Source organism: Chroicocephalus ridibundus, chromosome 1 (genome assembly GCF_963924245.1).
Source record: "Chroicocephalus ridibundus chromosome 1, bChrRid1.1, whole genome shotgun sequence".
In the NCBI taxonomy this organism is placed as follows: domain Eukaryota; kingdom Metazoa; phylum Chordata; class Aves; order Charadriiformes; family Laridae; genus Chroicocephalus; species Chroicocephalus ridibundus.
In genome coordinates this window covers 34,708,882-34,852,166 of record NC_086284.1, presented here as the reverse complement: position 1 = coordinate 34,852,166, position 143,285 = coordinate 34,708,882, and the positions used below count along the sequence as shown (strand labels likewise).

General features: G+C 46.5%; 3 protein-coding genes across 3 annotated transcripts; 1 reads left to right on the top strand and 2 right to left on the bottom strand.

The window, feature by feature from the left end:
* Window positions 1-1,897: 1,897 nt before the first annotated feature.
* ERICH6B (glutamate rich 6B) lies at window positions 1,898-28,674 on the bottom strand. The gene is given in 14 exon segments (XM_063352381.1): window positions 1,898-2,044; window positions 3,507-3,735; window positions 5,732-5,884; window positions 6,174-6,262; window positions 8,096-8,241; window positions 8,809-8,873; window positions 10,333-10,490; window positions 10,690-10,791; window positions 13,005-13,126; window positions 20,131-20,262; window positions 22,488-22,569; window positions 23,988-24,117; window positions 25,726-25,783; window positions 28,314-28,674. Coding segments are annotated over 14 exon segments (1,974 nt in total).
* A 27,339-nt stretch (window positions 28,675-56,013) lies between these two features.
* Window positions 56,014-56,970, top strand: CBY2 (chibby family member 2). The gene has a single exon (XM_063342329.1). The coding sequence runs from the start codon at window positions 56,014-56,016 to the stop codon at window positions 56,968-56,970; it is 957 nt and encodes a 318-aa protein (XP_063198399.1).
* Window positions 56,971-90,443: 33,473 nt separating this feature from the next.
* SIAH3 (siah E3 ubiquitin protein ligase family member 3) lies at window positions 90,444-141,316 on the bottom strand. The gene is made up of 2 exons (XM_063342199.1): window positions 140,907-141,316; window positions 90,444-91,186 (listed from the first exon to the last, which is right to left on the bottom strand). Exons 1-2 carry the CDS (start codon window positions 141,039-141,041, stop codon window positions 90,593-90,595), a joined length of 729 nt encoding a protein of 242 aa, XP_063198269.1. The 5' UTR covers window positions 141,042-141,316; the 3' UTR covers window positions 90,444-90,592.
* Window positions 141,317-143,285: the final 1,969 nt, after the last annotated feature.

Sequence of the window (143,285 nt, the reverse complement as noted above, 5' to 3'; positions counted from 1 at the left end):
TGTAGAAACACCATCCAGAGGCTTGTGGTTTGTCCCCCATAATGCCAGCATGAAGCTTCCCTTCACCCCCGGCTTCGACAGTGTCATTTGAATTAACTAACCTAAGGAAAAATGCTCCTTTTTTTGTGGAATTCAGCACCAGCCTGACTGGTGTGGGGCAGCGATGGGTGACCATTGCTTCCTGGGCGCTTGGAGCCTCCTAAAGAGGTTTAACCCTTTGGGTTGTATCTCTCACAAATGAAGTGAATGGCAGAGCAGTTGGCCAGCCATTCACACTTCTTTTTGTACGACAGTGATGCCTGCAGCATAGCTTATGCTGTGCTGGGTGTTTTCCAACAAAAAACAAGTCCCTTCCTCAAACTGCCCATGTTTGATGTTGACGAAATGATGTGAGTAGGGAAAGGGGGAAAAAGTTTGTGCTGCTGTAGCAACTCAGGTGGTGACTGCAGGTAGATCCAGCCCAGTGTCCACAAATGCTGCTTTCTCCTACCCTCATGCATTTTTATCTTCATAGACTCATAGGGTTGGAAGGGACCTCTGGAGATCATCTAGTCCAACCCCCCTGCCAGAGCAGGGTCACCTAGAGCAGCTTGCACAGGAACGCATCCAGGTGGGTTTTGAATGTCTCCAGAGTGGGAGACTCCACCACCTCTCTGGGCAGCCTGTGCCAGTGCTCTGCCACCCTCATGGTAAAGAAGTTCCTCCTCATGTTTAGGTGGAACTTCCTGTGCTCAAGTTTGTGCCCGTTACCTCTTGTCCTGTTGCTGGGCACCACTGAAAAGAGCCTGGCCCCATCCTCCTGACACCCACCCTTTAAGTATTTATAAGCGTTGATAAGGTCCCCCCTCAGTTGTCTTTTTTCCAGACTGAAGAGACCCAAGTCCCTCAGTCTTTCTTCATAAGAGAGGTGTTCCAATCCCCTAATCATCTTCATAGCTCTCTGCTGCACCCTCTCCAGCAGTTCCCTGTCCTTCTTGAGCCGGGGAGCCCAGAACTGGACACAGTACTCCAGGTGCGGCCTCACCAAGGCAGAGTAGAGGGGGAGGATGACCTCCCTCCACCTGCTGGCCACACTCTTCTTGATGCAGCCCAGGATGCCATTGGCCTTCTTGGCCACAAGGGCACATTGCTGGCTCCTGGTCATCCTGTTGTCCACTAGGACTCCCAGGTCTCTTTCCACTGAGCTGCTCTCCAGCAGGCCAGCCCCCAACCTGTACTGGTGCATGGGGTTATTCCTCCCCAGGTGCAGCACCCTACACTTGCCCTTGTTGAATTTCATAAGGTTCTTCTCCGCCCAACTCTCCAGCCTGTCCAGATCTCTCGAACCCTAAAACCAACCAACACTGTGGAACAAATCAGATCTTGATATAAAGACCTCTGAATAGAACAAACAAACAAAAAAATAATCAGTTGGCCCCTTTCAGTGGTGGCCAACCATGCCACTGAGCCGTGGGACTTACCACCTGCCACCAACTGCCCCCACCCAAAAGGCTCCTCATCTTCCTTCTCTCTTGGGTTGTCCCTGGTTCCTGTACCCAAAGCAGGCTCGTCAGTCATGCTTGGTACAACAAGCTCCCACAGTCCAGTTCTTCAGCTGTAGGAAGGAAGCCATCTCCTCCTTCAAAGTACTGCACACCCGCTGTATAAACCTACTGATCGTACCATGAGCCATTGTGTTCTCAAAAGAGATGTGCTTGGTGTTACAGGGACTTGATGTACAGGAAGAGGCGTTGTCAGCTTGAAAAAAGGAGCTTTATTTTCAGCGCAAAGTCACTGTTATCACCTTGATGAAGGAAAAGGTGATCTGAAGCGCTGATGTAACTACTTCCTGCGAGTGTTAGTATCTTCATTTCAGTATTTCATGGAGATAGAAGATGATGAAATCCAAGGAGTGATATCACTGAGAGAGAGGTTGCCAAAAGTATTGCAAAGCTGTCTGTATTTTGGAAAGCAGGCTCCTGAGCTGAATCTTTTTAGATTGAAGGAAGAGCTCCTCTTCGCTTTCTGGCCACTTCAGTAGGTGGCTTGTCTCTGGGTCTTTCAACTGCAAAGAGAGCCCGTGCAAAGCGAAGAGCGTTAATGCTGAACCCCCTGAAGGGAGTCTGAGCGGGAGAGTATTCCTTGTAACCCAAACTTGCACGCTTACCCCTGTAGCATGTCCAGGCCCTTTCCCTCCATGTCCATGGAGAACACTAACCCTGTGGCTCCCCTTTGGTGGTGATCCTCTTCCAGTGCAGGTACAAGGGGACTAAGGAGCTAAACTCACGGCTCTGGCCTCCTTTGGTGGGAGTGGGCTGCCCAGAAGTAGTGGGACAAGGAAGGTGACTTCCTTACCTAATGTAGCAATGGGTCCTAAGAAGAAGGTGGAAGAGCAGGTGCCAGTGCTTTATGGTCCCAAATACTGACCTTGGGTTGTTGCCACCTTTCTGAATAGGTGCCCCAGATGTCTATTTCCATTAGCAATACATCTGTGGCCAGATATAGACTATTGCTATGAAGTCTGTCAACATCTGGTTTGTGTGGCACCAGGGAAGGCAAATCAAATCATAGAATCACAGAATGGTTCGGGTTGGAAGGACCCTAAAGATCATCTAGTTCCAACCCCCCTGCCATGGGCAGGGACACCTCCCACTAGACCAGGCTGCTCAAAGCCCCATCCAGCCTGGCCTTGAACACTTCCAGGGATGGGGCATCCACAGCTTCTCTGGGCAGCCTGTTCCAGTGTCTCACCACCCTCACAGTAAAGAATTTCTTCCTGATATCTCATCTAAATCTCCCCTCTTTCAGTTTAAAACTGTTACCCTTCATCCTATTGCTCCACTCCCTGATAAAGAGTCCCTCCCCATCTCTCCTGGAGGCCCCCTTCAGGTACTGGAACGCTGCTATAAGGATCCTTCACCCTGAGGCTACAGCCCCCAACCATGAACTTGGGGTGACGTGTCACCTGTGTTTCAAAGCTGACCAGTTGTGCTTGCATCCAGTGGAGGACAGGGATGCCCATCAGTAGGCTGGGACAGTCACACCGGCACTGAGCAGGGCTGAGCCCTGGCCAGAGCAGCACGTCCACCTCCAGGGAAGGGTCAGAGGTGGGAACAAATATCAAGGGATTTTGTTGTTCCTCTCCCCAGATGCTTGTTTCATGTTAAGTGAAATGCTGTTTAGATAAAATCAGGAGCTTTGTGTTTGTATTGACATTTAATATAAATGTTTTGAAAAGAAATAGTGTTTCAAAATGAATTTGTGAGACGTGCTGTTCCTACCCTTCAGCGACAGCATTTCAATCTTATCTAAACGCTTTCCTGAAAGGCAATTTCATTAAGATTCACACAGGCAGGAAATTTGCTTTTGAATGAAATGGTGATTTTTCCACCTGAAAATTTGTGACCAGTCCCGTGCAGCAACCCCAAGCTTATCTTCACCAGCTGGTTTCTCTGCTGCTGCCTCTGCTCTCCAAAGGGCTGGTGGGCAGGAACCGGCCGGGCAAGGCCACCACAGCAAGTTCTCACCTTGAGCCGGGACCCCACGTTGAAACGGATGCAATCTCTGCGGCTGGTGAATGATAAATGAATTTGATCCTGAGCCAGGATTTTAATCGTGATGTAGCCGTTCAGTTTCATGGTGACGGACTGGAAAGGAGGGCTGTGAGTGTGGTGGCTGAAGTCCTGCCACCTCCAGCGTTTCTGGCTGGCCCCTGCCCGGTCCAAGCAGATCCCAGTGCAGGGGTTCACGGCGGCCCTGGGGACAAACGCAAAGCTGGATGAATCCAGAACCAACAACTTCCCGGTCCCGAAAGCCATCTTTTATCTGCAGTTGGACCAAACTTCTTATTTTTGCCATCCAAGAGTCAGTGCTGGGACCTGATGCATCAGGTCAGGGACTGGTTTTTAGTAATAGTTTTCGTCCTGGAGTAAAAGCACGTTGTGGAAATTGGCTGGTCCCTGGGAGACCAATGAGTCCCTGAAGGTCAGAGAAAATCCTTGGGCAGAGTGTGGGCTCTGTCTGTGTGTGAGTCCCCCTCTTCCTATAGCACGTCTACGTCTTCTGAAAGTCCCTGGACATGGAAATCTCTTTTGCTCTGGGAACCTTTATGCTAAAAACAGGTCCTCCGTGCGCGCGTGTGCGGTCGCGCGTGTGGCCGGGTGCAGGAAATGGCCTTGCCAAACTGCGAAGGGGAGAGAAATGTAGCGTCTGGGGAAAACAGCCCATGTTTGCAGCATAGAGACAGGAATCAATACTCCCCATCCCCGGGCAGCCAGGGTGGGCGGCTCTGGGTGCTGGAGCATCCCCCCAGCCACAGCTCATGGGGAGTTTTTATCATCCGCAGCATGTGCTGCGTTGAGTTTTTCCTGCCTAACTGTGAATCATGGAATGGTGAAGAAGTTGATTCTCAGCGGGCTGTGAGAGCAGCTCAGCCTCCCCCAGCATTACCGCGTGCTGCAGCTCAGAAAAAAAATGGGAAAAACAAGCCCAGGAAAAAAATAATATCTAACTTTGCGGCTGTGATGTGCTACAGTGCCAGCCTCAGACAAGCCCGAACCAGTCCACATGCGGGACAGGCGAACTACCCCACAGGCTGTCGGTTTTCTGTTTTCCTCTCATCAAAGCTATCATATTCTATTTATACACCTCAGAATGGTCACTTAGCATTGCCCTTAATTCATGGCTGCTGGGAGAGGCTGGGAGGGTCGTAGCAGCCCACCCCAGCTCGGTGGCAAGCCGGCAGCTGCTGCGTGGCTAGTGCCGATGGGGAGTGTGTGGTCCAGTAGGGCCAGGAGAGCCCCATGGCGGGGTCAGCGGTGATTTAGGGCAGTTAGGGATCGCTCTGGTGCCGGGCTATAAAAACCTGGCTGCTGCGTGATGGATGAAAGTCCAGCGTGTCTGCAGGTGAACGGGAGGACTGCAGGAGTCTGATGGAAGCATTATTGCAAAAGCTACTTAAAATGATTTGTAATAGCCTGTTAGACATTTAGGATGTCCATTAATTAGTCTCAACACAGGGAGGGCTTGTAAAATTGAGATGGGATTTACTGAATCCCCCAGTTCTCAGCTTTCTGGAGGGAAACTTTGGAGACTAGGGGTGGGGTGTCAAAAACTAGTATTTGATGGCTTGAACGCCAGCAGTTTTTACTGAAAGCCATCGGTCACCTCATATTACAAATTAGACTGCAAGAAATTGGTCACCTGAGTCATTCTTTGGCAAGGTACACTCACTGGATATGAGAATAGCAAACCAAAAGCAGTGTTGACCTCAAGCTAACTGACTCCAGCCATTGAGGTTTGCCCTGGCGTGCAGGTAATAAGCCCCTGTCTTTCCAGTGTGGCCTCCTGGCGCTCCAGGACAAGCCAGTAAAGATGATGTGCCCTCATCCCTGCACTATAACGGGGCCAAGCCACCTCCACGGCCGTGTGGCCAACCTTGGCCAAAATCAATCCTCATGTTGGGGCCTCTAGACAGATGTCACTGGCAACTGAGATGGCGTGATCCTCAAGTGCCCTCGTGCCGAGCACGCTGTTACTCCCCCGGCACCTTGTTGCTCAACGTGAGAAGCCACCATGGTCTCTGGTGGGCTGCAGCACAGCCCTCCCTCCTTGTTATGCACTTTCACATAATAAAAATAAAACTGTAACAGAAAATGAAGATGCTTTCAGCATGCCTTAAAGCCCTGGGGGTGCCACCAGGGCGGATTGGAGCTGAGCTGGGATCCAGTGTCACTTCTGGGCTTGCACTTACCAGAGGTGGCCATCAGGGTGGAAGCAGACCCCGTGGCCTTGGCTCCCAAAGGCAGCCCTGATCCCTGGGTATCTGCTGTCCTCCAGGATGCAATAGGTGAACAGGGCTTCCTCGGAGAATGTGATGAGAATGGCCACGTTGCCCGATGGGTAGCTGAGAAACGGTTAAGAAAAGAGGAGCCCATAGAAAGCCCACAGAAAGCTTTGGAAGAAAACCATCGTGGGACACTGTCTGGGGGGAAGTGACCCAAGCCTCCCCCACCCTATGGACAGCCGACTCCAACCAGCTCTCTAGACCTCGTTTCCTTGCAAGAGTGGCACAAGTTGTGTAGCCAGCCCCGGCAGGTTACTCCGAGGGAGGAGGGTCACGGTGGCCCACCCCGAGGCAGGGCATTCCCACGGCTGCCCACCCAGCCCTGCAAAGCGTCGCTGCTGCTGGATACTAAACCTGACCACTTCCATCTGGGAACAGGAGAAAAAAGGTCTGTCCATCAGGATAACATCGTCTTATGGGTTCAGGAGAACGGCAGCGCTGCAGGAGCAAAACCGAGGAGGTGAGAGGCAGGTGGGGGGGCTGGGGGAGGCCGTTGTGGGCATGCCTGCCTGGACACGGGGGACAGGGATGCTCTGCCCCAGGCCTCCCTCTCCCCGCACGGGTACCATCCCCGGAGCGCCGGCAAGCCACACCATCACACCCTGTGCTTTCCACCTAACTTGTTATTTGTTTGCTTACTTTTTAATTAACTCATTTTAAATAACTGAGGAAAACTCGTCCTCAATTCTGTGTTTTCGCATTTCACGTACAAAGCTCAACTCCTCTTATTTCATGTTATTAGCCGCTCTCTGATGATAGAATTTGCCAAGAGCCCTCTTTCCATCAGACATGCGAGTAATTTATCCGGCAACATCCTGACAAGCGAAATAGAAACATTTCTTTGCTAAGGGCTTAGCTCCCAGCCTTACAAGGGAGCTGAGCTTAATGCTATCTAATAGGAATAAGCAGCATTACCGCCTGCTTCTCCAGGAAGAACGGGGAGCGGTTTGGGGAGGAGGGAAGTGGGGACACCTTGCTGTTCCCTTTTAACGTCATCGTTAAAAGCAGCAGCTAATTCTCACGTGAAGAAAGGTGCCGTGCTCAGGTTTTGTCTGTCGTGGGGACCCACAGCAGCTCCCAGGTGGAGGCATTCCCTACGACGGCTGACTCCAACCGTAACTGCGGCGCTGATTTATATTAACCCGAAGACGCACGCTTTGGCTCTGCAGAACAGCTAAGAATTGCTTCCTGGTTGTTAGGGACGGAGGACAACAAAAAAGCAACAAACCGCCCATTTTGTTCCTGCTTTCATTTTTCAGGCTTTTTACAAGGCTAAAAAGACGAACGGTCCCAGGCAGGAGGATTTGCTACCCTTATATTTCAGGAGGGGAGAGCAGTATAACGTGCTTCTATGTCGAAAATAAAAAAGCCAACAAAATCACTGATTGTGTGATAAATCACAGGTAATTTTCCTGCACGCCTGCAGAAACTACAATGCTGTCTGGCTTGGGAAGGGAGAGGAGAGGCAGAGGAGGGAAGAGAGAAGCCATGCTGGGGGGGGGCTGAGCTGGCAGGGGCGTCCCATCCAGCCCCTGGATGATGGGACATGCCCCCAGTCTTCGCTTTCCTTCCGAGGGTCACCAGGACAGGGACAACAGGCCCTGGGGAGCTGTTTCTCGTGTCAGCTGGGGTGGAGGGGACATCCCGGGACACCCCATCCCTTGCTGGGCACAGCGGTGACGTCCCTACTGATGAATTGAAGGCTGCCCGGACCCTGTAAAGGTTTTGCTTGTGCTACTAATTGTTGGACTAGGGCTTGGCCAAGGACCGGGAGCACTTCCCTAAGTGATTCTTGCCACTAGGCAGTTTGGATAAGGCAGCCTGATCTGGAGGGTAAGAGGGATGAATGGTATGGAACTGAGTAGACCAGGGTCTAAGGCTTCAGCTGGGGTGGAGATCACTGACTAATGTTGTTCAGCCTTCAAGCTGCATGGGATGCTCGATAAGAAATACCCTTCATACATGGCCACCATGCCAGTAAAACCGCAGGGACGCCAGACTCAGCTTTCCATCTCAGCCACGAACACCTGATTGAGTCCATCTTCAAACAGCCACAAGTTGGTGCGTCCCATCAACTTAGTGCACACCCATCAACAATCTTTTTAATGTTTGGCTGAATCAGGTTCTTCTCCATATCCCATAGGAGATATCGAAATGAGCTTGACTGGAACCACAGGACTCTCATGGGGTATGAGCAGACCCAACACTATGCAGGTCTCCACAATCCCTGCCTGAAAAGCAACAAGAAGAGACCTAACAGGTTACACCCACCTTTAAATGCACCGCAACAAACTCACTGTCTGGCTCTAGCAGGTCTTCTGGGTGTACAGATGTTGGTTGATGCTTTTTGAAAGGGGCAGTTTTTGGTCTGACAGAGTATTCATTTTGTTTTGAGAGTCTGAATGAGATTCTGGTCCCTGAAAAAAATTTTAGAATGTTGTTGTTGAGGAGAAGGCGATGCAGATCTGTCTGTCCAAGCCTTGTGTCATGGATTATTTGGAAAGGAGGGGTGACAGAGGGAGGGACTGAGGAATTTTTGTGCCTTTTGCTTGGAGCAGAAATAAGTGGAAAGGAAAACCTGACATAACTAGGATGAGGTAGGCTCTGTGATGCTGCAGGGTGGCTCTCCTAAGAGCTGTAAGGGATCTCCCTGCTTAAAACAATGAAACATCAAGTCCATGGGCAGCTGAGAATTACTTACATCAAGATATGAACTAGCAAGTCTCTTCCATACCATCTCCTGCTCCTCCCAACCAGGGGACATACGGCTTGGAGACGACAGGCCTTGCAGCAGGCAATTATACAGATCTGCATTTTGAGTAACTATGAATGTCCCTGGCCACTTGTCATTAGGATTATAGCACCTTTTACTACACAAAGGGCTGCATTGTCTGCTTCTTCTCTAGGTGCGCTGAAGCTACCATCTACTTTTGGCTCCAGGTCAAGCCCAGCAATGACAGCAACTCTTTAGCAAAGGTACGTACAGGCAGCAAATTTCATATACTGCTGAAGTATTTCACTGAGGTTCTCAAAGTGTCCTTCATCCAACCTAAGATCAAAAAAAGGGAAGTTAAAAATAAAATCAAACTGTTGGCTAATGACACTACTCGCATAATCTAAGGGAAAAAAAGTATCATGGGATGTTATATCAGGATTCACCTGAAGCAATGCAGATGTCTGCGTATGAGATTATCACCATAGATGGCTTTTATAGCCACAGAAGAGATATGGGCGATCCATTTCATTGCACGTTTGATGAATTTTGCAGGAGATGCCTGTTTCCCTGCCCTTCAGTCAAGAGGAGCTGCAGGTGACAGGGGAAGGCTTGGGTATGGGCTTGCAGAGGTGAAGTGAGTCCCAGCCCTTGGGACACCCTGCCCACACAGCTCATCACACGTGTGGCTGGGCACCCTGCCCCACTCCACTTGCGTGTCACGGCCCTGACTGTCACTCTGGTCTCTCAGCACAAAACTCAGCTTGTGGGACTGGTCGGCCCAAGTGCTTCACGCCACGTATGCTGCCGGCTCCTGCAGACCCAGAAGACAGACCCTACTCAAAGGTCTCAAACCAGGCCCTACCTGGAGACCTGAGTGGCACTCAAACCTTGTACTGCCCCTCTGCAGCTGAGAAAAATTTTGTCATGGGCTGTTGCTCCCATGAACATACTTACAAGAAGCACTTACAGGTCAGACCTCAAAGGACCAAAACGGTGGGAGAAAATGGGGAAACAGCAACAAAGCATGGATAACTCAAGTGATGCAGTCCAGTCTCTGCCCACCTTGGCAAGGTCAGTGTGCCCCAGCCATGGCCACCTGTGGTGTTCCCTGGGAAAGATGCATCCCCAGCCTGGTGAAACAGGCTACTGCTGAGCAGCCTGGGAGGAGGTTAAGAAGTCACATCCATGTCCACCAAGGCTACTGGGTGGTGGGTACTGAAGCAGCTGTGGTGGGAAAGTGTGCAGGGGCTGTGTGATGGGAGGGAGGCCCCGAATGGGGTCAGGTGCCTTCACGTCTCTTGGGACAGAATAGTTACCCAGGGTTTGACTTGGGAAAATCTTTTGCCATCTGGGAAAGCATGTGGCCCCATCCCCCTTTCTAGGGAGCTTGCTAATCTATGAATGTTAAACCTTCAATGCCAAAATTGCTGAGATGAAGCAGCTGATGGCTGTTGAGCCCTTATCAAGCCACCCAGCACCTTTCTAAGGGAAGATGAGCTGCTTGAGGACATTCAGGCAAGTATTGCCTTGGTAGCACTGAACTCTCCTGGTCCAACATTTAATGGACCAGGACATTCGTCCTGCCAGGGCAGGTGATACCACCTACCAGCGGTACTATCATAGGACCGACATGAAGATGCCTCAATGCTTGTTGGTGCATGTGGGCAGCAGTGCCACACCACCACAGGCAGGTTCCCACCAGCGAAACTCCCTGGGACCAGATTGAAGGGACTTGGTGGTGGGTCTTCCCTCCTGCTGCCAGGGCCTTGGGCCAGTGTCCCTTGGTCCTTACTGCTGCAGCAGTTTCTCCTTGATGCTTCTCCTCAACTCAGCTTGAGAAGGGTCAGCATGGGGAGTGATGTCCCGCTCTTCCTGCTCTGCTTCATCTTCACTCTTCAGCTTTTGGATGACAGCATCAAACACTTCCATATATCTCCTGCAGCAAAAGAGCTGTGGGGTACAGCGCCCATCAGGAGCAGTGGGGTTGTCATGAGGCACCTGGACAGACCAGGGACCTCCTCACCCTCCAGCTCTTCTGCCCATGTCCCTCTCCCCTTCCTCTCTGCTGCTGCCATGGGGTGGTCGCTCCCCCTTTTGCCAGGAAGGAACTGGTGTTACAGGCATGCTCACACAGTATGGGCAGACTCACATCTTCCTGGGGTTGTTCCTTCAGATCCGACACTGTTGGGATTGGCTTTTCAGGAGCACTGCAAAAGGTGCACTTTGCAGACTCTTCCATCTGGATGGTTTCCTCAGAGGACAAAGGAAATTTAGCATCAGCTTCATTAATTTAAAAAAAAAATAATAATTTTGGCTTAAGTCTAAGCTGTTCCTGTAAAGGCAAGCAAACCTACTTCATTTAGTGTAACACCAGAACTGCTTTTCATTACATATATATAATGTCAGGTTATGTTTAATTATCTGTGCTCCCAAATAAATGCAGTTGGCATGAGCTCAATGGAAAGTTCATGTGAAAAATGTGAACAGCTTGTTAATTTGGCCTTCTTTTAATGTCCTACAAAGCACTGAAAAAGTGAAAAAAAAAAGAGTGAAAAAAGGCTTTAAGCCTTTTTAAAAGCCTTAAGCCTTTTTCAATGGCTTAAAATTTTAAAACTTTTAAAACAAGTTTTAAAAAGCATCTCCTGTCTCTTGTTTAAAAACAAAACCCCGAGAAACTACATTAAAAATCAAGACGCGCTCCATTTTTAAGGCAACCTTGATATGGAGAAACTTCAAGGGAAATGAGAACGTTTGCATTTTGGAAAAGAAAACCCTGTGCTTGCAAAGCATTTGTGATGGAAACATTCATGCCTTCCTGATAATTACTCAGAAGTGGCTTAAGTCTGGGTTAGCTTTGAAGGCCTTTTTCCTCTCTGCAGTATTTATAGTAGCCATCCCGATGCCTTCTACCGTGAGCAGTCATGTCACCCAAAGCCACCCCGTCTTGCCCCATGTTGCTTTCAGGTGGGTTTTCTTCTTCCATCAGCCATCTGTGGTCCGGGGGATGGGTGGGCTGGCCAACAGCACAAACCCTGGTGCCACCAGGACTGATAATCGGCACCCGTACCTTTTTGCAGCCATTCACTGGTTTCATTTGATGCAGCGCGGGTTTGTGCTGGCCCAGCTACGCAGGCTGCTGCTGCTGCTTATATAAAAGTTGTGCTCTATCTACCACCCACATCTGCCTTTCCGGGTGATTTATTTATTACTTGTTCCTTCCAAAAACCTCACATTGAAAGAGGAAGGCAAAGACCCTCCAGCTCTGACCTGAATGAAATGGAAAATTTATAACAGCAGCCGAAGGAACTGGTTTTTTTATACCCGCTATCAGTGCCCCAGGGCTGTGCAGATGTGTGCACCAAGCTGATGTGGTTCACCAGCAGTGGGCTGGCACTGGGCACACCCAGCTGTTCCAGCCCCAAAATCCTTACCCTTAAGCAAGCGAGGGGTGAAGGTATAGCTGAAACCCCCAGCCATGCTGGAGGAGCCCCCAGCACTGGCTGGTCCCCAGCTTCAGTCCCCAGTACGGGCATCAGCATGGCCATCAAATGTCTGGGGTGGAAACAGAGACTTCTGCCTTTGTGTTTAAGGTGGCTGAGCGTCTTCCCCACTCAGATGAGGAGGGGGTTGATGGCTGCAGTATCAGTGGGTCTGCCACTGGTCTTTTCTTGAATTTCTGTTTTTCTTTGTGGATCTGTGAAACCAGTGGGGTTTTTTTCAAAGGCATGCACTGTTTGTTGTTTTTTTTTTTTGTCAGGAGACACAGGTCTTCCCACAGCTCAAGAGACGCTTTGTGCCCGAGTCACTGATGCCTGCTCTTTTCTTGTGTCGTCAGATGGGTCCTGGTTTTCTGATGGTCAAGTTTAAGACTCTTAAAGGGTAGAGCCTCTGCCCTTTGGAGCAATGTTTGCTCCATTATCAGAGAGGACACACCGTCTTCTTTTCTCCTCTCCCAGCCACAGCAGCATCAAGCGTCTTTGCAGAACATTTTTCTGGAGCCAGGTGACTTTTCTGGAAGGCATCTCACCAGACAGCTGGCAAATCCTGCACTGCCTGGCTCTAAACGAAGCAACAAGAAATTACTGGGGCCAGGGAGGAGAGAGAGAGAGAGAGACACGCTCTGTGTGACCCTGAAGCTCTGAGGTGCACCACTGTGCTGGGATGAAGAACCCTCCATCAAAGCTGTTCACTTTGTCACCTGTTTTTCCCGAATTTGAATTAACTTTGTGCTCACCTTCAGCTCTGGAGTGTTGCTCAGCCTACAAATAGCAGTGGCAACTCTCCAACCTCTTCCCCCAAACAAAGATGTGCCCAGCAGGAAGAAGCACCCCTCCTTGTTGCCTCACAGCACCAACCTCCCCCGCCGGGCACTGCTGCAAGATGCAGTGAAAAAAACACCACCGAAAGAGTGCTCCTCACTGGTAATTTCTGGTTTGTCTTCCTAACTGACCAGCTAGATCTCACCTTGCCTGAGTAGAAGGTAGTTGCCGACCCATCAGCCTCGAGCTCTCCTCCCGTGGACAGCAGGTCCTTGTCTGACGCTGGAAGTGGATTCCCTTGGGCAAGCTCGACAGGCTCCCATGCATCTTTTTGCAAGGAAGAGTTGCCAGTTAGCTCCTATTCGTTCAAAATGACGTCTCCCAACTTTGTGTGCAGAGGTTTTTCTCAGAGAAAGGCTTTGCCATCCATCGCTTCCCTCTGCCTCCTCTGCTGGGGCCCCAGGACTTCTGCATGCCTCTTTGTGCCAGGGCCCACCTTCAGCAGGAGGAAGGGCCACCACAGGGCCTCCTGCTGGTCCCGTCCAGTCCGGTGGAGGGGGCAGACACACATTCCAGCAAGCGGCATTACCCCCAGCATCTATTCGTGCAAGGGGAGAGGGAGATGTGCTGGTTAGGCACATCTATCCATCTCCAGAAGCACCGACTAATCTCCAGTGACACCCCAAGAGCCTGGGAAACTAAATTTCTTCCCTCTCCTTAGGACCTGGCACTTCAAATTTGAGAGGGAAAGCTGCTAAATTAGCCTAAACACGGTCCCATGCTTTTGAAATATTCATAAATAATCTCAAAATAGCAGTTAGCAGGGAGAGGAGAAGCTTGCAGATGATATTCAGGGTGGTTGAGGCAAAGGGCTGACTGTGAAGAGTTGCAGAAAGACCCTCGTGGCACTGAATAAAAGGGTAATAAAATCACAGATGAAATCTGATGTAGATAAATGTAAAGTGATGCGCATGGGAAAAGACAATCCTAGCTTTACATACAAAATAATGGGCTCTGAGATGGCTATTTCCACTTGGGAGTGAAATCTTCAGGTTATAATAGATAGCTCTATGCAAATGTCAGCTCAACACTCAGTAGCAATCAAAAAAGCAAACAGAAAGCTAGGAATTATTAGGAAAGGAGGAGAGAGCAAAACAGAGGAAATCATTATGCTGCTGTATAAATTCGTGGGCTTCCACCTCTTGAATACTATTGTGCAGTCCTGATTCACCAATCTCAAATATGATATAGAAGAAATAGAAAAGTTACAGAGGAAGACAATTGAAGATGATCAAAGACATAAAAGGGCCTCCATTCAGGGAAAGACTGAATAGATTAAGACTTTTTATCTTGGAAGAAAAAATGACTGAAGAAGAAATATGACCGAGTTTTGTGATGGGAAGAGTGGCACGACTGGGGAACAGCTGTTCACAGTATTCAGTGCTCTTCAAAGGAAGAGAGTGATCATCAAAGAAAACTATCAAGTGACAAGTTCAAAATAAACAAAAGAGATTTTTAGCTGTGGCATTCCTTGCCGTAGGGTACAGTGGATGTTTAAGGCTTGCGTTGGTTCAGTAGGGTGTAAAATAACCTACGGGAGAAGAATCCATCAAGGGCTATTAAATGCAGAGATGGTGTCTACAGTTCAGGAGGTTCCTGAGTCACAGACCACTAGGGGAATGGGGAGTATTCTGGGAAGTATAAACAAATTTTTGCTCTATTTTTGTATTGCTTCCTGAGCATCTATCTGCTGGGTCTCACCCAGGGCAGGATGCTGTGCCAGGCACGCTTTGGGGCTGACCCTTTGCAGTCACCCTTACATCCTGCATTTAACACAAGGCCATGTCTCCCACTAAAGAAAAAACAGCTTAAATGTAGCCTGAGGTGTCTGGTGATGCTTCCTGTCACAGAATCACAGAATCACAGTATGGTAGGGGTTGGAAGGGACCTCTGGAGATCATCTAGTCCAACCCCCCTGCCAGAGCAGGTTCGCCTAGAGCAGGTTGCACAGGAACGCGTCCAGGTGGGTTTTGAATGTCTCCAGAGTTGGAGACTCCACCATCTCTCTGGGCAGCCTGTTCCAGTGCTCTGCCACCCTCAAAGTCAAGAAGTTCCTCCTCATGTTTAGGTGGAACTTCCTGTGCTCAAGTTTGTGCCCGTTACCTCTTGTCCTGTCCCCAGGCACCACTGAAAAGAGCCTGGCCCCATCCTCCTGACACCCACCCTTTAAGTATTTATAAGCGTTGATAAGGTCCTCCCTCAGCCGTCTTTTTTCCAGACTGAAGAGACCCAAATCCCTCAGTCTTTCTTCATAAGAGAGGTGTTCCAGTCCCCTAATCATCTTCATAGCTCTCTGCTGCACCCTCTCCAGCAGTTCCCTGTCCTTCTTGAACCGGGGAGCCCAGAACTGGACACAGTACTCCAGATGCGGCCTCCGCAAGGCAGAGTAGAGGCGGAGGATGACCTCCCTCGACCTGCTGGCCACACTCTTCTTGATGCACCCCAGGATGCTATTGGCCTTTTTGGCCGCAAGGGCACATTGCTGGCTCATGGTCATCCTGTTGTCCACCAGGACTCCCATTCCTCATTGTTTCTGACGCAGCCCCCTGCGTCACAGAGATAGAGCTGCCTGGTGCCTTTCCAGCCTGAACACACCAGCTGCGATTTTCAGCTTAAAACCCTTTCCACCAGGACCTGCAGGCAGGTGCATCCCCTTTTCCTTTAGCTCCCAAAATGGAAGCCTGTGTAGGCCAACACTTCAGAGCATAGACCTCTTCTCATAGAATATCTCCACCGTGGAAGACAAAGGAGTGACCTCTGTGGCTGTCGGTGGGAGCCAGACCTTAGTGACCAAGGGGAAACACCAAGCCCCCAACATAAAGCAAAAGACGCTCCCCTGTAGAAACCTGGCTCACACCATCTCTTCCCATCACCATGTACGGGACCTGAGGAAGCCTATCTAGTCCACCTGTCCTGCACGAATGAATTTTCTCTGCAGGTCCTCAGCTGGAGCACCAAGGATAACCAAGGGATGCACCTTGTGGTACATGCAGACCTCCAATGTGCATCTCACCATGCCATGGAAATGCGGCCTGGTGGTGGCTGGGTCTCAGGACAAGGATGTTTTATTGCAGTCACCTCACCTTCCCCCAGCCTGGCCTGGATCATCTTGGGTTTCATCATTCCAAGGCACCATTGAAAGAGAGCGGCTCCTGTTCTTCTTATGAGGCATGGTTATGAACGAGGGGAGAGCAAAAAAAAAAAAAAAGAAAACGTACAGCAATGGCTTGAACGGAGAGTCCAAATCTGAGTGATTCACTCAGGTTTTCCCCATGTAAATTAAAAACAAACACTTGGATGCTCTGGTGACGCAATATATAAGTGCCTCTTCTGGCTGGAAACTCACCACCTTAATGACCGGGACGTTTGTGTCCCCGTGCACTTTTCCAAGATTGCCTTAAAAGCCATGCCTTGGCTGTTTACAGCCTGATGGATACAAACTAGGAGCCTCGCTTTGCACCTCCTTTTGGGCTAGAAATGAGAATGAGGGATAGTGGCTATTACAAGGTAATCACACCCCGGGGGGAAATTCCTGAGCTCAAGTATCTCTGTTCCTCAGATCAGGGTAATCTCCTTGCCCTCCGCTAGCCATTGGCAAAAGCTTGTCAGGCCAGGCTGGCTTGTCACTCTCAGCGTTTAGGAGCCTGCCGGATTTCTGGAGGCTGCTGCATCGCCCAAGCCGCCTCGTGTTGCGATTGCATGCTCAGTAATGTGGAGGGGAGGCTTATTTTCTGAAAACCTGCCATTTTCACCTATAAAGCCTAATTTAAAGTAAACGCAAGGCCAAATTCTATTCTTATGGACACCTGTGCTATTTTACAGCAGCTCCGAAGGAGTAATGATGACACACATTGAAACAGGAGGACAATCAGACATCTGTCCAGTCGATTGATCCGCAGGAAAGGGAGCGCAAAACACTCCATTACACACACTGAAGCAAATAATAGGATAGTGATTGTTATGACAAAAAAAAAAAAAACAACAAACCAACCCACCCACATTTCTTGGCCCTCGATTTCCATCAGAAAGGGGTCCCCGCTGTGTTTGGCTCTGTAGGATAAGGAGGAAGATGAGAGTCTTGAAAGTAGAGTGTGAACTGCAAGTGAGCAAGGAAAGGAAAACTCCATCTCTTGGCTGCAACCTGGGGAAATGAGGTGGCTCCCTCCTCTTCCTCTTCCTCTTCCTCTTCCTCTTCCTCTTCCTCTTCCTCTTCCTCTTCCTCTTCCTCTTCCTCTTCCTCTTCCTCTTCCTCTTCCTCTTCCTCTTCCTCTTCCTCTTCCTCTTCCTCTTCCTCTTCCTCCTCCTCCTCCTCCTCCTCCTCCTCCTCCTCCTCCTTCTCCTCCTCCTCCTTCTCCTCCTCCTCCTCCTCCTCTTCCCCTTCCTCCCTTGTTGTGGCTGTGCCTCTCCCCCACTCCTCCTCCTCCTCCTCGGGGCCCCCCACCCATCACCAGACGGGGGTCCTGCCAGTCCCAGAGTGCCCCCCGGCACCGCAGCCAAGCCGCCCATCCTGCCAACGCTGGAGGGAGTTTTTGGCCACAGAAAGGCAGAATCCAGGTGCCCCACGGCCACGTGCCTTGTGCGGGGGCTGCCGGTCCGGCATCACTGGTGCAGGTTCCTCACTCCCCCAGTGGCCTTATTTTAATCAACTTGTGCTGAATAATACATATTTCTTGTGAAGAAAGGCGGGTGTTTCTGTGCAGGGGGAACATTCAGAACTCAGCTCTGAATACTGAGCAGCAGTTTCCTCAGAGCAGTAGGATTCAACCTGGTAATCAACCCTATTAGCATAAAAAGGAACTGTCTAAATGTCAAGCCAGGTTCAATAAATAAGCGCTAACACATTTAGAAATGGCTTAGAGAGGGGAATTAAAAGTTTTGCTGCTAATTACCTTTCTTATTTTGTATTTTCTGTCAATTCTAGCTCTTCCATTCAAATGAGACAATCATTTTGCTGCCAAGATGAAGGAAATGAGATGGCCTGAAAGTTGAGCGTGGGCAAAGCTGTTCATACATAACAGCGAGCTAACAGGGGCCTCAGCCCCTCTCGCAACCCCCTGGAAGCACTGTAAGGATGGGGTCAGCAGACCCTTCCCTCAGGTACCCTCCAGCCTCCTTTTACGGCATGTGCCAGCTCCTCTGACAGCTCTTGATCCCACCAAGGTTGGGAAACACCAGGAGATGCCGCAGCTTTTTGTAGGTCACGGCTTCCTCTCTCGCTGCAAAGAATCGGAGTGGTGATGGGGAGCCCCGAGAGCCCACGTGCGAATTGGGCTTCTGAAAAATCACGTCTCAGGATGACGTTTTATGGGCAGCAGCCTGTATATTGTCCTGCAGGACCTGACCCTTGGCTCGGAGCTGGGGAAACCACCACCAGAGGAATATCGTTTGGGTTAGGGGAAAAGAGACATCAGCAAGGCAGGGAGGTGGGATGGTTGGATCCCTGCGGTAGCAGCGGGGAGGGCTGGGTCCGGCCGTAAGAGGACAAGGGAGGGAAGGATGGCTCTGGTGAGCCGAAAGCATGCAGCTTGCTGCCTGGGAGGTGGGCAAGCAGAAGCAGGGAGCTCAGCTTGCTGGAGGCACATTTTATAAGCAGGTTCAGAAATCAGTGCTGGTTTTAACAACCAGCCCTGCTCCTCTGGACCCAGCCACTCCCAGTGCTGCCTGAATGGGAGCGGCTCGCCCACGTCTGCTGCTTTGATGCGGTAACGACATATAACTGATACTGATGGCAAAGGCTAATCCACTCTGCCCCGTAATGTCCCCAGTCAATCATGCAATATTCTGTTATTGGAAAAACTCATTTTTGCCCCTCCGATGGTAATCAGTGTATGCCCTGAAGCACAAGGCTTGATAGCCTGTGTAATTTGCAACCTAGCTAAGTGTAACTGCAGATGTTAATCCTATTTATACAAATGCCTGACAAGCAAAAGTAGGGATGGAGGGATGAGCTGCAGGGCAGGGCAAAGAACGGAGCTGGGTTTCCAGGAATTCTCCTCCTGCAGATCTGAAGCTGTTGAACCCCACTGATGGGAGATCGAGAGGTTTGGGGTGGGTAAAGGGAGGTAGCACAGGAAGCAACTCCGCAGTTGTGCCCCTCTGTTTGCCCAGTATCTGTTCTGGGAAATGCTGGAGCAGACTTCACCATGGAGCGTGTCCCCTGCTCCGGGCAGCCACTCTCTACCTAACAAACGTGTGCCAAAGCTTGTTGTGAAAATAAAAAACTAAATAAGAAAAAAGAAAAATGAAAATCAAGAATCTCTTCTTTCTGCCCTTTCCCCTTTTCTCCCCAGAATGAGCACTTTTTACCCCAAACGGAAAGGAAGCACTTTGCAGTCCCAGGTCTTTCTTTCACAGCCTGATTCCTCTGAGGACTGCAGATGTCCAGACAGAAGCAGAAAAGAGGAGTTACCTTCCCTGCACTATCTTGTCACCAAAATTAGCAACGAACAACCAGGAGCACTGTCTTGACGAGCCTATCTCCTCTGCTCTCTGGAACCAGCCGCTCTTCACTTTGCTGCTTTTATTTTGCAATTTTGATAAATTTCTTCTCCTCTAAGTTTTGCTTCTAATTTATATCCACCTCCCCTTTCAATGTCTCTCCCTCTGTTTTTCCACTTCCCCCCCGGCTCTGCCTCTCTCTTAATTCCTATTCTTGTTTTCCACTCTTCCCTAGGGTCTGTCCTCCTTAGTTTTTCATTTATATGCCCACAGCTATTCATATTTTTTCCTTTTCTAATCTCCTATTTCTTGCCGTCTTTCTCAGGTTCCCTGTTTTCCTTCTTTCATCCCCTTCCCCAACTGCTTTTTTTCTGCAAACCACGGGTTTTTCTTGCCTCCTGCACTCTTTGACATCACATGACCACCCATCTAAGATGTGGAAGAACTGAAACCCCCTGAAACTGAGGAGGAAGACCATGGGAGGAAGAGGGCTGTGACCCTTTGGTTTAAAGCTGGTGCTCCCAAGAATCCTTTTGGCCCTTTCCTAGAGGCTAAGTCTAGTATTCTGTTGAAAATGCTCCCATTCACATTACCCTCCTCATTTTTATTATGGTCCTGGATGGCTAGACAGGATCGCTTGTCCTCCATGGCCACAAAACGATGCTAATCTCTGATCCGTGGTGGCAAAAGGAGGACTTCAAATGCTTTGGTTGTTCTTACAAACAAAATGATCTTTAGTTTAGCCTGTGATTTTCAAAGGATGGCAGATGGGCACCTAAAAAGCTCAGGTTTATCTCACAGTGGCTGTGATTATTCCAAATATCACGTTGTACCTTGCTCACACAGTCCTGCTTCGTTATTCTCCTCTCCATCCTCGTCTGCTGCCTCTTCATCGGATTTGGTTGTCCCCTTGCTCTCTCCGGCCTCGGAGTACACCTCGCTCTCCCTGGAAAGCACCGCCGCATCTGAAGGGAAGAGCAGAAATCCCTGCAGTGTGAGGACTCAGTGCCAAAACTGCTTCTGCACCATCCCAGCCTCCGATGGGTGCCAGGTGGGGTGGGGACCACCTGCCTGCCCTGCGGCCAGCCTGGGTGGAGGAGGGTGGTGGGGCAGCTGAGCGTGCCCTGCCTCTCCAAGTACCTTACCTGGGCCTTTTGAGGAGGGTGTGCCACAGGTCAGGAGACCTGTGGAAGCTGAACCAAGGCCCAAGGTTGTCTCCATAAGTGAAGTGCCTGAATTAGGAGCCTACTATTGTCAACAGCAAGGAACGAGAACTTCCAGCAAACTATTTGGAGGAGTAGGCACCCAGCTCAGGGGGGATGAGACAGGGACACAGCTCTCCAGTTACTCACTCCCTAAAAGAGCAGGAAAAGGTATTTCCTCACCTCCCCAGGGTGCAATGAGACCTAAACACATTAAATAACATATTCTGGGTGAACTGCACCCTGAAGCGATGCTCAGTTTCTCTACTTGGTTGCTAGGTACTGAAAATACCCTCCTAATTGGCTGGTGCAGGACTAAACTGTGGGAGGAAGGGTTCTGTATTCAGAGAGGCCCTGAACCTCCTCCCATCGCAGGTGGGTACTCAAAACACACTTGCAGCGGTGATGGGGACCTGTGCCTGTGATCGCTCACTCTGCCCCTTTCACTGAGGATGGGGAAGAAGGGAGGTCACTGCTTTGTAACTGCAAGAAAGCCCCAGTTTCTAGGAATTCATGCCTTCACGTGAAATCTGGCCAAATAAGTCTCTTGGGCCTCGCAGAAGAGAAAGGTTCAATGCCAGTAAGCCAGGGCTTTGCAGGAGCTGTGACCTGACGATGACAATGGTCTCATCGGGACAGGAGCGACCCAGCATCAGAGGGACCCAGTAGCATTTCCAGCTGTGGATCTCCCTGGCTTTTCTCCCCTCCCAACAGCCTCAAAACACCCAGCACCTGCATCCCCATGTGTTACTGCTGGCACCATCTCTTGTCCTGCAGGCCTAGTAAAATGGCAGCATTTCAGTGGTCTTATTCCAGGTTTAGCTAACCTAAACCAAACACCAAAAAACCCTCCAAACCCAAAACAAGGAAAACCCATCTTCATGTCTATTTAATTAAGAATGGTACTTCTGGAAAACATAGTTATAGACTACACAGAGTTTGTTGTGCTTTTTTTTCCCTGCTGTTCATCTCCTGCCCATCCACTTGGGCAAGAAACATCAGATGCGCTAAGAGCCCACACTCACGGGTGCACACTGGTGCTTTACCCCACCAACGCATCCTCTCTGCCTGGTTACACTGAGTCTTGTTTGCTTTTTAGAGCAAGGCTGTGAGAGCTTGGCCCCCGTTGCATGTTTCCATAGCTGCAGAAGCCCCAACCGTGGCCAAGAGCCCCCAGTTGCTGTGGTTCCAGCTGCAGGGTCTAAGGACAGCAGCAAGGGTGGGCTGGCAGTGGATGGTAATATCTTTAATTGTATCTATTAATATAGATGGAAAAGAATAGACAAGCATTTGGGCACATTTGCTGCTTTCTTTCAGACCTGAGAAAGAGTTGGTACAGCCAAGAACACTTTTTCCACCCCAACTGTATACTACAATTGGTCTAATAAAAATGTATTTCATTTGCCTACAAAAATCACTCTTCTGGGCACTTTACAGCCATAAAGCGTGCTGTTTTCTATTCCTGGCTTCCTTTAAAAGGCCAGGTCTTGCTGCTTATATTAGTGAATGCACCAGACACATGGTACAGCCAAGTGAGCACTGCTGTAGGAGTCTTCACATTATAGTTTTCTATGCTTCATCCTCCACGCACTTAAATTGATTTTACACTCATGGTGCTCCTGGGACACCCAGGCAGCTGCTTCAGATTTTTGCCAGTTTAAGTAAGATTGGGATCAGGCCCAAGAGCCTGTGGGCCTTGCAACGCCCTACGTGTTGCAGGCGCTTTTACCTCGGTGAGCTTATATCTGTGTTCCCAGAGGACAAAGAGTAAAACTGGGATCCACAACGGGGATGCGTGCAAAACCGATGGTTAACTGTGGGAATGGGCAAGCAAACCCAGAGGAAACCAGGCAAAACTGGTTTAGGATCTGGTTGTGATGCACGTGCCAGCAGGCAGCGTTTGGTCCTTTTGGCATCCCTGAGACCGTGTGCAGAGGATGGTTCGATCAAAAAAGGTGTATTAAACCCAGAACCTTAATGCTGCTCACTTTGGTCTTCTGTGGGCTTAAGGCTGCTCCTGCCATCCACAGCCTCTGAGTTCTTCTTCTCCTCTCCTATTACTGAAACAGCCTAAACATCATGTTTTAGTTATAAAGTGAGTTTAGTGGATGGAAGGGTGGGAGGGGAAGGGGGATTAAATTTACTGCTTCAGTGACTACAGATCTGAAATAAATCTCCGATTCAATGATAGATCAATAACACCAAGATTGGGTTTAAATTATTAATAAACTATGAGAAACGAGGATAATTATTCTATGAGTCACAGCTCTCTAATGCACTGCACATTTTTTCCCTGAGACATCTGCATTGAAGCACGGCCTGCCTATCTTTTGGCAGAAAGCTGTAGCCAAGAACTTAATGCTTTTTGTTTTGCTAGCTAAGCATTTCATAAACCCTCATGGGCTGAGACAGCCTAGCGACAACGTTGTGATTCTCTCACAGAGAAACCCTTAGGCCAGGTTCCGCTAAAACTTTTAGGTGTCTAAAGTGCCCCTGGAAATCAATGTGACTTTGGCCCTCAAACATCCTTCTGAACCTGGATGGATGGAGGTAGAGGAGTTGCATTAGCCTAAAAGGAGATGCTGGCCTTGAAAATTGACCTTGGATAGTTGCAGAGGCCAATCTTGCTGGTGGCAACAAGGAGGGACAACCTCAGGACTCCAGGAGGCAGGGAGGGAGGGGAAGAACAGTTTTTGACCATTGTTGGTAGACTGCAATGACAATACTGTCAAAACACTCGTGAACTTCAAGTGAAGTTCACTTTGCTCCCCCTTTTTGGGCAAAACGAGAGGGATCCATCAGCCCGAGGAAGCCTACTGAAATCAAGAAGCTGAAAACTAGAATATTTCTCCATTCTGGATTGTCACCATCTCTGTTGACTGAGACAATCCACACTAACACAGCATGGGCTGGAAATGCTGAGTACCTCTGGGCATCCTCCCACCTCAGCAGGTGTCATCCCTCAGCTCCAGCATCATGGCTTGGGGTGGTGAAGGAGAACAAGCCTGATTTCAAGGGGCAGCTGACTGCAAAATCAGCTCACCCCTGCACTTTGACGGAGCGGGCTGGGGTGGTGTGGGCTCAGAGCACTCTTGTCGATGCTCGTCAGCTGCTGGGCCATCAGGCAAGGTGCTGAGCATGGCCCTGGCTTACCCCTGGGCTCTCATTGGTGTCTGATAGGCTCTGTGCAGGGATCTGAGAGTTTGCCTTTTGCCATTTTCTAGGTGAAAGCCCTAATAATGTGGAAAGTAAAACAAAGCTGGGTCTAAGGAAAAATGCCATAAGGCATTTTGTGCCATAAGAATAGGAGGAGGAACAGAACTTAGGATCTTGGTGATGAGAGGTATTTATCCTTGTCAAAGTGCTTCAACTGAATCAACATTTCTGCCAAACAAAACCTACCATGTGAGTATTTTTCTTTAAGTAAACTGATGCCAAAAGCCGCTTTTTAAAAACCTCTACAGTTCTGAGTACCTGGGATGTCGGACAGGGATGCTTTAGATGAACTCACCTTCCTCCCTGGCAGTCAGGGACTCGTCTGAATAGCTCCACTCCGTCTGGGTCGTCTTGTCCTTGAAGTCGTCTGTTCTGTTGGCAGGATAGCTGTCTTCTTGCCATCTGAAAAGAAATGACACTGGGTAGGACGCTCGTAGGCCGTTCGTGGCTGCGGAGGAGGGGAAAGGGCTGTGGGGTTTAGGAGCAGACAAGGTTTCCCAGCTGTTTCCAGTGGTTCTTGGTGGTATTATTTTGGGCAGGGAGCACCAGTCACCTTAAAGGAGTTCTGGCTCAGAAGATGTGAAAGTTAGGTCTTGCGGCGTGCGGAGGGGAGAGATGTTCTCTCAAAGCTGAGGGCAGGAGGGTGCGGGTGGGGGTAACTGGGGCTTTCCAGACCCCCTCCCACTCTCTCTTTTCCCCCGCAGTTGTCTGGCAGGGTATGGAATCATTCCCAGCCTACGACACAGAGCTATTGAGATGTCCGGCTGCTTCTGTCTCAGTAATGCAGGGAGAGTTTTTTGATCACCCCTGTGATATACTAATTTAAAGATGCTGGTGGCCTCGGCAAATAAAAAAAAGCAGGAAAACAAAAAAGATGCTGAACGAACTGTGGTTGGGGCCTGACTTGATGTGATTCAGGGAAAAGAGTGAAGGGCTTTTGATTATTTATTTTTTTGTTTGTTTATCTGCATTAGTAATTCAACAAGGCCTTTACACATCACTGCTTTTTTATTAGTTATCTACGAATTTTAAAGGATTCTGGGCGCAGTGCACACAAATTAATGCATCTGTGGATTAAAACCTTTGAGGAATCAGTTAAGACCGATTTCCCTTGATATCACAACACAGTTTTTACCTCAGACTGTAACATTTTCAAAATCTGGGGGAAGAAATAGAGCCCACACTCTTTCGGGCTGCAAGTTATGAATTTATAACCCTATAATGAAAAAAAACACCTTGCTGCATGTTCCTGTAGCAGTACAACAGCCTTCCTTTAAGCAGTTGCTTATATCCATTTCCCTTGGTGCCGAGTGCATGTGGCAACATCTTTAAGGAAAAAAGGCAAAACATCCTTCAGATATTCACATAAGGAATTTTATCAACGAGCTGAGTGCCATTTGAAGTAGACTGCAGAAGAATGTGGTCTTTATTTGTCTCTTGAACAAGAGTCTCTATTCAATTTCTTTTCTCTCCCCTTCTCTCTGTCTGCAAGGAAGATTAGATATGTCTAACATTTGTATCAGGCAGCCGAAAGGAGTGAGCTACATCCCCAGCCGGTGTAAATCCACGTTGCTCCAGCAGCATCAGTGGCGTGAAGGGTGGCATTACGCTGATTTACCGTGGCTGGGGAATCAGACCTCCCTTTCCTCCCCAGCAGGAAGAGCAGCCTGCAAAATAAAAATCACACATCGCAGCCGCTTCGAGAGATGCTGCACGGGATTTATCTATCTGACAACAACAACAAAAATAAAAAAAAAAACCTCTGCAGAGGCTCGCAGCATCCCTTTTAATACAGCAAATGCTGAAGGGCCCAAAGACAACCACTTGGACAGACATAACTTCCACTTTATTAATAGCAGGGGGACAGCAGCGGCTGCCAGGCTGTGGATGTCTCAGGCATACTATAATTCTCCAGTTGTTAGGTGTTCCTGCTGCTCACCCGCATGTGGCATAAATACAGCCTAATGTGACTGAATTCCATAGAAAAATGTTACCAATTACTCTCCTTACTTGGATTCCTTTGGCTTAGAACCAGTGGGCTGATCTGATGGGGAATCTGTCGTCGGTGCTGGAAGGGACAGAAAAAGCTTTCTTTAAAAAAAAAAAAAAAAAAGAGATCCTCTTTTTGTGCAGAACAGCAGGGTTTTTTTCTTGCCTTGAGATTTCTTGCCATTTCATTATTTTGTATTTCAGATAAAACCTTCCCACCTTAACGAGGAACATTTTTTGCCATGGGTTTTTATGGTATAATAAATTGCGAGAGAGCGAAGAAAAAGCTCCCAAAAATGAGCCGTAAAAAAAAAAAAAAAAAAAGTTGCTGGAGACAGAGGGCAGGCTTTGCAGAGGAAGAGGCAAGAGTTACAAGCTAATTTACTTTGCCCTTCCGCTCGGGTTTCGCCTGTAAGCAGTTTGGGCTTCTTCCCTTTACCGACTCTTTGGGAGGGCATATTCTCACGCCTGTTTCACCTTCACTGCGGCTGCACAGGGGCAATGGGGTGAAGGCATGATGCTACAAGAATAGGGAGGAAACCGGGAATTTTGGCCCAAACACCTTGTCCAGGCAGATGAAGTACCCTGGGGGGTTTGCTGCCAGAGCGGCCTCTTTCTCCTCCAGGTCTGATGCAGCCCCCTCCTAGAGGGTTAATTGTACATCTCGGCTCACCCCAAATGCTCTATCAGATAAACCACTGCTGAGGCAACCTACCTCAGCGCCAACAGCCCAAGTGGCGTTATTTCCAAAAAATTAGAGGGGACGGAGGGAGAGATCTAGGGCAGACTTATGCAGAAGGTGATGGGAGAGAGGCGAGGCACCCATGGGCATGCAGAGGTCTGGGGAAAGAGCATGGACATGGAGGCATTTGGGAAGGGCAGCAGGATGGCAGAGGAGACGGTGGAAATGACAATGTAGAAGACATGGAAAAAAGAGAAGCACGGCTGTGAGAGTGAGCCAGAAAAAGCATCAAAATGAAAAAAAAAAAAAGGTTACGGCTCAGATTACATAAACCACTCTTATGAAAGACAAAAAAGCAATGAAAAGAGATTGAAAAAGGCCAATGAAGCGCTGTGAATCACTGTACTGTACAAATTCTTGAAGACATAATAACTGTTCACTCTAGGTCCCTAATGAGGCATTCCCATGTTTGATTTTCCTTGGTAAATCTACTTGTGTCTAAATACTATCCCTCTACTGAAACACGCTGCAAGAAACTTCATATTTAATCTGAATTTAAAATTGTGATGTCGAAATCCAACAAGCGATTGCCTGGGATATCACCGAGCGAGGTTTCTGCACACATTTGCTTCCAGTCACTTGTGGCTGTTTCAGATCCTCAGCCTCTTGCAGGGGCAGATTTGTCCTCAAGGGTGCAGCTCACGTGTATGTCTGCTAAGAATACTTGATTTCCACATGGAAAGCTCTTCAAAAATAAACCTTACGTCTGCAAACAGTCGATTTTTCTCATTCTTGGGAGCTGGCAAATTTGCTGGCTGTGCATTTCTGGCTGTGCCAAGGCAGGCTGTACTAGGGGCTTTCCTAGAGCAGGTGGAATGCGGGCTTATGGCGTGCTCAAGGATGGCATGTGGAAAAAGTCCAACCTTTCCTCTAAAAACTTGGTTTATACTTAGTATAAGGACGAGCTGTCCACTTGGATCCCAGTTTGGGATCCAGTCTCTGTTGCAGAAAGTCAGACTGTCCCTACGTAGGGAACCAGTTGCCGTTCCCCACGGCTGCTGTGTGGTCCCCTTCCAGTGGCTTTTGATGGAGCCACTTGTCCCTCCTTCACCCACCCACAGGTGACAGCTGTGACCCTGTCCTGCATACATCCACAAGCCACATCCTGGCTTGCAAGCAGAGCAGATGGACTGTGTCACCACACGCAGCCAGAACCAAAATGGGACAAGTTCTTGCCATCCTTAAAAAAGGGGTTTTTTTCCCCCTGTAATTTAGAGGGTGTTTCTTTCCATGGAAAGCCCCTGCTATCTGCCTCCAAACATTGGCTGGGTTACTTAATGAGTGGTAAAATATTATTAAAAGCAGGGTATAGGGTATATACATATAAAAAAAAAGGTAAATATAGCTTGAGATATCTAATAAGAGATAATTGTTTAATACTAAACTCCAGAAAAAAACTAAATCACAGTGTTTGGACTCTGAACATCTTGGAAAGTCAGAAGTGCTGCCTAAATGGATGGGTGGGTTTTCCGTTTACACTCTGTCCTGGCTTCACTCTGCTTCTGTTTAAATTACTGGTAAAATCCTATTTTTTCCACTGGGGCACTTTTAGACTAGCACTTTGCATTTTTGATGATCTCTCTGACAAACTCCATGGTTGGGATTCATGTCTGGGTGCTGGTGCTCCTCCTTACCATGCTCTCACAGCTCAATATTTTTGCCCAAAACCTGGTACCAGCCAGCCCAGTGGTCCACACAACCACAGCCTTCGCTGGCAGGAGGGGAAGGGGAGGCACAAGTTTCTCCTCAAATTTCAGGTGCCCATGCATTATTCTCATATTTACCGTATGCAAACAGAAATGTGGAAAAGGTGAAGGCCAGCTGTCTTATTCTCTCTCCTACCTTCTAACAGATTGCTGAAAAATACCTGTTAGTAGCTTATCTTTCCTTGAAATTTCTTCAGAGGTCTTCCAGCAAACTTCACTCTTTTCTTTCCGCTTTGCAGGAAAGGATGAGGAGGCTCCTTCAGGCTCTGCATCCCAGGCAACCTCTGCGCTGGTTTTCCCAGTTGTCTCTTTGTTGAGGCAAGCAAGGTTAGTCTGCTTAATATAATCTTGTATTCTCTGTTTAGTAAAGGCTTCTTTAGAAGTCATGTACTCCTTTTCCAGCCTTTTCACATTTTCCACCGTGAGAGCAGAGCTGGAATCTGACGACCCAGTCCCAGGGGAAACTGTTTTGGGTTGGGACTGGTTACTGCCAGACCCCGACAGCTTGTGTCCATTAGACATATCTGCAATGCATTAAGGAGATGAGAATCTTCAGCAACAGGCAAAGTCAATTCATCATTCTGGTAACAAAGAAAGAAAGAAAAGAGAAATCCCATTAGTCATTTACTCCTGACGGGCATATTGATTGATGTAGTTAAAATGTTCACACTAAGATAACCTTATTAGATTGAAAATCACTTTCTTTTCAAGAGGATCTACTAGGCTCCACTTCAACAAAGCACTTAAACAAATACCTGATATTAAGGCCATGCCCAAGTCCCATTGGTGGGATATTCTTAAAAAGGTTCCACCTAACACTTAAATGCCAAAGCGTAAGATAGCTAAAAAAGACTGCATAATGCCTATCTGTGTTCAGATAGGCCCAAAGTTGAGCAACCAAATACTTCGCATCGTAACACGCAATGGTACCCTCGTCCCCACTAAGGCTGTACTAAAGATTACGTCCGTGATTTTATTATTAACCCAGTTTGCTTTGGCTGTAAAACACTGTACAGCTGAAACTTACTGTATGCAGGCTGGAACAGAGTGCACTTTATATTCATTACCAGTACTCAGACAAATTATTTTGGACATTTTATGCTACATGCTGATGAAGAAAAAAATAAAAAGGTACAATGGAATGTATTGAATCTGTTTAATTGGACCTGCTGGTGGCCATCCGAGCATGCCAATTAAATAAAGACAAACAAAAGCAGCTCTCGAAGGACTTGCAGTGAATAAACCCAGGGTAAATACCGCATGATTTTTGTTATTGCATTATTCTGTATAGTGGCATGTCTGAAACATAAACTAGCCATAAAAAGCAACTCGCCCTCCTGTTTGCAATATCTGGTTAATTGTGTCTGCATCTTCCCTTCATCCACTCAGCCTGTTTAATGTCAAAAGAGAAAGGAGGGAAAAATAATAAGGTTAGTTCAACAGAAATAGTGCTTTGAAATCTCCTCTTCCCCTGCCCACCGTCACTGCCAATTCCCATTGGGTATGATGCTCCTTTACTCTGACTGCAAACCGAGACAGATGTTTCCAGGTGTTTTACTGATGCAGGAGGCCCAAAATCTTCCAGTGCCCTGGGTTCCAGCTTTGGGGTACCCATGGATCACCTCTAGACTATGCAGCCCTCTCCATCCACATGGGCAGAGTGGTCTCCACCAGCTGTGGGAGACCACGGACACACGCACACGAGGGCACTGTGGATGCGCAGGGAGCGGCTCAGAGGGACGTGCTCCTCACCCCTCAGCTGGGCTTCCCTGGTGGGGCAATTTCTGAGAACAGAGCAGGCAAACACCAAGCAGGAACAGCACAGCACCGCCCAAAGTGAAGACAGTGACCAGTCAAGGTCCCAGCCAGCACTGCTTCTGTGGTACTCTGGCAGTGGTCACCTGTTACGATTTCTTGTGTACTAAAGACCGTAGGTCTGAGATGCGGTGGTTAGTGTGTTTTAATCCACAAGGCTGACTTAGTTTAGTTTCTTAATGCAAGTCCCTGACAGAATGAACTCAAATGCTATGGGGAAGCACACGCATAGGGCACTGATACTTTTCCCTTTGTCTATCAAACTTATACATCTCATTAAAAGAAATCACTGAGCTGGTCTGGCAAAAGCCATATTCCCTGACTCTGTGTTGATTCACATTAAGGACTATCTTTAGTTCTCTTATCCTTCTCTCGGATAATTTTTTTCAGTTCTCTGGAACTTCCCTTCTGATCCAGGACTTGTGAAAACCAATACCAATGACCCAAAAAGCACCCAAAGGTTTCTCTTTTACTACTGTGTGGTCTGGGCTAGCTGTCTACATCTGATTTTAAAGCATCCAGGTTTACCAGTGGCATCCTTCATTGCTGGGACAGAAAGTATCTCATTATCATGTAATCTAATTATGTCTCTTGATTTTCGTCTCCTTAGAGAACTAGCTTGGGAAAACTATCATTTCTGCCTTTTGTGAACAATTCTGTCATTTCTCGTGTAACAAATTAATGTTCAGATACCTTTGCTGCTTCATCAGTCTTTAAAACATCTCCGATGCCATTAACTCTACTGATCATTGTACTGATGTCCTTTTGCTTCTTGTGTCAAATTCTCATGGTTACAGACCTGTAGAAGAAGCCAGGCTGGAAGGTGCCTCTGGAGGTTGCCAGGGTCCAGGCCCCTCCGCAAAGCAAGTCAACTAGATCAGGGGCTTTTGCCTGGTCAAATTTGAAATATCTCCAACGATTGAGATCCTACAGCCTTTCTGACTCCAGTTTTTAACTATCTTCATTCTGCAAATACTTTTGCTAATATTTAATTGGGATTTCCCATACCCCAGCGTGTTCCTGTTGCCCTTTATCCCACCGCCGTGCAGCTCTGGGAAGAGTTTGGCTGCCTTCTCCTCACCCTCTCATTTGGCAGCTATAGGCAGCAATGAGATGTACCTGAGCATTTTCTCCTCCAGGCTGAACAGCCCCAGCTCTCTTGTCCTCCTCTTATGCATATAGGCTACAGCTTCTCTATAGGCTCCAACCTCTCCATAGGCTCTCTTATCAGCCTCTACATGTCTCGGTGAGCCTTTGCTCCAGTGCACCCATGTCTCTCATACTGGGGAGCCCCAAACTGGACACAGCACTCCAGATGTGCCTCACCAGTGCCAAGCAGAGGCTAATAATGATGTCCCTTCACCTGGGGTTTAGAAGACAAGTCTCACCCGGCTGTTTTGGTTGCCATTTCCTCCAACCCAGGGTCGCCTTTTTCTCCCCGCTTTAACTACCTGTAATTGCCATCTGCCTTGAATTGCAATGCATGGATCTGGGCAAACTGAGAGACTGCTCTGGGTCAAGCTCGTGCCATCTTCACAATGTCTGCATGCCAGGGGCTGTCCCGGCCCCCTGTCTGTGCACGGCGCTTCTCTTCACCTCCGGCCAGGTGCCACGTTTCACCTAGGTTAGTCCCCCCGCACCATCACCTCTTAAAACTGGCTGCCACCCTTGAATTCTTCCTCTTTCACAAATGTTTTAAAGGATGTTTTATAGTGTATTCTTAGTAATGCTTTTAAAATTTTTTCTCTTGCAACCTCTAAAATGGGGAATTTGAATTAATAAAAACACGACTGAAGTGAGCACTTTTCAGACCCAGCAGAAGACGGCAAGACATGGACATGCAGGCTTAGGTCACCTGCCCGGCTTCACGCAGCAGGAGCAGTCTAGGGGCAGGATCTCATCCTTAATATATGCTTGTCTATGTTGCCTTGTCACCCTTCCTATCCTGACTTCCCCCCAAAACAAAAGAGAAAAACACAGCAAGTGTGGAGAACTTCTCTTCCAGCAATGGAAAGTCATTTCAAATGGACTTTCCCGTTCTCTCTGTGCCGCTCTGCACAAAACCATAGAGCTGACCCTATGGGAACCGTATATCAGGAGGGTAAAGCCTTCAGGACAGGCAGCCTCTGTCTCTGTGCTCGCACTGTACCTGCCAGGCTGAGCTTTCATGCTCATCGGGACAGCCCTACTGAGTAGTATGAGTTACGGTGACTTTTAGAGGACCCTCTCTTGGCACTTGGCACATCAAAGCTGCACAGCTACCAGAGCAGCAATTTCCCCACAATTTGAAGAAATGCAGTACTTGAGTGTTCATGTTGAACTTTTCCAGGAAACTGAAGAGGATCAAATGAAGCATTTTATTGAATTCTAAATAGGGTAGGGTGTTTTTTTTTTCTTTCCATGCTTGCTTTCATCAAAAGAAATGTATGAAACAAAAAGCCCATGGCAAATTAGAGGGATGAAATGCCACATTTTGAAAGTGCCAAAATTAAAGATTTCTGCTTTGGAAGTTTGCCTCCCGCTCTCCATCACGAGCCATTCTGGGATTTTGATATCAAACCATCACATTTTTCACTTGACCTGATACATATTTTCGTTACAAAGCCCAATCTTTTTGGCAAAATGCAAATAAACATTTTGCTAATCTGGCCAGATAGGACCGCCGCACAAAGAAGAGTGCTCTTGCTTTTGTAAGCTCATAGTTCACGGGGACCGGTATTAAATAGAAAAATCAGTCACATCAAAATGACAGGCTTAAAACCCTAACAGATAATGGTAAGCTGCCCATTACAATGTCACAGGAGATTGTCCACTAAGTACCCACAAACACATCTGCAGCACAGCGACGCATCTTCTCCAAAGCCATATCTGTCCCTGACATCAGAGCTCGCCATAAAAAGCAAGTGAATTCAAAGCAACATTTATTGGCTATTTCCTCTGTGAAGCTTCACTTTCTCTATAGCTCTTCTGTTCTCATAATAATATGCTGAAATCTAGTCAGAATATTTGAATCTTAGGGAAACAAAACACAGCTGAAGTAGCTGCAAGGCGAAGGGCTCGGGAGGCAATTTCCTCTGATTCATCGGGAGACAAAGGCAGAGCGATGACTGTGTTTGTGTTAATAACAGTGGAATTGCCTCCCTGGCGCCGTTACCCCCCTATTTCTTTGGCCCTTGCTGTCATGCCCCATCTCGCAGCCCCCGGCTCCTCTGCTCTCAGCCACGGCCAGGCTGGACGTGGCCACGGGAGGTCACGGCAGGACCTCCTGCCATCCCCATCCTGTAGCGCTGCCCTGAGCTTGGTGGGGCTGGCTGCCTGGCCCTGCATGGGTATTCCCATCACAGCTGCCTGCTTCGCCATCAAAACCTTGTTTTCCTTACTCTGAGATCTCCCATCATCCCCCATTAAAAAGCAAGGTGAATTCACTGTTTTTATGACCAAGGCCCTTGGGTTGGGGTCCCCCATTGGGTGCAAGGATGTCTGTGAAAACATCTCTTTTGCCAAGAGCGCCTGGTGGCACCCAGCATCCCCAGCACACGGTCAGAGATGATGCCTTTCTCGTGGGATTGTTCTGGGGGAAATGGTATTATTTGCACGGCTGTAACTCCCCAGGCAGTGGCAGAAGGCAGAGAGCGCAATGCCATCAAATGAGGATTAAACCTCGCGCCGTATCGCCAGAAGTTAACTAAATTAATTCCAGCCGTAAGCTTCCTGCACATACCCCAAGAGGAAGAGGAGTGCTATGTACACAAGGCTAGAGAGACTTTCATACACAGACATTGCAGGGGGATTTCCACTCCGCAGTGGGTCTGGAGAGAATACTATGTAAATATGAGTTTAGTCAGCCTCTGCTTTCCTTCGCTATCTTCAAGATATTTGTGCTTGTAGAGGGAATCTTCCCCTCTAAGCAATGCCTGCTTGATCCTATGGGATTTATAATCTCCTGCTCCATAGTCCGCTACAATGAAAGGCATCTGACGGTGCCTCTGCTTTGTTTAGATGTGACTTTGAGGCAGGAATTTTACAACACAATATCAGATCTCAGGAGTTTTCGGTCCCCAGGAGGGACTGAGGCCCCCAGCAAAGCCCTCCCGTCACTGCGGTCACCCTGTTTTGTTGGAGCGGAGGCGTCCGGAGGCACCATGGGTGCTGTGATGCACAGAGCTATAACTAAATATCACCCACCAAGGGCAGGTTGGGCTGGTGGGAGTCCACACTTCCTTAATTGCCAAAGCAGCAGCTATATGTGTGTGTATATACATATACATATGTACGTATGTATCTATTTACAGATCCAAGGAGAGCGGCTGACTACTTTCCTAATATTTTTTATATATGTGTGTATATATATATATATTGACCTGTATCCCAGGTGAATAATGACAGGACCAGAGGAAATGGTCTGAAGTTGCGGCAGGGGAGGTTTAGATTAGATATTAGGAAGAATTACTTTACTGAAAGAGCAGTCAGGCACTGGAACAGCCTGCCCAGGGAGGTGGTTGAGTCACCATCCCTGGAGGTATTTAAGAAATGTCTAGATGTGGCACTTCAGGGCATGCTCTAGTGGCAGAGACTGTAGGTTGTTTGGTTGGACTCAATGATCTCAAAGGTCCTTTCCAACCATGAAGATTCTATATACGTATAATATATATTTTATATTTATACACAGAAACTTATATAAAAAAGCATTTATGGGCTTTAATTGCAGAACTAGCCCATGAAAAACAAGCAGGAAGTTTCCTCTATTTCTGCCATTGCAGCTGCGTCCAGACTAGATCTCCAAAATTCCGAGTTACAACCACTGCTCTTGTAGAGAAAACAATCTCCTAAAATAACTCCATTTCTGCACTTTACACTTGCGAAGACGTTTGGAGAGCAACTGGTCACTGTAAATCACACAGAAGGCTCTGGAGTGGTCTCCTGTTCTGCGGCCCTCATGCCTACTACGTCCCACCAGCCCCGTAAGCACCAGCAGAGCCAGCAATACTCATCTCAGCAGTGCCTTTCAGCTTGAGGGGCTGCCTCCAAAAGCCTGGATCTCACTGTAGGGGTGGCATCGGCTCGAGCCGAGGGGCTGCCTGTCTCTCTGTAACCCACAGTGGCCATTAACAGGCTTGTAGGCAATATAGAAGGGTATGACAAATACACGGTGATCCAGACCCTGGTGAATTCCCTCGGCTTCAAGGTTATGAAGACCACGCTATTTCTGCAGGTGCACGGATGAGAAGCAGCTGCCTCTGCTTGCAGCCACTAACACCCGCAAACTGAGAGTTAAACCCATTTATTCTGGTAAATCAGAAAAGTAACTTCTCTTGGGTCCTGGTAGACAGTAAATTATCCATGAGCCAACAATGTGCCCTTGTTGCCAAAAAGGCCAATGGAATCCTGGGCTGAATAGGGAAGAGTGTGGCCAGTAGGTCGAGGGAGGTCATTCTCCCCCTCTACTCTGCACTGGTGAGGCCACAACTGGAATACTGCATCCCGTTTTGGGCTCCCCAGTTCAAGAGGGACAGGGAACTGCTGGAGCGAGTCCAGCAACGGGCAACTAAGATGATTGAGGGACTGGAGCATCTCCCTTATGAGGAAAGGCTGAGAGAGCTGGGACTCTTTAGCCTGGAGAAGAGAAGGCTGAGGGGAGACCTTATTATGGCATACAAGTATCTGAAGGGTGGGTTTAAGGAGGACGGCGCCAGACTCTTTTCAATGGTTCCCAGCGACAGGACAAGGGGCAATGGGCACAAGCTAGAACATAGGAAGTTCCGTTCAAATACACGGAAAAACTTCTTTACGGTGAGGGTGACAGAGCACTGGAACAGGCTGCCCAGGGAGGTTGTGGAGTCCCCTTCTCTGGAGATTTTCAAGACCTGCCTGGATGCACTCTGAGTAATGGGCTCTAGGCAATCCTGCTCTAGCAGGGGAGTTGGACTAGATGATCTCTAGAGGTCCCTTCCAACTCTGAAGTTTCTGTGATTCTGTGATTCATTTGCGTTTGTAATACGTAGGCACAAACAGCTTAGGAGGGGCACGCAGAACCAGACTACTAACCTCTATCACTGGGATTGTAAAATAAACCTGATTTTAGCAGGTGTCATCGCCTGGGCCGTGGAGCAGACAGGACACTCGCTCTGCGCACAGCACAGGAGCTGCAGTCCATGAATATTCTTCAGAAAGCCTGGCTCTCCAACAGGATAACAATTACACGACACAGTAAAACGAAGCGGCTCCAGCCTTAAATCACAGTTATTAGCTTGTGCTCTGGGATTTGCGTCATGAGAGACAAGAAGTAAACTGAAGTTAGATTGTCTGAAAGCACAGAAATCCACGATTAACAGTGCCAGTGATTCCTGCTCTTTCCTGCTCTGGAAGGGGAAAGGACTCGTCCGACAGCGCTGCTGGAGATTTACTGGGTTTGGCTCTGGGTAACACCGAGCTGAAGTTACCGCCGGCTGCAGTTTTGATTTCTAACACTGCAGCGAACTGCAGGTAGAGACATTTTGTGCTTGTTTTGGCAAGCAGGACCTGATCCTCTCATCCATGCAAAGGTCTTTTGGCAGGAGAGTCCCTCCTGCCTCACGTCCCACAGCGCGAGAAGGAAGCCCAGCACCGCTGCCTTTGGCCCTGCCCTCTGCAGAGGGCAAATATTTTAATACAGATCGAACCAGAATTACTTACAGGTGACAAATAATGCATAACTAATCCATTAGCCCCTAAACACAGAGCTAACTGTTGTAGTCACGACGTGTCCAGTGTAAATTTGCAGCAATGCTCAGTAACTACCGTGGCTGTAGCTTTAGAGCAGAATAAATCACAGAATCACAGGCAGCCGCACTGAGAAAGAGCTGAGAAGCTCTCTGATGTCTCCTCCTTCCCCTGATGGAATAAACTACACTTCTGCTCTTCATTTGAGCCTCATTTTTTTTTCTGCCATGCTCTCTGAAGTATGCATCAGGAAATAAAAATGTTATGGTAAGTCTCAGGAAAAAATATATATATTCACAGAGATACCTATTAAAACTACAAGTTCTGGAGTAGAAATTTATGACAGCGTAATCTGAAAAAAAAAAAAAAAAGACAAAGAGATAAACGAATGTGAACATTGTTTATTAAGGGAAAATAGAGAACGAGAAAGGAACCAAGAGCGAATCCCATCAGCATTGACCCTGCTGAGCCACAGTCCTACCAAATGCCCTAAAACCCGCTCGCCTGCATGCTATCCATAGGCACCTTGGCAAGAGGTTGTTATTTGTAGGGTCTGCCAGCCGGAGGTCTGCGCCAGTGCCCTGGGGTGGGGACAGGAGACACTGAATCCAGCTCTCACTGGGACTGGCTGAGCAGATTTTGGAGAAAGGAATTTTTTGTTTGTTTTTTGTTCCCTTTTTAAAAAATATTTTTATTAAAGTATGTTATAGTATGGTCTGTCCAGCTGTTGCTCCTACATTTCAGGAGTGTCTGACTTCAGGGAGGATTGTGGGGGGCTGAAGGAGGAGGTCGGCTCTGTATCTCTCCCCTCTCCCATCACCCACCCTTTTGTTTCCACCCCTGCCTGCTGCAGGGAAGGGGACAGCCCCCAGGACACCCTGCAGCTTCCTCCTCATCCCTCCATAACTCTCTTACGGTGCTGGGTTTTTTTCTTGTAGGGGTTTGGTTTTAATCTCCTGGGATGAAAGGGAAAATGGGGAAGGAGAGCAACAAAAACAGGAGAAGCAAGGAAACATGGAGGAAATGCTAAAGCAGCATCTGACAGCCACAGGGGGGCTCCGAAAAAGCTTCCCCCCCTCCTAAAACCCTGGACAAGCATCCCAGGACAGGCTTACCTCTCTCCAGGAGAGCGGGAGAGGAAACCACCCCTCCGTGGCCCCACGAGGAGCAGGCAGAGACCTGCTGGTGGGTAGATGCTCAGGACACCTTCTTGGTCCTCAGTGGTCCTGAGGGTTGGTGGACCTCTTCCCTTTGTCCCATTGTCCCTCTGTTCTGTCTGGCCGCTGGTGTCACGGTTCCCAGGGCCGTAGCAACGGGGCAGGCAGGGAGATGGGGGCTCCTGCCATCTTGGAGATTCTCTCCCTTCCAGGGAGAGAACCTCCCTGGAAATTTCGGCAGGGCTGTGGGAGCCTGGCACAGGGCTGGGGGATGGAGGAGCCAGGGACTTGCAGGGGAAGACGATGTGCAGGACCTTGTCCAGAGAAGTCAGGGATGCCCGGCTTGCTGGAAGTGGGATGCCGAACTACAAGCTTGTCGTAGGAGAAGATTGGTACCACCATCATCTAAGACACCTTGCCCCAGGCAAGGCGAGGTGAGGCAGATGGATTGCTCTTGTGTGTTTCTCTATAAGGAGAGCCTGGGCATCTCACACTTGGACCCATCCATCTCAGTCACAGGGGACAATTTCCCAGCAAGAGCTCCCTCGCTGGTGTTTTTCTGACGTGTGCTGCATCCCGAGCCCTCTTTGACATGAGCTGCCCTCACCATCCCCAGCACACCATCATCCTCACCCCATCCACTGTCAGAGTGCGGGGTGAATTAGTAACCTCTGCTCTCCTCAAAAAGGGCTCTCCAGCTTGGTGGGTTTTAGGTGTCTCGTATATATATATATATATATATATATATATATATATATATATATATGTATATGCCTCCCCATCCCAGTGCCATCCAGAGGTGACATAAGGTTGCTTCTTATTCTGGCAGCTGAGTGTCTGAGCTGAAAGGGCTTGGGGTCCTGGGGAAGTCGCAAAGGCCAATGACTCAGGCAAAAGCTGCTTCTTCGTTTCATTCAGAGATTTCTTGAAAGGAAAGCCAGGTTTAAACGGAGGGCTTGCTAAAGTCCAGCTGGGAGATGTACTGGCGTTGTCAGGAAGTTTGTAGCCCTGTCTCTACTGCCTCCAGCTGTGTTTTACCCTTTACAGCTGGTTCCTTTGAACCCCTCCATGAGTCCCTGCAGGATATTTTCCACGCTGGCGACCATGCTTGCAGTGGGCCCCAGGGGATGACCTTACAAAATGCACAGAGAGGAATTCGTCTTGTGCTTTGTGGTGTCTTGATGTGGGTTTTTTTTTTGTTGTTTTAAAGGGAACAAATGACAATAGGTGAAACAAAACATGACAAGGGGAGCAGCCGCACAGCTGGGCTGCCTGCCGAGCCCCATTGCTTTACGTGCCCTTCAGCTTGATGCCACAGCCTGGTTTTCCTCTTTTGCGGGACCGGCAGTAAAAATTGAACCAAAATGTCAGTGGGTTTGACCTTTGCGTGCGGTCTGAGAACTTACAATTGATAAGCTGGCGGCTGGAGGGCCGGTGGTGCTGGAGGAGCTTTCCTCCTCCCAGCTCCTGCTGCAAAGGGTGGGGAGAAATCACCAGATGACGGTCAAAGACATGATGTCTGGGGCCAGGGGCTCACCACCTCTCCCAGACAGCCGTGATTTAGATTTTCACCTTGCGTCCCCAGAATTTCCCTAAGGGCACCCAGATGTGGAAGTTTCTCACGCAATGGTGCTCTCAGATGGGGGCAGGGGCTCAGCTTTCCATTGCAAAACAAAGGGTGTTTTTGTGGAGGCGGGGGGCATTCCCTAATATATAATAATTTAAAACAAAATCATGTATTGTACAGTACACACCTCTAATATACTATAGATTTTATAATTGACTCAAATTTCTCACTAGGAAAAAGTCAATTCCTGCATGGCAGGGCAGCCAGAGGAAAGAATGCTTTAGTCTGCTCAGCAAACAGGGACCTATTTTTAATCCAAAGGCTTTCCGCTAGTTCTTACCTATTTAATGTAAAAGCAGGATTTACTACACATACAACTTAATCCCCTTTTTATATTTGCATAGAGATCCCGGAGCATGTGTACGAACAGTTTTTGAGATAAGAGAGGGAAGGCCTCGGGAGTCAAAGTCATTATTTTTGCATGAAGTATTTAATGCTAAACATAAATATTGAGAGGACTGAATTCCCATGCACTTGCAGACTTCACTCTTGTGCTCCTGAGGATTTTTGCTTTACATCGAATTATTAAGAGCGCGGTTGTAAGTGAATGAAAAAAAAAATGCAGGAAGCCTTTGTAACAAAGACACTTAGCAGGCTTCATTTTCTGGTTAAAAGGAGAGACAGGTTATAGACAAAACAGAAGCAAAGGTGCCCCAAAAAAAAGCGCAGCTAAAGAGTGGATGTGCCAGGGAGTAGAAACCCAGCCCTAGGAAAGGACTTTCTGCAGTGATGACCTCGAAGGGGATTGTAGCTGGAGTTCCTGTGGTGCACATTCATCAACGCCGCTCATTGTAATTCGCATGATTTACGTTCTCACAATCATGATTAGGTAGTGAAAAAAATGATCTACACACGGGTTGGCTTCAGAAAGCGACATTCTTTGTCCAAATCCAATCAAGCCCCACGGCAGGCAGTCCTTTTGATTTACCATTAATTTTAATATGTTTGTCTCTGAAAATAACCCTCCTGCCTTTGGAAAGCTTGGAGATGAAAAGACTATTGGGTAAGTGCTGGACAGAAGATTATGTCCAAGACCTGTCATTCCTTCCTCCAGAGACAGTTTTTCTGGAGTGAAGAACGGGATGCTGCACTGGAGTGAATTTCATTTTAAAAATGTAGTCCAGCGCAACTCAGGGGGAAAATTCAGTTCTCCAGATGCAAAAGTGGGTTCAGAGGAACTCCACTAGAATGTTTCATGGAATTGTTGTGAGCTCAATGGTGTGAGACAGTGAAGAGCAGACTTTTGCCTTACTGGGGGCAACGTAATCGGATTCATTTTTCCTCTTTTGCTTCTAATGGCTATAATAAGACTGGCAAAATGCTTCTACCTTTGGATGTGAAATCCCTGATCCACTCGATGTTGTTGAACTTCAACAGGCCAAGATTTTAGACTGAAGCCTCCTGCTGCTGCTACTCAAAGCTTTCCAAGGCAGTCCAATAACAGCCTGGTTCTTGCCTGCTGACAACTGGGCTCTTCATTGTGAATCAAAGAACAGAAACGGGCAAACTGCACGGGAATTGGTCTGATTCTCACTCCTAAACCAGGGAAAAACAGGAGGGTAGAAACCCAGGCAGCATCTCTCCAGCATGTCTTTCTGCATTGCCTTGCTATATCAAACTTCAAAAGCCGATCTCGACTAGCACTAATGAGCAAGAACTGCCCGTGACCAGTCATTCAGGCAAATGCCTCATGGGTACAGGGGAGGAGGAAATCAGAAGAAATATGTTATTTAACTACTGCAGGCTGAGAAAAAGAGTTTGAACCCAAAACTTGAGTCAGGTTCAATCAGACAGACAAATGAACAAGAGTGTCTTTATTAGCGTGCTACATACCGAAATTAAGGAACTATTCTCTCCAAATCACTTTTCTGAAACTATTACCCAGTCACACTGCACTGGTGACAACTCTTTCCTATGCTCTTGAGTGGTTCTCCCCACCCTACAATTTTTCTCCTATGAACAGAAAGCTGTAGTACTGATTGCAAAGGACAAACACCTAATTACAGGGCTTGTTATTAGTAGAGTCTGGGAAAGAAAAAGTCTGCAGTTCATAGTGTAGAGAATGACAAAGCATCTCAAATCGCTAATGTGACTTAAAATGGAGTCTGTTGGAATTTGCACATTTTTTTCCCCCATTAAATTCATGGGAAAGTCTATTTGCAGCAAGATTTGGAAGGCTTTGCAGTTGTTTTTCTTGACTTTTTCCAAAACTAAACTTTGAATGTTTTCCTGACATCTTTATCCCATCGGTCTGTCAGTCAGGCTCACAACGCCCTTCATGCAAACCTATCAGGGCGTTCTGTCATCTAGCGTTTAACAGATATCTTGAAGGAAGACAACGCTTGACAACACCTCAAAGGCTTGAGATCCTGCTGCACTCAGGCGCATCCCGGCAAGTTTCTGGGACACGTTGTCCCTTTGCTACCCTTGGTGCATGCTCGTGGCTGATCACGGCATCGCGGGCTCGTTGTCCTCATGTGTGGCTAACAGGGAATGACCTTGGGAAGGAATGGGAGCAGGGCTGTTTCCAGTCGGCACACACCTCTATCCCTGCTAAGAGTCTGCTTTATAGTGGCATTCAAACCAGATATAGTGTTTAGACTAAAATGGGGAGAGAGAGAGAGAGAGAAAAGAAAGCATTAACAGTAAAGATGTGAAGTGACGGGAAACAGGTACTTCTTTCTGTGTTGCTGAAGGCTTCGTAAAGATAACAAGCCATTAAACTTTATGACCAAGGTCTCAGGGCAGTACTGGTTTGGTTTTTTGTGCTGCAGCTGCCCGCAGAAGTTTTGGTCTGCTTTTGATCCTTCTCTCACCCTCGTGTATTTTCCTCCCTTCCCCCTGCCCATTTCTGTGACATATTCAGTCCTTTGAATAAATTGCACCTATTCATTTCTCACGGGCTTGTTGTCAAGTGCAGCACCTGTCTCTTAAGGACAGTCCATCAGACCGCGATAACCTCATTTGGTGGTGGTGTAAAGCACATCTGGACTTGTCGCTTCTCAATGGATGTTCCTAGAAATCTTCTGTGCTGGTACTCGCTCGGTTAATGAGTGTCTTTATGGCCTGAAACACCCGACTCCAGAGTCCCTGTTACGTGACACATAGTATGCATGGAGATAAAACTGTGGATTTCTCTGTGATTTTAGTCTGGGAAAAAATATAGAGGAAAGGGTCATTTCTAATTCCAGACTTCTAAATTTTCACGAGAGAATATACAGATCCTCCAACCCTTCTTCCTTCTCACACCCTCTTTCGGGACTATTATATCTTAGGCTAGTTCTAAACTTTGGCCAAACCCCAGAGGAGACATAGCTCATAATCAGCAAATGATGACTTGCCAGACACAGAAGTATCAAATACAAATGGAAAAAAATAAAGAAAAAGAATGAGAAAGAAGAATGGTACATTCTTGGAATTGCATGAAAGAAATTAGACTTTAATGCAACGTGCAAAGGAGTAACAGAGCAATTTAGGTTAGAAGCTGAACCCACCTAAATATCGGAAGTCTTGGTCCTTGTGAGTTTTGTGGGAAGTCCAGGGGAGTCTCCTGGAAGAGGAATAATGTGATCTTGATGTTGCCAATGAGCTGGTGGCTGTGGGATTCTGAAGAAGCCGCAAATGATATAAAGAGTTTGCCAGGGAAGTCAGAGATGGGAAGAGAGGAGTAAGTAGAGAGAGAGTGACAAAATTATGTTTCAAGGATTCTGGTTCTCCTTGACATAACATGTCAAAAGCTGGAAATATCCAGGCATAGGCTGTAAACAGCTTTGACAATCTGATTGATGTGGGCATTAACTAAAGTTACGACATAAAATATATGATCCTGCAAGTGCTTATTTTTCCCCATGAAAATGATTACCACAGGCACTTTACGCAGTGACATGTATGTGAACTTGTACCTGTGGTTTCTCAGACGCACTACAAAAAGATGTCAGTATAATGAAGCGGCACTCTCTCTATCATTTATTTTATATGTATATACAAGTGACAGGGCATTTAAAACAAGTATCTTTTTAATAAACTTCATGGTCAGACCACATTTTAGTTCACCTCTTGTTACCGCATCTGCTTTTTTTTTTACTTAGGAAGTTTTTCTGTGATTCTGTCATTTGGGGTAAAAAAAAAAAAAGGTAGTTGTGTGATATTACTTCTCAGGTATTGGTGTTTTATACGCATAATTTAGAGGAAATGCTGCTTCATATTTCTGTGAGAGCCTGTACTTCCAGTGCTATATATTTTTCCACCCTAAGAACACAGGTATCCCATGGAAGGATACAATTTCACTTGATATTAACATTCCCCTGTATCTCAGAAGCAGTTTCTTTAGCAAGCCTCCCAGGAGATCTGCCCATCAGCCCTAGCCATCACCTAGGTATTGCCTGTGTTTTGGTGGCAGTCATGCATCAGAAATGGCATGGTTGAACAATGTGGCAAACAATTTCCGCTCTCATTTGGTCAAACATGCTTATTGCATGCAAATTTTTGCCTTTTGAGCAGTACTGCCTGGGGCTTTCTCAAAAGAGGAAATGTGAGGCTTGTACGTAGGTGTAAATGGACATGGTTGGAGATGGTTTCTAAGGGCTCAGCATTTGGTGGGGTGAAGCTGGTGCAAAGAGAAAGAAATGGAGACAGTGGCAGGTAACAGAACTGATAGGACTAGTAATCCCTCTGGCCAGAGGAGCTGGAGGTAGCCTAGTTGTCTGTCTGCTTTTCTCTTCTGAGGCAGAGTTTTATGAAGTAGATGCGCACAGTGTGGTCTTTTACTCCCTATATAACAAGAAAGCACGTTCTGGGAAGAAAATCACAGAGCAAAAGTAAATATGACAAAAGAAAGACAAATAATTAGGCAGATGTCTCTTTATTTGTAAGAGAGCATCTGCTGTCATCAGAAAGAAAGTAACTTTCTGTCTCCCAGGGGTGAGAAGGAAATGTGACCTCTATAAAGATCCAGAATCCAGATGACAAATAAAAAGAACCCCTCTTTTTTATTTTATATTTTTTAAACTGTCTTTATTTTTAGCAAGTTTTATGACTGTTGAAGGCTTGGGGTTAGCAAGGCTGAACCTAGTCAATGAGACTGTAGACTACAGCAGATAACAATATCTTTGATCAATCAGGCAAAGCAGATAAAGATGCACTGCAAAAAATTGGCCCGAGAGCCACAGAAATATCTTTTTTTCTGTCATTCATCAGTTCCTGGGATGAGACTTGTAGAAATTAATCAGCATTGGGGTGGAAGGTGAGGGAGATACGGGCTGATGACATGTACCTTGTCTGTAAGCTTATGACAGGTTTTGGTTCAGTCATTTCAGATGAGGCCTCCCAGGTCACTGGAGTGCCCATTTCTGCCTCGAAAAGGTGGTGTCGGGATTCTGTCTTCTTATTAGTGTCAGGTAGAAATCTTTGCCAGAAATAGGAGGACAGTCTCCAGGTACCTTGTTAGATACCTAAGATGTGACAATCACAGCAGCAGATAATACAAAGCATTTCATGGCTCAGGAAAGACTTTGCTGTCTCATAAAAAAAGGTTTGCAGAGATTCTGCAGCCAGGGCAACTGTTCTTTTCTAGCAGTTCAAACTTGGGAAAAAACATGCAAGCAGGTACACATTTAGAGGAGCTGCTGTGCAGCTTCCCCAAGCTATAGACTAGTGACAACTTGGAGTTAGACAGGAACTATCAACCCATTATTGTCTTTCTATTACAAGTATAGAAACCAGCGTCCTTGGTGTTTGTCCATTTGGCAGTGAGCACCACGGTACTTGGTCTGTGACACCTGCAATGCACTGTCAAGTATAAATAGCAAGTCATATTCCTGATAATCTGTGGGTGCAGAAAGTGACTTTGGTAAGATAGGAAGAGTAGTATCAGCACAATGTATAACCTCAGTGCCTGTAGTATGCAAAATGTTGTTTCAGTTGATGTTTCAGACTGCCACATACTGTATGTTTATCTTGTATAGAAAGTCCAGGTGGCTTATGGTTTCTACCACAATCCTCAGGTTAAATACCACGCAAAATATTTTAAAGGGCATCGCGTATTTCTGCCACCTCATCCCTGCTTACAGTTGGAAAGAGGTGAGCTGTGTTTTCCCCAAGCAGAAGAGGGTTAGCTTTGCTTCTGGCACAGCCAGCACTGCTCAGACCAGGAGTGATGCCGGGTGGCGTCCGACTTGGATGGCAGCTCAGACACATAACATGACTTATGTTATGTTGTAGGAGACACCTTGCAGAAGAGACAGTGTCCCTTACACTGTAAATCAGAGATCCAAAGCTTGTGTACACATGTGAACCCGTTGGACAGTACGCTTATGGTGTTCTGCACCCCAGGGCCACCATATCAGAAACCTTGCACAAGAGATGGTTCACAGAATCACACAGAATCACAGAATGGTTCCAGTTGGAAGGGACCTTAAAGATCATCATGTCCCAACCCCCCTGCCATGGGCAGGGACACCTCCCACTAGATCAGGTTGCTCAAAGCCTCATCCAGCCTGGCCTTGAACACTTCCAGGGATGGGGCATCCACAGCTTCTCTGGGCAACCTGTTCCAGTGCCTCACCACCCTCACAGTAAAGAATTTCTTCCTGGATGGTTGCCATCGCTTGAGTGCACTGGAGAAGAGCTGGTGTAAAAGGGCCACTGGAAGGAAACCAATGACACGTGCAAGCTGGTAGCATACAGCTAATGTGTAACTGCAAGGTCACAGAGCCTTACACTTGGCCCAGAGGTAGGGTCACCTCCAACACTCTTCCCATCAGTTGTGGTAGCAATCTGACTGCAGTTCACATTTAGCAATGCGGGACAAGGTTACAACTGTGTTTGAGGCATGTCTCTCCCCCATCCCATGCCTCATACCACCTTCTCAGACTTGCTCACTGAATCACTGACATTACGGTAATGTGAACGTCTTCAAGGAATTTGTCCCTACACTGAGTTGAGATCTGTGTTTTGACTGAGATCTGTGGGTTTTTTTCTTCTGGATGGTAAAGAGTGAAATTGCTACACCAAGTAAGGAACAACAATAGTAATAAAAAGTAGTGTAATATTTTTTGAAGCCAAATAACTCTGTACTTGCTCCTGCTGAGATACACCTTACTATGAAGCTTATGCCACTGATGGAACTGTTCATTTGAGCGAGGCAAAGCAGCAGGGACATTATAATTAATAACGCTTAGTAGGAAACAAGTTATTGTGCTTGGGGCGAGAAGGGGGAAAACTGTTCTCAATTATTTTTTGAAGGGTTAATTGGTAGTAGGCAAAGATTTGCTGCATTGAGCCAGCAGGTGCTGCTTTATGACTACATTAATGTTAATGATATCCTCTGGACACATATGAATACAGTTTAACCTATTTCTTTCTTGTGGAATTTCTCTGGGTGGATGTGTGTTTTGGTCCCAGTTATTTCTTGAGTGCCGCCACAGAGCACTTGGACAGACAGTGACCCCACATTTGCACAGATGTTTGCAAGTAGTTCTATAAAACCAGGTAACTTTTGTAACCTCCAGTCACCCCAGGACAGACTTCGTAGATTAAAAGTTGAGGGAAATGGGTAAAAGGGGCTGCTTCTCTGGCATAAAATCATTCCTAGGGGTTGCATAACATTTCTAACAATGCCCATTTAACTTTTCCCAGGTGAGCTTGACAATAGTACCTGGGATCTAACTGTTTATTCTCTTCTTTTATCGCTGAAACCTCTCTTCTTCTGGTTAAACCTGAGACGAAAAGGTATTAAAATTGTATTCCTCTAAGCAAAGCGTGCTGTGGCCCATCAAAACATGATCATGCTAGAAAAGGTAAACCGGTGGCTCCACAGAGCTTGAAATAGTCTCATTTCAGCACTGCTCCACATTTGAAGTTTTCTTATGAGCCTATATTCCCTTTTTTTCCCCCTATACTTTTTGCGTACCTAGTTTGGCAAACCTACACTGTCCAGCAATATGCTTCAGAGACCCTTCAAGCTATTCATATTTTTCAAAAGATTCTTGTTTTGAACAAACCCATCAGCTCCAGTCAAAATTTGGGTGGAACTGTAGCAAGCAAAAATGCTGTGGAAGGATAGTCCTTGGAGCTGGGTGTGGACAAACCTGCCATTAGAGAAACCCACCAGGTAGAGGGTGTTTTCTGAAAGTCAAACCTCATTTTTAATAAGATTACCAGATGGGTCCTGTGACCCGTTGGAAGTCTTCCCCCACAGATCTGGTGATAACAAAATGGGAGAACAAATCTTGCATGCCTGTAAAGACCGAGAGAGTTGTACGCAGCTCATGTATATTTGCCCATTAGAGCATGGGTACAATGCCAAGTAAGATATTTCATAATTTCTTGAAGGATGAAACATGAGTAATGAGGAAGGGAGGGAAGACTCTGTATAAAATCATAGGAGGGAGACTGGGACCCTACATATTCATCCTTTTTGGAAATGGCATCTCTAGGACGCAAGCCTGTTTCGTGAGCTATAGGAATTGGACCAGCAGTGGCTGGAGAAGACAAAGAAGAGGTACAGAGCAGCTGATGGAGCTGGGCTGCGGTGAAGAACTACTAGGTAATCCTATCCATCCCACAGATCCAAACCTAGTGTTTTGGGGTTTGCAGGTTCCTTGGTAGTCAGCACATACCCATGAAACTCATTGACAGTACAACTATCTCCTTGCATCATACGGTCTCCCTATAGCATGGCTTTGTGTATAAAATAATAACTTCTTACTATTACTATTGCAAATACATCCTGTTTAATTCAAACTGTGGAGATGTTACCAGTCCTGCTGGTGACACGTGTAGAGATCAATGCTGTTGTATATAATCAAATTTTCTCAGTTCATCTCTTTAAAAATGTCAGAAAATGCACATGCATAAACACATGTCAGTTGAACATAAAGGCTGTAAAGTCAAACAGTGAAGAGAAGGGGAATACCTGAGCTTGCCAGTATTTCTACACGGGATACATCTTTCTCCCCTGGTAGGTCTTCACCGTGCTCTGCCATTTCATCATCTGGGTTAGCAACGGAATGGATTTTTTACGTTGCTTTCATGATTCTTCGTGTAGCATTGTTTATAGTATAGCGACTAGTAAATCCTAACGGGATACTAATTTTTTAAGATCTTAACTTCCTCTTCTTTACAGCTTTTAAAATAAAATGAAATGGTTAGATTTCAGTTAAACAGATCCTTATTAAAGCGGGAGCTAGTCTGATAATGACTTAAATTGGTGCTACGTGGCCATCACATGTTATTTTATAAGCATTCAATTATAATTAAGAAGTGGCTAATAGACAATTAATATACAGGATTACACACTTAGCTAATTAGATGATTTTAATTTTTTTTTTGTTAGATTAAAATGTACAGGACCCCATAAATCACTATTAGAGACTGTTTAATAAGCCTGAATCCTCAATTTTCTCCCTGTCAATCAGGAACGGAGCCACTGACTTTTCCTCTCACCCAGTGAGACTTGTCATGTGGAAGAACCGCTGCATTCAGAATGAGCTGAAACACCCTCAACTCCCAAACGTCGCAACTGTTCGCAGGACATCACAGCTCACGTCTGTGCTCTTGTGGTCTCCTCTGCTCATTGAGATGCTCAGCTCCTGCCCTTGCACATGAAATGGGACGTTCCTTAGTGTTCCCCCTGTCCCCAGAATCTTTGCAGTCTTTTGCTTGACTCCTGTGAGGGACAGGGATTTTGCACATGGCTTTTTGCAACCCTTGGGAAGAGGGTGCTTATTTTTAACATGAGTCTTTCAGTTCTACCAGGCTGATGTCATTTAGGCATCCACGGACAGGCAGCAGTCGTTGGCCGGGCAGCACCTTCCCTTGCAGGATGTATGCGTGAGCCAAGCTGAGCTGGAGGGCTCTGCTAGGGTGTGAGGCTCTGCTTTAGCCACCTAATTGAGGAGGTGAACCACTGCAGACAACTCTGCAGTCAGTGCAGGTAGAGACAGCTATGTCTTTAAGAGGTGGCACACCATGTCCATCAACAGCGCGGGCCAGGAAGGATTCACTTCCAAACTGTAGACACCTACTCTCAGATGTCTACATGTGCCTACAGCACAGCGAAGCACTTAGGCTCTCCTCCAGTCAGCAGACACCTAATCAGTGCAGTAATGAGAGCTGGAGCATCACTTAACTGATGAGCCAGCAAGGACTCAAGTCTGGTTTGGGGTTTGTGGGTATCAGAGATCAGGGCCAGCAGGTTTGGCACAGCCTGGTGGCAGGTCTGCCTCTTGGAGTGGCCCCTGGAGTCCACGTGGGATACCCCATGGTCACACATGGCATGTTAAGGTAACTGTACACATCCAATTTGTCCCAGTGGAGGGGAAGATCAAAGAACTCCTTCGGATGCAATGTCAGCTCTGCACCTCCATCGCCCCTGGTGAGTGTGCCTCTGCTCTCTCCACAAAAACAAGTGCACCGGTGATTATTGCTGCTAGCACTTAATCATCAATAAACAACTAATGGGCTTTTTCAGCCACACAGAGTGCGCTGTAAAGTTTGGTCAGACAGAAGTAGGAGAGTGACGCAGTAATGGGGCTGTGAGCATTTGTTGGCAAGGTGCACAAGCAGTATATCACAGAGACACAGCGCAAAGGAATAGTGTTGACAGACAACGGCTCAGAGTTGACCAAGAGACTGCACATGGGTTTGATCTGTTTTTTAAAATATTCATAGCTGAAGTAGAATGAAAGCAAGGTGGGCATGAGATCTAAGATGGAACAACACAAAACCTGACGTCTCTGTAAGACATCACTTACTAGGAAAAAGCAAATGTTTTCCTTCAGCTTGTGAACGATGTGCGTATTACAATCGTGGGAATAAACAAGAGTGGACTTCTTTACTGGAGTGCTCTTCGTGTTCAAAGTACTTTAAAGTAAGAACTAATCTGGATGGATGCCCCATCCCTGAAAGTGTTCAAGGCCAGGCTGGGTGGGCCTTTGAGCAGCCTGGTCTAGTGGGAGGTGTCCCTGCCCATGGCAGGGAGTCAGAACTAGATGATCCTTAGGGTCCCTTCCAACCCAAATCATTCTCTGATTCTGTGACTCTAATTTCTCTTGACAGCTTGCACCGGAAAGTCAGGTGGAAATGGGGGTATGGGAATAGATGTCCAACGTCTAAAATGAATTTAGGACCAGAATAAAGGTATAAAAGTAGATATTTCCACCTCCTATTTCAGCTCTCAGCTGACCCAGCCTGGCTGGTGTTGACATGAGCATGCAGAGTCTGATGTTTTGCACGGCATTGCATGTGTGAGGGCTACACAGAGGCACACTGCCAGCAGCACTGTGATGTTGTCTGTGAAAGGGCAATTAGTCCAAATAGCTGGCTGCATAGGTGTGTTCCTCAAGCTATTTATCTGTCTGAAAAAAACCCCTGCTCTGAAGGTTCTAATTACTGATTTTTACTCTGCTGACCAAGGGCACTCATCTCTTCCTGGTCAAAATACAATGCTGAGAAATCACACTCTCCTTCCAGACACTTCACTGCATCAAAAACTGAGAAAACATTATTTTTACTCCCTATCCACTTATTCAGGCCAGGAGATGATTCAAGATCACTCAAATATGCAAGGTTCTTTTTAGTGACTCAGTGGAATTTGCATCCAGACTTAATGCCCTGGAGAACAGCAGATGAATATGTGGTGAGATGAGCCTGTGCCAACATGAACAAAGGCTGGTGTTTCAGAAGCACGAATGGAATTGAGGTGGTAGAAAGTGGCAGTGGATGCCTTTGGTTTTATCAAATACAGAGAAAAAGAGAGAAGATGCTCCAAGTTCAAAGAAACATTATGTTTTTACTAAAAAAACCCAGATTATTCTGATTGCAGGTACTTTAGCAGGTCAAGCAAAGGAATGAAAGGGTTCAGATTTACTGTAGGTACATGCCACTGTTCCTAATGGGAAGGAGGATGGGATGGGGTCTCCAGGGCCCTTCCTGCAAGATCTTCATGGCAGCAGTTCAGCCCTCGCTCTCCCCTCCGTTTCCAACCCGTCACTGGATGGTGACCTTTTGCAGCCCAGCATGGAGCTGAGTTTCCCAACTGGAGAACATTGTATATCCGTGTGGGATCATCCACTCTCTCCCACTGGATCCTTTCCAGAACGAGATAATCACTGAGAAGAAGGACAGCAAGGTCAGCTGAACCGCCTGGTGGAAGATGTGCAGGTAGGATGCCACATATGGCTTTGGTTCCAATTAGTATTCAATTCTTTGTATAGTGAAATGGTTTCACCTGGAGAAATTGAGTAGTCTGGAGCGGTGGACAATGCATTCAGCTGGGAAGTCTTTCAGAGCAGGGGTTACTTGTCTCCTGGCAGGGAGAGGAACGCACTCAGCATTATTTCTGCCTTTGTAATCCTGTGAATGACAACTCAGTCCTTTTGAGAGTCCAGCTCAGAAATCAGTGCAGCTGCTATAAAAAAATCTGCAGCGAGCAGTTGCAGCGTTTCCAATTCTGATGTACGTCTCCGTGTATGCACATGCACATCTCATGTTGTTCGCTAAATTTGATCCAAATATATTAGTATTTGACATCATACTTTTCAGCAAATGAATGACTTGCCAGAACAACTTTATCCAACTTTCAGGAAAATATTGCATAAGAAAAGGCAAAGGTACACTGCTAACTCAGTTCTCAGTGTCGCTGGATTCAGCAGACTTTGTCTGCTGATCAGTCCTATGCTGCGCTTGTCTCTATTAACACAGTTTCCAGTCAGCTTTTACACCTTAAAGTGTTCATCAAAGGTCTGTTTCAGTGGTCCACAGCCTCAGTTCTTCAGAAGTTCAGGCAAGCCATTTAAGTCATCTCTTCTGAAAACTGCTGCACATGGGCAGCACCTCTAAATTCCCGTCTGATGGAAGGCCAAGCACAAGCACCCCACGATATCTTTTCCTTTCTATTTTGAGGACATTTTCGTGCTTTCCTTTGCAGGATCCTGGAGCTTGAATAGAGGAGAGTGCTCCCTGGGGAGTTGCCATAGTAACCTGTGATGGTTTTTTTGTTGTTGTCTGAGGTTAAATATAAGCGAGGGAGAAATTACAGAGAAGAATTTTACACCTGAGTTTATCATCTTTGCATAACACCAAAGCTGAACTGTACCTCCAACTTCCTAAAGCAATAACAGTCACCTTGAGGCTGATGTCAAGTTGGTAATTTTCGCTGGAAAAGAAATTAACTGCTGTATTTATTATTCAAGAACACTGATTAGAAAAAAATATTTCCACATCTGAAAGATGTAGCAAATAAGAAAGGGAATGAGATCATTAGAAATGTAAAGACATGGAAGTGGGAATAACTGCTACAAATAATATCTAAACTTGCAATGCATGAATGCCCTGCCTATTCTATTTTCTTCTTAATAGGTTTCAGTGATAGTCTGCTCTTAACCTTATAGTCCAAAAAACCTCCAAACTTAACCTTATAGTCCAAAAACTCCAAATCCACATTGACCTTGGAAAATAACTTCAGGTCTCATAGCATAGATGAGGAAGTGATTTTTGAATATATCAATATCAGTTCAGCAACAAATATAATTCAAACATTTGGAATAAAACCAAAGTTTGTTTTAAGAGGGTGTGATGGAGAAAGAATCCACCCAAAGGGCTCTCAGTTATGAGCATCAAAGGCAGATCGGGAAGTCTGGGTTCAGGAAAGGGCATGAGAGCTGAGCTACCAGAAAGGTCATTTCCATGAGAAATAACCCAAAACCACAACGCTGGGAAAAAGTCAAAGAGAGTCCTCGGAGGCCAGCAGGGAAGGAGCGCAGAAGAGGGTGGTACGAGGAGGATGCGCAGGAGCCCCCAGCCCCCACAGGGAGAGCAAGGGGCCGGTTCTGGGGTGAGATCCCCGCCAGCGCTTGCATCACAGTGGGTCCCCTCTGTCCCCTGCTGACACCCTTGCTGCCACGGACACCCCAGCAGCAGCGGGACTTCAGAGCAAGCTGCTTGGCAGAGTGCAGGCAGAGGGAAGACCACCAGTCCCGGTGAGTAGGTAAGCACGTGCCGGGGCGTAATTTAGGGCTGCCGAATTACCCATTCCAGCTCAGTTTCGTGTGGCTTTCCCCCAGCTGGCTGCCCTGACCGCCCGCCCCAGCTGCCCAGCATTTCCCGGGATTATTTAGTTTAGAGATGAGGGGAAACGATACAGGAGGTGGGAGAAATGGAAGTGCCTCTCTGAAGCTTGGATTGATGTCTCCCCGGCACTGCAAAAGAGCTGACAGAGATGCTGTCAAATTTAATTGTCCCCAAGATAACATCCTTCAATGCCGTATATATTATAAGTTTCTGTTTATCCTGAAAACATGCCACCTAAACACTTTAAATATAAGTGACTTTAACAACTCCAGCTGCCCGCCCGTGACACGCAGTGGTCTGGGCTTATGGTGCTGCATGTTTTCTGCGTCTCATCTGGATATTTAAGGGTCAGTCCCCCCTGTGGCTGATTTACCACCCCGTCCTGGGGCTGACGGTAGAAATTCTGGGACTGGGATGCCCCAAGGGAATGGGATGGGTTGGAAAGGCTGTGAGGGAGAGGGTGCAAGGGAGGGAGTGATATACGGCTCTGAACGTGGCATAAGTAGAAACAAAAACCTTCAAAACTGGGAGTTTTGGGGGAAATCCCTTTTAGTAGAGGAACGATATTGTGAAAACACGAGTCTGATGCGAGATAAACCAGACGGTGATGCCGGAGACAACCCTGAGAATCAGGGGACCCTATTGCAGTAAAATCAAGTGTTAACTGCAAACAGACCTATGTTGCAATTGCTCCCTTCTGCATTAAGGGATTTTGGATTTTGAAAGTGACCAGTAATTCGCTGAGCTTTTGGACAAACTTAGAGGCAAAGGAGGCATCTGCGGAAGTTGGCTCTCAGAAGTAAACTGGAGGAGCCCAGCCTGAAGATGCAGTGCTGTGTGATGGAGATTGCAGGGAAAGGGGGCAGCGGCAGGTTTTGGAAAGGAGAGGGCAAAAACAGGGCAGGGGGTGCACAAAGTGATAGCAGAGCTGGAGGGTATGAGAAGCTTGTGCATGGTCGTCACCCTGTGCCTAACACTCAGGGCAGAGACATGGGGACAAAATTCATGAAGGTAACGCTCTCCTCACTGACGGAAAAGCAGAACTGGGTTTCACAAGGGGCAGGAGGAAAGCTGAGGGACCTCAGGGGGAAAAAGGGGTTGGCCTGGGTGAAATTTGACAACAACCTTCCATTTTTTTTAACTAGAAAAAGGCCTATTTGTGCTGTTAGTAACACTGCACAGAAACCCCAAGAACTCCAACAATTTGGTTATAAAAAATAGCTCAACCTCAGTTCAAATGACTTCACCTTGAAAATCACACAAATTTAATTTTGGTAAAAACTGCAGAAAATAAGATTGTCTTTGGCATTAACCAAATTATTTATTTTTGGCCGTTTTTCTCTTTTGTTCATGTAAAAAGACTGAAATCCTTCATTTGCCCACGTTTACTTATGACTAGCAGGTGATTTAAGCGGCAACATTTTGGGCAGATGGAAGGAAGGAAGGGAGGGTGTTGAGCAGATAAGTCTGAGGCTTCTGTGACTGAAATGAGAAGCACTGGAGGTACAGCCCAGCAGTATGGATTTTAAAGAGATGAGTTTTCTGGTGATGTGAAAAAGAGGCAGGCAGACTGTAAAAAAGAGATAAGCAATCACTATTGCAAGCCTAGAAAGCAAGAAAAATAATAGAGCTATCAAAGGATATAAAGAAAAGAGTGATCAGGGAGAAATGAGAAGGAAAGACAGAGAATTACCTACAGGTTGAGACAGTTTTTGGACTGTGGTGATGGGAACTTGTCAGAAAAACACGCAAAGAGCAATAGAGCTCTCCTAGTCCCAGTGGTCTGGGGCTGAGGTTGGGATTTTTAATTATCTGTGCATATTGCAGCATTCATCACTCTTCCTGTTCACAGTTCCGTGGATTTTAAGATTAAAAAGCACAATGGCCACCACATTTTTGTGGTGTCCTGTTAACGCAGGCTACTGAGCATCAACAAGAAAAAGCTGCTCTTCAGACCAGTTTTTCAAGATCATCCTTTGAAAATGTTTTCTTTTGAAAAGTTGGTTTCAGCCTCGTAATGATTTTTAATTCCTCTGTCACTCGGTTGGGCATGGACTATTCTGAAGTGCAAGATACTTTCACATCTTACCCCCTTATTAGTCTGTAAAAATGAGGTAGAGAGACAGGAGAGACCAGGTTTTATACCAGAACTTGCAGCGCTGCCACAGAGCTGCTTTATCTACCAATGCCAATTTTCTCAGCTTCTATAAACTGTGTTTCTGGTGTATTCCTTACCTTCCAGAGTCAAAGGAGCAACACAGTCGACTGTGGGAACGGACTTCTTAGCTTGTTCTTGTCATCCAATGGACTTTAATTCTGACCTTGAATTTTGGCAGTAACTCTGTGCATTTGTGTTCCCTGTTCTTCCAGTTACGATCAAGCTTCTCCATCCCTGCTGTGTCACCTCCTCCCTGCCAGTGGACAGTGGCCTCTTGCAGAAGTCCCAGAAGAAGTCTTTTCTCACAGTCTTCCTCAATTCACTAAAGAAAGGCCATGTCTGCTTTTGACCTGACAAACCAGTGTACAGAGCCTGAGATAGAATATATCACCCCACGGGTGAAACTGAGGGATGACATGCTTGTCTTTGTTGACGGTAAATGGGTGAATGAGATCTGTCGCCAGCCACCCATTGCTTCCCACCGGAAACTATTTAGCAAGAAGGCACAGAATGAGTGGAGCATCTGGGAGGAGAACAGGGCACTCTGGGAGGAAAACCAAGTCCTCCGGATTGAGAACAGGATGCTCTGGGAAGAAAACAAATCTCTACAACGTCTCCAGTCACAGAACAGAGCTGTTCAGGTTATTTACACTGATGCCATTCAGCAAAGCCTCCAGAAGGAAAATAAGCCATTCCCATTCTTCCAAGAGAGGAATGTAGGCTTTCAGGTCAGCCCAGGAAACAAATCTCTCCAGGCAGTCCAGGAAAAGAACAGAGTCTTGCAGGATTTACAGCAGGAGAATAAAAGAGTCCCCAACATCTGGAAAGACGAAAAAGCCATCACAGTGCTTGAAGAGAGGAAGGATGCCAGCCCAGACCTTCATCAGGATACTGACACCATCACAGCTGTGGAAGAAGGTAACCCTGGCCCAGCTCCCCAGCAGGAACATGAAGCTAAGGAGAAAAGCACCACTCCAACCCAGAATAAGATCAAGTCCGCCCCAGGCATGCAAGGTGAGTATGAAATCATCTGGGCTCTCCAGGACCTATACCAACTCCTCCACATCTTCCTGAAAGAGAACCGTCTACTTGGGGAGGAACAGGGCTGTCACATTCTCTACAATGTGAGCAGATCCTTCGAAGAAGATTACAATGAATTGAAGCTGCAGCTGAATGCTGTGAAAAACACTGTGTCAGGAATCAGGTCTCAAATTGAAATGTTGGAAAAGGAGCTCGTTGCCATCACTTCCCCAATGTATGAAGAAGCAGGACATCAGCTTGAAGAAATTTGAAGCTTGGTGCTAAGACCTGTTAATTCAATTTCCTGCAAAGCTTCTCTCCTTGTTTCAGGGAACCTAATAAAACCCTAGTAGAGCCTGAAGACATCTGGGGAACATTGTGTTGTTCTGAAACTTTCTTACATTACTTAGATGTATTGCACCTCCTGATTATACAATGTGGGTGACTGTCATGAATTTGCCTAGTGTCAGGAAAACATGTTTTTCAGCATTTTTTTTTCAAAGTTTCTAACAATAAGGCCTAGATTTTCAAAAGCTAATTGATGCTTTTCACGCTTCATTTGGTATCTTACGTTGGCCATACTTTTCACTTCCTGAGATTAGGATCCCAACTGTGAGCTGAATTTGGATCCCTGGCGGTCCCTCTCTTTCTTATGGCTGGCCAAGTTAAATGGCTGAACTGTGTCTTCTGCCACACACCTGCTTTCCCTCTATCATACAGGGTGAGCAGTGGATCATGGAAAATGTAACCTCCCAGGTGAGACAGGCCCATGAAAGACAATAGGACACAGAAAAACACACTGTATGTGCCATATATAAACATTCTTGCTGTTCCGTTTCTCCAGTCCCACATTCCCACTTAAATTGTTGTCTCTTTCCCTTGTTTAAAGCTCTTCCTCAGAAAAGAATCCATCTCTTGCCTCAGAGCATAACAGAACCATAAAGCAAACATCGCCCACCAGAACAGCACATCCCCTTCTGCCTTGGTTATTTGTAAATTACCTTCATCATTTTGTACCTTAATTAGGCTTAATTCTTCTGAAATTGCCTTGTTTTGGTACACTTGAATAATCCTACTGATTTCAAGTGAGATTATTATTTGCTGATAAATGGCACTTTTAGGACGCAGTGTGTATAGGAAAGACTGCTTAGTGTCTTATTTATAGCTCACTGATAAAAGAAAACTCCTGTAGACTTCGGTGGTCTTTTTGGACCAGCTCTTCTTCGTGGCCAGGAATTAAGTGTGTCTTTGTCTGCAAACAATCACATGTAGCTATGGAGCTAACAGCTCTCTAGCCTGGAGGAGCATCGGTATTTCTGGTGATATCACAGGGCAAGGGAAACGGCAATGCCCTTCCCCTGGGCAGCAGAAGCTCCTGGGCAGCTTTGTGAGTCTGAGCTGTCTTTCTGGAATCTTCCATTGGACTTAGATACTTGAAAGCAGGACCACACATACCGCAATAACTTGCTGTCACGTGCTGAGGACTGGGCTGGGGTAAGCACGCTGCGAGGCCAAGCCCCGATACCCTCACCAACCCTGCTCCATCACCCAGCGGGTCCCCGTCAGCCAGACCACTGCAGGCAGGTGGGGATGGACTGACCTCTTCTGCACCTTGGTCCTGCTCCTGCTTCTCTTAGGATTTTTACACCTTGTCCTTGCAGTGCCTTTTTGTTCATATGTCCGATGATTTCCCTCCTTTGTTTTGAACTGTTGATAACTGATATCAACTCAGCAGTCCCCTCTTCACATGCTTTCTTCAGCTTTGCTTGTATATCTTGCAGCCACCATGCTGTCATGCATTCAGACCAGCTGATGGGACACCGTTAAGGTGCCTTCAGCAGAACTGTCCCATTGCCTGGCAGCAAAAAAATCACTGCCCTGCCTCAGGGATACGGCCCCAGAGAAAATGAGAGGAGGTCGGGTGTATGTCCTCACCTGAGATGTAGGGGGAGAGAAAGGGAAGAGGTGTCCCACTCATGTGGGTGCACAGGCTGTAGGAGACACTACTTCTGGGGAGAACTGCCTGGTTCTGCACCGTTGCTGAACTGTCACATGCAATCTTAGCCTGGGAGGGGTGGACAAGAAGACTACAGTGAGAAATGTGGGTCCCAGCTCATAGTCCGAGGGCATACTCACAGCCCTCTGCTACAAAGTGCTGATTAATAAAGGAGGATCCCTCTTCCCAGACATCATGGTGGGGCCACAGGAGTGAATGGAGCAGGCAGCAAGGCCACATCTCCTGCGCAGAGCAGCAAGGTCCCTCTTAATTTCTTGAATAGGCAGATAAGACAGGTTTTTAGCTGCTCCATAGCAAGCAAGTAGGTTGCCCAAAGTGATGTTTTGGTGGTTGTTCCATGATTTAAGCTGGTACCTGGATGCGTATCTGCTCACACTATGAATGGACACCTGGATGCGTATCTGCTCACACTGTGAATGAACATACCAGTCTCAAATGATCTGCTGGCACAGGAGATGGAGCCTGTTGATATGCTCATATTTAAAATCAGGTCTAGTCTCAATTTTGTGGCCAGAGTTTCTGCAAATGCATTTTCCTCTCTCTTGGACATCCCTGATGCAGTGCAATTTGCCGCAGTCTTTCAGGCAGAATGCGGGAATCTTTAGGTAATCTAACAAGACAGGCGCAAGGAGACTCCTGCAGAGGAGTTGTAGGAGCATTATTGTAAAGCAAAGGGAAGGTTATGGTGAGGTTTACCTCTTGCAACAGCACCCTGGAGGCAGGTTGTCACTCTAGTTTATAGGCCTCTAAGTGATTTGGCACCAAATTACTTAAAAGATGAATTATGTTTCAACTTGCATTTCACTCAGAAAACACCAGGCCAATTACCAGTGATGACTGTTTACTTCAGAGGCTTAAAGTAAGGGGTATTTTCTTCTGCTGTTAGGGCTTCAAGACGCTGAGGCAAATCTCCTCTCATGGTTGAAGGTAAAAGGTTCACTCTCAGTGGTGCAGGGAGGGCTGCATGTGTAAGGACCAGGTGAGAAGAGGAGGGACGATGTCCATTAATAGGAGGATGTGCAGCCACCAAATTGCTCACTCTTAATGACAGGATTACAAGTATGTATAGATCAATATCTATATTTAGGGGAACATGTTCATGCTTCTATGCCTTCAGACACCATCTTTTTCTCCTAGCTGTCTCCCTCACTGTGTTTTAATGTAATATTTGTTAAGAGGCAGGAGGGATCTATGAAGACCCTAATGCTGAGCTCCGGAGAGGAGTAGTGGTAGTGACAGGCTTTGGCCATGTGTTCATATTTTAACAGTGATTTGCGTCCTGTTAGAAGAAATAAGCTACTCCTTAGCCAGTGGTCGGGGCGCTGACTTCTGCCATGTCCGTGTACATGGTGTGCAGCTTTCTACCAGCTGCTTGGGAAGTGTCATCTCACCTAACATCGGGTGTCCATCCAGGACAGGACATCCAGATCTCAGCTAGTCACCCTAGGCTTCCTTTCTAGCCTGTAGGAAGAAACAGGCACCTTCAGGCTATGATTTATCTGACCTCTCTCAGACAAACCTTTCAGGATGGGCTGAGTCAGCAGCTGGAGTCACCTGCTTATCTCTGTTGCCTCTATAATTTCTTTGGGGGCAATTAGCTCCAACTTGGACACTCAGTTCGGATCTCTCCGAGTTAGAGGGGACATATCCTGCCCTCTGAGTGAGGGGCTTGGCAGTCCAGAGCAGAGGAGGTGCTTCACAAGGTGTTGAAGTGGCACAAGCTCGGGAGTGTGTGCTGCCAGTCCCAGTCCCTGGCTTTGCTTTCAGTGAGATGCCTTCATTAGGCAGCTGACTCAGATCTCTCCGTTGCGAGGGGAAATTATTATCTTGTGAATAAAATTGAGTTAGTTTGGCCAGAACTTAACTGTCAGGAACGCATGTAGGATCCTCAGGGGAACAAGCTACTTCTCCCGAATGCTAACGATGTTCCTGGAGGGAATTAGGTTTTGTGAGCTCTTTGCACTTTGGTCGCTGCTTTGGATCTTTGATCCTCCTGGTTACAAAAAGTCTATATCTGGTGTATTTTTTTTGGCATCCCTCATAGAGAAGTTGAATTGCCTCATGCCATAAAGGTTTCTCAAGTCTGTCATGTGCTGAGATAACAATGCCCATAATGACTGCCCAGCGCTTAATCTTTCAGAGGACTGTGTGATAAGCAAACTCTCATAATCCCAGAAGGTACCAAATCTCTGGTCCGTGCTTATTTGGTTACAAACCAGACAGAGTTGGTGACAGCAGTGGAGGATCACTTCTGGGTGACAGGAGAAAGGCAGATGGATCACGAGTGTTGCTCGGTCTACATGAGTATTGCTCCATCTGTTACTCAATGTTGAGGGCACAGAAGGTGAGAGTTGACTGAGTTGTCTGCAGAGTGCCACAGGACTTCATGGGGACAGTCCTAAGCACTGCCCATTCTCTGCTTTGCTCCATGTCCCCAGCAAATGGCATTGACGACTTCAGTGGGGGCCATCACAGTATCCTACAGGTCTCCATCCGGACTGGGTGCTGGTGAGGAGGGACGGGCTCACAGCTTTTGCAGCCCATTTAAAGTACGAATGGAGGAAAAATGCAGCAGCAGGTATTTACAGGAACAACTTGTTAATTGTCATAACATTTAGGCCGGTTTGGGAAAAAATGGGGTGAGTTTAATTTTTTTTCCTAGCCTGTTCACTGATTTACAGGTTCCTGGAAAACTGATAACTCTTCTGTTTTGAAATGGATGGATGGCATTCTTACGGTGCATAATTTACCTTTTGCAGAGAGACAAACTTTCTGTCTCTCTCCTCCTTATTGTTGCTGATTAGCTCCTTATTTTTGCACTACTCATTTGTCAGTACTATTTTTGGAAAGCTGGATTTTTGGCAAGGTCACCATCAGCCTCTTGCTTCCCTGTAAATTGGATTATTGCCTGTAGCTGGGCTCTGTGCAAATGCTGACTTTCCTGTTCTCATTTCTTATTAGGCAGTCTAACACAGCTGCTTTTGTACTGTCTCCATATAGCACCCTCCCTGGCTTTTTGCCCTTCTCTTAGCAGCCCCACCACATCCTTCCATCCCTAAATTGCAATTTAGGAATTGCAAAAAAGTGTTTTGAGCCTCTTTGAGCCCTGGTCTGCTCCTTTCAACTGCTGAAGACAGTTTTCAAGGAGTTTTGCCTGTGATTTCATGAAATGGGGGATATGCTTCAGAAGCTGTGGCACTGGCCAAAACCCATGCTCTCCACGGTGGTGCGGGCTGTGTGTTGGGATTTTCAGCAGCCCAGGCTGGTCTTCCCAGTGTCGGTCCCAGTTCAGCACAGAATTAACCGTAAGTGTACTTTTAAATGTAGAATATGGTGGAAGTCATTCACTTTTTTTCTGAAACTGAACTAGTCACCTTCTTCTTTTGATGTTCAAATTTGAGTGCAGACTACTCACAGTATTCATGCAGTGAGGTGCAAAGAAGGTGGGGAGCAACTCTTCAGGTAAGGTGCATGAAGAAATCGTTTCCTACAGAAGCTGTTGGCTGGTTTAAAGCAGGCAGCTTATAAAACATGACCACGTTTTCCAAGGTGGTATTCATCCCACCTAGCTGGAGGCACTTAAATGAAAGCAGTAATTGAGACCTGTGGCCACCTGAGCTAACTTCTACAACCGATGGAGGAAGGCAGGCTTGCCAGAGAGACCTTCTCCAGGGGCGCAGGTCTTTCCCTGCTGGATGCAGAGAGCCTGGAGTGGCCAAGGTTACGAGGGAAGAGCCCAGGCCTGAGCCATGGTCACAGCCCTTTATGCATTTGCCCAGGCAACACCCCAAAAGATACCAAAGGAAAAGGAGGTGGGGGAGCCATGAGTGACTTGCAGAGGTCATTTGTCTCGCTCCCCTTGTAGGCAAAAAGCAAAAGCTCGTTTCCTGAGCCCAACATCAGCTCCTCAGCCTGATCCTGGTGGCTCACAGCCACTCACCCAACTTCAGAGTTAGGGATTTAGTCACCGAGCAGGTTTTCAGCATCGCAGGTGAGGGTTCTGTCCTGCGCTCCTTGAAGCCCGTGGCAAAACTCCAGCTGAGCTGAGCATCAGCAGGATAGAGGATCGTAGTCAGATCGCACAAATACCACAACCAAATCTCACCAAACTCATTGTAAATATATATATATATATATATAAGCTTTTCAGCCTTTCAATGCCTCTGGGTTAATATTTTGTTGTTGTTTTTTTTTGTGTGCAAAAGGTAAAATGGCAGAACTTTCAGATTGTCAGAAAAATATAATTGACAGAAATGTTTTCTAAATGCAAATCGAACATCTTCCTTTTGATCATGGGCTATGCCAAAGCTCTAACATACATCTTTGATCTTATGGCAGTGTCTGGAGAAATTATGGGATTCTAATATGGAATAATGGATTCTCATCAAGACTTCTAGCTTTAGGAAATTGTTTAATCTCCATTCTCAGTGGCTGTTTCTTTGATGCAGCTGTGACTGAAGGGTCCCAAGTGCTGGGAAAAACAGCTCACCAGCTCAGAACAAAGCTGATTATGTAAATTGTGCATTAAGATTCAGCTTCGATTTAATTTTGTTCTGTAAATAAATATCCCATTAACATCCATCTGTTAAAAGTCAGGTAAAACATTTTCAAAACTTCCATTGCTGTGGCAGTTGTGGCTGTACCATAAATAGTGACGGGGTGGTGGCATGAGGATGTCAAAGTATAAAGTGTGAAGCACATTTTAAGAAGCAAGGAAGGTGATACCATTTAATTATAACAAAAAGGACCTTGTCTGATTGTTTGAGACAGACAGTGCTTCCATTTGTGTTGTACTGTTCGCATTATGCAAAATGCTTTCCCTGATCACCATCTCCGAGATCACTAATAATTATAGCTCATCAATTCACTTAAAATACAAAAACATTTTAGCTGATGAAGGTCATTACTGAACGATGCCCAAGCCTTTTGCTTAATATCTTTTTATTTCCACAGCTTACTTGTGAGTAGTCATTTTCCCTTGGTCTAGCTGGTACTCCACCACCAATGACAGAAAAGATTATACTGATCAGGAACAGAATGATGAACCCTGCGAGGTTTTCTAAATTACTCTTTGAAGAGCATGAAAAGGTTCAAGTGCTCTTAACCCATAGCTATTTTTAACTATTTTAAATAATCAGAGATCTCGTGGGCACTGCAAAAGAGCACTCAACAAAGAAGCAAGTAGGGGACTGGAGCAGATTTCACTTCTGCTGGCAGTATAAAACTGTGTGTGTCTGTCAGCTGGAGATCAGAAACAGGTTCCTTATATATTCTTTAACACTCCGAAGGAGGAATTGTAACGCTGCTAATTTAATGCCACAAAGAGGATGGAAAAGTTATTTTTTATGGGACACGCTGTAGGAAACAGTTAGAGATTAGTGTGTTGCTGTACGCCTCCGAGACGGAACAAGCAAGGAGAAATTGCAACCCTTCAAGGTACTATCAGACTTGAACGCAAACTAGTGCTCTGCTATTCCACCTAAGCTCCTTGTTTATAGGAAATCTGCACCACATGTGCAAACCCTTACTGCTTGGCGGAAGCTAGCCTTAGGCATAAAATTGCATGCCTGTAAATACCTAATTGTTGGTACAACAAAATACCATATGCCATGCTGAAGTGGAACAGTCTAATTCCCAGTAAAACCAGTGTGCATTGATGCTGCATTGAAACCTTTTCACCAGAGCAAATATAAGCAGAGTCTGGCACCCAGTTTCAAGAATGGTTTACTGTTCCATTTAAATGTGTTTGCGAATCTGAGACAGCTCAGTGGTTCTCCAGGTATCGGATAACACAAGCCATGTCCTCATTCCTGACCGATTTTCCAAAGAAAGTGTGAAGTCATGGGGACTGTAGATAAAACTGAAGAATATGGCTGATATTATGGGCTCTACCCATGCATCGGTATGCAGCAAGTCTCTTTCGAATGTACATTTTCTCAGCTATCTTAGGCTTTCATCTTCAACTAGATTTTCCGGTGGTGTGGGTGTTGGGCAAGGCATTAGAGGGTCATGCAGCTTTGATCACGTCCCACATTCCCATCTGTCACAGGTGCAGACAGATTAGAAAACGGAGGTTATCCCACCCCACTAGGCCAGAGCCAGAGCTCTGACCAGGCAAGAGTGACCTCTGAAGAGGACATGGTAGGAAGTGACCCTGAGCTTTGCTGTATTCAGCGTTGCTGCCCTGCCCATTGCTGGGTGAGGCTATGAAGGCCAGTATGGATCCCTCCTTGAACATCCATCCGTCCTTCCCCTTCTCCCTCATGTGAATTGGTTCTTCTGCCACCCCACCTATAGGTATGTCTTGGACAGAAACACCTTCTCTAGTACTACCTCCAATACTCCCAGCCTGCAAAGATACCAGCAGTGCAGGGAATCTGGACTGTAATAGGGGAATCCGGACTGTAATAGGGGAATCCTAGAATCATAGAATGGTTTGGGTTGGAAGGGACCTTAAAGATCATGTAGTTCCAACCCCCCTGCCATGGGCAGGGACACCTCCCACTAGACCAGGCTGCTCAAAGCCCCATCCAGCCTGGCCTTGAACACTTCCAGGGATGGGGCATCCACAGCTTCTCTGAGCAGCCTGTTCCAGTGCCTCACCACCCTCACAGTAAAGAATTTCTTCCTAATAGCTAATCTAAACCTACCCTCTTTCAGCTTGAAACCATTACCCCTTGTCCTAACACTACACTGCCTGATAAAGGGTCCCCTCCCAATCTCTCCTGTAGCCCCCTTCAGGTACTGGAAGGACGCTATAAGGTCTCCCCGGAGCCTTCTCTTCTCCAGGCTGAACAACCCCAACTATCTCAGCCTGTCCTCCTAGGAGAGGTGCTCCAGCCCTTTGATCGTCTTCACGGCCCTCCTCTGGACCCGCTCCAACAGGTGCATGTCCTTCTTGTGCTGAGGGCTCCAGAGCTGCATGCAGTACTGTGCATTGAATGTTGTTGCTGCAAGCAAAGCTTTGCTCATGTGCAGTCTGAGAGACCTTGAGGGGTTTTTTGGCTCTAACACCATGTGTGAAATACAACATACAAACACAAACTTCCTCAAGAAGGTTAGACACCTCATTTGTGACATTATTCAGGCTGATGGGGGGAAGCAGCAAGTGACCCTGCTAGAGAACATCTCCAGAGCTGGAGCATCAGATTGACCGAGACTGACCAAGACAGTACCGTTTTCTGGCACGGACACCAGCTATTCTGCAAATGAAAAGCTCAGACTCCTCCTGGGAATAAACACATATAGAGCATGGATACACACAGTCCATGGAGTGGTTCTTCTTCAGACAAATAATCAGCCACAAAGAAAGCATGTGTTGCAAGATATGTACTCCTTTACTATATATAATCAAGGTTTTATCTGGTCTGGGTTTTACAAGATTCAGATGCAAAACTTAAATTAGTCTTCAAAAAAATATTTGTGTTCCTCTCGACAGATTTGCAGAGTGCCCATGATGTGACACCATGGTTATCCATTTCCTCACCATATTCCTAATGTCTCCTCAAATCCTTGCCCACTCTTGTCTCCTAAAACCCAATATCCTTACCTGGGATAACTTACTGTACATCATATAAGATCAATACTTTCCTGAGGGATGAGGTTCCTGAGGACCCTTGGATGTGTGACTGCTTTTGCTGGTATCTAAAACTGAGCTTGGATTTCAAGCCCCAAACTGATCTCAGGAAATTACTTGAATGCAGGACTGATCAGAGCTATTTCTGTTCCATTTATTTACTTTTGGCAGGGAAGAAAAAACTTGCCATAGCTGATGGGTTTTCCATCTTACAGCAGGCAGACAGCAGTAGGACTCCAGGGGCTGGGTGGGCTTGGCGAATGCCCCCTTCTCCCCACACTCGCAAAGGGACATTTCCGATTCATTACGTGTTGCCTATCCAGACTGAAAATCTTTTTAAAAGAGGATTTTTAGAAGACACATGTTAGTCTAATCAGATGCCTCTGTGATCTTTGCAGCAGAGAGGCCAGGGATTGTTGGCAAGCTTTATTGAGTATGACTTAAATGCATTAGATTAGAAAGCACTCAATTTAGCTGGTTGTTTTTACTGATTTGCTTGGCTGCTCCAACCATCTCCCCCTCCCGTTCCTTTATTGTGATGGAGATGCCGTGAGGCTGGCATGCAGAAAAGTCTACATGTCAGCATATTCAGGGTCCTAAAGGCAAGTTGCATCTATGATTGCACAGCACAATGATGAACAGGATTCCAGGGCTTCCTAATTAACCTATCTAATTTATCTTCCCACCATATGGTAAAGCAGAAGTTAAATACATGAGAGGAGTAATTCAAGGCTTCGTTTTCAGAAGGTCAGCCTTGCAATTTGCACGGACTCTTTTCACCTGGGATTGAAAAGCAAGCTATTTGGTGGGGTAAAGGGGAGTGGGGAGAGATGCAAGTACACAGGGAAATGTTTTTCAAGTGCAAACATGAAGGTGCAATTTTTACAGGTGAGAAATGTCATCAGGCAAGAGGGAGGGCCAGGCCTTGCCCCATTTGAAATGTTTCCTCTTAATAATTTAGCTTTGAGATTTCCATCACTGCAACTTGAGGTGAATCTAATGTAGGGTGGGTGCAGCCACAGGTCTGTTGCTCCCACACGGTGGGACTTGATGTAGCTGTAGTTCAGAAGTCCATCGTGGTAGAGGGCTGTGCTACGCTCGTAAGACCTGCCTTCTCCTTTTAAACCTCTTTCTTAGGTCTCAGCAGAACAGACTTGCTCGGACATGGAGCTGTACTACTTTCTCTGAATAGATGCTTAGGAGAGCCAGGTGTGGCTGAAGTCCCTTGTGGCTGTCTGTACCCAGCGGAGTTGTCCATTAAAAAGGAGATGTCGCATTAGAAAAGTTGGAGTAGTGAGATCCCGTATGGGTTGCAAGGAGTCTTTCCTCCTGAAGGCAAAAAGGCATATTAGTTCTGGGAAGGGATTTAGGTGAGGGATTTAGGGGGGGCAGATTTAGGTGAAGGACCTGATGACAAGCCCCTTTCCCAGGGCTTGCAGCCTCCTGGGGTGTCAACCATCAGTCCTCAATCCTTCACCTCATCCGCTCCCTCCTTTGAGACCCCCGAGCCTCCCACCACAGCAGCACCCAGTAACAGCTCTATGAGAGTAACACACAGTTTTCACTAGAGAAGGAAGAAAAGGAAGGGAGAGGGGCAGGGAGGGAGCTGGGGGCCATCCCCAGGGCTTGGTCCCAGCCCGGTGCAGGCAGTGCCCCCTTGGCCTGGAAGAGATGGGGTGAAGGCAGAGACTAAAAGGTAGCTGCCTGGTAATGTTTTTTTACAGTGGTTTAATAAAAAATATCCCCAGTCACAGCGTCTCCGGGAAAGGGATTTAAACACATGCAAAACAGTCTGAAGACCTGCTCACCTTACCTTAGGGTTTGACATGCCATGGAAGTGGGCCAGACTCCTTGACAACTGCTTCTTGGTCTGCAGAAAAAAAATGACTTAACTCTCTGCTGCGCCCAGCCTTGGAGAAACGAGTCCCGGGACTTGTTCTGCAACACCGTTACAGCCTTGCCCAGAGCTCAAGCATCGCTCCGGGATGTCCTTGTTTACTGGCAGATTATTCACCTACAGCTATGGCTTTCCTTTCTGCCTGGCCTCCGGCTCTCCTGCTGTTAAGCTAACCAGTATGCACGCCCATCATATACCCCAGGAAACACTGCGGTGGGAGATGTCCTGGTCATTCATGGAGATAGGTAGCTTTCTTGCTTCCTCATCGCCGCGACTTCACCATCCTACATCTGTGTGGCAAGAGGCTGAGGTGTCACTAACACAGGCAGCAACAGTGGAAAGAAGGCTGTCATGCAAATATACATGTCAGAGGTAAAATGAAGGTGAAGAAGAGGCACAATTCACACCTGGTTAATTCTTTTTCTGGATCACCTATTTCTAAGATAATTCCAAGTTATTCCATATATTCATATATAGATATATAAAATGTATAAGCGATATATACACACGCATACGTGCACATACACAGAGACACACACACACACATATATATATGTAAATCTTTATAATTCATTTCCAGATCCTTTAAAGGGGTCCGGGAATGAACATGTAATGACCTTTCACAAGATGGGTTTCGTGGATGTTTACAAAGGATAGCAATATGCTCAAGTATGCAGCAATAAGGCAAGTGATGGACAGGCTTGAAAACACGGTCCTAATAATATTTACACAGCACTTTGAAGCTTCATGTGTGCTGAAAACACAAATAAATTTCATGAGCTGAACAGCTTGGTAGCGCTACCTGACCCTTTCAAATGGATTACGAAGAATTATCAGCCGCCATTATCAGCAACTGGCTTCAGTTTTTCACTGCAGAAAGAAATCAACGGCTTGAGCTCAAAGCTGAAAACTTGCGGTTTTCAAGCTTTAAGGAAAAAGTAGGCTTACCCCTTGAGGAAGGCAGTGGGCACCCATTGTGGCTGCTGTGAAGGTCTCCAGCGCGGGCGCCGGGGGTGTCTTCTCACCACTGCCTGCACAGGGGACCAGCGGCAGCACCTCACGAGTGCTTATTTCCTTGGCTATAAAGGAAGCCATGGTAGTGGGCTTAGATGTAAACATCTACATTTTAAACTAGTGGGTGAGAGATCTCTGATTCCTCATGCTACAAGACTTGCTGCTGCAAAGTCCAGCTTTCCGCTTAAAGAAAAGCTGATAACGGCAAAAAATTGAAGAGGTTCCACACTATCGTTTGTTTCCCTTTGCTGTAGGAAGAAATAGCTTTAGCACAGACACATTTTTCCGTCCCGAAAATGTTTACAAACCGTTCTACTAATAACCCATTGAGTGTTAAATGCATCTTTAAGCACTCTGCTGAATCAGAACCTAAAGGAAACATCTTCAGCCCACAGAAAATTCAGCTGGTGAAATGAAGGAAAAAAAAGGAAGAAAAAAAAAAGGTGGCTGAACTATTTTTGCATTGTCTGTGACAATGAGTAAAATGAAACCCTGTGGGATTACATTTCACTAAAATAAAACTCGCAGGCGAGGGAGGAAGAAAACGGTGACGAGTCAGTGACACACGTTGCTCGATCCCTTTGGCCTCTGTGGGCACTGGCAGGGGAGAGCTCCGCGCCACCCCGCCATTTCCCTCTGCTTCTGGGACCGACGCTACCGCTGACGCTGAGAAGTGTTTCTGCCTGATCCGCATTTGCGGCGTCATTTCCTAATAAGCAATTTGCTTTTAGGTAGAAAGCATTGGGGGAATTAAGTTGCGAGCAACCAAGCTTGAAGCAATGCTGCAAATGGCACTAAAGGTTCCTTGCCATACGGTACACCTTTCAGAGCAACACACTCCTGTTTAAAGGGCAGGTGACAAACAATATCTTTGCTGAGTTTTTCCCTTCTGCTTTAGCAGCTCAGATAACTTATAACACCTCTTGCACTCCTTTCCCCTCAGAATAGAACTTTAATTTTAAATTTCATAGTATGCTGGAAAGAAAAAAAAAAAAACAAACCACAAAAGCAAATGACAGAATAAATCTACCAGGGAAAGGAAAACGATGGAGAATCACTCCAGTAACTTCTGAGCATTAGAGGTGTCCACTTGATTTCACGGGTATTACAGTTTCGAAGTGATCGGAGCTACCTTGCTGCATTACTGTCACTGCAGTTCAGGCATAAAGGTTTGGCTTCCAGTTTTCACGTTAACCTTTTCAAATCCAGAATGAAAAAAAAAAACATTAAAAAAAAGCAGCTCAGGTAATAGCATATTTCCTGGACTTTGGCCTGCCAAAGCATACACCCCACGTAGGTTGCTCACACACCACTCGCCTGAGTGAGCAGCGACAGTGGGGACGGAGCACTGAACACTGCGTTAACAAATCAATTCAGTCTGACAGGGCTTCAGTTTACTTTTGCTGCAAAAGCGTGACCAGTACTAAAAAAGAGGGCACCATAAGCAGCTCCCCTCCTGGATACCCTCACGTCTTGTTTTCTCACTGGTGACCTCAGAAAGCAATTGGATGTCCTCCTAAAATGCGTGCCATAGCTCAGCAAGGAGTTTTGAGCTCCATGTGAGAATACTGAGATGGCCCATAGTTCTGTCAAGGAGCTCACACTATAAAATTATATATACACAGTTCCTTCCTGGCCCCAAAAGTTATCAATTTTGTACCAGCAGTGGCTGGCACCAGGATTAAGTCTTTCTCACAGTAGATTTCTCTCCTGGCTTACTACCATGATCCAGCCCTTTATGGAGGACCAGAGACAATTTGCCTTATAGAGAGGGGCAGAAGTTCTCTCGTTATAATAGCTGTAGAACTAGGAGAGGGTGAGAAGATATTCTAGACATCAGACTCCAGGAACAACAAGAAATGTCTCTTTGAGGCTGTGTCCTTGAAGATGCATACAGATTTAACCATACTACTCAGATACAGCTTCTCAAACATGTGGGGTTAGGGACATGTGATCCAGGCAGAGGATGGTGGTGACACTGTCTCTGTCGGACAAGGGAGAATTTTTCCTGCCTGGGTGTCCTCTCTAGCACCAGGGTGTGATAAGGCAGGCTCAGGCAACCTGAGTTGGAACTGCAGTATTGAAATCATCCTGATCCGTCCCTGAAACAGCGTCTCCCTTGCTCTTTCCTCGGGCCCCTGGGCATTTCTGATGCCATCAGTGGAGAAGACTGATGTACGCTGGCTTCACTTTAGGAAGATCTTGGGAGGACTGACCAAGTCTGTCTGGATTCAAATGGCAAGTTTGCAGCGGAGATCTCAAGCTCAGATATGGTCCATGTTATCCCCAGTGAAGGCAAGTAGGCACCTTCAAGGTGCAAGAGCTCTCCTTAGCACAGAGGTCCAAAAGCATTCAGATGGGATAGACGCCAAATGTGCCCATTTCTCCCACAGACAGTAAAGGGAGCTGAGTGTGGGACGTTCAGGAGAAGACAACTGCTCTGTTGGCACCCCAGACTAGGTGAGTCAAATCCCTAGCCCTTCTAGCCCTATTAGCACAATCCCATCCCTCCAGGTCAGCTTCACTGATGGAAAGCTGTGATGGTCCCCCCATGCCAGCATGCCACAGCAAAGAGGAAACCTCTGCAAGGTGTGCACGAGCGTATGTGAGTGTACTGTAGTAAGATCCCGTGTATTACTTGGTTTATGTGCCTAATTAGGAGCACATGCTCCTGGAAGACAAGGTGCACAACCTAGGTCAAGAGCCTCAGCTCCAGCTCCAAAGGAGGAGGGTAGGTAGGTGACTCCAAGGATAAATTGAGAGCGCTGAGATGTGATATGACTGGCCGACAGTGGCCAAAGCATGTCTGAGAGCCTTTCCTGCTCTTCAGTGGAAAGGAGGCGGTCAGGCTCTATCCTCTCATCCAGGCAGGCAGTAAAACCCCAAACCATGTTTCTTTTCCAGGACAGTCACAATGGCCTGTAATGCATCGATCACTGTCCTCGCGTGAACACCTTGCAAGTGCATCCCACCAAAGACAAAGCTATTCCGGCTAGTCAAATCAGGGAAATAATCATTACTTGTAAAATTACTGCAAGCTGATTTTCTCATTAAAATTTCATTAATGTCATGTCTTTTTTTTTTCTTACTGTGCTAAATCCCCTACTTTTAAAAGCATTTTGTTCTATTATATTTCCATTAAGACTAGCCACCATACTAATAGCTTGCAAATACAGGTTGGTGCATTTACGCTGCTAATGAGCACTGCCCTCCCCTTCTCAAAACAGAGTTACGCCATGCAAAATAAATATTACAGCTAATGCTTTGCATTCCTCCCATGGATGTGTTTTAAAGACATCAGCAGGGTTTCCAGTTGATCTCAAAGGTCTCATCCGTGTTTAGTTTGGAAACAAAATGACAACGAGTTATTATTGTCTCCATCTAAACACAGTAAGAGCCCGGCTGACAAAAAAAAAAGTGTCATATTAATGCAGGCTGCTACTTTGTCATCTTCTCTGGGCTCTGAAAAGGGTCATTTCACAGGCAGAGGCTCATCCTGGTGCCCCCCAGTTGGGTTTGCCCTCTAATGACATGGGTTTCTACAGGGGGTTCCCTGCCCCATGGCAGCTGCACTTCTCCATGGGAGTTTCCCTGATCCACCTTGTCCTCCAAAACTGGCCTTTTCCTGCTGAAAACCAGCAGCCCCATATGGAGGCACTGGTGAGCACAGTAGCTCAAGAAGTTGAGGGAGGGATATTCATCAAGGACGTGCCTTGCTGTGACAAGGAATCGTTGGCACCAATTGGGGGCTGGAAAAAGCCTTCTCTGGTCTGTATGGTCCTTCCCTGTTGGTTGTGCAATGAAGTTTTGCACATCTGCCTCTGGTCTGGCTGGGGTGTCAGCCAGGAAAAAATGTACCAGGGACTTACTGGAGTGAAGGACGACAGGGAGGATGCCAGTGGGGAGAGTGTTTCACCAGGTACCAATGTAGAGCATCTTCTGAATGTTTATCCCACTGGCTGCTGCCTGTGTTACAGGGCTGCCTCTGTCCCCATCCCTGGAGGACATCAGCCACCACAGGTCCTGGCTGCAGGGTGTGGGCTCCTTAGTTCAAAACACATAAGCACACCCCTCATGCATGCTGCCAAGAAAGCAGCCTTCACCGCCCATCCCACTGACATTAAAAGCACCTTTTACGGATGCAAAGATTTGGCTGGATCAGGAGCCTCAGAGAGATGAGGACCTTCTCTGGTGTGCGCAGATTATGCAGGAAATAATCCCATTAAAGAAACTTCTCCTAATGTCTAGAGGACTGTGCAAGACACAAGGAGGCAGAGGGGCCGTGGTGCCCCAGCATGCCAGTCCTCTCCCCATTTGCTGCAGATTCACACTGGTGGAAATGGGAGCAGAAGTTGACGGATTGCTTCAGCATCTTGCAAAACACCAACACAAGTCTTATGAGGAGCATCTGAAGGAGCTGGTGTTGTTTATCCTGGAGAAAAGAAGGCTGAGGGGAGACCTTATTGCTCTCTGCAACTACCTGAAAGGAAGTTGTAGCCAGGTGGGGGTCGGTCTCTTCTCCAAAGAAAGAAGTGATAGGACAAGAGGAAATGGCCTCAAGTTGCACCAGGGGAGGTCTACGATGGATATTAGGAAAATTTTTTTCACCAAAAGGGTTATCAAACATTGGAACAGGCTGCCCAGGGAAGTGGTTGATTCCTGGAGGTATTTAAAAGACAGGTAGACATGGTGCTTAGGGGCATGGTTTAGTGGTGGTTTTGGCAGTGTTAGGTTGATTGTTGGACTCGATGATCTTAAAAGTCCCTTCCAACCTAGATGATTCTATGATTCTATAGCCCCCAAAGGCTAGAAAAAGCCCCCTTGGCTTTTTCTCCCTGGCCGCGCGGGTAGGCTTAGGGTGCTAATAAAGCAATCAGAGACCACAGAGGCAGCCTTCTCCCATTACTGTGCAAACAGCAGCGTTTACTTTCTTATACTTTCTTAATTAGGGTGGGAGAAAAAGCAATGTCCATGGATGCCGTCTCCTGGGAGGAGATTGAATTTTAACACGTAACTTAAGGAAAATGTAGAGTTATCTTTTTCGGCACCCAGGTTAATCTCCCCTTTCCACAGGGGGGGATTAGGGTTAGGGTTGTAGGATTTGCAGTTTTAATTGGAGAAGCCTCGACAACTTTCATTGTCTGCTCCAGATTACTCTGGCGTCTCTGTATCCTCCGGTCCCTCTGAATAATGAGGAGCCGCAGTCTGAATCCTATCTTACTGATACTGCCGGACTTTTATGGCTTTATGGAAATTGGCAGTAACTTAGGCTGCTGCTTCTCTTTTCAGAGAAAAATTAAGGTTTCATTGGCACTGAGTTCTTGCCCTTCTCCCTTCAGTGACCCAAATGATCTGGAGAGCTTAATGAACTTTTTTCTACTGGTGGTGGGAACAGCAGGTCTGGTCCTGCCTGACATGAATGATGATTGATAGGAGGAGGAGAGGAGAGGAGAGGAGAGGAGAGGAGAGGAGAGGAGAGGAGAGGAGAGGAGAGGAGAGGAGAGGAGAGGAGAGGAGAGGAGAGGAGAGGAGAGGAGAGGAGAGGAGAGGAGAGGAGAGGAGAGGAGAGGAGAGGAGAGGATCTCTTAGCAGTGGCATTTTCTCTCTGACCTCACCATGGGTTTAAGCTCACAACCTCAGGAAGCCCAAAGGTTTAACAGGAAAAAAAAATAGCATTCTTCAGGACTCGAGAAATTGATGTATTGTTATAGAGGGTTTGTTTTGTTTTGTTTTATCTGTTTTGTTTTGTTTTACCTACAGGAGTAATGTTGTTAGTAGAGGCCAATGTATTTTGCCAAACCACTGTTTACACAGAATGGAAATGAAATCCCGTTCCCCTTGTTGAAGTATAAACAAGCACACCTAGCATTTTCCTCGCTCAGAAATCCCATTCTGGTGAGTTCTGTGACCAAAAAAGTCTCATCTCTGTCCTTGCATGACCAACCTGCCACTGCTCCGCTGACTTACTGCTGCCAGTGCCCTCACAAGGCAAATCGAAGGGATCAGCTCTTGCTTGTGCAATCAGAAAGCCCCATGACCCACATTGACCAGCAGTGACCAGGCCTTAAGATGAAAATAACTTTCTTGGTTAAGGAGATAACACAGTGTCCACCTAGCTGACAACAGAAAGAAGGTTAATTTTTGTTTCAGCTGGGATGTCTGGGAAGAAAATGTGTTTAGGGGAGTTGCAGAGAGATTTTTTTTTAATTAAAAAATGTATTTTTTGCTAGCTTCTTTTTTTTTTTCTTCAAGAAGATATTTTGTGGTCATGTATTGATTTTGACTGTGTTCTCCCATTCTGCTTTAGCGAAGTTGGAGGTGGACTGTCTGGTTATATCCTTGAGGGAGAGAAACAAAGGGGGAGAAATACAGAAAGACCTGAAAGCCCTAACCTTTTCAATCTTCCAAAGGACCTTTTTGATCTCTTGTGGCATAATCCCCTGCTGTGAAAACCATCAGAAGCTCTGGGATTTCTTCTAATGGGAAAATTAAAGGAGATTTCAGGACTTCAAAAATTCTCATGATACCAAAGTGAATTGCCACCCTCCAGCTATCCCTGTGCCCTGCATAGCCAGGTGCTTCAACCTGACCTACAGCTCGTCTTGAGTCACAGCTCGCCTGCTGGCCACCACTTATTCCCCTCATCCGCATGAAATGAGCACTTCAGCTTGCGTTTAGCAGGTCTGTCTCAAAGATGACAATAAGCAGCCCCAGAAGACGGTTGAAGAAGGGAGGTAGGGGATCCCTCTGTGTGGGAAGTAGAGTGTGTGTGTGGGAAAAAGGCTGGCTTGGAGCTCTTGGAGGCAGGACACATGCAGATGTGCAGCAGGACCCAGCAGCTGAGGACACTCCTGGGTCCGGTTATCTAGATGTAAGTATGGTAAAAAAAACCCATCCTTTTACCTTGGGCTGGGTGTGAGGGCACCTGGTGTCCTGCATGAGGACCTCCTGCTTGCTAGGGAAAAGAGCCCTGAAGGATTTCTCAGGAGCAGCAGTGATCCAGAAAGGGGGAAAGCATGTGCACAGAAGGTTTTCTAAGTAAAAAATTAATTACTCCCTCAGCGTTGGTGTATTTATATGGATTGCACACAGATGTGCTTATGTTTGGAATTGGATACTCTCAGTCTAGGAATACCAGAATCTCCATCCATGGGGGCTGGTCTGTATTCCCTGAAGTGTCCTGATGTGGCTGAAAAGGGCCCTAAGAAGCTGGCATTGTACTTTCTGGGTGAAACCCCCGAATTTGCGCAAGACTGTCTTGTAGCTGTGCAAGTTGTTTTGGATTAATCTCAGTCATGTCAGTGATCCTGGCGGAGTGATAACTGGCCTTTTTCCAGTTTCTCCTGTATTGCTTGATGCAGGACTGATCAGCTTTCAGTCAAAGCTGATATTGCTGTAAATAAATCTGGAAGCAAATTGAGTTTACATTCAGTCTCTTTGTCTATAATGCAGTTTTCATTGATGCAGTAAGTTTGCAGAATGAATTTCTTTCAAGAGTCTTTATTATATTTGTTAACAAGAGCAAGGCTAATCCACTGGAGCGTTTCTACGATAGTATTTTAAATACAGGAACACTTTAATCTCTCAGTTACTCTCATTAAACTTAGTGGCTTAAAAACATGACTTCATGTGGCCTGTTGCAGGCATGAAGAATCTATCATTTGTTCAAAAATACTCATATCCTTCCCGAATCCACCCCTGTTTTGCCTGTAGCTCTGGGAAAACCACTTCTTTTCCTTTTTTTCTTTTTTTTTACAGATGTCTGCAGCCTCCTGTCACTTCCAGAAAATAGGATTTCTCACCTACAGATGGTGAGGAGAGAGGAGGATAGCCGTGAACATTAGGTTGAAATTACTTGTCAAGTTTGATCAATTCATAGAAAGACAAAAATCCCTTTTGAAAAGGCACAGTTGATTTTTGAAGATTAGTAGCGGTGTCCTTGCAGCCCCATTGTTTGGGTAAATTATACAAGGGTGCAGTTTATTACCTAAATGAAAGATACATTTGCATGTAGATGGTACATAAATTATTTCATTCTGCGCTGGACGGTGCAATAAACAACCCCGCTCCTATACACACACACACACAAATGCACACACGCATTCACCTACCGGGGACTTATGACACAGGGGGTGGTTCTTTTCTTTGTGTTTTCTTTTTCCTTTTATTGCCTTGTAAGTATTATTATTTGACAAAGCACTAGGGAAGGAGTACATGAATCTATTAAAGATAACAAAGCTCCATTGTGACCCGAAACTCAGGAAAGCAGACAAATAAATCTTTCATAATGTGGAATAGCTGTTCCCTAGCTCTTCAAGCAAAGAAGGAGGAGTCGATCTCAAAATGAATCCTGCTGTTCTTGTGGTGACTTCTTGTTGCACCAGTTTCTTCTTACAATTTAGTCTCGTCATGATGCATTCATTACCATCTGCGTGGCTGTGTTTAATGGGAGCATTAAGACACAATACCTGTTTTGTTCCCTCCCGGAGTAGTATTTATAGGAGACAAGTGTGCCTGTGCCAGAAAACAGCTCCTGATCTGCTGCTGCATGCTTTATGGTCCACCGATGTAGGCTGCTAACAGGCAGGCAGTTGGCTGTCTCTGACAGGGAAAAAAGATATGTTTCTTGAACACTTCTAGCTTCCTGTCCTGATTTTCAGCCTGGTTTCCTTCGGAGATGTGGTTTACGCAGCCCTGCGCCGTGCAATGTCCTCATCGTGCCCGAACCATTGGGCAATTTTGCCTGGCTGCACCGGAGCTGGGGGCGGCTCAGCCTCACCACCAGCAGCTGCATCCCAGGCTGGATTTCGGTTCTGCCTTGCCCACACTGCTCACAGATAAGAGCAAGCCCTTCCCTCTGCCCCGTCTCTCACCCAGGGTGGTGGGATGTCTCATCCCTGGGGAAAGTCTGCATGTGAGCTATATGGGCAACTGGGGAATTGGGCGTTCCGTGAAAGCGAGTGCCCTGGGCTAACCTGGAGCTGCCAGGTGGGTTTCAGGAAAGCTGACCAAGCTGAGGACAGGGAGCTCCCAGCTGTGCCTGCAATGGAGGACAGGCTGCATCATGCGTGTCCTCCCGGGGGACAGCCTGGGAAAGGGCTGTGACGATACAGAAATGTCCCGGGCTTGCAGAAAGGTGCAGCTGGAGCTCGCAGTCCATCTCTTGCACAAGCCATGTGTTTAAGCTTTGGGCTGGAATGAAAAAAAAAGGGGTGTAGATACTTCTGCTCCCAGTACCTACAAATCATGGAAACTCAAAGTTCTCCTGTGTAAAAAACATCCCAACTCCCCAACTTGGGCTGTGCGGAAATCCACCTGAAATGTGATGAAAGTGCTCTCTCTGACCCACTTTGTTTGCTGATCACGTGTGAGCAGTCTCAGGAAAAATAAAGCAACTCTTGCTTCTAGTTGTTTTCTCCTTTGTCCATTTAACATTTCATTTTCGTAAGATTAAGGAGAAAAAATTGAAGTCCCAAACAGCCTTGTGTTTCTGAACACTTTGCAGCAGCAGAAAGGAACAAAATGAAACCACCCCTTAAATTATTGCATTTTCAAAAAGAATCAACATCTTTTCGTACAGACGGCGTGCGCCAGGCCCTCATTAGCATCCTGCGCTATTTTTAGCCCCTGTTCTTGCTGCGCATGAAATTTGCCTGGATTAAAGGAAGTACCACACTGCCTTCCCCAAACATCACTTCAGTCCGCAAAAAGCGCTCTGCCCCTTCCTGCCTTGGGTTTTAAGGCACAACTGCCTTCTCGGCAAACCAGCGACTGCTCTGCGACCAGTAATACACAAATACACAGCGACTAGTGTATTTGTTCATGGGGAAGTGAAGGAAAATCACCTGCCAGATCTCCCTCCTCCCATCATCAGCTTTTCTTTCCTTGTCTGCCACGAAGAAATTTGTTAATCCCGCACGAGGTGGAGTCCTCCTCTTTAGACCTGGTTGAAACAGTCTAGGATTGTGCTGGCAGGTCGGAGAAAGTGAGGACAATGGAAATTAAACTCTCTTTGCTGCTGAACTGGAGACCAATGCTAACCCACAGCTCAGGATGCTCCTTTGGTAACCTTTTGTTAATGCCAGCTGATAGATGAATGAACTCCCTGGGGAATTTTAGCGTAAGGCAGGAGTGGAGGCGTAAGGCACCCTTCACTTCTGGCCTGCAGTGTCTGGGGTAGGTTTCACTGTAGTTTTCCTGGAGATTTGAGCCCCCAACAAAGAGCAGAGGTTGCTGTGAGCAATATAATGACTTTATTCCGTTCCTCCCAAAGTAGGTGTCTAAATAGCTGAAATGGGTCACATCCTCAAAGTGCCCTACCTTCACCATTTACAAGGGAAACTAGGGGTGACCCGTGCAGACGCACTTATCTTCCAGATGCCTAAAATCCGAGGGGACAACATCCATGCTTCATGTCTGAGGGGAGAAGCTGGTTCTTGTAGTGCCTTCAAGTCCATCTGCATTTGCAGGTATGGCAGGGAATTTCAGGTGCCTCCACTCTGTATCAGATACTGTTTTCTTTCACTGTGTATCTGAATTATTTAACACGAGCTCGATGTCCCTCGCAGCTAGTTTCCAGAGGAATGAGTGTTAATGAGGCAGTAATTTGTATGAGAGACAACAGGTCAGCTAAAGGTACCCTGCTCTGAGAAGAGGGTAGAGGTTGCTCCAATAAACCATGAATATTCATCTTGCACATCTGGTCAGTTTTGATCACTCAGCTCTTTTCAAGGCAATTTCTATCAAGCTCCATGAATGCCTGAAACAGGTTTTGGCAATAAGAAAGCAAAGAAAAAGATTGACGTTAAAAGGAATTGACAGGCAATAGGGTTAGAGATCCTGCCCAATTCTGATCTTGCAAATAACCAACCTGAGACTGAAGAATTAATCTGTGAAGGTCCTTGACAATTTATGGGGTAGTGCTAAAGTCTATTCCCTGTTAATTGTCCAGAAAAAAAGAAAGCAAACAAACAAAAAACAACTCCCAAAGCCTGCAAGTAATGAGGAGCAGCCTCGTGTTGTTTCCATTTGGTCAAACGACAGGAAGATTAGAAAACGCCAAGAACCCCCTTCTTTGTTTCTCCACATGACCAGCTTTGGGCTAGACACAGGACCAAAGCTCTGATCCCACGTGGGTTTTCAAGCTCCCACCACCAAACGCAGGCGGTGCTGAATCCAGCTCAAGAGACCAACCGGGGACAGCCCAAGCTGGGAGTATTGGGACCTGTGTTTTGCCTTTGGTGATGGTGACGCTTTTCTTTTCAAACTGGTTGTGACTGTAGAAGATTAAAGGTAGGCAATAACGAATTGCAAGGCAAGCTTTTACAGGCAGTGCACTTTGGCAATTGTTCTTTTCTCCCTAATATTTCATTTCTACTCTCTCGTGATGCACTACCCTCTTCATAAAAGTAGCCCTCCAACACAAGCTGAGAATGCCAAATAGGATTTAATGGCGTTTTTCATGGCAGACATTGTGAAATGTTTTACAGATACCAATAGAAAGGTTTATTGCTGCTCTTTCATGTAATACATCATCATAAGGTTTTCCAGAAAATTATATACATTGGTTCAGATTAAGAAATTCTCTCCGAGGCACCACTACAAGTTAAAGCACAGCACTTCATGCAATGTAATATATTGAGTTGATGTCAAATATTTGGGGGGACAGTGGAATATGAATGCTAACAAATACAAGTATATGTCAAAAAATGTATGGAAGAAAACATTGCTTAGGATTTGTACAGTAAATTTATTTCCTATTCCTATGCCATTTTCTTCACTGAAATTCTGTGCTTATCTTCAAGCCTGTGCTTAGCCCTTCCCTGTCCATTGAAATGCTTAAGCATATGCATAGATGTCCTGACTGAAGTCCTAGGAAAAATTTGCTATGCGTTTGTCCTTAAATGAAGCAGCTGCTATAGGAGGTTCGCCGTCATAAGGCTCTCAAGTGGCACAGCCATGTACTGCTCACCCCAAAAGGAACAGTTTCAGTTTCTCAAAGGATTAATTTTCTGGAGGCATTAGCAGAGTAATACTGCTTGAATTTTAAAAGAAAAAATGGGCTTTTGAAGATACTGTCATTGATGCTCACAGATGGATACACTTCAGCATCTCGGAGGTTAAACTAAACATTTGGATTAAGTGGCCTGAACTGTAATTAAATCATGGATTAGTTGCGTTCCAGAAACCCCCCCTTCTTCTCAGTAGTCCTCTCCTGGACTTCAGGGATGCCCACCTAGCCAGCCCAGCTCCAAGCACTCCATATTGCACTCCTTGATGCTTCTTTCTAACTAAATGAAAGTGGAAGCCTGTCTGTCTCACAGTCTTTTGCTGGTTTTCTGCCTGCTGTGCATTTTGCAACGCCTTGTGCTAGTTTGCCTTGGGGTTAAATGTGTCTGTCCTGGGAAATGACACTGTGTTATGACATGTGGCATCTAACACAAGGCTGAAGGGATAGCCAGGATCCCCTAACCCTTCGGGAATATGAAGTCTTGTGCAATTATGTTGACATAACGTAGAGGTGGTTTGGGTTCAGTTTTTCAGCTGGAAAGTTTTCTCTTTAGAAAAATTAAAGTGAGGGCCTTTGAGCACTGCAAGGAGATACAACTGCTACTTGTAGAGGAATAAGGATAGTTTTGTGGGGTGTTTGGGCTGAAGGCAAATCTGCTTACCAGGGGAGGAGACTGCTCTGGGGTGGGATGATGAGGGGACAGCCAGCTCTTCTGCTTTGGGGGTGGTGACCTGATACGCCATGATGGTGTTTCAGCTGGAGCTGCAGCCTGAAGGCTGTGGTCCAAGGACCGTTCTCAGGGTTATGTGTCACCGTGACTACAGTCAAAATCTCCCCCACATGAAGTGATTTGCATGTCGTCACCACCACTGGATGAGAAGAGACCGGTAAGCCACAGGCATTTTAGTGACAATGAAAATGCTTCCCAGCATCACCAGTGTTATTTCTGCCTTTCCCTAGAGGACCTGAGACCAAACATTTGTGTAGCAGAGGAGTCAGGAGGACCTCTCCTGATCACAGTGTCACGCGAGAGCTAGCCGAAAGCAGCCTTTAACAACACAGCCCTTTTCCGACGCATTCCTGCTTGGCAACAAATAAGTCCCCAGGCCAGCCCTGTTAGTTCTTCTCTGATCAAAGATGACTGCCATTGAGTCTTTTAACATGCAATTATACTTTGAAAGGTCACTCTGTGAAAATGGTGTCGTGAGACTCCATGTTTATTGACTCCCTTCCCTAGGCAATTTGCTCAGTTTACATGTAATGAATAAATGCTGCTCTTGGCTGCTGCCCAGCCCAACGGGTCTGAAAGCCAAGCTGTGTCAGCTTTCTGCCAGGACATTACCACCAAAACTAAAGGTTGCTGTAGAAAAACCTCTTGACCTGTAGCCTAGGAGTGTCTTTTTCCTGTCACATTTGCATCTGGGCACTTTGCCATAATCCTCCTTGTCAGCATCCCCCATTTCTTCTTGTTTTCAGCTGCTGATGAACCCACCACGCCTTGTATCCAAGTTAGATTTTAGTGCCATTTTGTCCCACCACCGATGTAGCTCCTAACTTACTGGTGATGGTTCAGACCTGTCTCTAGAACTGGCTGTTGTGTCTGCTCAGGGCAATCAGGAGAGGAAAATGGGGTTAGACAGTGTGCCAGCCTTGTAGATGACTGCAATCTGTAGGGTTAATTTATCTCCGGGATGGGCAGCTGACCCACCATGGGCTGAGCAAGTGACTTAACCTGGTAAAATGGTGTGACTGTTACGGCAGGATGGTTTCTGATGCTTGTGCTGGCTCACTCGCAGCTGGATCACGGACCTCCCAGCAATGCAGCATGAATGCAACCGCTTTACAGATCTAGGGCTGGAAGGGCTCACTCTGATCTTGTCTCTGAATGGTGCAGATGGGGTTTCTGCAGCAAGCCTGCACCTGGGGAGCATCATCAAGTATGGAGAAGAGCTACACTGTGCCTACACTGAAAAGCAGTCATGTCAGTCACTGAGGATCTGAGAGGCCAAAGTGTGGCCCATTTGACCTGATGATAGCCATCGAGTCTGAATGGGAAGTACAACCACCGCTGCATAGCGAAACTTCCTAAGTCATGGTAGGGCTTTCACTTAGTTGCAATTTGAGTGAAGATGACTGTGTTTTGCAGGAAGAAATCATCTGTTTCTCTCTGAATGGGAGGATCTCTGAAGTTAAGGCTTATATTCAAATATTTCTCAGCGTTTGGGTCTGTGCTGTTTTGGAGTTTCTCTCTATGCACAGCGATGGACCCTCCAGGATGGACACCCCTTGTGTTCTTCTGTGTTGGCCTCAGTGGCCTGGACACCTGCATGGCTGGTGACTCAGCCCTGGTTCCTCCAGGTTTCTAGCTGAGAGAAGAGTGATCAGGAGGCATGGGTGAGATATGATCCAGCACAGACAGTATGATTAAGTGCTCGTCCTCAGTACACTAAGGACGTATCTCATGAAGGAATGTTTTTTCAACATGACTTCCCAGTATATACGTAAGCTCCAGTCAACATTTGTCAGTCTTGCGTAACAGGCTGTAGGACCAGTGAGTCTGCCATAACCCACGGCCTGTCTGTCAACATCAGCCAGTACAGACATACACTGCTGGAGGGCCCAGGTTTAATCTCCGCCAGTTTTCAATGCAGGAGTTATCACACGCAATCACTGTACAACAGCAACAACAATTTACAGGCTGTCAGGAATGCAGCCAGTCCTCCTCAGACCCGGGGCTGTCCCTATCTTCTGCCAATCCAGCAGAGGAGCCCTGTGGAGGCTTACCCAGAGGAGGCTGGATAAATCTTCTCGGCAGCTCTCACACCGGTCACATCGTTCAGTGGATATTTATGATCTTTTTTCGCAGTCCTGGTTAAGTATTTCTTTGCGAAAACTCTGGAAGTGACAGAGCAGGGCCTGTGACATGCCGAAGTTCATCCCTCTCCGCCTACTGGAAATCCTTTTCCAAGGTCACATGTCACAAGAAACTGCTGCCCAGAGGCAACAGAAATATATTTCAGCTTCACTGAGGACTCTCTTAGATAATATTTTTTCAGTTCAGCATTTCTTTGAGTAATCAGGGTAGCCCTGAGACTGTTACTCTTCTGGATATCTTCTTCCACATCTCAATAAGGCAAAAGCACAGGCATCACCCGAAGCTCATTTTGAGTAATGATCCCTTTCAGTATCAGCTGCTACTTAAAAAGATGTTATCAGCCCTAAAAGGCCTCACTGCATTATTATTTTATGTTGGTATATTATGCTGTTATTCATTCATATTGCTGTAGTTCCCAGAGACCTTTCTGGGGATCAGGACCCTATTGTGGAAGGTGCGGTAGCCTACTGTCATTGTCAGAAGCTGGAGAGGAACCCGTATCCGAAATAGGAGCCATCTGATGGAGATACGAAATGGCCTAATGTTTCTGTGCAAGATCCTGTTTTAATTCTCAAAGCTAAGGGAGGGACTCCCATTGATTTTGGCTGCTGTTGGACTCAACATCTCTAGAACTGGTGGTATCCAGTCCTGTGATCCAGCGATTTGGCACAGTTTGTTAGGAGAGACCCAACCTGATCCCTGCGGGTGTATCTAATGCTCCTGCTGTGAAAGGCAGAGGCAAAGACGTTGAGTTTGCATGCAGCCCCCCATGCATGTACACCAATGAGCCTAGCAGAGCCTCAGTGGAGCCTCGCTCCCTTGTGCCTTAAAACCATCTTGGCCCCAAAGTTGACATTAGTAGGTTTTAGAGAACAGTCCTAAAATCATCAAAGGCTTCAAGCCAGCTGCCTGACAGCGGTTATCTTCAATAGTAGAAATAGGGATTGTAACATGAAGAAAGTGTCTACGTAGGTTGTGTATCTGAGTTTCTCTTGAACTCAAGCCAATAGGACCTGACTGGCAGCAAAGCGACTCTTGCTATGCAGTCATCCAGTCTGCGGCAATAAGGAAAGTGCCTTTAAGATTACGTGAAAACTCTGCCCCACATCTCATGTTTGCATTTGAATAAGTTTATTTCTCTGTCTAAAAGCTCTCATTTTTCAGCCTGCACCACATGGATGTTGAAGCAGTTCATCACTGTTGCCATGAAAGTTCAAAGCCATTTATCTTCAATAAGGTTACTTGATGCAATTTCTAACAGCAAGAACCCCTCTGTCCTGGGGCTTTCTACAAGATTAAATGATGTATTCAGATAGGCAATGTCTCATGAGGATTTTCAGTACCTGGAAGATATAAAGCTCATTCTAATTGAAGGACAGCAGGCTTTGCAATTGGTGTTTCCCATTTGCCTCCCATTAAGGTTTGTTAGACTCTTTTTTGGAGCCTGGCACCCCTTTGTGAAAGTACTGTGAGAACAGCCATCTTTGCAATGAATGTTAGTCTTCATCCTTCTCTTGAAGATGATCACTGCTTACTAATCCTTCACAGTCATGTTCTGGAGGGGCAGAGCCCAAAAGGGGTTAAAAACTATTGCCTTTGTGGAGAGGGAAAGAATGAGTGATCATAGTCCTAGCCAAGGGTATAGGTTTAATTTGATATTCTGCCAAAGATTTTTTGGGTGGTTTTCAGCAAATACTTTCCTACCTTGGTGGGAGCTATGTAGGCGAAAGACAACAAAGCTGTCGGGTGTCAGGGTTTGGAGGAACCACTAGCAGCTGCAGGTAGCCGGGTACCCACCAAAACCAGAGCAGCTGTGGGGCAGGATTGGAGCTGGGTGTCTGCACTCATTGTGCAGTGTCAGGGCCATCCGCGTGCAGGACCACAGTGCCGAGGACTGGTCCTCTCATCTGCACTGCAACCAAGACAAGGCTTCCAGCAGACGAGAGAGCTTTTTGCCGGGTGGAAGGTGCTGATGTGAAGAGACACATCTCCGCACAGAGCCTTGGCTCCCCGCTGGTTTGCTACTCTCGGGGTGTGTGATCATTCTCCTGACAGCCCCTGCTGTGACCTCACTCCGAGTGGTTTCTGTTGAGTAATGTTTCTGTCCAGAGGTTGAGCTCTGCCCTCAGTTGTATGTGTACGCCTCCGGAGCTTGCAGGTGCTGCCCTGTGCTACCCTGCTGTGAAACCCCCTCGTTTTCTGCAGGGTCAGCTCCACAGAAGATGAATCATCTTTTTGTGTGAATAGTTCTGTGGATGATACATGTGGCAATCTCTGTTTTCCGCCCTTCACTCAGATGATGTGAGCATGCAGAGCTAATTGGATTAAAAAAAAAAAAAAAAAAGGGATTCAGAACTTACACTCGTGTCTGAACAGTTCATAAGCTGCAGCTCCTCCATGTGAGAAGGTGTTTCTGATCCATTTGGAGCAGAAGTGCATCTCTGATCTGATCCATTTGGAGCAGAAGTGCATCTCTGAGTCTGTTCTGGCAGACTTTTCTCTGATTAAAGTGTTTTTCAGGTGTGGTACGGGCTAGAAAAGCAGATAAATCATGTACACTACAGTACTGTCAATCGTGTTTCATTCCTCTGATGCCCAAAAGAGAGAGCCAGGCAGCAGTATCTGGAAATTTATTGCAAACCATTCATTTTGTTATAACCCTTCCAATGTCCAGAATTTACCATCCCTCCTTTCTTCAGTAGCTTACTGGCCTGTGTTCATGGATGGTATGAAACGGAGGAAGGGACATCAGAGTGCAGTGGGAAGAGCATACTGCCCTACTTCTCAGCAAGCCCCCTGGCTGGCACTGGCACAGCGAGATCCTTTGTCATCTTCAAGATGATGAGAGTCGGGATGCTTCAGCTGATTTATAAGGAGTCATGGATATATGATGTGAGCTTAATTCATAATGGGAGTGAGCTGAAAGCACTAATGCTGTTTTACTGCAGATCTGACATTAACATTCACACTGTGTCTGATGGATAGCGCAGGAGAACCGAAGTAGGTTTTCTAGTGGGTCTAGTAGCAATCCATCTGGCTCAGCCTGATGAAATTATTGTTGCAATTTACTAATCTAGGCGCAAGAAAATCCATCCATGAACACAGATATGTAAAAACTCTAAAAAAACCCCACCATTTTTTCTTTGTAAAGAAAATTAAAACAAAACAAAGAGAGAACACTGTTCTCACGTAGGTAGGAAAACAGAATTTTGCAACACATGCATAGCAATTTTGCAAGACCTGACTTTCTCCTGCACCAAATGAAGGGTACTTCCTTGCTTCAAAGAGATATAAAGCTGTGCTATTCCCATTTTTGAAGGAATTTGGAGTGACTGGGTATAATACGGTATAGAGATGCAAAATATTAGAGTACGAAATGAACTCTACAAGCCCCAATTTCAGCCCAAATTTAGGAAGCCGAGCTATGGCTGCCTTTCAATCATGAGTAGAGCTGTAAAAAGTGCTATATTATGGACACTGAAAGAGTGCATGTAAACTGAATTTCATTGTTGATCCTACTTGCCAGCTTTTTGTGATTTATGTCTCACCATGAAGAATATTTGCTTCTCTTTTGCTTTATGGCAGTGAAGGGTTGCTCATAGGCTTTGAATTATGGCAGAATTAGAATGTCTTCCATGGTAGAAAATCCTTAAATATTACCTTAAACATTTGAGTTTTATGTTGAGATGCTTATGAAGGCTGGATTTAGGCACCCTTATCTCCTTTCTCCTCAAAATGTGTCCTCCTGTCCTGTACTAGGATTCTTACCAGGCAGATTTTCATCAGTTTTCCAACGTATCTGGATTTCTGAAATCCCTGCCAAAGCTGGGGCTTTGCAGCTGTGGAGAGCGCCAAGCAAGGAGGTTACTCGGTTGGCTGCAAAGAGCAGAGAGAACAATTCAAGCAACAGCACCCAAGAGGCAAAAGCAGGAGAAGGCAAGAAGCTCCATGGTCTCTGCAAGCCAGAGGGTGAAACCCAGGTTGAGAGCTTGAGAGCAGGCTGAGAAGGGTGGCCACCAAATGAGGGGGACGGCTGGGAAAGAAATGGAAAGGCTGCACTGTTTGCATCGTCACGAGAAAGCTTTGGGAGAAGGACACACGGGATGTGAGGAGGTCTGTGTTGGAGAGGCCACATTTCCACTGTGCCTCCTGCCCCATCAAAACCAGAAAACCGGGATGCTGGCAAGGGATGGAGATGCCCACCCCAGAGAACTGTTGCTATTACACTCATCCTACCAGGAATTCACTGGTCCTTTGGCGAGGGGCATGCCCCAAAATGCTAACAGCGCATTCTTCATTTCCGTAGATATTTCAAGAACAAAAGGTGACAACTAGCAAGAAGTAAACAGTCTGGAACAAGCAAATACCTGAAGAATATCCATCCCTGTAGAACTGGTTGTGATCAGGCAACAAAAGCAGCATGATATTAGGTTTCTACCATGGTGTAAAAAAACTCCAGAAGTTTAAGCTAAAGGAACCATTTTTATGGGGTTTTATTGCTTTTGTTTTGTTTTAATTCAGCAGCAGAATATTTGTCGGATGAGCTGGGGAAGTCAGTTTCAGTCCACAAAAACTCCAATGATTTATTTATTGCTGTCATTTAGGGAAAGGGCAGCAGTTGTTGCTTCTGAATATTTAACATTGCAGGGAAAAAAGCAAGCCACTCAGAAGCCTGCATCTTCCAGTGAAGCACTGTGAACCAGCATGCCTCCCTGGCCCCCCAAATTCAGAGGTGGGACAGCTGTTAAGGTATGCCCCAGCATACTGTCGGAGGGACTGAGACTTCTTCTTCAGGCCTCAGCTTGTGTGGTCATGAGCAGCCCGTTGAAGAGACTCTAAGTCTTCTCTGAGCGGTGACCTGCTATGAAAGCCCAGGTAAGGAGGCGAGGTGCATCTGCAACTCAGAAGCCATTACCTGTGTAGCATTCATCTCAGGGAAACTGCAATTTGTTTTACTTCACCTGTCAGTTAGAATTATTCCCAGGAGAGCAGCAGGTGGGAGAGATTAGCATCAGTGTTTTTTCCTGCCCAAAGCTAGCTACAGTGTAGATGACTTTTGAAATACTTGTTTGTTCTTGACTTCTTACATTCTTACCTCTCTTCCCACCCTTCCTTTGTTTTCCACGGGACTCAAGCAACGAGCCTCAGTCCCTCTAGCTACTAACTGACCCAACCCACCAGATGTTTCTCAAAAAAGCATTCAGGAGCAGCCAGGCCACAGCCACGCATGGGAAGAAGGGAAAACAGGAAAAGACAATTTCTCATGCTTCTCATGTGTCACATTCACTGTAGAGCTCCCTCCTTCAACACATCGTCTACTGTGGTGGGATTTCACTGCTGTTGTTGGCTATGGAGGAAACATGCCTGACTGCAGATGGGACTGAGTGTCAGGAGATGGCCAGCACCTGCCTCTGACTCTCCCCAAGGAGTCATCCAAGGGAGAAGCTCTTCGAGAAGGCTGTACCTTCTTGTGACCATCACCGTCTGTGAAACACCCTCAGCAGAAGAAAGGGACCATCACCACTCTCCAAGTGCATGGAAGATTAAAAAAAACGTTATTTTTAAAGGAGAGCATTTCACATCTCATAGACAATTTGCAAACAGGTATTCCAGCTGCATTGTTTTAAAACAATATTTAGCAGCACACACTGTGAGTCTAAGGGGCACAGAATTCAATAGCGAGATCAGTGCCCAATTTAGGACTTTATTTTCTGAAAATCTCTTTTTGAATGCTTAAGGAAATAGCAGCTATAAAGGTGAATGCCCCGATGGCTGGCTATAGTTATATCTATCCTGGAGCCAGACCATCTAGCAAGCCTTTCACTGCCCATCATGATATAAGAGTGAGATTTAACCACGCTCACAGCGACCATCCATTATCTGTCATCCCCAATTTAATTTAGGATGAGGGTTCCCAGACCCCAGATCAGCGGAGGTGGTGACTTTTTCTTCTGAAGGTTTCACTATCTGGGTGGTGAAGGTTGCTTTTACAGAAGCTGAAGGGAGCTCTGAAATTGCAAACTCCCTGGGGTTTGGTCGTGACCACAGCATGAGAGTTAAATCACCATTGCTAGTATGGAAACCTGAGTGCTCTTGTCCCTTAGTGGAATACTTTCCCTTTTACCAGGCACAGGGGCCTCCTTAATACCATGCAATTAGGCAAACTACGAGGGAAACACATTTGCATAGCATGGTCAGACCAAAGGTTTCTGTAAGTCACCCTGGGTGGTGTTTCCAGGAGAAAGACGTTGTTTCCAGTGTTGCTGGAAGGCAACAATAAATTGATTAGCCTCTTTAAAATTTCTCATAAAATTGTATTAACAAAATGGTAAATACATTACATAGAGACCGTAACCACAGAATGTTTACATAATGCCCACTGTGGATGAGTACTAAATACCATAAAAGACCTGAGACCCCCCCAAAAAGTCCACAAGTTCTGGCTCTCACAAGGCAGCTAGAGCACCATTGTATCTCCTCCTTCTCCTCTTCTTCCTCTTCCCCCTCACATTTCGTCTTCAGCGTTGTGAACTTTGCTGGTGGTTATTGCAATTCCTATCGCTAGGCTTCCGTTGTCGGAAAAGAGCTGAGCCAGGGAAGTGTTCAGCACAAGGCAATCCCCGTCAGAAATGACAGAGTCAACACACTCCAGTACCGACCTGGGGGTCGCCTCCCACTTAAGGCGCCTCTGGTTCCTGTTGAGCTCGAGACGGTAGGTGAAGTTGTCGGCTTGGGTCGGCGTACCAATCAGCATCATCGTAGCGAAGAACTGGGGATGGCCTTCATACTTCTCCTGCTTCCTGAGGACCAGCAAAAACTGATGGCCAAGGCAAGAGTGCATGATGATCCAGTCTGTGGGGGCAGGCAGGTGCATGTCCGTGGCCAGGAAGACAATCTCTGCCCCCTGAAGGATGTTGATGCGGTGGGTCTGCCTCAGGTGGGACACCACCACCTCCAAGTGCCCTTCCCATGGGCAGGAGAAGAGCGGGCACGTGCAGGGAACCAGCTGGGGGTCATGTACTGCTTCGTGGTGATGGCAGGGAGGAAGGATGCTTTGCTCCACGGATGTCTGGGCAGCTGCACAGCGGGTCGGTGCATACTATGAGAAGAGAGAAATTACAACGTGATAGCAGGTGGACAAGGAATTGGTGCAGATACCAAAGTGCAGACCCAGCAAACAACAGTCACCTAATACCCCACCCAAAACATCAGCAGTGGGAACGCCAGGAGCACAGCACTGTTGACACCAGGTTGAGATCAGGGGCAATCCAGGCCTGGATCTGCACAGTAAAAAGTGCTGGCAGTTGCCGTGTTCTACACGAGAAGAGAGAAACCACTTGAGCCATGATAAGTCACTTCAAATGAAAGTCATGTATGTGTTTAAAGAGCGATTTCATTAGTTTTCGGGGGGAAAATCTGATTAAAAAAAAAAAAGCCCAACAAAGCAAGGGCAGCATGGGGCATTTTATATAGTTAGGCTCTTGCAGCTCAGAACAAGGAAATGAAATATGTATGGCTTTATTATTCTTTAATGAAACACACTGACAAATACAGGCATTTCTCCTGAAACAATATGCTTTATAACACCCATAATTTGTGAAATGAAAGTCAGTTTTTATTGTATATGATGCCTTCATTTTATTATTTATTTTTTTTGTCAATGTATTTGTGCTTAATTGATGCATTTACCTCCATAAATCTTAAATGGCTTTCAAAGGTGGATGGATGGCAAATTTAGGGCATTTTTATACTAAAATATATATACAAGTAAATTTGGATTAAGATAGGGCAGCCAGCTGAAAAGGCAGCAGCTCTTGCAGAAGGATTCCACGTGAGGACTAGGCAGCAAACCACTCTACCTAGGTCAAGCGGATGTTGCTGAAGAGAAACGAGTGAGTCTTATTCAACCAAAAGCGTATCCACACGTAATCCTATTCAGGAAGAGTAATGGTTCTCTGCAATAACTCTGTGCGTAGACAAACCCTAAGGCACAGGCCGTGATTCATCCTACCCAATTTCAAGCATTTGCTTCAGCCACCCGAGGTGGAAACCTGGTTACCTTGGACTGCCTCTGCAGTCAATAGAGGGAGGCAGCCCTTCCCAGTGGTGGATTCTGATCTTAGCTGGAGTAATTCACCTCCTAAAGGTGGCACTGGCTGCTGCCGGAGTGACTAAGGCAATCTGTCTGTGACAGATACAATCTGTCTAGTTGTATCTGAATTTTATGTGCTTAAATGTAGGAGGACAATGTCCCCCTCTGAATTCCTTTGGAGATGCTTATAAGGAGTATAAGAATTAAGAGCACACACACACATATATATATATGTGTACATTTTGCTTTAACATAGGTTTTAGGAAGATTGATGTAATTCCCCAGATACTGCCCTATGTCTGCTTTGTTTAACGTATGTATGTACTCAAAATTACTGGAACAGCAGTACGGTTCTATGATCTAACAGTTGTTCTCCTCCATGCCACATCAAAGTCATAGCAGGTATGGGCTTTATTCAGCTATTTTTGAGCAGAGATTTGTTTTAACCAGGGACAAGTATAAACACAGAATCATAGAATCAAAGACTCATAGAATCACAGAATCATAGAATAGTTTGGGTTGGAAGGGACCTCTAAAGGTCATCTAGTCCAACCTCCCCTGCAGTAAGCAGGCACATCTTCAACTAGATCAGGTTTCTCAGAGCCCCGTCCAACCTGACCTTGAATGTTTCCAGGGATGGGGCATCTACCACCTCCCTGGGCAACCTGTGCCAGTGTTTTACCACCCTCATTGTAAAAAATTTCTTCCTTATATCTAGTCTAAATCTTCCCTCTATTAGTTTAAAGCCATTACCCCTTGTCCTATGGCAACAGGCCCTACTAAAAAGTTTGTCTCCATCTTTCCTGTAGGCCCCCTTTAAATTCAGAAAGGCTGCTATAATGTCTCACTGCAGCCTTCTCTTCTCCAGGCTGAACAACCCCAACTCTCTCAGCCTGTCCTCATAGAAGAGGTGCTCCAGCCCTCGGATCATCTTGGTGGCCCTCTTCTGGACCTGCTCCAACAGCTCCACGTCTTTCCTGTGCTGAAGGTTCCAGTATAATAGTTGCCAGATATGTTGCAAATGGTGAGTTGTCTCATCTCTCTATGGATACCATGATGTCTTTCATTATAGCCTTGACGTGAGGGTACGTGTTCTTACTGCAAGCAGTTTTTCCCACCAGAACTTGCACTTTTGCTTTCCAGGATGTTTTGGAAGGCAGTCTTTTGGGTCAGGTCTCTCAACTCTCAGATGACCCAGGCTTCCTTGCCAACAAGGATGACAAAATCTTGGATTTCCATTCTCATTTTGTTAGCAGCTGCCAAGGGATGTGATGGGCAGTGCAGGGTTGTGACTGCTGCCGCTGCGAAATTCATAGTTCTTCCCAAGGCACTGGGTGTCAAAGGGAGCTGTTTCTTCTTCCTCTGACATTTAGTATGAAGAATAATTGACTATTTAAGTCCCGTTATTGAACCTTGAAGCTTTTTCTTCGGAGAATTATTACTTCCATAGTACTGTTCTACTTTTTCCTTCCTCATATTTTATTTGTTTTGCTGTACAAAATTCAAGAATATAAACTTTCCAAGAAGATAATGAATTGAGGACAGATAAATGACTACCATTGTCTGGGAAATAAAACAGGTCATTATATACTAATCGAGGTTTGTGGCTTTAGCTGCTTGCTTATCGCAGTGGGATTGCTGGTTCACACTTAATTCTACATTAATTTTTGCATCCCATTAGGATGAAAGCTATGGTTAATTTAAACTCTTTTTGGTGACGGAGGCTACTGCAATGGCAGATCATAAAAGCCTTTTAAAAAATCCCTGAAATGCTAATTGCCTCATAAAATGAATTCTAATCTCCCAATCTAATACAGTGGGTGTGAGCAATTACTTTCTCTCACCAAACTGTTAATGCAACATTAGTGATTATACTAATTAAAACTAATGAACTCATACTCACATGCTGATAAACCTCTCAACCACTCGACAAGTTCCACCCTTCTATCAGTTTTATTTAACTCCTCTTTAGGAAGATGAATCTTAAATTAACCTCTTGAATAACATTCAAAATTAGGTTTTGAAATGTGAAGCTTTATAGACTGTGTATAATTCCTCTCCAAAGACTACCAGAGTCAGAGAAACCATTTCCACTGAGGATGTAATTGAATTTAGAAATGCATTCTCCTAATTCGATAAGCATGGAGAGCGATGGTAGCTCATCCACCTAAACTGTATGCAAGGTAAGAAAATATAAGTATCTTCAAAAATCACTTTATGACAAGCACGTTTCCATGGCTCAGGAACTAGAAATGACGATGAGCCGTTTATTCAATGTATCTTTCTTTTTTCCTTCATTTGTGATTTGTTTTGTGTGTGTGCAAATAATTGAGATTTCCCTTTTACATTTCGCATTTTTGAAACTTTTCCATGAATCACTTAAGCAAAGGATTTTTGGTCTGACTTTGCTCAGTTCAGGTTTATTGAAAATTCTGGAAATCCAGCACAAACACATGATCTATTTTTATTCTCTGACTAGGTGAGAATCATGTTCAAAATCTGGTTTCTGAATTATTCAACATTCCTGTTTCTAAATTCTAAATTTTGTAATATTCTGAAGGAAATGTTTAAAAATTCTCTGTCTCTGAAAAAAAGCGTCACAGAAAACTTGGTTTACATTTACTTTTGAGGTATGAGTGTATCTACTGGGGTGCCTGTTCCCTTGTTGGTCTTTCATTTGGATGTGAATCAAACCTTTAAAACTGAAATGCAAAACGGGCATAAAATGGTCAGCTTGGGTGTATTTAAATGCTTGAATAAATATTTATGAACATTTTTTCCGTGTTCAATCTGCTCCGGTATTTACTTTCCATCATTTATTGCCCAATTACCTAATAAAATTAGGTTTATTATATTGTTGTGTCAGCCCAGTAATATTCTCAATTATCTTTTAGCCTGTTGGCCAATTTCAGTCACATTTACCTGTGTGATACAAGTCTCATAGGTTTTAATTTTAAACCACTTTTGTGAGAAGAGGCAGCAGGGTAGAGAAGTATGACCCTTTTGCGTCTCCAGGGAGGAACAGCTTGCCACGTGGGCAATATTACGTTGTCAGATAGGAGCGAACCTAAACAACAGCAGTTTGATCCCAGAGTATTATAGACACCAGAGAACTCGCATGAGACAGCGTCTTTATGAACGGGAGAAAAGGCTTCAGCCAGAGTGCTCCTCATTAGATGTGAGATAATCCCACCACGAGACACCAAACCGCAGGAAACCAGGCTCTGCCGCTCACAAGAAAATTTCTTTTTAATGATGCAGCTTATTATAGTGTAATTCTTTTCAAGAACAAGTCATTTGGCAAAGATTGATTTATAAACACATGGTACTTGGAAAAAAAAAAAAAAAAAAAAGGTTATATTTGGTGACCCGGGACACAGGGTTTCTGAGTCCTGCCCCAGCCTTTCTATAGGCTTTCTGCTAAAAATGCAACAAACGGCTCTAGGTGTGACTCATCTGTTCTAACTTTGACATCTGACAAGTAGGTGGCTAACTCTGAAGAACATCAGCTCCTTTTACAGCCCATGCAGAGCCCGGGAGTGGAATTCACTTCATCTCAAGAGATGCTGCCCAGACACTGGTCTTTACATGCAGCCAGGACCAAACCCATCCTCGGAGCAGACTCACAGAGGTTTTACTGGTTTCTAGACAAGGAGCAGACGGGCACCCCTATTTCTGTCACGAGAGAGTTGTACCACTATGGGCTTCTCCTGTGTCACTGGAGACAACACAGTCCGTGGAGGGAGAAATGGATGCCTGTTCGCACGAGGGTGTAAATCCGTGGCTCCCTACCACCATTACACCTCCAGTCATCAGTGACTTGATAGAAAATCCAGGGGAAGGTTGAAGGGTAGATCCAAGAAGCAAGAGATCTCCAAGAGGTAGAGAAGACACAAGCATATCTCTGAGTGTGCAGATGGAAAGCTGAGGCGCCCACCCAGGAGAGAGGTCTTTGGTATTGCTCCTCACGCTCTGGAGGACCTTTTGTGTTTTAAGTAGCAAAGACTTTAGGTCAACTGTGGTAAAAATAATGGAAACAGAGGCAGCAACCCACACCGCACCCCTGCTGGCTGAGCTCCCAGCCCTGTGGGGCGCAGGCACCGGCTACACCATGATCCCTCAAGCCCTGCTTCTCTGCTGCACATCCGCACAGCTTCAAACCACAGAGCAAAGGCGGCTGCTGCCCTGAGCAGCCAAACCCCTTGCAATTGAAGTCCTGACTTGCAAACGGGGGATTTGCTCGCTGCAAGCCCCTCAGGGTGAGGAGAAGGTTGAATGCAGTCCTCCCACCCCATGGGAGAGGACCCAGACCCCGATGATCTGGAATAAAGGGAGGGTGAGTAGTACCACCACATTGTAGAAGAAAAAATGCTGCTCACGCCTTCAGAGTGAAGGTTAAATGTCACCTTTCTGCACTTTCCCATGTTCCCAGTGTAATACTAGGAGCCTAGATACCCCATTCATACTTTTACTTACAGTAATGCACATAAATATGTGAAAAATCAGTCTTTTACATGCCCATGAACAGTGCAGATGTGCCAAGGAGAACATCCCAAGGAGTGAGGACAGGGACTAATTTGGTGCCCAGTCAATAAGGGTTTCTGACAGCAAAGCAGGTGCTGTGAATAATTATCCTTTTCTATACACTTCACACCTGTGCAGCTGCATTTCATCCAGTGATCACACACAATTTTGCAGACACTCGTTAATTCACCCATGGGCCAGGCTATTTGCTTGGAGAAGTCAATGGAGTAGTCTGGTGGCCGTCACAGCAGAGCTTCTAAGCAGGGTCACACAAAAAATGGCAGAGATGAAAATAAAGCCATCGGACACACCAGCCAGCCTGAACTAGCAGAGAGTGCACCCTCCTTGCCCTGGTCCAGCTTTAGCACGCCCTGAGACACTGCCACCTAATTCTCCTCCCAAGAGGGAATTTGTATCTGCTCCTTCTGTGGATCCAAACTCTTTCCTCCTCAGCCACAGCTTTCTTGGCTGGGTTACGGGACACTTGGTAGGAGCCGCGCATGTTCAGAGCAGCACAACAGCTCCTTCGGCGGGAGCCAGGGGTTAAGAGGGGCTGTGCTTGCACCCCCCGTTACAAACCCACCACCTGTGCTAACGCTGCCTCCTGCTACAGCCAGCCCCACTCCAAAATCCAGTTTGCTATGGTGTACAACTTGTAAAACTTACGTGATTTGGGATAACACCTGATGCAGGCTGACTTTAAAATAAATATTTAATTAAATACACAAGTGAACACACATACACATATTTATATATAGACTCATAACACTTACAGGTCTGTTTCAAATGTTTCTAAGAATAATGTGGTGGGGAAAAACACATTGTTTTGCCCAGGTTCAACTATTCTGGTACCATTTTTATTTAAAAAATAGTGGGACCTAGCGGAGTGGAAGCCCATGCATCTTGATGATGAACTTATTTTGCTGTCCCTGTGAAAATAGTCCCAAACTTGAGACTGCATATTTTTTAAAAAAAACTGCCTCTAAGAAGAGTTCTTTTTGTCATGTATTTTTTCTTCTATGAGGCTCATTGCTGTGGCTGTCTCTGTGCATCACAGGCATCTGTCAGCTGATAGCTATGATGTTGAGCTGAAGCGCAGCGGCAGTATTATTTCCCAGTTTAGGGTCAAGGAATTTAGGCATGGAGAGATTAAAGATCCAAGTGTGTTGACCATATTTTGTTGCCCAGCCTGTATCACACAGCTCCTGATTTTTCATAGGAGAGTTGCCTCCCAGAGCACTTGATATTTTCAAAAGCCAGCCTCCGTTAACCTCAGATGAAGCTACAAGTGACTAAATTATCCACAAATCAGGTTTAAGACTTTGAGTTGCGCAACTCGGGAGCAGAGATCAATTGACTAGAAGCCATCCATGAACAGCTTGCTGTAAATGACCCTCCAGTACCATACAGGGCTTTCCAGGCAGAGGCGTGAGTGGAGTCCGGCTCTCCAGGGCAACATCGTCTTCTTCCCAGCTACAGGACCTCCTTGCTAACCTGCCATCACTTATCTCATCTCCTCCACCACCCTATGTGTGACAAGGGACAACAAGGGATGCAGTCAGTCTGTAGGTAGGTGAGCAACCCAGAAACGTGCCATGGGAACTTGGTGAACCTTTGGCTTTGACTTAAAGATCTCTGCAGGCAAGGAGGGACGCGGGCCTGCAGCTTTGGAATGCTTTGGGTGAGAGCTCCACGGTGACTTTCAGGGTTTCTGTTGAAACAAATCAACATTTTCTTTGCCAGTGAAAAGTGCCGTTTATTCAGGTTTCTTAACGTCTTCCTCCTCTTCCCTGGCTTCTCAGGGTCTTTTTGCTTCTTCTCATCTGTATGGAAACTGCCTCCAATAATTTTCTAATTTTCAGCTTTTTTCTGCTTCATAAAAGCTTTGCCACCCGCTAACATCCACCTCCACGTTACTTACACCCACCACACAGGGACAGATGCTCAAAAGAACTATAAAGGTGACATGAAGAAACCGGCGAGTCTTTTAATCCTGGTTTTCATTTAATTTCTCTTCTGCTATTTTTTAGTATGCTAATGAGATTTTGTAAATCTCTCGGATGAAAGAAAAGAGAAGGATGGAAAAAAAAACCCAACCCTCAACCTATTTTGTTAAAAGCCGTACTTCTGTATCCGAAATTAGGAAGTCCAGGCCAGGACTCATGTTGGGGATTCATTTAAAATTTTAATTACACAAAATCCTATTCATTATGAATGCATCAGTTGAATTTCTTAAGTACTGAATATTAGTTGCAGCTTTGGCAGTGAAGGGATTTGTTTTCCCTACTATCAAATGGCAGCAAGAGGACAACTTCAAGCTCATTTTGCTAATCTCACTTTGCAACATAATCAGGCATGACTCGGTGACACAGTGCACAGGATGTGTTAATGGCTGTCCTCGTGCTAATTACACACCTCTGAGTATGCAGAGAAAATGCTGCTTTAGTACATGTCCACACTGCATGACCACACTTCTCTGTATCAGAGGACCCTGAATTTTACATGAGGCCACGTATTTTTAGAGGTATTTTGGAAAAAAGAAAATTGGGTTTTTTTGTGGTAGTTGTAGCAAAAATACATTACAGAATTTTAAATGTATCCCAGCTGGAAAGAAAGACATTATTCTCAAATTAAAATCCCTTGCTTGCTTTTCAAAAATCAGGGTTTTCAGCATAAACTGTCATGCAGTCTTGAAGTGTAAGAAAAAAATATCAAGAAGCTTGACATTCTTCAATATACTGAAAACAATTAATTATAATGAAATATAAACAGGATCCACACTAAAGCATGCCAGTCTCGTAGATGCTTTCTGAGAGACACCCAGGAACAGACAGAGGCAGGGTGGAACAGGGTCATGGTCTCCAGATCTCTTGCTTTAAAACCAAGTTTAATGGACCATTCCCAGCCCAGGTGGGAAGACACCGAAACTCCATGTGTTTCAGAGTGAAGGGAGACGCACCGCCAAAGCTGGTGGGTCATGGACACCCAGGCAAATGATCCCAGTTTAGTTGCTGTGTTTGCTGTATTCTACCTGAGATCCCTTTCTGTGCTTTCTTTGAGGAATAAAATACATTAAGTAGATACAAGCAAAACCATGGACATGGGCAATTCCTGTGGAGCATCTGGCACAGTATTTGCTAGCCAAAATAAATGAAAAGCATGGAGATGAAATAGACAAAATGGAAGCATCTGGGTCTGTGGAGGCATGGCAGGTTGACAAGTTGATGTAATTCATCTGCTCTGGGGTAATTTCCCTGTGCCTAATCCAAGGGTTTAACCAAGGATGAATCTTAGCTTTAAGACCAAGAAGGCACTTCGAATACTGTATTCAGTTTTGGGCTCCTCACTACAAGAAAGACATTGAGATTCTGGAGACTGTTCAGAAAAGGGCAACGAAGCTGGTGAGGGGTCTGGAGAACAAGTCTTATGAGGAGCTGCTGAGGGAGCTGGTATTGTTTAACCTGGAGAAAAGGAGGCTGAGAGGAGACCTTGTTGCTCTCTACAACTACCTGAAAGGAGGGCGTAGAGAGGTGGGGGTTGGTCTCTTCTGCCAAGTAACAAGTGATAGGACAAGAGGAAATGGCTTCAAGTTGCACCAGGGGAGATTTAGGATGGATATTAGGAAATATTTATTCACTGAAAGGGTTATTAAGCACTGGAACAGGCTGCCCAGGGAAGAGGCTGAGTTATCCTCCCTGGAGGGATTTAAAAGACAAGTAGACGTGGTGCTTAGGTACATGGTATAGTGGTGGTTTTGGAAGTCCTAGGTTAATGCTTGGACTCAATGATCTTAAAGGTCCCTTCCAACCTAGATGATTCTATGATGAATCTTAGTTTTAAGATCTGTAACAACAGAAAAAAGGCATCCTGGCTTTGAATAAAGACAGTATGAGACCATGACTGTGGGAATGCATAGGACCAGATAGTGTCCAGAGCATCCTTGCTCAGTGAAGGTTTATCGTGCACCCATGCTCACTACCATAACCCACGTTGCCTTTCTGCTCTCTGTTACTTGGGTTTGGGAACTCCTGACAGAAACATTGGCTTCCTGGAAATTTTGAAGGGCTTTTATAACTAACAGGAACAATAGAAGACAATAAACTGCTCCTGTTTGTCGAAGAGAATCCCACAAGGGTGCTCTTGCCAGTACCATTTAAGCCCTTTGCAGAGGCACTGAAGGAAGGAGCTGAAATGAGGCTGTTTGGCTGTGCAGGAGCTGGTGTCCCCACCGTGACTGTGGAGGGAAAAGAGACGGACTCTGCCTCTACCGCGGGACCTTCCCTGAAATGTAGGTGGCTACTGGGGACAGATCCAGATCCCAGATCCTGAGTTACAGCTGCCATCAGCAACAGAGGTGGAAAGTGTGGGTAGCTGCAGGTCAGAAACAAGGGCTTCCTCCTCTGCTGGCAGTTTAGAGATAATCTGACCGTTTCCCTTTCCATTTCGGTTCCAGGGGACCCTGAACCTCCTCCTGGAAGACTGCCCAGCCTTGCAGAGGGGCTGTAGCCACTATGGATACAGACGAAGCTAGGCTGGAGAGCGGGATGCGCCCTCAGGACCTGATTTGCTACTTGAATCCCCTTTGCTGCATTTTAGGACTGGGCACGATGCTGTGACAAGAAACCATAGTACAGAGTATTTCATGTTACATTGCAACTGCTGAGGCACTGGGGCATGGAGAAGTTTACCTTCTTCTCCTTGGACTAGAAGAAGATTTTATACCTTGTTTAAGCAAGGGTGATGCCTCTAAACATCATCCCCTTGGCCACACAGGGAAAGTATCCAAAGCCAAGGCACATGCTGTCAGCTCTTGCTCCAGAAGGGCAGGGTGTAACCCCTGTTTATCACCAGATTGCTCATGAGGCAATGCTGGTTGTGTCTCTGGATGATGTAGTGAATGGCCTGCATATGTAAAAGGGGATAATCCAAAATGTAGAATTATCTGAAGATTCACTTCATCCTTTATCCACTTTGTACTTCGTATAAAGCCTGTTAACAAAGTGCAAAACCATTATAGGCTTTCATTAAAAGCAAAGTGATAAAGCAGTTCCAGGCTGCATCTGCTCTGTCTGATAGGAGAGGCAGAGTTCACAAGAGCCCTATATCTGACCTGTTGATTTTGTGTTTTACATTCACACTGAGGAAGAAATTAATATGGAAAAGAAAAAAATAAAAAGAAGAAATTATTGCCCACTATGCTCATAAACTTTCCAGTTCAGACTGGCTTTAATAACTCATCATCCAATATTCATTTACAAGTTACTACAATAACAGCACGTCTCCAAGAGGAGCAGATTTGCTGCTATCATCTGAGATAATTAGACCAAATCCACCCTGAGACAACCAAAATGCTTCCCTTCCATCAGGCAACCTCCAGCTATCACAATTATATGACATTTAAATTTACTAACTGCTCTTTCAGGAATGCTCCCCGGGAGTGCCACAGGACAGCACAAACATTAATGGTCTGCTGGAAGGACAGAAGGGATGAGGTGGTGATTGTTGAGCAAGCCCGCAGCCCCTCTTGGTGGGACTCATGTCTCCAATCGCATCCACACACACCTCCTGGCCAAGGATTTGCTTTATGGTCTATACGACATTGCTCTTGCAACTGGCATAGGATAATGAGCAATTAAGCCTATGCCGGGTAGGTCACGGCTGAGCTCAGATCCTAGGCTGGGGCTACGTATGTGGAGCAGGGAGGGAGCACAAGGCACCCAATGCTACTGACACTGGCTCCCTCTCCTGTTTCATAGGCTGTGCCCGCGCCTACACCTCTGTAACAATCACTGAGCAACGTATCAGCCATAAGACACCCTTCATTTTTGGTTAGTACTTTCTCCTGAGAACTGTGTTTGGAGGAATGCAAGAATGGCTTAAAATCACATCCACTTCCCTCCTGCTGAGGCACCGCTGGTACTGTTGAGCGACGGGCTTCTCAAACCCACTCACAGCGACCAAGTATGGTGGAGGTCATCCTCAGGTTTCAGGAGCATTAGGAAGTGAAGAGGGGAAAACAAATTGTGCTGGGCTCAGAGTAACTCTCCTTTCCCTACATGTCCCTGCCCCTTCTCCATTATTGACCCAGCCTTGAGTTTTCAGCTTGCACTTGCTCTGTGTACCTGCAGTGTAAGTGTGGTGGCGAATGAAAAAAGTGTCCCTGTTACAAGACAACTCAAAATTCGTCATTATTCCACTGTCAGATGAAAGTGTGACTTGAGTTTGTGCAGTCTTAAGGAAGGGGAAAAACACAAAGCAATCCAGAAAACCAAAGTGAGCCATTAGCTTTGGGCATGAAAACCAAACTGCAAGTCTGGGGAATTTTTTTTAGTTTTTGTAAGGTATGCCGATGTTTCATTGATATATTCTTTGCAGTAAGGAAAGGGACATTTCTGTGGGAACATTTGGCTTGTGTCACAAATACTTCTTCTTTTAATTTTGTGCAAATCATAGCCTGTTCCTTCTTATTCCTCCCCCTCAAATTCTCAAAGAATAGTTCTTCTAGAAGTTTTCTTCACATGGGGAGGGTGCAGGTGGAAAGAAAGAACAGAAAGGGAGGCTCAGCTTAGCCAGAGAAGACAATGTTCCACCTACAGCAAGAAAATTATATCTATTAATAGAGTGAAAGTTTAAAGGGTTTTGTTGAAGAAAAAAGCCACAACCCAACAACCTTCTAACTTAACATTCATGTTTACGGAAAGGTGCTGTATTGACAGCCTCTGAGTTTGCAGTGCTCTGCCTGCAGAAGAAGCAGAGCACAGAGAACAACAGTGTTCATTTTCTTTCCAGCTTATCCTGTCAAAATGCCTCAGATCTGCAACAAAATGTTCTCCCCTAGCCAGGAGAGGTTGAGTGAGTCCCCATGCTGCCCCTCCTGCAGCACTGTTTTTTTTGGGGAGGGAATCCCCTGGTATCCCCTAGCCCACTGGCACCTCCACTCTGACCTCGTGTGCCACCAGCAAGAGAGAGCACAGAATCACAGAATCACAGAATGATTGGGGTTGGAAGGGACCTTTGAAGATCATCTAGTCCTACCACCCTGGTAGGTGCCAGGGCAGGGACATCGTTCCACTAGATCAGGTTGCTCAAAGTCCCATCCAACCTGACCTCAAATGCTTCCAGAGATGGGGCATCCACAGCTTCTCTGGGCAACCTGTTCCCATGTCTTGCCACCCTCACCATAAAAAATTTCTTCCTTATGTTCAATCTAGACCTACCCTGTTTCAGTTTAAAACTGTTGCTCCTTGTCATGTTACTACAGGACCTGGTAAAAAGTGTCTGTCTTTTTTATCAGCCCCCTTTATGTATATTGAAAGGCCATAATAAGGTCTCCCCAGAGCCTTCTCTTCTCCAGGATAAACAACCCTAACTCTCTCAGCCTTTCTTCATAGGAGAGGTGTCCCAACCCTCTGACCATTTTCATGGCCCTCCTCTGGATCCGCTCCAACAGGTCCATGTCTTTACTGTGCTGTGGACCCCAGGGCTGGAAGCGGTACTTCAGATGAGGTCTCATGAGAGCAGAGTAGAGGGGGAGAGTAACCTCCCTCAACCTGTTGGCCATGCTTCTTTTTATATAGCCCAGGATGTGATTGGCTTTCTGGGCTGCAAGTGCACACTGCTGAGTCACCTGATTTTTCATCCACTGGTATTACCAAGTCCACGGGACTTCTTCCCAATCCATTCACCACCCAGCCTGTATTGATACCAGGGGCTGTCCCAACCCAGGTGCGCTTGGCCTTGTTGAACTTCATGAGATTCACAAGGTTCCACTCCTCAAGCTTGCCAAGGTCCCTTTGGATGGCATCCTTTCCCTCAAGCAAAACAACGGCACTGCTCAGCTTGCTGTCATCTGCAAACACGCTGAGGGTTCGCTTGATTCCACTATCTGTGGAGATATTAAATAGTATTGGTACCAGTACAGACTCTTGTGGGACACCGCTCATTACTGGTTTCCACTTGGATATTGAGACATTGACTGTAACTCATTGGATGCTGCCATTCAGTCAATTCCTTATCCATCTAACAGTCCATCCATCAAACCCATCTCTCTCCAATTTAGAGGTAAGAATGTTGTGGGGGACCGTATCAAAGGCCTTACAGAAGTCCAGATAGAGGACATCCATAGTTCTTCCTTCATCCACCGATGCAGTCACTCCATTGCAGAAGGCCACAAAGATTAGTCAGGCATGATTTGTGCTTGGTGAATCCATGCTGGCTGTCTCTAGTCACAGCCCTGTCTTCCGTATGTTTTGACAGCTTTCAGGAGGATCTGCTACATCATCTTACCAGGCACTGAGGTGAGGCTGACTGATTGGAAGTCACAAGGGTATCACAGTGTTGTTCATGGGGAAACCATGAACAATCCAGAGGTGAGAGATCTGTCACCCAGCAGAGCTGCAGCTCATGGAGTCTAGTTATTTTTAAAGTTGGAGAGGGTGTTGCAGGAAATCCATTGGTGTAGGCACCATAGGCTCTTTCTATTGGCTCTGGTCTCTCTGGCTCTCCATCCTAAAATTTCCTATTTCAGTGCAAGTGTAGCATTGAAGAAAGGCAGCAGAGGTGCTACATTTCTTATTCAAAGCTGTTCTTGCACTTTAATGTCCCCCCTCACACCCTCACTTGTCTTGTGGGAAGTTTTTATGTTTTAATTTCAGCCAGGTCCTCCCCATGCAGGTAGCTTAATGCATGATCTTATAAACTTGCCTGGCTTTACAATACGCTGTACCTTGCACATCATAAAAGTAAATAATTGTACAACTATTCTGATACACTTCTGGGTTTTGAGGATTTGAGAGTGGGGTGGATTTTTTTTTTATTTATTTTTAGCTTTCTATAGAGAGATTTTTATAGAGCTTTCTGTACAACATGTTATTGAACAAGATGACAGATCACTCATTTCTTCACATCGAAGGCGTTTCAGCCTCTTTCCCAGGACAAATCTCTTTCCTTCTTCCCAAAGGGCCACCAGGGCTGGAGGGAGGAGGCTCAGGGATGGGACACTGAGGGAAGATCTGCTCCCTGTCTCTCACTCTGCAGTGTTGCCTTTCTGCTCCCTGGGCCAGGGAGCATGTGTGCAAGAGAGGGCATGGCTCCACCACCCAGGGCTCAGGCTGCTCTGCTCCTGTCTGCAGTCCCTGATCCCTGTTGGGTCGTCACCTGGGGTGAACAGCATGGTGTTGCTGTAACAAACTGCACGCCCCTGTGACAACTTATTCGGGACAGCTACTACATCCCCTTCTCATTTTGTATAGGGTTACGAGAGCTCTGGGCAGACCTCTGTGACCAAGCTCAGCAAGCAGATGGGGTTTTGTGCAATCTGTCAGGCCAAAGGCATGAATCACTTGTGTAGCTGCTTCAGGAGACAGGCCCACACTCCCAAGAGGAGCCACTCAAGTGCTTCCAAGACTTCGCCAGCAGCCACCTGCTCAATGAAGGCTGTTAGGTTACCTTCAAGTCTTCATGCTTCTATCAACATAGCTTCCAACTGTCTTTAAACCCTTCATTTGCCTCCTTTCCACTCCATGACCATGCAGCAGCGATGGCTCACCCTGCGATTTCCAAATCCACAGCGAGTCCACATTAACTGAGAATAACATCTTTTAGACACACGGAGCTTGCAAAGCCTTCAAGGAGAAGGACAGCATTACTTAGCAGAAGGAACACCTGTAACAAGCAACTGGATAAATTTTGGGTGGGACTCGTCTCACCTAAATAGTTATGTCTAAAAGATAGACATGTTCAAATCTGAGCTACTCACTTGAAGCTCCCTTAATAATGGAGATAAGGTGTACCTCCACAGAGCAATCCATCATCTCTATCTTGAACATCCCCATCTTGAGGGAAAGATGAAATTAGTGTGCAGCACCTATGGGAGATGTCCACTTCTCTTCCATGGCTAGAAGTGGAGCTGGGGTCACTGGTCCAGAATTGGACATCAGACCTGAAAAGTTCCACCATGTTCAGTGCAGCAGGAGAGTCATGACTCGGAGTAGCAAAGGATGTCAGTAGACAGCTGCTGTGACTCTTTAATGGGTGATTATGCGCTGCCTTTTTGCCTAATGCAGAAAATCCCTTGAGCTGACACATTTTCTTCCCAGCTAAGGGCTGGTCATCCTAATTTTCAGGCCTCTAGATTTAACAGTGAAATAAAGCTAATTTACAGCTCTTGCCATTAGGAGGACAAATTTTCATCTCCATCTTTCGTGTGAGAGGCACTATAACAAATGAATAATTACTGACCCATGATACCTATTAGAGATTGCAGTTGGGTCATCTCATTTGTTGTTTTAACAGAAGAAATTAAGAGCCCTAGCAGGGCTGTCACAAAAATTGAATTGATAATGAGACGAACACTGCCTTTACCAGACACTCTTTCTAGAATTACATGTGGGGAAAGCCCAGTGATGAGAGGACCTTGAGCCATGGACCTGAATCGTGGAGCCCAGCAGGACTTTCAGCTTGCACTGCTTTCCTCCCACTGTTAGCTGGAAGCGTGATTGAGATGCTGCATGTCAGACTGCATACAGAGAAAGGAGCAGTTTGCCATGCACTTGCTTGGCCTTTTTCCCTCCATCACTGCCCATAGCTAAATTGCCCAGCAAAGAGTTTTGAATCAAAAAAGGGGGTCAGTGTTGGGACAGTTTGCTCCCACAGCAGCTGCTGTGGCAGGCTCCTGCGCGCTTAGCCTGGTGCTGATTGCAGACCGGTCCTTGCTGCCAGGTGACAAGGCTCGTCTCCTTCAAGCTGGGAAACAAATAGTTTGTTTCAAGTTGTAGGGGAAATACTCAAGAACGCGATGGATAACCTGACTCTGAAGGCTTTGAGTCTTTTGAAGGCAAACTTAGTCCCTAGCTGTCCTGCAGAGTCTCAAGCTCAATACATACATATTTGGCTCCTGCTCAAACCCTCCTGCCCCAAGAGCGAGCGGGCTGTACATCATGCACATCTAGCTCAGCACCCACAGCGCCTGTCCCAGTCTGAAACTGTGCTCCAGCTGCACCCTGGACCCTTGTATGTGACAACGATCTCTGATCTGGCAGTGTTGCTCCTTCCTGCATGTGGTCTTGTCGAACGTCATACCACAGCCCATCCATCCAGCCTGTCCAGGTCCCTCTACCCTCAGCTAGATCAACACTCCCAGCTTGGTGTCATCTGCAAACTTACTGAGGGTGCACTTGATCCCCTCATCCAGATCATTGATAAAGATATTAAACAGAACTGTCCCCGTTACTGAGCCCTGGGGAACGCCACTTGTGATCGGCCACCAACTGGATTTAACTCCATTCCCCACCACCCTTTGGGCCCTGCCTTCCAGCCAGTATTTTACCCAGTGAAGAGTACATCCATCCAAGCCATGAGCAGCTAATTTCTCTAGGATAATGCTGAGGTAAATGGTTTTACTAAAGTCTAGGTAGACAACATACACAGTCTTTCCCTTGTCAACCGAGCAGGTCACCTTGTCATGGAAGGAGATCGGGTTTGTCAAGCAGGACCTGCCTTTCATAAACCCATGCTGACTGGGCCTGATCACCTGGTTGTCCTGTATATGCCACATAATGGCACTCAAGATGATCTGCTCCATAACCTTCCCCGGCACCGAGGTCAAACTCACAGGGCTGTAGTTCCCCGAATCCTCCTTCTGGCCCCTCTTGTAGATGGGTGTCACATTTGCTAACTTCCAGTCAACTGTGACCTCCTCGGTTAGCCAGGACTGCTGATAAATGATGGAGAGTGGCTTGGTGAACACTTCTGCCAGCTCCCTCAGTACCCTTGCGTAGATCCCATCTGGCTCCACAGACCTGTGTGTGTCTAAGGGGTGAAGCAGGTCACTCACAATTTCCCCTTGGATTACGGGTGCTTCATTTTACTCCCCGTCCCTGACTTCCAGCTCAGGGGGCTGGGTACCCTGAGAACAACTGGTCTTGCTGTTAAAGACCGAGGCAAAGAAGTCATTAAGTACCTCAGCCTTTTCCTCATCCTTGGTCATTATGTTTCCCCCTGCATCCAATAAATAATGGAGGTTCTCCTTATCCCTCCTTTTGTTGCTAATGTATTTATGGAAACATTTTTTTTAATTGTCTTTAATGGCCAGATTAAGTTCTAGTTGGGCTTTGGCACTTCTAATTTTCTCCCTGCATAACCTCACAATGTCCTTGTAGTCCTCCTGAGTTGCCTGCCCCTTATTCCAAGGATCGTAAACTTCCTTTTTTTCACCGAGTTCCAGCCAAATCTCTCTGTTCAGCCAGGCCAGATCATTAACTTCATCCCTGCCTGAGGTCTTGTCAGAACTGGTGAAAACAGCTAACTTCAGGGCAGGCAGTGGAGAACCCATTTCCACAGAAAATGACGATGCAGTTACAATAGGAATCCTCCCACTCCCTTTCCATTGCTGCAGTCCCAACTCATTCATCAGAAATGCTCTTTCCCCAGAATTGTTTTGTCTTTCTGGTGGACCTGAGGTTGTGAGGTCAGCATTGCAAAGTTGGACCAGCAAGTCACATCTCCATTTTGCTTCCCACATGAGCTTTCTCCTCATTTATTTTTTCACACGGCCTGTTTTACACGAAGATCTGCTTTAGCTTTTGGGCTTGGTCCAGCACCCCTCGCTAAAATTATATCAAGTATTGATTGGTAACAGATATATTACAGGGGCAATGCTATTGAGGGTACATTAAGTAAATGGAGGAGCAGGCCCATGCTGCTTTCTTCCCTTCACTCTATTTCTGTTTATCAGAATGGCATTCAGTAGCAGCAGAGAGGTACAGGATCTGAATCAGCCGTGGCTTAAACTGGCCAGAGATCATCCAAATTCATATGTTATAGAAAAGAATCAGTGTTGCATTAAATGCCTGTGAGCCTGGTAATACCCATGGTTACACAGTAGTTACATGGATGATCTTGTGAAATGAGAATGGTTCAAGGAAAAAAACTTTGTGATTCAAGAGCCTCAGCATTTTGGTTGTCTGCCATGCTGCTCCATGTTTCATTTTCACTTATTGTCACTCAATACTTTATTTCTTTCTGTACTTAGAAATGTGCCAAGCACTGGTGACAGTGGTGGCTGGCTACTGTTTTTCAGGCCATGCAACCTGGGTGGTGAAGTAGAAGAGACAGTAAGAGAACAGGAATGGGGAGACACAGTTGCAACTGCAGGTGATGGACATCAAGGTGACACTGGCAGAAGACAAGAGGAAAGTGAAGGTTTCAGGTTGAGAAACTGAGGTGAAACATTGTTTTAAGCAGCAAATTTACACTAAGATATGGAACAAAGTAAACTACAACTCTTTTTTAACAATCAAATGTGAAAACGAGCGTCAGTGACACTGGTATCAACATAAACTGACTTGCAAATGCCCTTTTGCTGGAGTTCCTTGCCACTGACGTTACACAGGGGACTGTAGTTAAAGGAATGCAGGCTAAAAATTAGACAAGCCTGTATATGAAATAACATCAGGAATGAGTTAAACCATCTGAAGCTGCAGAGTGGCAGTTATAAACTTTCTTTCCAGTTCAGTCCTGATTCTACCATCACTTGGCTACTTTTCTCCACTGCCTGTAAGAGGAGTTGAGGGTGAATAAGCCAAACTCAGATACAGACATCTGGTTTTCAGCTCCTACATTCAGCTGAGATGAAACTCACCCTGCTCCTGCCTTGGCTCCTGAGCTTCCTGGTCACCTTCAGCCCTTTGATTCTGTCTGTTCCTGATCCATCTGCCTGTCCCTGAACTGGCTTGTCCCCATGTTGCTTCAAACATGGCCCCCTTGTTGTCCCCATGTCCTTCTCAAGATTAGTACCTTTATGAAGTTAGGCTCTCCTAATAACATCTCTGCTCTTCCCTGAATTCTGCTCTAACTGAGTCATGAGACGGGACTGTCCAAATCTCAGTCTAACCCTAGACTGCTTTCAGGATCTCAGCCAGTCAGCTGGAGTACCTCCATGCCCTCTCTTTGCTGTGTGGAGACATAACTTGACACTGACCCTCTAACTGATAAACTCTATAACACCTGTTCCCTCATGTGAAAGACTCCTTGTGACAAAGAAAGCATCGCTGTTTTCACCATGGAGTGCAGCCTTTAAAGGACAGTGATACGAAGGACAACGTGCAAGGCCTAAACTGCCAAATAAAGGAGGTCTAGGGACAGATCTCTGGTCCCAAGCTCAGGTGACACAATCTGGCTTGGAGACAGCTCTTTGTCGAAGGGAGACAGCGCAGCCTGAAGCCATGTCAAGGAATAAGTGGTGCAGGTAGTCAAGGTCCAGACCTCATCTCTAATTTATCAGCCTTTACGCGGGTCAATGAAACAGGCCAGGAGTCATTCCCTAGCCCTGAAGACAAGTGGCACAGCTTGTGACCAACTCGCCTCTCACACAAGGTGGCCTCTGCGTTGTGCCTGGTGGGAACAGTCCCTGTTCTCTCCAAGCCCATCACTGGCTTGAGAGCGCTGGCCATCACACAGCATGGATGATTGCAAGTTGGTGCTGTGGCCACGGCACGCTGCAGCTTTGGTAGGTACAGCCATACCTGAATTTCGTACGTCCAGAGGTGGCTCAGTTTGAGCAGACGAGAGGCAGAAATTCACTTCAGGGGAGTTCATGTGCTGCTTCCCAAGCCCTTGAAGGTTAATGGTTGCGCAGAAACTGTCAGCCTTCAGGGACATCTTTTGGCACCTTTACTAAGCACTCGGTCATTTGGAAGAGAAAATAATAAGCGCTTTCCTGTGGAAGGCTTTTTCTTTTGGCATCTTGTGTCAAGATTCAGTTACATGTCAGGTACGTGTTTGTTTTCATAAGGCACTATGTAAAAAACATCTCTTCCTTCAAATACACATTGTGTCAGCAGCTCTTTTGGACCGATTTCAACTCCTCAGCCATACCGCAGCTCTTCTATGGCTAGAAGAGGGCATTCAGGCTTTACCTTCCCTGTCAGCTGAAGAGTCACACTGCTCTGCAAACTGCCCTTGAAATCAATGTGGTTGCTATATTAGAGATACTTAGCACATAAATTGTAGGACATGGAGGCAGTGCGTGTTACAAGGCGTGATAAGTGTGCAGTGAACTGCTGTACAAGCTCATTTCAAAACCTAACACAGACTCCTTGCTCTCCCGCCTGCTCGGTTCAGAGCTTTAAGGGAGGAGGGTGTGCTTGTGAGGGTGCATGGCTAACCCCATCCAAAATCCAGCCAGCCAGAGACGGGGCTGAGCTTTCTCACACATTATATTAGTTTACGCTGATATGCCCACGCTGCAGGTTTGATGGTAAAATGAGCTTTCCCACCTCATTTGTGCACTTTTGCCTGAAGCTGAGGATGTTACTGGGTGGGTAGTGGTTAAAGAACAATAAAACAGAAATGGAAGTGGCATATCCACATTTCAGTAGGTGGATCCACAGGGCTTGATTGTGTACACACTGATAAATAATTATAAATGGGCACCTTATCCTGGAACAGTGAGAGAGCAAGGGAAAGAATGGGAACTACCTGTGCAAGTTTTCATGTGCCTGGGCACTTGAAAGACAAGGAGACCACAGTAAGGATGAATCCAGAAGGTGTTTTTGTTTCCAAGCCCACCAAGGAGAGCTATATCTATGTATGTAACCATTAAAGGCATATATTCCATATTCACAAACCCGAGCCTATAAAAAGACAAGCTCATTTACCAGGGAAAGTCTTTCTCTGTGAAAAACCTAAAGGCTCTTTAGATGTGCCAAATTGATTTCTTTGTCTTAAAGCACGAATATCAATTAAGCTGAGGTTATGTCCTAGCTTAAAAGCAGGGTGAGATTTATGTGAACAATCAGTTTCAGTTACAGGGAATTAATCTTAAGTGTATAGTACGGGCACGGGAGTGCATTACTTTCCTTTTATGTCATTTGTTTCCTGATATTGGCACTCTGGAGCAAGGGTATCTCAAGTAAATTTGGCTTCTCATTATACATCCAAATCCCATCAGCACAACTACAGACACCTGGTGAAGGGTCACATTCAGTTGAACATGCTCAGCTGCGCGCAGGTGACATCGCTTTTCAGTGGAGGCACCTCAAGGTTTCAGAGATGTTGCTGGTAGAGGAGCCGTGGCTCCAGGGAGAAGAGCAGATGCTGAGCAGCCAGAACGGGTCTCATTCACGCTGGAGCGGTGCATTGCTCACTTGGATGCTTTACCATTGTGCCACCCTCATTATTTCTGCTATTGTTATTTCTCCAGCACTGAGCATAACAGGTACCTTGAAAAAGGACTATACAGAAAGGGTGAACTGCTGTAAAGACAAATCCTTAGCTGAACAAAGCCAATAAGGCTCCACTACAGCCATTGGTCCTTCTCTACGAAGCTGCGCTGCTCGGAGCAGGGAGACATGGAGACAGCAGAGGCTTTCACAGTGCTGACGTGAGGGAAGATAAATTTAGGATCCAGTCCTAGTTTTTGTGGATTGTGTTTACCGTAAAAGAGCCAGTAGCTAAAAGAAACCAGGCTGCAGTTCACTGTTTCTACAAGAGATGTGGGTATGAAGTCATACTTCTTGTAGCCCAAGATGCTTGTGGTTTTGACTGCATGATGACCTCACTTCAACAGAAACAGCAGAGGGTGATCCTTGCCTTGGTCCCTTCCACCATTACGGCACTCCTGTGGGAAGTAGGAGTTGTGGCTCCCACCCCATGGGAGAGACTTCTTGCTTCTAGTTTGCTCTGCAAGCGGTGAATGAAACATAAACTGAAAGCTGATGCCAGGGAGTTGTGTCTTCTCCTGCCCTCCATGCTGTCACTCTGTGTTGGGTACACTCACAAATTAAATACAGGCTCTAGTCCCTAGGGAGCATGGGAGTGCCTGATTTTGCACCCAGAGAGGTACAAGAGGGAGACGCTGAGCTGAGCGAGGTGGTGTCCTAAGATGGCAGCCCTCTGGGGACAAGAAGCCACACTGGGCACATTAGCACATCTTCAGTACCAGCTTTGGCATACAGGGGCTTTTTCAAAGTGATCAGGCGAGTCTTTTGGAGTTAGAGACCAGAAAGCATCTAACTGTATTTTAGGAGCTGGATCTTTCCCTGAGTCCCCCACGAGTTGTGTTCATGGACAGGTAAAGGAAATACCACAGTTTGCCCCTACACTGGCTAAAGCACCATCCACCATGGGAACTTACCCATCCCTTGTATACTGGAGGATCACTGAAGACCTTGGGTATCTCAGTCTATTGACTGCAGAAGAGTTACTCTGCTCTATGATACCACATGCAAACTTGCACCAGATGGGTCTCATACAACCAGCAGAGGAAAAGGAGACACCTTCAATGAAGATACTGGGAAATTACATTCAAAAGGAGGGGCCGGGTACTGGAGGTCTTTGCTCTGCCTATGGGGGCTGAGCCTGGTGGTGGTTGTGGCTGCAGAAGAGGGTGGGAAAAATGAAACTGGGCTCAACCAGACTAGAAATTCAGTCTGAAATGCTAGTATGGGGGTTCCCTTTGATGTAGGGCATGCAATACTGATGACATGCAAGCCTGGCATGGTGCCAGAACCTATCAGTTGTCATATGCATATGCATCCTCGCCAGCACTGCTGATCTTGGTGCCCAGCAAAAAATCGCTTGCGGATCTGCACATCCATAAATCGCTTATGCCCGGACACCCTTGCAACCTCTTCTCTTCCTAGAAATGTAGCTCTCTGTGATCCAGGGATCCAGCACCTGGCTCTGGTTCAGCCCAGCTACATTGCCTTGGCTCAGACTGCTGAGGAAGAGCTGGGAGAAAGTCTGTAGAGCAGTGACTCAAAAGATGAGAAAGGTGAAAAGGCAAACAGAGGTAGGACAGCTGAGATGGGAATAGGGAGCAAATCAAGAATTCAAGACGAAAAGCAGCAGCATGGAAAGATATGAAGTCCTAGATGGCAACACAGAGAGCTGGAAACTGGAAACTCATCAGCACTGAGGACCGGTCACAAGTGTGGCAGAAACCTACACTTCCCCACATGATGGCTGACTGACTGGCCAGCAAGGAATCCTCAGGTGTCTTATCGGGGACGTTGAGCATACTAATGCTTAGTTGGTAGCATGTTAAATCCCAGCTATCTCTTGTTTGTGTCAACCGGTAAATAACCGTGTTATACTTCAAAGTTGTGTATATACTGCTTACAGAGTCTCTTTGTGCATAGCAAAAGGTGCCTGAACAAAGTGACCTAGAAAAGGAGGGTTACACTTTCCTCTCTCCAGCACAGAAAGCCAGCATGACCGATAGAAGAAAATCCGGTTTCTTTGTTCTTGTTCTCCCTTTTATTCTTCATCCTCCCCTTTGCTGGGGTGGGTGGTTACCACAAAAGCAAAGGGGTTAAAAAATGCATTTCCGCTTATACACAGGTGGAAAGTGATGCATGTAGTATGTCATGGTATTGACTCTTTTTAAGGACAAAAATTCAGATTTTAGTAAGAGTCACAGAACAAAATACCTTTGAAGATCTGGACCATTTAGGTAGTGGAAGGTGGCAGTCTGCTGGGCTAGAGTATCTACCATCTCAAAAAGAGAAACCTGGTTAAAGTTTTATGCTCTGTGTTCCAAAGTTTTGAGATCACAGAAAGGTTTCAAAAACCAAAGAAAAAGTGTGATTCATCTTACCGAACATCACAGGTTCACAGGCACCTGCATGTGATCTAGTCAATACAGGCTCTCCTAGCAAAGTAAATAGCGTAGTCCTCTGGGCTCACCTCCTGATCTGCTTTTGCATCTAACCTAAGCATGCCTATTTCCCTCCACTGGGCAAAATGGGACCCTGCATTTAGTCAGGCATCTGCTGTATTTGGCACCAGAAAGGGAGCACTGTGCACGAAGGGAGGAATCACTGAGGGCGTGGAGTGAAATTAAAATCGGGAGCCCTGGGTCTGGCTGGGGTGGAGTTAGCTTTCTTCACAGCAGCCCTTACAGTGCTGGACTTTGGATTTGTGACTGGAACAGCGTCGATAACACACAGATGTTTTAGTTATTCCTGCGAAGTGCTCGCACAGCATCAAGGTCTTTTCTGTTTCTCACTCTGTCCCCCGCAGCGAGTTGGCTGGGGGTAGGCGAGAAGTTTGGAGGGGACACACCTGAGGAAAGGCTGAGAGAGCTGGGACTCTTTAGCCTGGAGAAGAGAAGGCTGAGGGGAGACCTTATTAATGTTTACAAGTATCTGAAGGGTGGGTTTAAGGAGGATGGAGCCAGGCTCTTTTCAGTGGTTCCCAGTAACAGGACGAGGGGTAACAGGCACAAGTTGGAACATAGGAAGTTACGATCAAATATGAGAAAAAACTTCTTTACGGTGAAGGTGGCAGAGCACTGGAACAGGCTGCCCAGGGAGGTTGTGGAGTCCCCTTCTCTGGAGACTTTCAAGACCCGTCTGGATGCAGTCTTGAGTGATGTGCTCTAGGCAAGCCTGCTTTAGCAGGGGAGTCGGACTAGGTGATCTCTAGAGGTCCCTTCCAACTCTGAAGAATTCTGTGATTCAGTGATTCCATGAACCCAACTGATCAAAGGGATATTCCATACCATATAATGCCATGTTCAGAAATAAAAATGGTGGGTAGTCTTTCCAAGGTAGTCTTTGCTTGGAGACCAGCTGGACATTGGTTTGCTGGTGGGAGGTGGCAAGTGACTGCATTTGCATCACTTTTTCTTTGTTTTCTCTCTTTCCTTCACTTAATTAACTGTCTTTATCTTGACCCATGAGTTTTTCTCTCTGTTGCTCCTCTGATTCTCTCCCCCATCCTGCTGGGGGGAAATGAGCGAGTGGCTGGTGGGTGCTTAGTTGCTGGCCAGGGTCAACGCACCACAAAGGGCAGACAGGGCAAGAAACATCAGCGAAAATCAAAAGGAAAGGAAACCTGAAAATGGACATTTGTATGAAATAAATCAAACTCTGTTGTCCCCTGGCAGCACTGCTGAAATACAAAGGAAATGGGAATGGCATTTCCAGGGCTCTGGTGCCACAGAACAGGCAAAGAGCCACAGCCTGAAAGCAGCCATTTTACTAGTTTATAACATCTGGTTGCATCAGACGTGAAAAAAGCCTTCCCACTTTGTCTAAGGTCTCAGCAATACTACTATTGCAATCCTGAAAATCCTGTTTGAGCAGTGCCAGCTGCGGGGGCACCTGCACCTAATGAAAGAGCAGTTTGGCAAACAAAGCTGAAACATGACCCAGAGCTAAGACCAAAACCACAGCAAGTGAAAAAATTTGAAATCCTCAGAACAACACATTTGGAAACGAACTCCTGTTTGTACCAATGATGGAAAAGACAGTCCAGAGGGCTGAGCCATCTCTGCATGTAGCCTAGCAGTGGGGAAAGACCTTGCAATACAATGCTGATACAAGGCAGAAGTGACAAACATCAAACGAGCTGGTCCCTGGCATCCACTACTACTATATGGAGACAATGCAGGGTGTGCAATTAGCCTGAACGACAGCAGCAACCTCAGACCTGCACTAGAATCACCTGTAGGGAGAACATAGTAGGAAACACTTGCCTGCACAGTTTGGAGGGACGAAATGGAAATTCCATCTCAAGATGAGGAAAAACTTCTTTACTTTCAGGGTAACAGAGCACTGGAACAGGCTGCCCAGAGAGGTGGTGGGTTCTCCATCTCTGGAGACATTCAAAACTCACCTGGATGCGTTCCTGTCCAGCCTGCTCTAGGGGAACCTGCTTTGGGGGGGTGTTGGAGTAGATGATCTCCAAAAGTCCCTTCCAACCCCTACCATTCTGTGATTCTGTGATGCACACCACGCACTACTTGTCTGCAGTGGAGGAACCACATGAAGAGCAAGGAGTCTGGAGCACTGGCAACTGGAATTGCCAGGGTAATTTTGTGATTTGCATCAGGACAAGCAGAAAATAAGTGCATAAGAAAGAAGAGGTCGGGGCAGCATGTTGGCATGAGGCTAAGACCATCATGTTAGCTTTGTCAGAGGTGTCCCTGAAGGAAATGGACTGAGCCGGTAGCAAAGACTGGATGTGTGGTCTTCAGATGAAAGTTAATTTGAACTGTGGTAGCCTGCTCACGTTCCAGGTGTGATGGTAAAGGCAATGGCTGTGCAGCTGCCTACTGCTAGGGGTGAAGAAGGGGGCTGTAGGCATAGTGTAACACCATCTTTTTAAAATTAGTTCATTTGCTACCTCTGATGGAGAGGTACAGTGGAGGGAAGTGGTAATTTACACCCCGTGGCCAGACGAAAGTGCCCACACAAGAGCTTGTCAGTGTTTCTCTCCACCCAGGCCTGCTCTAGGTGAGTGTAGAAGAGAAGTGATCTTCTCTTCAACCTTTCCATACACCTTCTTGGTGTGGGGTCATCCCAAAATGCAGTGAGACGTGGCCCAGCCACAGGCACATTCAGCATCCTTTGTATCAAGTGTCTCTCCTCTGATGGGCTTCATCCTGCACCTCTGACCTTCCTTCCCTGCTGCTCCTACCCGACTCTGGTCGCATGTAGCTCTGAAACCAGCATGACCTCCACTGCCCACCCTGACCCTCCGGTCTGCAACTTGCTGACCATGATGCTTCCTGTGCTGATGGCCAAATCTTGGCCCACTGACCAACACAGCAGCAACGTGTCTTCAGGGCTTCCTCCCTGTCTCAGATACTATTATTATTTCACAAAAGCTCCTGATGGTTTCGGAGCATCCTGGTATTTTCTGACCTTAAGCTGAACTTCCTTATGACTGCATTAACTTCTCCTTGTGTATGATATGGAATGCTTAGGAGATCTGGCAGCCAAACATATTGTGTCAACACTTTGGCAGCTTGCTGCCCAATGCAGTGGGTTTCTTGTGGTCCTCCAGCGCACTGGGGTGAAGCTGTGTAATAAATCAGATGTGACAAACACAGCCCGATCTGGTGCAACTGCAGCAACCAGGTTTGGGAGAATTTTTTTGTATGAAGCGCCCTTGTGGAAACATGGCAGCCCGTTGCTTCCAGATAAATGCAAACCAAGAAGAAATGACTGAAGTGGGTCACTCTCCCCTGCCTTTGGATATGAAGAAGGACACCGGATTAACAAGTCTCCTAGCTGCCAGGATAACATTTCTGAGCATGAAGCCAGCACTGGCACCCTCAGCATCCCCTTTCCCTACCTCCACTGAGACAAATTGACCCTGCTAAAGTAAAAAAGGACTTTCCTAATCACATTAGGATCAGCTTAGATGGCAGAAAGGGTAACAAAATTAGAGCTCTTAAACCATTATCTCTTCTTCATGAACATCTGCGTTGATATAAGCCTGTGGAGAGTTAAGGAAAGAAAGCTGAGCTATGGCTGATCTCATTATAGCTTTAAAAAACAATGTGATGGAGAGCTGGTCCATGGCTGTAAGGAAACCATCGGTCTTTTTGTAAGAGGCAAGAAAGAGCTCTGCTCAAGCCCAGAGTGGTTATACTCTGATCTTGATTTAAAAAATAAAATGATCTCCAATTCATCAAATATTTTCCTAGGCCCCGTATGCAAACTAATATATACACATATACCCAGTCAGGTAGTGTGCCTATAATTTCATATTGTATGTGTCATGCCATAGTGTTTTAATCCTGTTGTCTGCATCCTGTTTGATGCAATAATTTATTGTAATATTTTGCATAACCAGAGTTGATATATTGTATGGAGAAGCCAGGGAGCGTGTCTGATCTCCTTGCTATGACAGCAATAACTGAAGTGATATGGTTATTGTACTCGGAGAGAAACATCGACTCCGCAGAAAAACTGGCCTGGATGAAATAGGGAATAGGACTGGATTTTGGCTAATGCAAAGTAGGCACCTATCTGGCAGGTGATACAGTGGTCAGGAGTTTTACTGTGCGACATGATTTTCTTAAAAGCACCAAATAGGGTCTACTTGTATATTTCTTAACATAAATCAGGAAAAAATAGGGCTTCCTATTAGAAGTATAATTTACTGTAAAAAAAAGGTCTCCCTTTATTTATATATTTACATACATAAATAAAACTAAGAAGGTCAAAAATCAAACCAAAATATTCTGAATCTGATTACATCAGATAGATGGGCTCAAAACACAAAGCCAGTGTCTGGAGCTGGGTATGTTCAGTGCAAAGGGATACATGGCTATGTCCAGCGAAAGAGGACCAGGTAGTGAACCCAAGCTCTGGACTCCTGATCATCCACGTACCCAAATTATCAGCTCACTCCCTGGCTCTGTTTGCACCACCCCAGCTCCATCTCTCCCAGGTGAAATTGCTGTAGTGAGAGCTAACCCTAACCAGTTGAAGAAGCCATTGGTGACTTCAGGCAAGAGGTTGCTTCCCCTCCCTCTTTCATTCAGTGGAATAGATATAACCCACCAGTCTTGGACTTTGATACCGTACTTTCTCTGTGCAAACATCACTTCTGCAGTGCATTTATATTGATGTGCATAAATACACACGTGCATGCACACTCACATGTTGCTCCAGTTTGGCAGGAACCTGAGCCTAATTTTGAAATGTCACAGCTCAAATATAATCCCCCAAAAGAGTTTGAAATGCAGATCACTTCAGCAATCTGGTTCACAGCACAGCCCCAAAAACGGTACTATTGGTAACAGGCTGAGATGAGAGAGCAGAAACTTTTTAAGCCAGCCTCACCACTGAGGTCTATTACGAAACTACCCCCTCCATCTACAGACATTTAATTGCTACCTGGCTTTTGGCCTCATTAAATTCCAGATAATTAATCCCCAAGTACTAGATTTTCACTCTGCCCCAAGACACTTCAACAGGTTTTCTTAGCAGTGGCCCTGAAATGATCATTTCCTGCTCTCAGTGCTGAACATGCTGTGCCAAGCAGTTTAACCCGTGTCCATTAATAGCGACCACTCTGCTATATTAAGGGGGGGAAAAAGACAGGAGAAAAGTACAAGCCCTGCACTATCGTCAGTTTCGCTGTGAATTCGAGTGATCAGAAAAAATGCAGATTCAACCATTCGCAGGACAATTACCCCGTTGCTCTCCAAGGAGCTCGGTTTGCAGAATGGCCAAAGATCCAGGCTGAGCTTCAGACATGCTGCTGCCAGAGCTCCATCACGCGCCTCTCCTGCTCCGGGGTTGTCACTCGCCCCGCAGGCAGATGACCGTACCCATCCAAAGGGAAGGGGCCAAAACCCAGTCCCCCTTTTTGGCATTGAAACCACCTCCCACTTCCACTTTCCATCCTCCAGTTCTGGTGCAAAGGTGGGTAAAATCTCAAGGAAACGAGCGCAATGAACCCCCTTGTGAACTAGGGACATAAAACTCAGCTGTAATTTAGTCCTAAGTAAATTCTACCACAGATTTAATTCAATCAAAACTTCCATCTTCCTTTTAAGTAATCAGCAGAAGGCAATTGCTGTAGGTCTACGCTCTATGGCCATCACCAGCAGAGGCGTATCTGAAAGGCAGCATCCCATGGGTGATGCCCAGGCGCTGCCCTCAGGGACAAACAGAAGGCATCTTGCATGAAATTTGCACTTCTGCCCCTGGAGACCCAGAAGCATCTTCGTATTTTCTATGATTTGGATAACAAGTTTAATGTAATCTTGAGACGGTGCAGCACAGACTTGAAAGTAACTTTCCTAATTTATTTTCTAGACCGTTGAGTCTGGCACAACAGACCTGTCAGGAGCTGAAATGTCCTCACAAAGCTCCCGGTTTATGTACTTTGAGGTGAGATAGGAAATAGTGTCTGTCCTTCAACAGGCACCTTTTCTGGACTATAAATGCTATCAGCTTACATATTTTATTTTATTTTTACACAGTATTTCTGTTTGTTGTATGTCGCAGGTGCCTAGACTGATTATCTCTGAGAACAGCATAATTAACGGCTTTCTGTGACTTCTAAATCAAATGTATTTTGATCAACTTCAAAATCAAATGTATTTTGATCAACTTCAAAAAGAGCCCCTTCTTTCGGCTGATGGGAGGTGTGAACCTCTAAGTGCTGAGCCCCTGGGACTTTCCCTGACTTCAGAAGAGGTTTCATCTCTTGTTCCATGGAATTACTGAGAATGAACGCCTCCTTAATGAAAAGAGAGGAGACTGGGGCTTTCTCCTTTCCGCATTGCAGACCTCGCTTTAACCTCAGGCAGGCCTTCTGTTTTCCACCTCTATAACACAGGTAACAGTATTTATAAGCAGGCTGGGAGTTTGTACTTGAGGAACATTTTATGAAAACCTGGCTATTTGCCAAAGACAAGCATGATATTTTCCAGGCCAATGAGCCATGGCCTCTCTATGACGGCGGGGCGGGGGGGAAAAAGACGTACAAGAAGAGCCAGTCCCCTGAAACAGGAGTTTCAATATTTATTTAGAACAGAAGTGGGGCATTAAGGCATTCTAACACTACCAGGCTGGTACCCCCAAGGCTGAGGGAGCAGAAAGCCCGATCTCCCTGATGTGGGACGACCAGGGCTGCTTCAGGGGCCCGCAGGAGCAGATGCGCTGCCGGGAGAGTGCTCTCTGCCCGCTCCTGCATGGGGAAACCCAGCTGGATGGATCAGGATGTGACTAGGGGAAAAGTACAGGAGCAATCCGGCAAAATGGGGCAGGGGGAGGATGCTGCAGCTACCATGGGAAAGCAGTGGAGAGAGCCAGGACTCTGCTGCCGGGGTAAGCACTGTGCGCAGGCATCGCTGGCTTTTACAGGGTGCTGAAGCACCGGTCAGTGGTTTTGCAAGCTGGGGTGACTTTCACAAAGCCTCAGAGGGCAAGAAGTGCTGATCCAGCAGTTGAGATGAGCTGTAGACGCACCTGCGAAGGCTGGGAGAGAGAGGAGCCCTCAAAACAGGCTGACGCGGTGAGCGCCGAGGGAATGTAAAGCTATTGCAAAACTATCCCGAGGAAGGGGAGTCTTGCCGAATCAATACAAACCTCTGTTGTCAATCAGCTGTAATTGATTTTTCTGGGGTTATTTCATTGCCTTCCCCCCTGCCCCCTAGCAAACTCTCTTTGGTTTTTACAACAGACGCAGTGTTTCTGTGGGGATATCAAAGTTCTCCCGAGCAGCAGGGAGGGGATACTTAATCTCCAGGCTTTTCTGTTGGATCTCAAGTTGCTGCTATTTCATGAACATTCAGGAAAATGAAAACACTGAACAGACCCTTCCCAGCTTCCCCAAAGCCCTTCTGAAGTAATAAAACGTAGCCCTTTTTTTTCTGCTGACAGTACCATTTCTAAAAATACCCTATTTTGCCCATAGACATGCGATCTCTATCAACGAAAGTCATTGTGTCCAAGCTGGAGGTCTTTCTAAAAGACGTCAGGGAGCTGAAGTGATGGACGTAAGCTCCTGAGAAAGGATCTTGGCTTTGGATTTGTGCAGCTGACCTAGTTAGGTTATCAGAAGAGCCTCTTCTAGCTTTAAAGGATGTGAATTTATATCTGGGGAGGCAAGCAAATGTCACTGTACCCTCACCAAACCCTGTGTTATGTCAGAGAAGTTTCAAAACAGGACCCCTCCTTTTGCCTGCCCCTGCTGACAGCTTCGCAGGCTCCCTCCAGATGCTTGTCCTCTGTGATGGATGGACGTGCTGCAAGTACACAAAGTCAGTGACAAGCAGTGGAAAATCCTCAGCCTTGTGACTCGCACTTCATTTAGACCAAAGACACAAACATGATGCCCTGTGGTTCCTGGGGTTGGTGGGGTTGCAGCTCAGCAATCCCAGGGGATGGTGGTATAATCTTTGTTTGAGGGACCAGTGCCGCACTTCTCAGGAGGACTATATCCCTGAGCACGATGCAGAAACGGAGGAGCCATTAACTTGTGTGATTTCCGTCTTGTCCAGGGAGTTACAGCAGAAGGAACTCTTGAAGGACCACACTGTTACAAGGTCCTGACAGATATAGATTCCCTTACCAATTAATATTTGTTCACGTGTATGTATCATTTAACCCAGATCTGATGCACAGAAATATGTTGTTCATGGTAACAGTCTCCTCTCCTTTGATCACGACGGGCCAGGAATTTTATGAAAGTCTTTGTTACCTACTGTGTCTACAGAAGGGTTGATTTATGGTTCACTTAATTAACGTTGTTCTATTGCATATTGATTTTCTGTGTGGTTAATAGTTTAACTTTAAAATGATGTGAAGGCCATAACTACGTTAAGCCTGTATGAACAGCAAAACACCCCGACATAATAAAGCAAAAAATTGTTGCTGACCTGCAGCTGGTGCATCCTGTCTCAGAACCTGCTTAAGCATCATAGTTAACATATTCTCTGAAATAATTTTCTCAGAGGTGAGCTCATAAGCAAGCTAATTAAATACCAAATTGGTTATTGCGTGTGCTTTTACTGGGCGTGAAAATGTGATGCATCTCTGACATTTCCCTCTGTAAATATGTTTTAAATAAGTCATTGGTAGTTAATTACCATACCGTAAAATTAAGGCAAATAGATGTATTTTGGATGCTATAAGGCAGCTGCTTTATGGTAATTAAATAACATCAGTGGATTACGCTTAGATAAAAATTCTGGAAAGTCAGGAGCATCGCATCATGGTATGGCGTTTACTGCCTCCCCAGGCATAGCTTCTGGATTAGAGGAGGTGCAGAGGATGCGTCCACATTAGCGACAAGGGCAGCACAGAGCAGGGAGGAGGGGGATGATTTACAGCAAGCGGTAATATTTTGAGAATGACCTTTCCACACCCCCCTGTTGCCTGGTCGTGAAGTTTGGGGCAGCTGCCAATAATGCGTGTACACCACAGGTTCCTTCCCACCGGGGTAGCACCCACACGTGAGCTATGGGACACAGCTGCAGGTTTGGGACCTCAGGGGGCATGGGACTCCTGTCGCTCTCATCTGGAGAAGGATTTACCGCCTTGAATATACGCATTTCTTCCCTTCTTCAGCTTTGGGACTGGGTTTGAGAGGCAAGCCCTCCAGAAAGGCAGGCTGCCTGCTCTTGCTCCTCTCTTTGCTTTGCAACTAAAGCAGCCGCCCAGGGTTGATGGGTTTTGAGCCTTTTTGGAGTCTTGGCTGTGACACTGTATTGCCTCTGAGACGCAATTCAGCAAGTCCCATAGACTAGCCAGCCCATGAGTGGCCTCAGACTTATCTCATGCACTGGAAGTGAAGATAATACATGACAAAATATCATTTGGGACTGTGACAGCCTCAGTTCTCCTTTCCTATGGTGACAGCTATCTGGAAAATGAAGTTCTCTGGCAGGACAAAGGAAGATCTTGCCTTTGACCATGCAGTACTTGTACATCTACTGTTGCCTGATAAACCCCTCCGTTCTTGTTTTACCCTGTCCAACGGCAGAAAAATGTACCCTCTTTGAATTTTCTGCCAGCTAAGAACCTGCTGAAGGACACTGAGCAGACAAGTTCTTTTATTTGTTGCTTGCCATTAGGAGATTTTCTACGAAAATTACTTCCCCCGGAATTAAAGCCCAGAGATTGGCTGGCTGTACTGCAGACACTGCGATTTCTGCCTCTGCTTCAATGATGGGAACTCATCGTGCTTGGGACGAAATGAAGCACAGTCTGATTGCTGTTGTGCAGGGGAAACCACCAAGAAAGTTCAAAGTGGTGGAGAAGATTTTTTTTTTATCAATGAAGATAAGGCAGGTGATGGAGAAGATTTTTGTTTATCAATGAAGATAAGGCAGGTGAATTCTCCCCACCATATTTTTTTGTGAAACCCAGGTGAATTACAATTGACCTCCCAGGGGTTTTGCCTTTGTTAGGGAAAAGCACAGAGGTTGCTGCATTGACACATGCCTTTCCAAAGCACTGCCTTCAGCCTTGACCCAGGTGGCTGAATTTTACTCTGGTTGGAAGCTGAAAGTAAGAGGCGCCAACTTTGTTGTCTCTCTTAAGGAAGAAGTCAAGATGTTGGTGCAGATCTGCCTCAAAACCCCAATGACGAGGGAGGTTGCACGTGCCTTGTGGTGTCTACCTCAGACCATCGTTTTCTGTCCACCTCCTCCGGCAGCCCCAGGTGGAGCGGGCATCCTCCGCTTCCCTCCTGAAGGCAGGCGGGGACAGCACGCTGCGTAATGCTGGCGCGGCATGATTGCTTGATTCCCTCTCAGTGGTGGCTGCATATTAACTGTGGATTAACGATCCCTCTAAGTATTACTTAATGCTCCTGAAATGCTTTATATTTTCTACTTACAGTATAATCATCATTAAGGGATTAAGGTAAAAAAATTATAAACATAGGTGGCTACAATTAAGCTTCAGCATCCTAATTTTTCCGTCTTAGGTATTCACAGCCTGACTGTGAGATTGGAAGAGCATATCCCCCCCAGTCTCATTGACACCAAAAGGATCGGCGGCTTCACAGTATTTATGGCAGATGGGTCCCTCATGCATACAGCAGCTTAACCTACGGTAGGAGATTTGGCTATTTCGGCCTCAGTCCCAAACCACCGAACTGATGTCAGGGAACATTGTCCCCCACCTCATTTACGGAGGGAGAAATCAGAGGTACAGGTGCCTGCAGAGCATCCCGGCTAGCTGATGGACCGCTGCGGCACGGGGATGTGCCTGTCAGGTTTGGAGGCCAATAAACCCCAACGCCCTCAGCAGGATGCTGCAGTGAGCAGATCCTGTCTCCTGCAGGGCTTATTAGTTCAGGCACAGCACCCGCCTAATGCAGCTCTTTAGCTGCTGGGCTCAGACTGGCTCGTATCCAGCCCCTGCTGCGTCTCTGCTCCATCCTTTCTCACCCCCCAGCTTCTGGGGCCAACGGGGCAGGAGACTGGCAGCCTGCCGGTGAGCTCAAAGGTCGTGTTTGTACATGGAGGGGAAAAGCAGTTTTGGGTACAGAAAACTCCCTGTCAACATTAGCTGCAGCCTGGGCTCAGAGCACTGGGTCAGCCATCACTGAGTGCTCTCCAGGGAGCTCAGTCGAATTTTGCCCATGAACTCAGGAATAGATGCTTGCTGGGGAAGTCTGGTGATACCCACCAAGAGGTTGTTCACCACCATGGAAACAAATCATCCCCCAAACTGGACTTAGGCTGCAGGACTTCTCGACTGCAGAGGGCTAGACTAGATTCCTGCTCGTCTTTCAACGCTCAGCTATTTGCAAACGCCAGGTGGCACAGGGTCTTACTGAGTGGCTGAGCTGTAATTATGGGTCAACCAGGACCATATCTGGCAGCAACCCACTGTGTGACTTGCCTGTAGAGACCATCAAGGTCCTTTTTTCACAAAAAACAACTCAGAAGCTACTTGATCTGCAGGTTTCTTCCGTGTTTTAAAAGTCAAAAGGCAAAACTTACTATCACAAAAAAATGCTAAAAGGCTGCTTTTGGCATCAATTAATTTTCCCTACTAGTGAGTAAAGAAAAGGTCTTCCGTTCCCTAACATCTGCTTCATCAGACTGAGTTCTCTTGCTGTAGGCTGTTGATTGGCCTCTGGCAAATTAAAGTTGCTTTAGTTAAAGCAGCAAATAGGCAAAATACCCAGACACAACCTGGATTTATCTGTGAACTGGGATGTTGTTTTCTAATCACTGGCTTATTATTAAAAAATCATTAAAAGCTTAAAAATTATTAAGAGATACCTCACCAGTAAGCCCATGCTTAGCTGCAACACTAAATTATCTCCAGTTGCCTTGTGAAGCTCCCGGAGATTAAGCCAGCTTCAGATCTGTTTTCTGATAATGCCTTCATCTTTTACCAACAGCCTAAAAGAAAATTCAGTCTTTATAATCAGTTATTTACAAACCAGTGGTTATGTTTGAGCAACCCGGCGTGACCTTAACATTTTTGAGTCTCTTTTGTGAAATATTTTCTGTGGCAGAAGAGACCCAGTAAAAGTTTTGTTTTATTTTTAAAGCTGTATTATTTCCCATATGATTTAGACCCTTGAGATTCCAGGCAGGAATTGTAATTGGACGAAAGATTCCAATTTGGCTGCAAGGGGGAAACCAGGTGAAGCAATGGTGAATTACTGCAAGCACTTTTGTCTGTTTTCCTGCACACTTTAAAATCTTGATCTGGGCATAGCCACTAATCGCCTGCAAGTAAACACACCCCTATTTGTAAGGAACATGCTCCTGCTGCATTCCTGCCTTCTTTGAATTTGCATTCTGCTGAGGTTGACACGTGGCTGTGGAAAACATGTCTTGGCACCCACTCACAAAAGCACCCGCATGCATTTCTTGAGGGAAATATTTGTATGGGATGCTCCTTGACTCAACAGTGGTAAAGAGGTCCCCAAAAAACATTTGCCAGAGCAACTGCAGAGAGGAAACTAGATGAGCCAGACCATGCCCCTGACCACAACACATGTATTTCGTAGGAATATGAGCAGAGAAAACGAAATGCAAACATTGCCCCCAAGCCAACAAACCTTAAACACCAGCATAACATTTTTCAAGGACTGATGCCTCAGGCTCCTGTCAGATGTCTTCTGGTGACACTTGCTACAGTGGCCCAGGACATTCCTGATCCCGCTGCCTGCACGGCCACTGCTGGGAGTCGTGTTGCCACAGCCTAGGCAGCAAGGGGGAACAAGTGCCTGCCTTTCAGCTGCCTCTTCAGTCTGACACAGTAATGCAAACCCTTTTAATAAACCCACCAAGGCCTGTGAAATGGGTTGGAGGGGGCGTAAGGACCAAGCTCTAGCTCCCCCTCTGCTGCCCCTGCACCAGAGCAATGACAGCTTTTAGGGGACCAGCAAAAAGTCATGTGTGATGGCAATATTTTAAGTTCCTCCCCAAGAATGCAGGTCACCTGCAGACTTCCATACTGCAAACCAAGAGGTGGCCTAAAAAAGTCAGGTAAATCAGCATTTCCTCACCTCTAGCAATGATATCTCATCCTAAATCACCAAAATCTGTGTAGCACCTCTGGCTTTCACTGCTCCAAGATAAACAGAAACAAAGTCCATCGAGCCTGGGATCAGACCCAGAATCCAGCCAGGGAACAGAAATGACACTACCTAAGGAGCCTCTCTGCTTTGTACCTCTTTGCACAGCTAATTAACACAGCTCACACACCAAAAAGCAGGTCTGATGCATTAGGGATCTTGCCTTAGGGGGAAAGCAATCGTGAAGCAGTTAATTGAATAAACCCAGGGAAAGTTTGTTCTGCTGGCAGCCATCCCATAAGGAGAACGAAAGGCAGATTTGTCCGAGTGGATTATTTGCTCCACATGGTTTGCTCCACATTATTTGCTCCACTCAGAGCTCTTTAGGAATATGTTTACCCTTGTGCCACGGTGCAAAGTCTTTTCCTATAAATGTTGAACGATCTATTCTCTGCCCTTCAGAGTTTATTTCATATTGTTTGCAATTACCAATAAGGGGGCTTATCCCAAAGCATATTTTGAAGTATGTCTTGCTCTGTTTGTCCATCCCTCATCTGCCCCAGTGAATTCCTTTCTAATCCAGACTGATTTCACTACCTGGTAATATCCCAGGTCTTTGGACCACCATAAGGATTTGCATGGGCAGGGGGATTGGAACTAGATGATCTTTAAGGTCCCTTCCAACCCAAACCATTCTATGATTCCATGATTCTATGATTTCTGATGAGTTTAAATTACCAGATACTTGTCTAACTGGTATAGCTCCATACTTTTCCACTGGTGTCAGTTTCCTGTGCTGATCCTCGGATTCCTGAGTGTATCCCACGTGTCTGTCTGTCTGCCTGCCTTCTTCACTCTTTTCAGATATGACTTTGGCTTGGTCATTGTTGATGCAAACACTCGATGATTGCTCTTGAGACCCTTATACTGCTGCACCCCAGCAGGTGGTGCTGGGTTGCAGGGTCAGAACAATTCAGGAGAGAAAAGACCCCAGGCATTACATTGCCCAACCCCTGCTCAAAGAACAGTCAACTGCAAAGGTAGGTCAGGGTGCTCAGGGTCCCACCAAGTTTTTAAAATCTCTGAGGATGCAGATGGCAGAGCCTTTCTGGGCAGTCTGTGCTAGTGCCTCACCACTCCCATGGGAAGGACTTTTTGCCTCATATATAGTCAAAATATCCTTTGGTTTGGCTTATGACTGGTCCTTCCTATTCTTCCAGTGTGCATCTCTGAGAAGATTCTGGGAAGAGTTTTCTCTATACAGTCCCATTAGTTAACTGTAGGCGGCAATTCCCTTCTCCAGGCTGAGGAAGCACAGCCCTCCACATCTTCTCCTCCATCCTCTGCTCCAGCATCCTGACCAGCCCCTCACTGGGCTCGCTCCTCTCTGTCAATGTCTTTCTTGTGGTGGGGAGCCCCAAATGGGACTCGGTACTCTGGATGTGGTCTCACAAGTGCCAAGCAGCGGGTAATAATCATTCACCTGGACCTGCCGGTCACAATTTGGCGAACACAGCCCAGGATGAGGTTGTCCTTTGCTGGCTCACTTTCAGCTTGTCCACCAGGACCCCCAAGGCCTCTTCTGCAAAGCTTCTTGCTGTCCACTCAGCCTCCAGCCTGCACTGTTGCATGGCGTTATTCTGTCCCTGATACATCACCCTACATTTACCTTTGTCCCTCTGTCTTGCCTGGCAATGGTGACAGCATCCATGGTCTATCAGCTTGCTTTGCCTGAGATTCTTTGTTGTCAATTAGTCCAAAAAGTTATTCCCTATTTTTTTCTTGATGGGAAGTCCCTTCTAGTACAAAAATTGAAAGCTCTCACCTTGCAGTTATGTTGCCAGACCTTTTTTGTTATATCTGAATTCTCCCTCAAAACTTGCTTTTGGGGAGTGAAAAGAAGACAGTCTTATCTGAACCTGTGTAAAATAGTAATGAATATAATAGTTGGTGTTACTGTGCCCAAACTTTCTGGATTTATCTTAAGGAAACAATTATCCTGATTAGGTTTTCCTTTGCATAAGTCAAAGGAACTGTAGGGTATCGCTGGGTTCATTTCATCTCACTTCGGCTAGATAAAAATGCCGTATCCATCCCAAGCTAGTTTTCTGGCATCCTTGATCGTCAGTGTCAAGAAAAACAGTGTTTCTTTGAGGACAATTCATCTCACTGACCCTAGACTCCAAAAGATGTTACACCTCAGAGATGCCCTCAGCTCTCAGGCAGTACAAGTAGGGAACTCACAGCACTGCCCCACAAGCAAAGCCTGGCCCCACTGGTCTGTAATGTGCCTTTTCATACCATGGGGGTCCAACCAGCAGAGATAACACATCCCCGTGGGCAATCAAGTATCCTCCTCTGAGCAGACATTGCAATGCAACAGTGAGACATCCAGGATCACAGATGTTGATCTACATGAGTGTAGATCAACTCTCTGGTCCAGAGCGTTGATCTACATGAGGATAGGGAGGCTCTACAGAGAGACTTGGATAGATTGGACCGATGGGCCAATGCTAATGGAATAAGCTTCAACAAGGCCAAGTGCTGGGTCCTGCACTTGGGCCACAACAACCCCATGCATCATTACAGGCTTGGGGAAGTGTGGCTGGAGAGCTGCCTGGCAGAAAAGGACCTGGGGGTTCTAATTGACAAGTGGCCGAACATGAGCCAGCAGTGTGCCCAGGTGGCCAAGAAAGCCAATGCCATCCTGGCTTGTATTAGAAATAGTGTGACCAGCAGAAGGAGGGAGGTGATTGTCCCCCTGTACTCAGCACTGGTGAGGCCACACCTTGAGTATTGTGTCCAGTTCTGGGCACCTCAATATGAGAGAGATATCGAGGTGCTGGAGCGAGTGCAGAGGAGGGCAACGAAGCTGGTGAAGGGCCTGGAGAATAAATCTTATGAGGAGCGATTGAAGGAGCTGGGACTGTTTAGTTGGAGGAAGAGGAGGCTGAGGGGAGACCTCATCACTCTCTACAACTACTTGAAAGGACATTGTAGAGAGGTTGGTGCTTGTCTCTTCTCACAGGTAATTAGCGATAGAACAAGAGAGAATGGGTTCAAGCTGCAGCAGGGTAGGTTTAGGCTGGACATTAGGAAAAAATTCTTCATAGAAAGAGTGGTCAGACACTGGAATAGGCTGCCCAGGGAGGTGGTGGAGTCATCATCTCTGAATGTGTTTAAGAGTCGTTTAGATGTGGTGTTGGGGGATATGGTGTAAGGGAGAACTTTGTAGAGTGGAGCTGATGGTTGGACTCGATGATCCCAAGGGTCTTTTCCAACCTAAATGATTCTATGATTCTATGATAACTTCCCTATTAAAGAGGAAGATGTCTTCGTCTTTGAGGAGCCCTGCGCTCCTCAAAAGAGATGAGTAAGTTTGCTGGACTCTAGATGGTTTTTCATACGGTCTTTCCTGGATCACATTTGGTAGTATTTTGAATAAGTATGTCCAAATAAGTCTCTGATCCTGCAAAACATACATATTTTTGAAACTCTGCACACGGTTGACACTGAACCCCTGAGTGGTCTTGCCGAGTTCAGGGCACCACTGTGATACACGGTTGAGCGCACACGTGTTGGTGGGAGAGGGCTTGCAAAGGTGCACCCTCTGACACCACCCGTGCTGCCATCCTGCCGTTTCCACTTCAGCCTCTCATTTCCGCAAAGCCTGAAGGTGACCTTAACCATCCCCTTACCCCAGCTGCCCTACGTAATCCCTGAGTGGTGGTGATTTACTCCATTTCCACACTTATTACTTTGCTTATTTTCCACATGGCAGTCCCTAACAGTGGAAGAACATTTTCATCCTCTGCTGATGTGGTTTTCTGCTCTGTAGCAGTCGCCTCCTTGCTCATCTATAGTGTTTGTTTTCTGCACAAGGGGATGTTACTGATTTAATCTTTTTCTGTCTCATTTATGCTTCATTTCTCTGTTTCTCTTTCTATTTCAGCTGTCACTTGATGTGAGACAGTGTGTGATTTTGTGTTTAAGATATTCACAAGGACCTGTATCTTTTCCTTACCACACATTTCCCAGGGGCTGATGGACAATAAGCCAACAACTCTGGAGCTTAATATTTCTGTGTGTAAAATACTGGTAACATCACTAAAGCTGTGCCAATGATTTATTTTTTACTGGGAAGGCCATTCTGGAAGGAAAACAATTTCAGTTTGGATCAGGTCAGAACTAAATTGCTCTAGAAGAAAAGACTAGAACCGAAAACACTACATTTGGTATGGAAATAACCGATTAATTCCTTTCCAAAGTTGTTTCATACATTTCTACCTTTTAAAAAAAGTACAAGAAAATAAACACACAAAGTACTTGGAGGTCTCTGCCGATCTCCCCTGGTGACACTTTCAAGTTTTTGCTGAGACTAAAGGGGAGAGATAAAGATAAATCCATTAATGTTATATAAGATGCTCAGAAATGCCTCTAAATAAATAAAAGTGCTTCAAATTGTACACTGCGTGTGTGTCAGGCAATTCACCTGCAGTGCCAGGATGCTCGTCCCTCTTTGGAGGAGAACACTGTGGGAAAGCTGAGCAGGAGTACTGCAGGTGGCTATTAGCAGCAGGTCACCCAGAGCAATTTTCAGGAGATCTCCATGCACCGCTGAAATTTTCCCATTCAGCACAGCCCTCAATAATCCCTCGGGGTAGGGGCTTCATGGGAGGTAGTGAAAACCAGCTGAGGCCACTGCCCTGCCCAGCTGCTTGCTCCTGCAGCGTGGAAGTAGAAGGGACGTGTGCCTACTCTTGCAGCGCACACACCGGACCACCAGCTTAAATCCCTGCTGAAAGTGGATTTGTGCCGCCACACCGAAGCGGAGGGAAGATATTCACTTTTTGCAGGGCTGGTGAATGGATCGTGATTACGGCTCACTGTGCTGGGTGGACAACAGGTGGACGTGGCACCTCCAGTTGAACCTGCTCAAGCCTTGATGCGGTGCCCAATGGCAATAAAGTTTTGCAGGCATATAAGACACTTGGCTTCCTCGCCAGCTGCATCAGCAGGTGGTGACAGCAACGTTTTGCTGCTTTTTGTAGCTCTCCTCATCTTGCTGGCAATCATTTTAAAGTGGGACTTCATCTGTCAATCAGTAAATTGGTGGCACCGAACAAGCTGAGGATGGAATGATTGTGATTTCTTCTAAAGGAGCTTAGAGGAAAATAAGAGATCCAAAGTTGCAGGGAAATTAGTGATGCTTTCCTTTCAGCGGGAGCGAAAAAAGGCCAAAATTAGGTTATTGAACGAAAGATGAGGAGAATCTTCTTTAAGACTTTGGTATAGTGGGGAATGGGTACGATGAGGAGGAACAATAGCGCAGAAGAAAAGGTACTTAATGAAAAAGACAAGCTATGGAAAGAAAGAAAAATATCGCAGTCTGATAAGGCGCTTAATGTCTCAACATCCGTGCTTTTCATTTCCAAATACAACACGTGCATAGAGGCAGACAGGGAAGTTGCTGCCATGTTCAGCCAGAGAGCGGAGAGTTCAGGCCCAGGCCCTCCAGGCTCCGACAGAAGCTGGACCCAGATCGGCTGAACGTGGCGACCCAGCTCTGCTCACCTCTGTTGCAAAAATCACACCAAAAGCAAGACCAGCGTATTACCTAAATCTCGTTCAGCTCTCCAAAGGAATTCTTTCCTTTTTGGTGGCACGTGTTGGCACCCACCTCCAGCAGCTCCAAGGAGGATCATGGCTCTGCATCATGCTGTGCCTTGCCGTGCCATGTGTACCGGTGCCAACACCACCAAGAGGTGCTGAGGCCAGCCCATCACGGTTATCACTCTCATGGTCATGTCTCAGCAGTCCTCGCCACCCCGTCCTTGTGCAACCAGAAGAGCATGGATGCATCCTCCCATGCTCCTCACTATCTTGCTCCATCCCCAGTAAAGCTGGGTAAAGACTATCCTCTCCCCCCCGCCACTGTGAAATTATTGCAAGATTCACAGTTTTTCCCTCTTCTGCACCAGGCTGAGAGACGTTGGTTGCCTGTTGTGATGGGAAGGTTTTGAGCATGCTGGGGGGGACCCAAACTTTCATCTCTGAGCCAGGCAGGACAAGGATTATGTTTTTTCTACGGTGTAAGAAGTGCTGAAGGCCTGGGGAGACAGCACAGCTACAGCAGCTCCTTTTCCTCACTTTACAGGAGCTCTCGGGATCTGCTGTGCTTCCTTTACATTTTTTTTTGGGGGGGGGGTTACTTAAGAACCTCAGATTGTCTCTGAGGAAAAAAGGAAGTTTCTAAGAAGTGCCCCCCAGCTGAGTGTGCTGGGAGGTCTTTGATACCGGGACAGCATCTTAATGATTAAACATGAATTTATGCTCTCTGCATACTCTGTAAATTCTGACTTTGAGGCAAAATTCATTATGCTTGGGAACCTGGCCTGGGTCTTTTTAACATCTGAGCCTTGCAGGGCCATATTTAGTGCTTGGCTTCTCTACTGAGGCAGCCAGCAACGTGTGCTAATTAATGCCAGTTGTGGGAATGTCCAGGGGTGACTTACATCTGCTGGGAAGCAGACTGAGACCTCACCACTCCTTTCATGTAATCAAGGTTTGTACGAAAACTCCCCTCTTTCCTCCGCACCCCGTGTGCTAGCCACAGCAATTGCTTTGGGAAAGTGTTTCCCCTGAGGGAGGTATCTGGGCTGTTTTGTCTAACCCAGGGGGCTGCACCGAGAAATTCTTGATACACTGAGCCGTATCGGAGTGGGAGGATTACAAAACGATATGCGACGGTGTCTGACGGCTACTCCTCATCCTGCTGTCAAACACCCTCTTGAGGGGAGAGGCATTTCTCTAATATTGTAATAATGGCACTGCCTCCCATTATTAACATCTGACTTGAAATGTCCTGCGACCAGGTTGGGTTTATTATTGAAATTCACCCTCAAAATCAAACATGGGTAGGAAAGGACTTGATGCTTACCCACTCTATCCCATCTCTGGAGCTGTAGCATGACAGGCATCACCAGTTAACAATGATAATTAATTTTCTGCAGCAGTTTTGGGGCAGGAGAGGGGGAGAAGGAAGCCGGAGCATATTATCACAGAAACTTTTGAGACGGCGGCTCTTCCTCTCCCTCTCCCTCTGCCAAGGAGACGCCGTAATTGTTATTCTGGGAGACCACGCTGAAGCTGGGAGCTGCCCTGCTTTGCAGCACACTTGGAGCAAAGCCCATGCCACCCTGCTCGCCCGCCCCCTGGTCCCGTGGGTTGTGAAGGTGCGTGGGTCTGTGGGCTCAAGGTTAATGGATTATGGGAGAAGGGACCAGACAGCGACAGCGGCGGATGGAGAGCCCCCAGGGACAGCTGCCAGAGCGTGCTCTGCCTCCCCTCCATCATTACAGTTGCATCTGCCAGTGGCTGTGGACGCATGGGTGAAGGCTGCCAGGGTGCTCACGGTCAACCTGGTTTCCAGTTTCACCCACTGAAACCCCTTCAAGCAGAGGCAGGGCTGAAGTGGGGGCAGCAAAGCAGCTGCCATCCGCATCCCTACAAAAGGATTTGGAAGGCTGCGGTGCCCAGTGCTCACACAGCCCTGGCCCACAGCTGGGATGGGACCCTTGGCAGGAGCCCAGGTGTGCAGGCAGCAGGGGGTTTTGCAGCCCCTCTCGCCAGGGCTGTCACGATCCTGATGGACATTGGGCCCAAACGTCACTTGGGCTCCCCCAGTCACAGCCCTGCGTGGGAGATTTGAGGGTGTCTGGGCTGAGATGGGGGGCGGAGGATGTCCGTGGATTGTTAGTAGCAGGTTTCAGAGTCCCTCTCCTCCCTTGCACCAAATAAATAAATAAATCTCATGGGGGTATAATGCACCGTAGCACTTCTTAAATCCTGCTGGGGATAAAGTGGATTACAACGCTATTTGGCTGGCCAGTGCGCGCAGAGCCAAGCTGATATAACAGGATTCAAATCCCTTCCCTAACTCAGAGCAGATTTGCTCCTTGCTTTAAAAAATAGCTGAAAGACAGCTTGGCCCCATAAACCACGCTACAACCCTTTTTCAATATAAGGTTGAACTATTTACACTCTCCTTTAACTACACTTCTTCTCGTAATTCAACGAGTTCCTTTAAGTCCTATAGAGACAGGGAAGGGTGGTTTTTACAAGAACGTTGTAAACACACTCTTTTTGCTCTTCACAAGAGCATTTTTCACACTCTTCAAAGAGTTAAAGTTGCGTGTAAAAAGCTAGTAACTCCTTGAAGGAAGAGGATCTGCTTTACCCAGCCGCACGCAGCCCCTTGCAAAGCGTCGGCGCCTGGCTGGGCTGTGATTGCACTGCAGTCCCCTGCCGCGTACGGCTGGTTTTTGGGGCAGGGACCGATGCCAGCTAAGAAGCGAGGACACAGCTGCCCACCTTCGCCTTCTCCCTGGTGTGCAATTAGCGGTGCTGGGGAGAATTGCTGTTAACGGGGGGGGAAATGCAGAGGAATTCTCTGAGCCTCATCTCCGCAGGGACCAGCAAACCCTGCTCGTTTCTTCCACACGCATGGAGCGCCTTAAAACTTTCCCTGCACGCTGGGCCCTGCAGCATAAGTGGTGCTTCTTTAATTAATATGGCCTTGGAGGGAGCAGCCACTTATCCGGGGAGCTCTGTTGCCTGGCTGTGCCTCTCCAAAGGGAGACGTCAGGGCGACCGTACACTTGAAGGAAGACAGGTTACAAGGTAATGCATATAATGCGATCGAGAATGAAGGTGACCTATAGAAGTGCAGTAAATATGTGGTTTTCTCTGCTTGGCAAGTGAATTTTGATCCCAGTGTAGCACTGCATCCTAAGGTCCTGCTGCCATGCCTGGGAAAGCTTGTGGGAGGACAAAGAGCGGAAAGTGGCAAGAAGGACAAAGAGGCTTCAAAACAACCCCACCACCACCCTATTCATACCCCTGCCAAACAGGCAAAACAGAGGGGGACGGTTGCAAAATTGTCATTCCTTGCTTACAGCTGCCTGTGTCAGCCTTGTCGTGCACAGGGAAAATAGCAGCAGATCAATAGAGGCGTCCGCGCTGACACTCTTACCGTCTTCTCCTTTAAGATACACTGAAAGGCTCATCAGCCTTCCCAGCTAATGAGCCTTGCAGTGGGAAGAAAGAAAAGGGTTTCTTTCTAAGCGTGCGCTTCTCTGCCAACCTCCGGACCTCTCCTAAAGGAAGAGGTAAGTGATGGGCTTTGGTCATGGTCAGAGGTCTGGGATGTGATTGCGGTGACAGTGTGATGACATAAGTTTACTGGAGACCCTTCCCCCGTCTAGCTGTGGGTCTGTGACAACAGAAGCTGGTGCAACCTTTCCCTGGAGGGCACCAGGGCCCCCCTGCCCTCTGCTGCCCGCCAAGGGCTTTACGTGATGTCAAATCTCTGACACACATACATGATCACCAACCATGGGTCCTCAGGCTGGGCTAGATCCCACCACCATCCCTGAGCACTCCCCTGGATGGAAGGAGCGAAAACAGAGGTCCTGCTGCAATTTGACTGTAATGGAGTTATGCGTGTTGGCACTGATTGAGGACCTGACCTATGTGAGGGATGTCAACGTGCATAATCACACCAGAATATGATGCCTGTCATTTATCATTTGTGCCAGTCAGCCAGGAGCCCCCTCGCCTGGGCGCTGTGGAGATACAGAATAAAATAATCCCTTTGCAAAGAGCTTACAATTTTGGAGTAAGCACAGACATTTAAGCCTTGAAGGGAAGGGAGAGAAATGACATTGCTCCCAGCCCTTGTTTCCTAGCAGGCTTGTATTCATCGACCGCGAACCTTAATACAGTTTTCACTCCACTTGTCAATGGTTAAGATAGATTTGGGGGCTGTCAACCAAATGTTACAGTTGAAATGACCCAGCCTGAAATAATAGACCATGAAACATCAAAGTAGTCACAATACTGTAAACCACAGCGGAGGAATACGTTCGACCCTTTCATTTTTAATGGTCCCTCAGATGTTGCTTTGTGTACGGGACGGTTTGGGGGGAATTTCCCTGTCCCAGCTTCATAAGTCTCTGGGCCAGATTCCTGGAGGGAGCAACCACAACCTCCCTGTGCATCCCTGCAGGAGAAACAGGCACCCCGAGAAGCAGGTTCATCTGACTTTGACACCAGTTTTTGGACAAGGTGCCTTGCCAGCTGGAGGTGACCAGCTCTCCACCGCCAGGCAAGAGCCACAGAAGCAAGGTATCTCACTCGGAGACAACTGGTGTTGGCCCGTGGGCTCCTACAGCTTGCTGGTGCTGGAGGGTGGGCACCAGTAGTGCCATGCTGGGCACAAAGGGATCTGACCCACACATCTCTTCTGGGTGCTGGCACAAAGCGGTGGTGCATTCCTTACAGAGCTGGTGGGAAACCAAACTGAACACCTTGAGAGCACATCAGTGCTAAAGCCTGCCGTATTTATCGTGCTGGATATGAGCTGGGTAACTCGGGAGCACCTTCAAAGTATATCTTACTTTACAGTCAGAGGGTTTTTTTCAGAGCAGAGAGGTTTCTTGTCAGCTTGTCCCATCTGCCTGCTGTCACAACAGGCCCATGTGGGATAAAACGTGCCATTGGGTTCCCACTACAACCCTGTCATGGGAGCAATTCCCACCGAGGTCAAGACAATTCTCACTGGGGCTTCACTGACACGTCAGACCTTTTCCTAGAGGCTCCCATTTGTTTCCAAGAGAGTTTTGCATCCAGTGCCTACTTTCAAGAGCTGCCAAGACAGTACTGAGATTACTCTTCTCTCTACTGGGCTTTGGATCTAAGCAGTGAAGAGCTTGGCCATGGGAGATTTTAATACATTAAAATGCCCTATGTCTTTAACAGAAAGGAAGAGAAGCATCAATTTTTTTTGGTACATGCAAGTTAAAATGCTGCAGCTCCTACAACAGCAAATCTGCAACTCAAGAGGATCTGAACTGATAAATTCAGGTCTAGTCCTAGAAACCAGTGGAGCAGTCAGTGGACACCCCTCTGTGTGCTTATGGGGACCTCATCAGACAATGTCGCCAGCACTGAAATTGTATTGTGACCTTCAATAACCTTTTCTCTGCTCTTTTTTTCTTTTTTTAATAATTAAAATTATAGATGAAAGTAGCGGGAGACAGTCATATAAAAGGGGTCGAGCACTGAAGCATTCATTTACAAAATCTCCCCATGCACTTAGGAATGCGGCTATTTCTTTTATCCGTTTGGACAGCCTTTCAGATAATGCCAAGGCTGCGGGTTTTTTAAATAGCTCGTGTTGTTGGACAAGCGTGATGTCAGGAGAAACAAGTCCGCACCCGAGCAGTCCAATCCCTGGGAGCACTTGCCCTGGCCAGCAATGCTCCCTGGGCTGTGCACAGCTTTGCGGGGAAAATCCTCCCGGAGCTGGTGCCCTGCTAGAAACAACCTCTCCCTGCCTGAGCGCAGCCTGAGACTGGAAATATAACTGCAGGAAATCTGGCTTTTTTTGAAGGGGATGCTGCTCTGAAGAGGGATTTACCCCACCAACAGACCTCTCAGCGGCCCGCGGCTGGGGAAAGAAGCTCCACGCAACCCCTCTGAGTTCCTCGCAGGGACCCCAGCAGAGCCAGGGATAAATTGTCCTGGATTAATTTCATTTCTGAGCTTGTGGAGCAGCATCGTAAGTCAGGTCCACAAGGACTTTCCGCAAATCAGGAGTCACTTTGTTAAAGTTAGTCATTCGTTAACGGTGATAAAGTAATTAAAGCCTCCAAGTCGCTTTCTCCCCCCTGCTGCTCCTTCTCTAAGTACAAACATCAGGGCTCCGGCGTAGATGGAGCTGTTGACACTTTGTCAGTGAAAAACCAGAACTATGCGAGTAAGAGAAATGTTTTATGGGGGCTATAAATAGTTTTGCATTAAGGCAAATGTATTCTCCCGCCTAAAATAGATTCACCTTGCAAGCGGCTTAAGGACACTTTCAGCACCACAGCAACGCCTTCAGACTCCTCTCAGGAGACAGAAACAAGCTTTTTCCCCCCCCCAAATCAAACACGACCAGCAGCTGGAGACCCCTGTGCTGCCACCCCCCCTCTCCCCAACTCCCCACTGCCGGGCAGCAGCCGTCTGTGCTCAGGAGACCACCCAGCGTCCTTCCACCAAAAAAGGATGATAATTCATCCAACTAACTTTTCCAATCATTTTTTTCCAGAGGCTTTGCAACCTGCATGCTCATTACACGGGCGAAAGGAACGAGGAAACTTTGGGGAGGGGGAGCAGCGACTTCCCACGAACCCCTCGGAGCAGCGGCGTTGCTTCTCCTTCGCTCCGGAGAGAAGGAGCAGGCAGACAATGCGAACATCCCCTCTGCCAGGGCTGCAATGTGTTAACAGTGCTCTCCCCTCGCTGCCGGAGCACCTTTTCATTCCCTGCGGAGAAACGCTGGCAGTGGTAGTGGTGGGGGGGAAAGATGAGGAGATGCCAGAAGAGAAAAAATATTTTTTTAACTCACCTTCAGGCTGTGCGTTGGGTTGACGACGCAGACGAGTTGCCCGGCGGCTGAGAAAACCCTCTTTGCCTTGTAGTGCTGAAACCGCAGGTGAATGAGATCTAACACAGCCCCAAAGCACTGGGTGAAGAAAAGCATCACAACTTTTTGGCGTTTGCTGCGGCTGCTGCTGCTGCTGCTGGCGGTGGGCAGGGGAAGCAGCGAGGGAGCCCCTGAGTCCTTGAGCCCGGGGAGGGAGTGCAGTCGGCGAGAGCTACGCTCCGGCACGGCTTAGCGTGCCTTCATATTCATCATCAAAATAAGACGGGAAGAGGCTTGCAGCAGCGGGGACGGCCAATGGAAAGGACAGAAATGTTATCCTTGAGGTCCGGAGACAGCCAATAACGAATGCCTCCCCTCCAGAAACTCCCTGATGAATTGAGCCTGGCGGAGAATGTATTATTGAACATTACCATACATCAGCACATTGCATTTATCTTGTGATTACAGCCAGTCATACGTAAGGCTGTGGAGATATGCAGGCAAAATTGATTGCTTAACGTCTCCATTTATTAATTGCCTTAATTTAACAAAAGAGCGCTCGGATACCAAAGCGAAATGTAAGGCGTAGGGAAGAAGCCCACCAGTGAAACTGTTAGAAAGTAGCAAAAATAGATTAAGTAGAGTATGTTTTACTGAGGGAGAAAAATCAAATATGCAAAGAGAGTTACAGTTCCTCGCAGGGGTTAGGCAGAAGTAAAGCTCGCTATATAAATAGATTCACGTCTGTGCATTTGCGGGCTTTGATTCAGATTTTCACCGCTCTGAAGTTTTCTAAATTTGATATTTATTCTGCTACTTCAGAAGGGTCTCAGCACGCAAACAACATTTCCCCCCTCCCCCCACCTAAAAATAGGAGAGGCCGGGTCTCTGGTGTAACTTGGAATAACTCCATTTAAAGTCAGCGATGTTTTCCTGATTTACTCTCGCCAGTGGATCGGGTCCACTGGACACAAAACACGGTAATTACCGGATGCTGGAACTAGGAGAGCACAAAAAGGCACAGAGCATGCTTCTAAAAATAATGAAATCCATGATGCATGAGAGCACACACAGAGAGAAACTTGCACTGAGGGAAAAGTGGCTTCTAAATCAACAGAATAATTAAACATGCAGAAGGCTTTTGCTTGTCATTCATCTGCATATCGGTGGGCAGGAAATTACTAATTAGCCATTAGATCGTCCTAGGCATTAAAAAGGAATTAGGGAAGCGCAAGGAAAATAACATGCCTTTGCGTATTGTTGCCAGCGCGTATCTCTGCTGGTGGGCAGGGATCCTTCTCGAGCCATTGAGTCTCATTAAACTCGAGTCCCCGTAACCGGGTTTTCCGGGAGGTGACTGTGCCGAAGCAGCCGAGGGAATCAGAAAGCACATTCATTTCGTGGGACAAGCCTGTGTGATATGTTGCTTTGCTTGTTAATAAATCAAAGAGGGTTAATTTAATTAGCTCTCTGCCAGAACTTCCTATCAGGGTGCTATTTAGGCTTGCTAGCTAAGTACTCAGATGGCTTATTTAGCTTCGGTAATCCTTTTTCCCCTTCAAAGCAGAACAGATACAAGTAGCTTTTCTTTCATTTTTTTTTATATTTTTTTGCCTTTTTTTTAAACGTGAGCCCAGCGCTGGGGGTGAGGCTGCTGCTCCAGATGGAGCAGCCCCTGTGGAGCGTGGGCTTCAGCCAGGAACTGGATGGTGACAACTTGCCTCTTCCTAAATCAATACTGCAATACTGGCTCTGCCACAACTGCAGAGAGCCTGTGTGTAAAAATAAAAAAAAAAAAAAGGAGTAAAAAAGGAGTCCTAAGTAAATAAATAAGTGGGATATTTTGAATGCTGAAACAGCTGACGACACAATCGCCCCCCAAAAACATTAAAGATGGGAGGAATATGTATCTCTCAGTCCTTAATGTTTGCTTGTAAATGAGAACAGGAGATAATTTTTGCAGCGCTGAGAGACACTTGGAGAATATTTTCAGACAGACTTGAGGACAAGTGAGGGAATTGATTTGCTTAAACGTATCCTTTTCTCCGTTCCCAAAGTAACTGTGAGCATCCAGCTATTTATTACTTATTTCTTCCTGATTTGTAGTTGGTAGCTGCACAAACACTTTGTACCAGCAAATTTCAGTCTGCGAGTTGTCAGTGCAAGTATTCTGCCATCAAGGCCTCAAATAAGCAAAAGGTGCTCGTTATTTGTGTCGGGTATCACCACCCAAATCCCCTGGTGTTTTCTCTCTTTGACTGATTGACTCAACTGAACGTGTAGCTTAGGGGGCAGGACATCCTCTGTGGGCAGTACAAGTGTCACCCCTCATCCCTGCCATCCAACCAGCCTCGGGGCTCT

Bases quoted from the DNA above. Each gene is read 5' to 3' on its own strand.
- CBY2 (XM_063342329.1), top strand. From the start codon at position 56,014: ATGTCTGCTTTTGACCTGACAAACCAGTGTACAGAGCCTGAGATAGAA.
- SIAH3 (XM_063342199.1), bottom strand. From the start codon at position 141,041: ATGCTTTTCTTCACCCAGTGCTTTGGGGCTGTGTTAGATCTCATTCAC. The intron at 91,187-140,906 runs GTGAGTTAAAAA...CTCTTCTCATAG, and splicing joins ACCCAACGCACAGCCTGAAG to TATGCACCGACCCGCTGTGC.